Source organism: Dipodomys merriami, unplaced genomic scaffold (assembly GCF_024711535.1).
Source record: "Dipodomys merriami isolate MVZ:Mamm:240054 unplaced genomic scaffold, mDipMer1.0.p SCAF_56, whole genome shotgun sequence".
In the NCBI taxonomy this organism is placed as follows: Eukaryota; Metazoa; Chordata; class Mammalia; order Rodentia; family Heteromyidae; genus Dipodomys; species Dipodomys merriami.
Window position 1 is genome coordinate 6,662,722 of NW_027206135.1, and position 144,179 is coordinate 6,806,900.

A 144,179-nucleotide genomic window follows, 5' to 3' on the forward strand; every position below is an offset into this window, starting at 1 on the left:
GCTTGAACTCAGGCCTGGAAGTATTCCCTGTGCTTTTTTGCTCAAGGCTAGCATTCTATCTCTTTTTATTTTATTTTATTTATTTTTTTTGGTCAGTCGTGGGCCTTGAACTCTGGGCCTGGGTGCTGTCCCTCAGCTCTTCAGCTCAAGGAGAGTGCTCTACCACTTGAGCTACAGCGCCATTTCCGGTTTTCTGATGGTTTATTGGAGATAGGAGTCTCACGGTCTCTCCTGCCCGGGCTGGCTTTGAACCGCGATCTTCAGATCTCAGCCTCCTGAGTAGCTAGGATTACAGGCGTGAGCCACCAGCGCCCGGCTAGCATTCTATCTCTTAAGCCACAGCTCCATTTCTAGCTTTTTAGTGATTAATTGGAGAGAAGAGTCTCATATACTCTCATACTTTTCTCCCCAGACTGGCTTTGAACTGTGATCCTCAGATCTCAGCCTCTGAACAGGTAGGGTTATAGGTATGAGCCACCAGCACGTGGCACAGTAACAGAGTTTAAATGGGACAGTGTCACCATTACCACCACCACACCACACACCAGGTGATTACCCCTAGAAGAACCTGCCTAGTGGCTACATTGTTAGAAATTTCTTTAAATGGATGAAGCATCCACCCTTCTATTCTTCTCTCTACTCACCTCTTATATCAGTAAAAGACTCAGACTCAGTTTCTCCTATAAAATATACCCAACACAAATCACTTCTGTAAACTCTCAAGGTGTGAGGATCCTCCCCATTGAGAAGCAAATGAGCAGTACTACAGTGGACATCTAGTAGACGTCCTCTAACTAAATTCCAACACTATCTACCTAGAAATAGCACCAGAGATTGACGGTTTAGTCCCTAAGATTGTGCCCTCACACTCTAAATGTCAATCAAAAGCCCCAGGATATTTTACCTATGCTTCTGATGAACTGGTGATAAGCCAATCCCTTAACGTCTTCAAATAATTTACTTGAGCAGATTATGAAACTCAGAGAAATATACTCACCAGTTTATTGTAACAAATATTATAAAGGTTGTAGATGAAATGATAGAGGTATGAGGTAAAGCTGGAGAGCTTCCATATCCTGTGAGCACCACTGTCAATGCTTAACCCCTACATAAACCTCTCCAAACTATGCCTCTGGTGTTACTGTGGAGCTCTCAATGCTAGCAAGCTTGAAGCAGAGACAACTATGAAGACAGGTTACTGGACAAAATGTTTAGGATCTAGCACTAATAGACCAAGTGTGCAATCCTTCTTGGCTTTTCTGTGCAGCATTCCTTTCATGAAATGGTCTATGATCAGACAATGTAGATCAGAGAGTTTCTTTCTGGCTCCAAGGGAGGGAAAAATAAGAGTTTTAGTTCTAGAGGAAGAGAAATTCTAGTTACTGTGGTCTGACTTGGGTAGAATTTATTGAGCAGAGCTATGCTAGTAACACAGATTGACACATTTGTGTCTTACCACAATGTCAAAATGTATTGAGCGGGGCTGGGAAGGTAGCTCAGTGGTAGAGTGCTTGCCTTGCATGCATGAGGCCCTGGGTTCGATTCCTCAGCACCACATAAGCAAAAAAGAAAAAAGCCGGAAGTGGCGCTGTGGCTCAAGTGGTAGAGCGCTAGCCTTGAGCTGAAGAGCTGAGGGACAGTGCCCAGGCCCAGAGTTCAGGCCCCACGACCGGACCCAAAAAAAAAAAAAAAATGTATTGAGCAACTTTACCAAGTATTTGCAGTTTCACTTGGTAGTCATGATCCGAAGTCTCAAGTACTCTATTCAATTCCAGTCTTATTACTAATATCTATAACACTCAGATCACACATAACACTTTACAGAATGATATATATTATAGAAGGGCTGAGAAAGAATTAAGGCAACAGAATTTACAGACAGCAAAAGAAAGATACAAAGTCATTTAGGGGTTTGAACAAAGCAGATCTAGAGGGCTTTGAAGTAGGCAGCATTATGTTAGAAAACACGGTATTGAAAATGTGGTATATGGGGCTGAGAAGGTGGCTCAGTGGTAGAGCACTAGTATTGAGCTGAAGAGCTGAAGGACAGCGCCCAGGCCCAGAGTTCAGGCCCCACGACCGGACCCCCCCAAAAAGAAAAGAAAAGAAAAAGAAAATGTGGTATATATACGCAATGGAATTCTGGGCTTCCATCAGAAAGAATTACATTGCCCCATTGGTAAGGAAATGGAAATACTTAGAAAAAATTACATTAAGTGAAGTAAGCCAGATCCAAAGAAACATAGTCTGCATAGTTTCCCTCATTTGTAATAACTAGAATATGTTTATAAATCTACAAGTTAATTCAATGAATAGTAAAAGACAAATGATTATACTTGAACATGATTAATTAAACAGTACTTTAAGCATCACACAGTGAAACACAAAGGAGGATGTTCTTAGGAGAGGATCATAATGGCTCAAAAGCTATGTGCATATGACCATATGAAATGATGCTTATCACAATGAATGTTAAGAAACAGAAACAAGAGGTTTATCTAGTGTGCTGTTTACAATTTCCTTTTTATTTCTTTTTTTTCCCTTTGGTTATTTCCTGTTGTCACTGTTTTTTTATTTCTATACCCTTTGTCTTGTATATACATTTACTGATTTGAGGAAGGGAAGGGGAATCACAGAAATGGTAGGACAAAATGGTGAACCAATGCAACAGCGATACTCAATAGACACTACATTAGACTTTACAACTTGGGGGGGGGGATCAGAGAGTTGGGGAAGTGGGAGAAAATGAGAGAGGGGATAACATTGTTCAAAAAAAGAAATGTACTCATTACCTTACTTATGTAACTGTAATCCCTCTGTATATCACCTTTACAATAAAATTTAAATTTAAAAATGGTATTGAGCTGAATGAATGTAGGGAAAGAGTCTGAGTTTATAACCATGGTTATGATAGATATACTGGATGGCCCAGGACAAGAGAGAAAGCTGATTGTCTTACCTCTACTTTTTCAGGTGAATGGTTTGCACTATCCATTGGTCTTTCGTTTTCTATAAGCTCTCAGGCTTATAGAAGCCATATCTTTGATATGGTATGATAAAGCCATGTGCCTATGTACCCCTGATTTAATTCAGTAAGTTTATAGATGGTAATTTTATTAGCATGAATAAGTTATTTGTCAGCCTGCACATTACACTTATTCTGTATAGACAGTGGTTGTTCTTTTTTTATATAAGTTCTGTGTTGTCTGCATGTGGAGGTTATCTACTTGTCCAGACAAGATGCTAAGTCATTCTGCCTTAGCACTTGAACTGAAAATAGAATATTCCAAGGAACATTGCTGTTTTATAAAATAGAGTAACTCAGGGAAAGTCATAGCATGAAATCTGATCTTCTATACAACAGTAATTTAGGGAAGAAAGACCCTGCTCTCTACAGAGGAAAAAGTAGCAAGTAAAGGAAGAAAGACAAGAGAAGGTCACAGAGCTAGAAAGAACTTGCGTTCTGATTTCTGATTCTGAGAGCTAAAGCACTCCAAGATTATAGGAAATATCAAGTTGGAAACAATGGAAAAAATCACAATCTCTCACATGTACTAGTCTCATTCTTCTCTTTAAAGTTGAGTAAAATAAAATCTAATCTTTTTATCTTAAAACTCCTTGAACATTGGTTCCATAATTTCTACTCCTAACAATCTGTAATTATCTAATAAACAAAATTATCCTCTTGTTTTTACCACTTATTTTGCCAGACATTTGTATGTAAATTAGGATTGGGGGGTTCCCGCCACTGCTTAACAGAAAAGACAAGGAAAATCAGGTGAGGTTTTAAAGTAGTTTTTGTTGCTGTGCTCTTCCATCTTGGCATAGAATCTATTGAAGGCCTGTATATAGTAACAAGATTCTTTATGACATTCCCACATGCATACAGTATACTTGGACCACAATCACCCCTCCATTGCTCTTATCTACCTCTTCTTCCCCTCTTTTCCCTTTCCCTTCCACCTCCCCAGTAGTCTCCCATCCTTGCTCTGTCTTCAAGACCTTTTTTTTTTTTTTTTTTTTTTTTCAGTCATGGGGCTTCAACTTACAGTTTTCTAGTGGTTTATTGGAGAGAAGAGTCTCACTTGTAGCCGGGCGCTGGTGGCTCATGCCTGTAATCCTAGCTATTCAGGAGGCTGAGATCTGAGGATCGCGGTTCAAAGCCAGCCCAGGTAGGAAAGACCGTGAGACTCCTATCTCCAATAAACCACCAGAAAACCAGAAGTGGCGCTGTAGCTCAAGTGGTAGAGCGCCCGCCTTGAGCTGAAGAGCTGAGGGACAGCGCCCAGGCCCAGAGTTCAAGCCCCATGACCGACAAAAAAAAAAGAGTCTCACTTGTTAGGAAATGGGAAAGGCTTGGAAAAAATTATATTAAGTGAAGTAAGCCAGGCCCAAAGAAACATAGGTCCCATGGTTTCCCTTATTTGCAATATCTAGTATATGTCTGAGTCAAGCAGAAAAGGTCAGATAAGGTGATGTTAGGGAAATGAACCCTAAGATATGTATTCCAATTTTTTTTTCTTTCATGAGATTGTTTCTAACACATTTATAAGATTATTTCTTTGAAAAAAAAAGATTATTTCTTTGTTGCTTTGTATGTCCCTCCCCCACAGTATAACCCCTGCTTTCACTGGATTTCATGTCAGTATAATTTGTGGAGGGGAAGGGGAAAAACAAATTGCTTAAATAGGGATACAGGTGGACCCATTGCAACAATGAGATGTACAAGTCTTTATGTCCAAGACGAACTTTACAACTTTGGTGGGGGGGGGGGAAGAGGGGGTGGGGAGGATTGGGTTGGGGAGGGGAGGATGGGAAGGGATGGGAAGGGGAAACAAAGGAGGAGGCTACAATGCTTGATAAGAAATGTACTCATTATCTTGCCCATGTTATAAAAAAAAAAAAAAAAAAAAAAAGAGTCTCACAGACTTTCCTACCTGGGCTGGCTTTGAACTGTGATCTTCAGATCTCAGCCTCCTGAGTAGCTAGGATTACAGGTGTGAGCCACCGGCGGCGCCTGGCTTCAAGACCTTTTCTTTTCTCTTTTTCATTCTCTCTTTCTTTCTCAGCTTCCACAAATGAGAAAACATGCAATTCTTCCTTTTGTGGGACTGGCTTATTTCACTTAATATGATGCTCTCTCATTCCCTATTTTCCAGCAAACAGCATAATTTCATTCTTAATGACTAAGTAAAACTCTATTGTGTATATAGACTCTTAAAATCCATTTATCCACTGGTGGATACCCAGACCATCTCCACATATCTGATCAGCAGTGCCAGAATAAAATGAGTATTCAGCTATTACTACAGGGAGCTGACTTTGCTTCTTTGGGGTATGTACCCAGAAGTGGTATTACTATATCATATGAGAGTTCTATTTTCTTTTCTCTCTCTCTCTCTCTCTTTCTCTCTCTTTTATTGTGAAAATACTGTACAGAAGGGTTACAATTACATGGGCAAGATAATGAGTACATTTCTTATCAAGCATTGTAGCCTCCTCTTTTGTTTCCCCTTCCCATCCCTTCCCATCCTCCCCCCCACCCCCCACCCCCAGTTCTATTTTCTTAAAGGAACCTCCATACTAATTTCTGTAGTGGCTGCACTAGTTTATATTTCTAACAACTGTGTACCCTTTCCCTTCTCTTTTTGCAGGTATTCACTGTTGTTTGTTTTCTTGATAATAGCCATTCTGACTGGAGTTTGAATTTCAGAGTAGGAGTTTGAATTTCACATATACACAAGAACAGAAGTTTATATGCATACATACATATCCACATATTTCATTTGGGAACTTTAGATCTATTTTTTAATTACAAGTAGATACAAAGTGCCTAAGGGTATACAAAACAACACCAAATTTAAGCTTTTTTACACAAGTGAAAAGCCAGGGAAATAAAATGTATGACTGTATGTTTTTAAATATACATATTATTGTTGACTCTATCTGGTGTTGAAACTTAACAGTTTACCAAAAATTGTACCTGATCCAACTACATGTTAGGATTATGGTGGACAAAATTGATGGAATCCTAATCAACAACCTGTAACAAGAAAGTATTATAAAATTCCTATGATCTTCAACTAAGCACTCTTGCTATAACTTTTTTCATTAAAACTCTTAAGGAATAAAACAGACTTTACCACTATTTCAACAAAAAATTCATAAACATTTATAATTTAATCTTCAAGTTCAACAGTGGAAACTTAAAGCTCTAAGTATTTCTCCTGCTCTGAAACTATCTTTGGTGATGACTAACTTTTAAAACTTATTAAAGACAATCAATATAATTTAAGGTTGTTTTTGTCTTCAGAGCACTCGTGTTTTTCATCCTTGTTTCAAAGCAGTAAGTCAAGAGGAGTGGCGGAGGGGTGGAGCTTTTTGTTTTGTCTCCCATGCCATATCTACCCAGACCACTTTCAAAGGTTTTTATCTTGCCACTTTATCATTCTAGTCTCCAGCATTCTCTTGGTTCTTTTTTCTTCCTGATCACCACTGAAACACTAGTGTGTGCTTGGGGTGGCTTTGTTTTTTCCTTTCTCTCATCTCAATTCCCCAACCCTTTGCTGTTGAATGTGCTCCGTCAGGCTGAGCTCTCTGCCTGCCACTAGCTGTCCACCAGCGTTTCCTCTGTTAAGCTAACACCATCCTTTTTTAAATATGTTTCTAGCTATTTGCTACTGAAACTTAAGTACATCCCACTCTCACCCACTTTGAAAACTGGCTGTCCCTCACAATGTTCCTGGTCAATTCTCCAGACACACTAGGAATGGGTGAATGCTATCAATCTGCCTTCTCAATTAATTCCTTTCCCTTCTTTCATTAAATGCATGTGTATGTGTGTGAATGCATACAGGAGAACCTTACTGTTCTCCTTATAGCTTTCTCCAAGCAACTTGAGAAAATACAAGTCAGCTTCAGCTGCTGTTACATCTTTCTGATCAACCGGTAAAAACACAAACTTTTCTGTGTTCTCATAACCCCAAAATAGGTTACTACAGGTTGATATTTTTAATGCTTATTTTCTTCAGTTCCATTTGCATGCTGAGATCAAATTTTTTTGCAGAGTTTTTCCCTTCCCTCACTGATATTAATCTTTTTGGCTACCCCTCATGATGCTGCTGGTGGTATTTTAAAGCCACCATCTATTAGATAAGCAACATCTAAGCTTATAGCCCTGCAACTGGGTGTTTGCAAGATTTCATAAGAAGTAAACAGAATTAAAATTTTTATTTCAGAATATTCAAGGTTCAAGCACATAGTGAGAAATTCATATGGTAACACACATACCAGAGGTCCATGCAGTCTTGCTTAGACTCTCCTGTCTTTTGTAAATTGAATACAGTAAGAGGGAGAAATCATGCAGAACTAACGTCTGCTTCCTGGAATATCATTCCTTGTGACTTGTGGAGACCTTGACTAATAGCTGCTGCATTTCCAGTCACTAGCCCTAATTATTATATTGTTCCTTTGCTGCCTTTATCCCAGACCCTTTTCCAAGTTTTCTTTCCTAAACAATTTCTCATTCAGAAATGTTTAATATCATTCTGAAAATGAACATGTGCACTCAATCAATAATAGTCATGTGTCTCTTGTGTTCTGTGCCTGATCTTTTATCATCACTTACCACTTTTCCAGATCATCAGTGTTTAAATGTTACTTATTAGTAACAGTAAGGTTAAAAAACACTAGTATTAGTGAAAGCACTTCAAACATTTTTACTGAGTCTCCAAAACAAATGTAAGAAACTATTTGGATTATCTTTATTTTATAGATGAAGAAACAGACTTAGAGCACTTAAGAAATCTGAGCTTGGTAAGACAGCAGAGGGCAGGGTCAGAGCACTCCATAGCCCCTTCCACGCCTCCATCTACTTTCATCACACACAAGTATAAAACGCCTTTCCTTGTTGCCCTTGTAAAGTACGACTTCCTCATTTCACTCTCCTCTTGACAGTTTTATCATAAACTTCAATGAATAAGAAATGTACTCATTATCTTGTCCATGTAATTGTAACTCCTCTGTACAGTATTTTCACAATAAAAAAATAAATTAATTAAAAAAATAAACTTCGATGAAATGACCACATAGGTAAAATTTTAGAGTCTGTTTATGCTATTTTGTTTAGGGTTGATTACTTAACTCAAATTCTAATTTTTGCTTAACACTATAAAAACTGTAAAGACTCTCATTTCCCTTTTGGTTATTTGCAGAATTAAAAATGTCTCAATAGTCTTCTCTTACTTAAATGCTTCCTTGTTTGGATTTCATGATACTATCTCTTCTGCTTTAACAGTTCTTCCTTTGTTTGCTTTTCTTTCACTTAGTTACTGCCCACAGGGTTTTGTCCTTAGTTTTTAATTTTTTCATGTACACTTTCTTCAATGTAGAGAATTCTTCAATGTAGAATTGAAGGTGTTCACAAAACAAGACTCAAATGCAACTGAGAGAATGAAGAGAATATCTAAAAATGAAAACTTACTACCAAAATTTAAAATTAAATAGCTAAAAAAAAAAAAAAAGCATAATGGGCATACCTGAAAGACCATGTTAAGAAGTCAGCATAAGGAATTTCAATTCCATATGGAATTCCATTAAGAACTCTATCCAAATGCAAAGCAAAAATTTTAAAAATTAAAAAACCGAAGTTGGGAGGTGTTAATTCAGCAATGTGAAGCATTAGAAATTAAAATTAAAGAAATTACATTAAAACTTAGAATCTCCAGCTGAACACAAGTCAGCAAAGAAGCAAAAATCAAGGAACTAGAAGAAACTGTCCTGTGCCAAAGACACACTTAGACCATCAGACTGCAAATAAAGAAAATGCAGGAATATTTAAAGAAAGCACATCAGGATCCATCCTGGTAGAAAGAAAATAATAAATACTTCTTGACAGAAAGATTAAGAAACAATAAGAATCAAGTTGGTAAATCTTGTTTGTAAATCTAAATACTAAAAAAAATTACTATTTAAGAAAATATATTTTCATGAACTCAGATATATACCAGCCAGGTATACTTTTAAAATTTTATTTGAGGGGAACTTTTTCTCAAATGTTCTGAAATTTTATTAGTCTCTCAAGATGATCTCTCTCTTTCCTGGACATATATGGCAAAAAGATGTATAATCCCACTTGAATAGTTTGTTTCTTGTCATGCCAATGTGATTGTGTCCAAGTTCTTAACTGTCATAATGAATATGTGCAGTTATAAAAGAAGCCTAGTAAATGGACTCAACCCATATTTACTATTGGGAGACTGAGACCTGAGGATCCAGTTTCAAAACCAGTCCAGGCAGGCAGGAAGTTTGTGAAGCTCTTTATCTTTAATTAAACACAAAGGGTTTTCACTGGAGCATTTTTTCATGCTTCTCCATAATGTGGCAATGTCAGGTCCCTCAGTGCTGGATTACCTTTTGCAAACTGGCATCAGACTGCCATCCTCCTAATTTCCACCTCCTGAGAAGCCCTTGTCAGCAACCTTTCACTGAAATCCTCCCCTTTGGAAGAAAACCAGCTGCTCACCTTGAGCAGCTTCTGTGGGTTTCATATCCAGTGCCATTTGAGTTCTGAGCCTTAAGGTGTGATTCCCTCTGCTTTGTTTTCTGGCTCTGTCTCCTTCCTGCACAATTCAGGCTGAGGATGACCACAAGTCGGAGGTACACCTGCTCATCCCTCAAGCTGGTCTGGGAAGTGATACTCAAAAGACAAAGTGACTTGTTCTATCCTTGAATATACAATGTGCTGGGCTTCCTCCCCTCTCATTCTTCCCCTCCCCAGTTCCAGTGCCACTGTGGGCAGGAAGCATCCCCACATCCCCACCTCCAAGGTACCACTGCAGAAGATCCAGGAGAGCAAAGAGAATAGGTACTGTGCCACGGGGCATGAGGAGAGACTGCCTTCCGCTGAGCCTGAGCTCAGGGAATACAACACTGTGGCTAAGGATGGGAAGTTTTTCTGTGTCCTTATTTTTATTTTATTGTTATTGTAGAGTTGGTATACAGAGGAGTTACAATCTAGTGAATCAGGTAATGAGCACAATTCATTTTGAGCCATGTCTCCCCTTCCCTTTCTCTCTCCCAGTTTTTTCCATCCCATCCCCACAGTTCATTTTCCACATAGTGTCTAGTGAGTGCCACTGTTGTATTTGTTTCCCCTTTGTTCCACCTCTTCTGTGCCCTTCTTACCCTTCCAAATACAAACAGGACAAAAGGAAAAGAAACAAAAACAGCAACAACAGCAACTAAAACATATCTCATGATTCCTTTTCTTGGAGTTCATTTCACAAAATACTATTTTATATGGTCATATGCAAATAGCTATTGAGCCTTTGTCAATCATTCCTATGCATATCCTCTTTAGCTCCCAGTGTGTGAATGTCTAGAGTCCTATATAATTTATCATGTCCCAGTGTGTGTGTATATATATATATATATGATAGATGGGATTTTATCAAACTGAAGAACTTCTGCATGGCTAAGAACATAGCTAGCAAGTTAAATAGAAAGTCCACCGAATGGGAGAAGATCTCAACTAGTTATACATCAGACAAGGGCCCCATATCTACAATATACTCAGAGCTCAAAAAATTAAACCCCTCAAAAATAAACCCTCAAAAACTCAACAACCCAATCAATAAATTAGCTAAAGACTTAAAGAGAGACTTCTCAGAGGAAGAAGTAAAAATGGCCAATAGACACATGAAGAAATGTTCAGCACCTCTGGCCATAAAGAAACACAAATCAAAACAACATTGAGATTCCATTTCACCCCAGTTAGAATGGCCATTATCAAGAAAACTATAACAAATGCTGACGGGGATGCAGCAATAAGGGAACTCTATTACACTATTGGTGGGAATGTAAACTTGTTCAACTACTCTGCAAAGCAGGATGGGGGTTCTTCCAAAGACTAAACAGAGTTTCCCCAATCCCACTCCTTGGCATTTATCCCACAGAACACTAACAAAGCCACACTAAAGCAACCAGCTCAACTATGTTCATTGCCAAGATATGGAATCAATCCAGCTGCCCCTTAGTGGATGAATAAATCAAGAATGTGGTAGTATATATACACAATGGAATTCTACTCATCCATCAGAAAGAACAATATTGTACCATACATAAGGAAATAGAAAGACAGAAAAAATTATATTAAGTGAGGCAAGCCAGAGCCAGAGAAACATAGGTTGCATGGTTTCCTTCACTTGTGGTAACTAGAATGTACTTATAATTCTACAAGTACACACCCTGAACTCTTTTTTGCTCAAGGCTAGCACTGTACTGCTTAAGCCACAGTACCACTTCCAGCCTTTTCTGTGATTGATTGGAGATAAGAGTCTCATGGAATTTCTTGCCTAGGCTGGATTCCATCCATGACACTCAGATCTGTATCCTGAGTAGCTAGTATTACAGGCATGAGCTACCAGCACCCAGCAGGAATTTATTTATTTATTTATTTATTTATTTACAGTATTGGGGTTTGAAGTCAAGGCCTTGCACTTGGTAAGGAGACACTCCACCAACACCTTTTTGTGTTGGTTATTTTCAAGATAAATAAGGGCTTCCTTTAAGCCAATTCAGCCTAGACTATGATGCTCCTAATTGTGCTTTCCTTTGTCATTCGAATGACAGGCACACACCACATAGCCAGTCCTGTGCTTACTCCATAACTTGGGATGGCAGGCATTCACCATCCTGTCTAGCCATTAATTGAGAAGAAATTTTGCAAAGTTTAATGGCCTCAAACTCAATCCCACATCTCAACCTACCACATAGCTAGTAGTTACAGGCTTGGGCCACCATCAACGCCTCTAATTGAAGATTGTTAAAAACATAGCCAAAAATTTCACGGAAATAGAAGAAGGCACAAGCCAGCAGGGAAGGAAGAGAAAAGAAACTGGATACAAAATCAGGCTTTCGTTTCCTACACCTTCACGTTTTTCTCTTTTTCTTCTATATGCAACTAATACAAAATATATGCATGGTTTTGTACATATGGACACATATTTCAAGAAGATACATTTGCTAAGATATGAAAGTAATATGATTTATTCTTGTGAAACACAATATAACTAAATTGGGAAATGGCATTTTTATTTCCAGGCATTCTTTAGTCCCAAGCAGCTGCCCAATTCACTATATCTTCACAGAAGCAGCTGTTTAATATAAAGCAACCATATATTGGAAATGACCCTTCAAAGGCACACCCCCAGGGATCTGCTTTCTCCAATAGGCCCTACCTCCTAGTAATCCATTCAGACCGCAGCCCCTCAATAGTGCCACCTGCTACGGAACCTCTGAAAAGGTTGTATGTACGTATGTATGTGTGTATATATGTATGTGTGTATGCATGTATGTATTTACTTGCTTGCTTACTTACTTTTGGTAGTACTGGAGTTTGAACTCTGGGCCTGTGCTTGCTAGGTAATATTTTTCTACCACTTCAGTCGACCACTCCAGTCTAAGAAGATTTTGTATCTAGATCATAACATCAGTCTTTCTCAATACTATACAAATCTGTTGAGCCCAGCTTCAAATTGCTTGCTTTCTGGCCCCAATAGTTATTCTCACTCATTACTACTCCCTGACATACACCCTCTTCACAAGGCTACTTTTACTCTTCTGACAAGGATGGGGACCCTCTACTAAAGAACAGTAGTATGTTATATCTGGATCAGTCACAGTTAAGCTTACCTCTGTACGCTTACCATCTCTTATCTTCACAAGCTTCAGTCTACACCAGTGTTGACATCTGCCAGCTTTTACCCCAGAAGTCACTGTATAATCTTGGGAAAAATAACTTCTGCTTTGCTGAGCCTGATTCCTAGCTACAAAATAGATTAAGTAGTCTAAAAAGTCCCTGTTAACTTCAAATTTTATAAAATGCTTATTATGTCCCTAATTAAAGGTCTAATCATAATCATAATATTTAATTATAATAATATACATAAGCCGGGTGCTGGTGGCTCACACCTGTAATCCTAGCTACTCAAGAGGCTGAGATCTGAGGTTCAAACTCAGCCTGGCAGGAAAGTCCTTGAGACTCTTATCTCCAATAAACCACCAGAAAACCGGAAGTGGCGCTTTGGCTCAAGTGGTAGAGCTGAAGAGCTGAGAGACAACACCCAAGCCCAGAGTTCAAGCCCCATGACCAAACAAAACAAAACAAAAAGTAATAATATACATAAAATAAGTATATAGACCAGGCCCTGGTGCCTCATGCCTGCAATCCTAGCTACTCAGGAGGCTGAGATCTGAGATTGCAGTTGAAAGCCAGCCTAAGCAGGAAAGTCTGTGAGACTCTTATTTCCAAATAACCACTGGAAAACTGGAAATGGAGCTGAGCTCAGGGACAATGCTCAGGCTCTGAGTTCAAGTCCTGTGACTGACAAAAAATAAAAATAATTATTATTATTTTATAATGTCATTAGTTACTTATGGAATTACATATGTAGTAGTTATATGCAGAATTATATAACTCTTAGCGTATGTTTTCTAAGATGATATATATATGATATTATTACATCATATATTAATGTAATAATAATACAATTTAATTATATAATTGTATATTGTATCATAACCATGAAGGAATTTATAGGCTAATATAATTATTGATTAATGATCTGATAACTATTTTATATATGATTATAATTGCTACCACTTATTAAACTTGTATTATGTGTCAAGATAGTCTAAGTCTTTCCTGTACTCTATCATCTTTTGCCCAATAATGCTAATTCACTCTGCAGATCTGTCTCAGCTTGTTGTGAGTTCCTTTCAGGAAACCTTCTCCAACTCACCCTGGCCTGGGTTAGAGGCCACACTCTAAGGGCTCCCTATATTTCTTCCTGCTGCGACACATAGCTCTTTTGGAAATTCCTATGCAATTGTTGATCATTCTTAAGAGAATATTAACTCCACAAAAGGTATGAAATTACTTGTTGCTCTAGCTATTGCCAGCAGCACCAGGAATAGTGCTGGGCACATAGTAGACACTCAGTAAATATTCATTGAATAAATAATTAACTCATGCTGAGTACTTCATGCTATATAACTGGAAACTACTAGTAAATAATTCAAAAGCCAATGCTTCCTAAATCAGTTACCTCATACTTCCTTTCTTAAACGTGACTATAAAAAGAAGCAAGAAAGCTCAAGTGTAACAGACTGTATTAGGAGAGTGCTGTCCTACAGAAGATTAGACCTGGAAGAAGATGGCTTTGTTTTACCTGTGGATCTTGCTCCTTTGCCTGCAAACTTGTGAGTTCTGACTCTTGCTGAATTTCTACCCTTCTTTTACATAAAATTTAGGAATTGCTTTTTAGGAAGACATTGATGTGTCCCTTTGATCTGTTTTCAACAGAACACCCGGGGTCTTAGTATATGTTGTATTCAAAAGGGATCCAACTGGTAGGAGAGGGACTTAAGGTGTCACCTGTGTGTTTCTATGCTTTGGAGTTAATATTTCTAAATTCTATCTATCTCCAAAGGATCTGAACAAAAACCTCTCTTTCTCTCAAAAGTGTCAGCACTTGGTAGACTTACTCACACAGCCCAGCAAAAAAGTAAATTATCCAAAACCTTGGATGAATTAAAAGCAGTTTCCTTTGGGCATTAGAATGTATTATGCGGTTTTTAAGACATATATGACCTTCCTCATTATTTCATTGCTCTCTGAAGTTAGAATGATGCAGCAATCTTTGTTATCATGATAAAAATTTCCTCTCTGTAAGCTCTTTTTATTTTAAAAAATATGACTTTTTTCTCCCCAAAACTCTAAAATAAATATGGGAAAATTTTGATTATCCATTTTTAACAAATGTCAAAATAGAGGTGGAGAACTTGAATTAAAAACCCCTGTTTGCTGGGTGCCAGTGGCTTATACCTGTAACCCTAACTACTCATGAGGCTGAGCTCTGAGGATCATGGTTCAAAGCCAGCCTGGGCAGGAATGTCCATGAGACTCTTATCTTCAATTAACCACCAGAAAACAGGAAGTGGTTGCTGTGGCTCAAGTGGTAGAGTGCCAGCTTTGAGCTGAAGAGTTAGAAACAGTGCCCAGGCCCCGAGTTCAAGCTCCACAACTGACAAAAACAACAAAAAAAAAACCTGTTTATTTTTTACTATGGCTTGATAGAAAACTACAAAGGATGAATGAATATTTGTTGTTATTTATACCAAAAAACTGGGTATCTTGAGTGATTTGTCATTGAACATAGTTTTGCTTTAATTCCAAAGAACTGTTATCTCCTTATAGAAACTGTCTATGCTTGTAATTTCTAAGTCTATTTCTAGCATCCCTTACCAGCTTCAAAGATACATTGGTAAACTTTTGGCCTCAGTCAGAATCTAAGGAACATAGTGGATTATGAGTTTCTGGAAAGTCAACATCAGTGTCCTATGATCTCTCTGGTTCCCTTGAAATTTGAAAGCTGAGGATCTTTTAAGTTGAACTTCGTGGAGATTATAGCCACTAGGCCGGTCAATCTGTTGTAGTCTCTGCTGGTCATCCTAAAACAAAGACCCAAACTATAAATAGATGAGATTAGGGCTGTACTTAATCTCCCACATAAAATATTACTTAATTTTAAAAGTATTATACAATTTTTCTGCCTACTTTTTTTTGGTGTGTGTGTATGTATGCTAGTACTATGGCTTAAATTTAGGAGCTAGTCACTGTCCCTTAACTTTTTCACTCAAAGCCAGCACTCTACTACTTGAGTCACCACTCCACTTCCTTTGCCTACTTTTTATGTTGTTCATGCCTAAGCTGTTTAAATAGGTGAGGGTCATATTATTAATTCTATTCTGCAAAAAAAGGAGTAAATCAAGATTCAAAGGTGAAATAATTCATCCGAAGTTCCACTATCTGAAATGGATAGAACTGGAATTTCACATTAGTTCTTCTAATTCAAAGGTTACTTTTGCTCTCTCTGCCCTCCTACTTCATTAAGCTTGCAAAACTTTGATGGTCTTCAATGGACAAAACACTAGGATAGCAGCTCTAAGATACATTTCTCTCATCTATTCAAACTGAAATTTAAGGTGTCAAGTCATTAGTCACAGTGAACTGTTCTCCCAGTAGCTTTGTGATCCTAGGGCAGTTATTGAAGTTGACTCTGATGTTTTGGCTTCAAAATGAGGAAACTGTTAACACAATAGAACAATTTTTGAAAATTAAAAATTATCATTTACATACAACACTTGGCATAGTATCTGAATATAGTAAGTGCTTAACCAATGTTAGCTCATGATATTATAGATCTTTATACAAATTTTTCATGCTTTATTAGGAAGGGTCCTGCCTTCCTTCCTGGGAAGGGAAAGCAAGGTCTTCTCTGTTTGGGATGGTTCAAAGAAATATGAGCAGGCAAAAAGAGTATGAGCTTAGGTATGTACTGTCAGTGTTCTGGGAAAAGAAACCAGTATGAGATATTCATTTTGTAAGGAACCTCTCACAGAAGGTGGAAGCTGTTTTCATAGAAGTAAAACCAGAAGCACTTTCATGTATGTTTCTTTTTTCAGAATTATTCCACAAATATTACATTTATTTCTGATATAACTGATTCCTTTACTCAAGATTGGGCAAAGCAGTTATTACTGATGCATTTCCCAGAATTCAGAGTAACCAAAACATCTGAGAGGCTATGGTGAGATGAAGGTAGAAATTACCAATTTTACCCTGAAATCACTGACAGGAGGGAAGTTGGTGAACTCATAACTGCTTCATCTGGGAAAAGTTTACTCCAAGAATCAAGATTCACAGTCTTATGCTCCGATCTTGAGTTTCTCATCATGACTTTGGGAGCATGGTGACTGACTGTCCTTCCACACCTCACACTTTCCAATCATTCTCAGGGAGTAGGAAGCAGAAAAGTCCACCACTTTTCCTCTCTGCCGACCCCTTCAAATATTCTCTTCTACGACTTAAGGTCTTCTCCTTCCATCTACTTCTTCTGCCCCTCTCTTTGCTCTGTCTCCTGTCTCCCATCAATAATATAGATAAGTAAACATGTCTGACAATCACATGTGTGACATTACTAAGTTGTCAATCCTCACTTACAATTACAATACCCTATGAGATGGATACCATCAATATACTCATTTACAGTTAAAAATGTTGCTACACAGAAAGTCAAGATTCATCTAGTCAAAAAGTAGGGGAATTAAAACCCCCAGTGTCTTTAGACTTAACAACTGAATTATGTTACCTCCGCCTATCTTGATGTCAAAGGGGATCAAAATGCCATCCCCACTTTGAATGGTTATCAGATTTGGACTTCTGTCATTGATTCCTACTTATTGGATTATTTAGGTCTGTACCCATTCTGTAGAGAGGAGTGGTTAGGCCCTTGCCAATAACGGAAGGTTAGGCAGGTCAGCAAAGCCAAATGTTTGAGCCAACAGCCATTTGTCAGATATTGCTTAAAGACCATTCACTTCAATGTGATTTGAGTTAACTTGAATTAGATTCTTCAAAATTAACAGAAGTCCAGTGCTCACTTGGTCTTGATGCCCCCATTGAGTCTAAAGCACATCATGAATTATTCCAGCCAAAACTTGAAAGCCCAAGAAGTAAGCAGCCCACCTGCATATCTGCCCATGGTTCACTAGACTCCAACCATCATTTGGTATAGGAGAGTCAGAGGCAGGATGAAGGCCTGGGGAAAAGAACTGACAAGAACCAATCTGTCCTGGACTGAAGTCCTTGCAAAGTGGGACTTTCAAGACAAAGACAAGGCTTCAGTTCTAAGCAGAGATTTGAGCAGATATTCAGAAAGGGCTCAAAAGGAGAAGCTCAATTGTAGAAAAGGAAATATATATTATAGATGGGGCAAATTAAGTTTCAGACTTATGCTTAAAACCAGTTTCCAAAGTTGGCTAGAACAAGACTCCAGTGAGGGTAGAATAAAGGCTTACCTTGTACACCAGATCTTCTGTAGCTGCCCTGGCTATCAATATGGTAGACAGCAAGGTATTTGGGCACCCTCACAATAGGGGCCCCATGGTCAGTGCCAGGCCATTCAGTAGTTCTGAATCAAATCTTTCAGTCTTGGACCTTGAAGAAGAATGAATCTGAGAGTTTGGCACTAACTATACAAATTCATGTGGAACTAAAGGGTAAAAAAGAGATATGATAAATCCATTGGGAGGACTGAAATTGCAAGAGCTGTCCAGGCTTCCATATTTCCTTTGTTTCATTTAATGTGCATATTAGCAGAGGAAGCACTGAATAAACAATGGATGGAGATTTTTGAGATCTTTTATGGGTAGCCTGTGCTTGGATTTTTGTCTTTGCAGAAACTGATTCAAATTATCTGAAATCTTAAGGAGGATGATAAAAAGTACAAAAATATCCTGGTGGAAAAGTAGCATGCTTTTGTGTGGGGGACAGTAGGTTCCCTTTTTTTTTTAAGCTTGTGACCAAGAACTTCCCATCATTATAGAGAACGACACCATATTTCTGCTGCCCAACTTTTTGCTTCCTCTTTCCCTCTCTTGCTTTTTTTTTTTTTTTGCCAGTTTTAACTATTTTGGGGTCCCATGTGATCAAGCTGTCTCTTATCACCCTCTTTTGGCCTGCAATATACAGGGAGCATCTCCCCTTATTGTTGACTCTGGAGACAGAGAATGGAGAAGAAAAGAGGCAGTTGAGTTGCTGCCAAAAAGGAGAGTAAGAAATGCTTATCTAAAGGATACCAAAGAATCAAAGAGTCCGTTAAGCAACAATACAATCTTCACCAGTTCCTTTTTTTCACTAAAGACTTTGTCCAGTATCTCCCCAATACCCCAAACCTCTTTTTTCCTTCAAAGTTGGATATGATGTTAATTTAGTTTCTGCAACAAGACTTACTTGCTTTATATAATAAACACATACAATGGTCAGGCTATGCCATGTGCTGTTTAAAGAAGTTTACAAATGTAAATTTATTTAACCCTCATAACACTTCTGTGAGTCTAGTATCACCAAAGGAGGAAGCTGCAATGCTTGGTAAGAAAAGTACGCATTATCCTGCCCATGTAATTGTAACCCCTCTGTACAGTATGTTCACAAATAAAATTAAATTAAATTTTAAAAAATCTTGATTTTAAAGCTTAGGAAACTAACCTTCCTCAGGGCTGATGGCCAGGACCTAGACAAAACCAGGATTCCTGTGCCAATTCTTGAGTCCTTAATTACTAAACCATATTTCCTTACACAAGGGCAGGCAGAGGATCCTCAAAGCAAAGGCTCTAAGGGTATCTATACTTGTCACCTTTGCATACACATTTGAGAGAATTTTCATGCCATTGAATCTTCACAATGTTGCCAAGTGGCAGGAAAGCTTTGTTTAATTTCATTTACCAACTAGAATCCTGAGACTTAGTACGTAGGTGACATTCACAGACATTTAGCTAATTTTCAGTAGTCTTCAGACTAGAACATATTTCTGGATCTCTAGTTCAAGATATTTTCAGTGTTGTGGATCTCCAATCTATAGATCTATAGAAATTTTCTTTCTTTTTTTTTTGGTGGCAGGAGGTCCTGTCATGGGGCCTGAACTCTGGGCCTGGGCACTGTCCCTCAGCTCTTCAGCTCAAGGCTAGCGCTCTACCACTTGAGCCACAGCGCCACTTCCAGCTTTTTTTTTCTTTTTGCTTATATGGCACTGAGAATCAAACCCAGGGCCTCCTGCATGCAAGGCAAGCACTCTACCACTGAGCTACCTTCCCAGCCCTATAGAAATTTTCTTAACAGTGTAGAATATTAAAATAGAAACAAGTTCCAGGCCTGGCACTGGTGGATTCACACTTATGATCCTAGCTGCTCGGGAGGATAATGGTTTAAAGATAGCCCAGGCAGAAAAAAAGCCCATTAAACTCCATCTCTAACCAGCAAAAATCTGGGCAGGAGGTATGGTTCAGGTGGTAGAGCACCAGCAGGTTGAGCCAGCGCAAAGCCCTGAGTTCAAAACCCCATACCCAAAAGGTGAGGGTAAAAACAGCCAATTGTTTCTTATTAATCAGTTTAAACCCCTGAACTTTCATACCAAGACCTAGAACTACTAATGGAAAGTTTTCTCTGGCTCATACTCTTTGATTTACGCTAGATTTTTCTGCCTTCCTTTTCTTTTTGGACTTGGTTTGTTTTAATTGCTGGATAAAGGATAATTGAGTCTATATAATTTACCCTATTCATTGCTTATTCAATATTAATAAATAATAACCATTCACTAGTTGTTGGAGATACAGTAGTGACTGAAACAAAGACTACATTCTTGGTAATTAGAGAAGGGTTGAGTTGGGGGTGGGGGAAGGTGGGGAACACTAAATCAATATGCAGTAGTAGTTAGTACTGGTAACTGACATTTAAAAAGGGGAAATGGACCAAGGCAATGGAGAACGACAGTGGGGACCATGGTGTTAGCTTGGTGACCGGGAATGGTCTTTCTGATGGCATGACATTAAAGCATCCACCATAAAAACAAAGATGAGGGAGTGCTGCAAAGCATATGGAAAGAAAGGAGGGAAAGAGTAAGCACAAAGCTCTGAGGCAAAGGGCTGTAATGACATAGTACAGGCAAGGTAGGAGGCAAAGCAGAACGATCAGACCCAGCAGGACCCAGCAGAAGATGGTAAAATGTTTCAAAGAAGACTAAGGCAACCCTCCCCCGGCCCACCCCACTCCCCACACCAATTCCCAAGGGCACAGTGTCTTTGTTTTTAGTAGGCTCTAAGGAGACCTACAAGACTTTAAGACTAAATGTCTTTTCCATAGTCATCAACAATGATATTTCAAAATAATGGTGGGCTCCATCCAACACTAGTTTCTCTTTTTTCAGAGCAGATTTTCCTCTATCTACTTAAAAGCTAACAAGTTCTCTAAGCCAGATGGAGTGTATTATTCTCTTTTGGTTGTTCTTGTTTTTGTTTTTGTTTTTCTCCCACTATCTGTTTCTTGCCATTCTAATTTCCTTCTTCTAGACAGTGGTTTTGGCAGCTATTTAAGCAAGAGATGTGCATTTTGTAAGGTGCATTCACACTGATGGGATATATCTAGAACAGAAATTAACAACTAATATTTGGCAAGATGTACTGAGTTAGGAAGAACCCCCTGGGCTAAACAGGAGGGAAAGGCTACCTCCAATGAACAGCCTGCCCAGAGTTCTCTCTGTTCAAAAAGGTGTCATCTTGTCCTCTGGGTTCTTTGATCGCAGCAAACAGATGTTACCATCCATTATGGTTTAGGTATGAAGTGCCCCTCCAGAAGACTTAGGTGTTCAATGTGTGGTTGCTAGCTAAGGGACTTTTGGAAATATAAGAGCTCTAACCTCATTAATGGATCAATCCACTGGTGGATCCACAATCTGATAGCATTATTGGGAAGTGAGGGAAACTAGGAGATAGGACCTAGCTGGAGGAAGTAGGTCTCTGGCAGCAGGAGGGGTGAAGAACTATGCCTTAGACAGGTATACTTTGTCCCTGACCTCCTTTGCCATCTCTGATCCTTGGCCACCAGAAGGGGAGGAGCTTTGCTCTGCCTCATGCTCCCTGCCATGATGTTCTACCTTGCCTCAGGTCTATAGCAATGGAACCAACTGACCATGGACTGAAACCTCTGAAACCATGAACCAAAATACATCTTTAATCCCTTTAAGTTATCTCTATCAGTTATTTTGTCACAATAATGATGTCACCAACATATCATCCAAGCCTACGCCTGGTGTTTAGCCTATTCTTGTCTTTGCTTCTCCTCTAGGAGTATTGCCTTCCTCTCAGCCTTCCTGACTGTGGAGTAGCATGTAGAAATCAGGAAATCTCACTTTTAAGCAGAAGTTATAAACATGAATTTCCTCTCTAATTAACTGGACTCATAAGTTTACCTAGTAATCATTTAATCTCCCTCATCAATCTCTTGTTGACCTATAGGAACATTTCTCAGGGGTTTTTTTCGCATTCATCAAAATAATAATAGAACTACCCACTATATATGTGCCAGACATTGTGTGACAAGTTTTTTTGTGTGTGTGACAAGTTTTTTAACTTCAAAAATTATATAATAAATACTTTTTAGAGACAAAGAACTGAAAATTGGTGAGTTTCAATGATTTCTTCAAGATAATACAACTATGTTCATATATGCCAAATTCTAACATCCCAAAATACCCTTGTCCCTTCAGTTAGCCTTTCCCTTTTCTCCCTACTTCAGATGAAGGTGTGATCCTACTTGGATTGAAAATGTTCATTTCTGCTGCCTTTTTCCTTCTAACCTTTGTTACACAGCAAGCACTAGAAGCTTGATTATCTTGTACTGAGTTTATTACTAGAGATTGTTGTCAAGGTCCCCAGACATAGGGGATTCAGTGTCCAGAACACAAACTCATGAATCCACAAATGGCAAGCATTGTGAAGGGTACATCAAGCTCCCAAGAGCCTATGTGTAAGAGCATCTAACCTAGAGCAGGTCCATCCAAGAAATCTCACTCTGTTCACCTACACCAACCTCTTCTATTTAAAACCCAAATCAAATAAATTAGTTTCACTTGGCCTTTGAGCTACTGTTCTGTCTTTGTCTCCTCCCCTTCACTGCCAGGCTTCTTCTATTCTCTTACCACCTACCCTGTACTCAACTTCTGGTACTCTGGCCTTGAAATGAATTGTCATACCTGCTCTGTAGTCCAAATAGCCATCAGTAATCTCCTATGACACAAATACAGGAAACATTTTATGTTTGCATCCAACCTGAACATATCCAGTCGTTAGAAATCAGTGGCAGTCCCCTATCTTGAGACTCTTTTGGGTTCCTTGGTATTGTCTACCAGAAAGTGTGACTCTTGGCACTTGATCTATTGTTTTTTTTTTTTTAATCAATGTGAGGGCTGTTCACAAGGTTCAGTCTTGGACTTCAGTCTTATTCTTCCTGAAAAATCTCTCCTCTGTTTAAGTCATCCTTTGTCTGTGGATGATTCCTAAAGCATTTGAGTTTCAGTTTGACAATAAGTAATAAAGCCAAGGAGATGAGAATAGCTTAAGGAAGAAGGAAGATTATTTCTGGCTCATGTGTAAAGTCCAGAGTTGGCTGCTCCCAGTTGGTAGACTAGTTCACAAGGTCATCAAGAACCCAGACTTCCTCTGTTTGTCTGCTCCACCAACCTCAGTTCTTGATTTTCTCCTTTTGATCCCTACCATCTGCCTGGGATCCATCTGTCACAGCATTCCAGCCTAAAAGAAATAAGGGAGAAGCTGGGTGCCTATAATCCTAGCTACTCAGGCAGCTGAGATCTGAGGATCGTGGTTCAAAGCCAGCCTGGACAGGAAAGTCCATGAGACTCTTACCTTCAATTAACCACCAGAAAACCGGAAGTGGCACTGTGGCTCAAGTGGTAGAGCGCTATCCTTGAACTGAAGAACTCAGGCACAGTGCCCAGGCTCAGAGTTCAAGCCCCACTACCAAAAACAGATAAAAAAGAAATAAGGGGAAAATGAAGAAAGCAACTTCTCTTTAAGGAAGAAAGAATGAATGATAACTTTATGTAGTTATATGATCATGATTAGCTAGCAGAAAGCAGGGTAATGTAGTCTTTATTTTGGGTGGTAATCCCTAAAATGAAAGAGAGAACCAACACTGGGAAACAACAAGCAGACTCTCCTGTAGCTTTCCCCTGCTCCAGCAATACATGAAGTACATCCTCTCTCCTTAACATCTATTCCCAGCTGCTTGCTTGGATAGCCTACTGCCATCTCAAGTTCAATATTTCTAACACCAAGTTTGTCTTTCCCTTTGGCTCCATTCCACCATAAATGTTATCCATTTTTACTATTAGTTATTCCCTGACACAAAATAGAACATCAAGATATTTTGTTGGGAAAGCTAAACCAAACTAATAGAATTATTTCTTGCCTGCTTATTTTCCCTATCTTCAAACCCAGCCCTTCCTTTCTATCCCATTATCTCTGCCTGCTCTATGCCCAGATGGGCACAGTAGCCTTCTAACTTCACTCTCCAGCTCTTCTCTGTCCTCTTATTCTTCCTATACATCATCACTAGAGTATAATGATACTAAGACATTATTTTAATCTTGATCCTTAAAAACCTCCTCAGCACGGGGAGGGATAGTGGGAGAAATCCAAGGGAAGGGGTAACAATGTTCAACAAGAAATGTATTCATTACCTTGCTTCTGTAACTGTAACCCCTCTGTACATCACCTCTACCACAAAATAAAATTAAATAGTTTTTTTAAAATCTACTCAGTTTATGGGCTACACCTCAAATTTGAAGCTGTTACAAATCTAAATCTAGTGTTTCTGACTTTACCTTTCACTACTCTGTTTTGCAAATCTATACCCATCCAATTGGATACCAAAATTTCCATTCTAGCTTTCATTTAGAACCTGAGTACCCTTTTATCTAGTAAAAATCTATTTCAAGATTATTCTCAGATTCTATTCTTTCCAAGTTTTCTTTAACCACTACAACTCATATGATTTCTCACTTCTTTGAATTCTTACTGAACTGCTATCTATACTATTCTTTTTTACTTTATCAAAGTCATATGCACATGTAATACCTAACCAGGTTTTAAATTATCCCCAAAAGACATGACTAGTATAGTACAATTCATGATAAATCCTCAAGGAACTTGTGTGTGTGTGTGAGTGTGAGTGTACGTACATACACACATGCTGGGAATCTACTCCAGGGTCTTGTACATGGATAAGCATATGCTATACTACTGCATTTCACCCTCAGCCCCCTCTCAAGACACTTTATGCCACAGTTGTCTTTGAAGTTGGATTCTTCTAAGGTTTCTTCCAGTGAAATATAATTGTTGAGTCCCTTTAGCACACAGGAAAAATAAATATTGGAGTTGATTGATAATAGATACTTTTAAACCTGAAGTGTTTTAAGATCAGAACAAAGTCCACAAATATTACCTAAAGGCCAAGCATAGTGATTCATGCCTATAATCCCAGCAATTCAGGTGGAGGGGAAGATCAGAAAATCAGGAACTTGAGGACAGACTAGGCAAAAAGTTAGCAAGACTGCATCTCAACAAATAAACTAAGCAAGGTGGCATACACTTGTGATTCTCCTTCAAAGGAAGCCATAGCTAGGAAGACTGTGGTCTGATGAAGGCTGGCCCCTAACAAAACATGAGACTCAGTTGAAAAAGTAACTGGAGCAAAGAAGAGCCTGGGCGCATGACTCAAGTGTCAGAGTGCCTGCTGGACAATCACAATGCCCTAAGTTCAAAACCCAGTGTTTTATTGCAAACCACCACAACCAAATGCACCTGAAACCCGACTTGTTTGAATCAGCCCATTAAAAATGGCTTAAAAATGACTCTGATGTGGTCCTGGCATTACTGAAGCTACCACAGGCACAACCAATAGAAACTGTAAAGGACATTGTCAATTAATTATTAACTCCCAAATAACTGTGACTTTTATTTGATCATTAACAAAGCACTTCCACTCATATCACATCATTTGCTAGCCACTAAGTGTAGATTATAGTTATTAAAACCTCAGAAAGTTTTTATGGCTTTAGTGAGGTTGCTCAGTTTGTAAGCAGATGCCCAGGCACCCCTATCTTTCCAGTCCATGCTATGGTTTGCAGCTGCCTCACTCAGACAACAAGAGTTGGGAGAGTTTACAAGTGGCAGAATATCTCATGCAAACCTTTTGCCTTTTCTCAGCAAGCTTAGGCTTCTACTCAACAATACCAGCAATGCAAAAAGCCGCAGGACTTCCCCAGCTGTGCTTCCCATCACCCCCACTTCCTGTTTGCCCTCTGGTAGCACAGCATCACTAATGGGACATGAGATACTTTTAAAACCACCACATGCCGGCCACTTGTCCTTCACCATGACCTCACCCTAAGAAGCTCTCAGCCTTATCAAGCCAAGATGTGACAAGAGCATCTACCAGAATTACAAGTCTTATGCACTGTTTATCTTCTCATCTCTAACCCCATATCCAGACAGCAGAATGACTATTAGGCACTAGGGCCTAATGTCAGAAATACCTTAACAATTTCAGGACTCTGCAAAGCGTTAATGTGATCTGCTTTCTTCAAACAGTATGATGACTTTTGAGGTGGAATAGTAGCCATAGACCAAGTTCAGGTTCCTTCTGAGCTAAGGCTTTGTACAATTGCACAGCTCTGTGCAATTCACAACTGGGACATCAGGGATTCAAGTGCCCTCTGTCAAACCTCAGCAGTCCCAATAGAATGGATTATCTGGGGCAATTAATCTTTAAGGATTTTACAACATATGATTGCTACCACCAATGGCAGCACCTAGCCTAGTACTCTGTTTCCTCCAATTGCATTTTCCATTGTTGCTCAACAATTATATTGACACATTATTTTTTGTATACATATCTGTCTTGTTCCCTGAGCTGTAAGCTCCTTGGGGACTGAAATTATGTCATATGACACATCTGAAGTATACTTAGCATTTCATAAATGTTTATAGATAGGTGTTTCTACTTTCTCTAAATCCTTCCTTTCCCCCTTAGAGGTCTGTGACATCTTCTTCGCTTGTCTGCCTCTGGCATATTTCTTGAGGAAAAAAAAGCAGTTCTGGGTTTCTTGCAGGAGTTACTGAGCTGAAGCATAAGTGAAGGTAGGCATAGGAAGACAATAACATTAGGTTAAAAACAATCCCTTAATACGTTTTGGCACTTTAAGATGATGTGTATTCGCAGTGTTTTTCTTGCTCTCTGTATGCCAAGCCCTGGTGTAATCATCAGAGTCTGTAAGCACCTTCTTATGTAGAAAATGTATTCAGGCCTTCAGGACCTACATGCAGCCAGTAGTCCAGCAGAGTCCAGCAGCCTAAATGTTCAGATCTCTTTTCTCAAACTCTTCAACCACTTGGCAGTGGGATCTTGGCAAAGGAAACATGCTAGCTATTTTGTACCTCATAGTCTTCATCTCTCACATGCTTCTGGCTTTCAGAATCTGTACACCTCAATAATCATGCTTTAATGATATGTTTCCCTAGAAACTCATTGAGATATTCAGTTTTTGAATGAGAATCCTTTAGAAAAATTTCATTATCATAAAATACTAAATATACCGAGAAGAGAATGAAGAGAAAAAAAAATCCTCAAGAAACTGGATGAGCTGTGTCCTTGCAAGCTGCCCAGAGAGATGCAGAAAACAAGGAACTCTAAATGGTGGGACAGTCAGATGGTTACAGTTTGCTATTTATGTTCTCAGGGCCAGAAGCAGCTGGAAGAGACGCGGATGTGCTCATGGTGAATGGGATTCTTGAAGAATCAGTTACTTTCCCCTTAAATATCCAAGAATTGCAGCAATTGAGAAGCATTGTTTGGGCTTCTAAAACATCTGTTGCTTTCATAAAACCAGAAGACTCAGGAAAAGAACCTACGGTTACAGTGACCCACAAAAATTATTATAACCGAATAGAAGTCATAGCTCAGAACTATGACCTGGTTATTAATGATCTGAAGATGGAAGATGCAGGAGAGTACAAAGCAGACATAAGCACAAAGGAAGACACCACCACCCGGCTCTACCACCTGCAAGTATACCGTAAGGCGTGGGAGGAGAGAGGACTTGGTTCTTACCTTTGCTTTGAAGTTAATATCTAAAGAACCCCTGGGTTTCCTAAGCCTCTTTATACTTATAATTCTATAAATAAATCCATGCTTTAAAGATGTATGTAATTATAGTCATTAGCTTGTCAGATTTTAGCCATGCTATTTTCTATCAGCACTTTGTCCTCTGAACATTGTTTTATCTTTTCTTTCTTTTTGTGAAAATATCTTTAAGTATTGTACAAAGGAGTTTCAATTCAACATGTCAGTTTACAGAGCACAATGTCTCTTGATCAGTGTCACCCCTTTCTTCATTCTTCCTCGTCTGTCTCAGCCTCACCTATGCCCTTGTTTTTCTTTTTTAAAAATCATCAACCAGCATACTACTCAGGAACAATACAGAGAGACAGTAATCACAATGTAATTTTTTAAAGAATTTTCTATTTTGAAATAATGACAGATACATAGGAAGGTGCAAAGAAATGCACAGCGTGGCTCTGTGTGCGCTCTGTGCTACCTACCACCTTACATAACTGTAGCTCTGCATGCTGTCTCAAAAACAGGAAATAGACACTGACACAATTTCTACAATTTATTTAGAATTCGCCAGCTATGCCTGAACTCATTTCTGTGTGTAAGCATGCATGCAGTATTGTGGAATTTCATCACATGTGAACTCTACCACAATCAAGAAAACTATCACATCCCTAGATTCCCATATGTTATCTCTTCAAAGCTAAGTACTCCCTCACCCTGGCCAACCCTACAAGTTACTAATCTGTTCCTGTCTATAATTATATTACTTCATAAATGTCATGTCGATAGAATTATACCACATGTATATATCCTTTAAAGATTGGGATTTTTCACTTAGCATAATTTATTTGAGACTCATCCAAACTATAACATGTATCATTAGTTATATACTTTTAATTCTTGGATAATATTCCATGGTACAAATGTACTAGTTCATTTAACCATTCTTCTATTGAAAGACATTTCAGTTGTTTCTAGTTCATGTACAAGTTCCTGCTATAAGATACATTATCGTTTCTCTAAATGTCCCAAAGTGAAATCAGATGGCAAATCTATTTCTGGTTTGAAAAGAAACTGTCAGACTATTTTACATTTTACATTCCCACCAGGGATATATGAGTGAACAGTGTCTCTGTATCTTCACTGGTATTTGGTGAGGATTTCTTTTTTCTGTGCAAGGCAAAGTTTACTTCTGCAGAAGAATGCACCATCAGCCAAAAATCTGGCAAGCTAGAACATAGAGCAAGCAGGCTGCTCCTAATTTATCCCCAACACAGCAAGCCCTGCCTCTCTGCTTAAATTGGCCATGCTCAGGTTCACAATCTGCTCACAATTGGCTAGTTTGAAGAGGGTAATATATATTTACATAAAATGAGCATTAAAAGAGTGAGATAAGGCACACCAGTAGCTCCCAGCTATAATCCTAGCAACTCTGGAGGCTGAGATCTGAGGATCACGGTTCAAAGCCAGCCCAGGCAGGAAAGTCTGTGAGACTTATAAACTACTAGAAAATAAACTACTAGAAAACCTGAAGTGGTGCTGTGGCTCAAGCAGTAGAGCACTCTCCTTGACCTGAAGAGCACAGGGATAGCACCCAGGCCCATGACTGACAAAAAAAAAAAAAAAAAGATTGAGATAAGATTAATAGTACACAAGAAACCTCAAAACACACACATATCCTCTACTATTTTCTTGTAGAAATAGTGATTCGTCTTAGTTCCTCTTCAAAACCTTATATCAAAGGTACTTCTTTATCCCAAAGCATTTCCTCTTTTCCTTTCTTTACTGGCTGCTATTGTCTTAGCAAAATAATCAACAAATGCCAAGCCACCAGGCGAAAGCAAGAACTTTTAGGTGACCCATTTTCATAGAAAAGACAGCTTTTCTCACAAAAACTATGCTTTTCTTCAAACTCTTTTAACATTATTTGACTATCTCAGCCGGACTTAACACTTAGTATGAATGATAAGGAAGTTTGGATAGAGTGATCTCTATGGATCTATGAATTAGTATCTGTATGAATGAGTATCACAATACCTAATGGAAGCTATTGTCCCAATTGCAACAATGAGGGACATTAAAATTGAGGTCAACTCCCCTCCATCTTCTAGTGAGGGAGTCATTTACCAGTGAAGAGGGTTTTTGTGTGTGTCATTTTGGATGGTGAGTAGTGATATCTTATTTAATTTTAATGTCAGACTCTATAGTAACTAATACAAAGTTATTTTTATCCTGTCTGTTGGGTGGGGCAGGTGCTAAGCAGATGCTATACTAATTGAGTCATGCTTCCAGCTCTTGTTCTTTGTTTTTGATATAATTTATTTGGCTGTGAATTTTGACAAATTAACTTTAATGGTACCTGCATTTAACAACTATCTAGTTCTAAATTTCTACTAATTTAACACTTGGTTCTCACAAGCTGCTATGAGTCAACCAGCTCACCAGGACCTCCTGTGTTTTCCTCTCTTAGGTCGGCTTGGGAAACCAAAAATTACACAGAGTTTAATGACATCTATAAATAATACCTGTAACGTCACCCTGATATGCTCTGTAGAGAAAGGACAAAAGAATGTCACGTACAGTTGGAGTCCCCTGGGAGAAGAAGGCAATGTCCTTCAAGTCTTCCAGACTCCCGCAGACAAACAACAGACTTACACTTGTACAGCCTGGAACCCTGTCAGTAACAATTCTGACTCTATCTCCGGCCAGCAGCTCTGTGCAGGTGAGCAGCTTTTTCCATTTCTCCCCAGAAGTCTCAAAAACCACTTGAAAGAGCTTCAAAGCCTAAACGTTGGCCCTATCTCCAGCAGAGTATGTCTCCTTTTTTGGTGAACCTGGTCCTGGGGCATCTCCTCCCAGGAGGGCCACTGGGAAAGAGGTCAAAGCTTTCAAATCTCTCAGGGTGTTTTGAAGCAGCCTCTGCTTGACTTGCTGACTTAATCCTGACTTTTAATCTCAGAAAGTAGTTCCTTAGGAGCTTTGGCACTCAGGTTGGGGGTGGGGTGGTCCTGAATGTGGGCAAGCTTGGCCCACCTCCTGGGCCTGTTTCCTGAGAGTCAAGACTTATTGCATTTTCTGTTCCCAGACATCACCAGGGGTTTGCAAACTCGCCACAGTGGGTTGCTGAGTATGTTGGCCGTGTTAATTCTGGCTGTCTTCATTCTAAGTTCAGTGCTTCTGCTCCGTTGGTACAAGAGAAGGCAAGGTAGGATTTTCTCAGAAGATTAAATATGAAAATGAATTTTTTCTCCCAGGGTATAAAGCCATTTGTCTAAGGTAGAGTAGAAAGGCCTTTTGTTCAGCCTTTCTACAATCCCCAATACCTTACCAACTACCAGGATGACGGGCCTGAACATTGTATGATTTTACTCTGGTCTTCCAAATTTCTTCCTGGGGTCACTATTACCTTAAAAGTCCAAGTTTAGCACTGCCACTGACAAATTGTAATTAGTTACACTAGTGTGTTCAGGTCTCTAGTCCTCACTAAACCTGTGGAGTCTCCAGGATTGCTCCCAACTTCATTGTATTTTAACAATAACCTTTGGAGAGTCCTTGAGGGAGATGTACTGATAGGTCTGGTTGTCACTAGATTCCTGTGGTTCTATCGGGATCTTGCTGTAATCGTGTCCATCTCAATTCAGAAAGCCTAATCATCTGGGCATAGTGGAGAGTTCCTACAGACCCAGCTACTCAAGAGACTGAAGCAGGGGAATTATTTGATCCCAGGAGTCTGAAGCTAGCTTGATCCTGTAGTTTCAGACCTCATCAGGAAGGAAGGGCAGACAGAAGGAAAGAAAGAAGGGAGAGAGGAAGGGAAGAAAGGGAAGGAGGGAGGGAGGGAGAGAGAAGAGGGAGGGAAGAAACTTAATCTTAGATTCCTAAATCATCATTCTAGTGACCAATTCCTCTTTTCCCACCCATCACAACAAACATCATACAATTTCTGTGTCCTAACTCTTCTTTGTCTCTTCTTCCTCAGGTTCCCACTTGAAGGCCTTCACTAAGAGTTCTGGTATGGCAGCATGTTCCCTGAATAAACAACTGGGAGGGATGGGAGTTCTCAGCAGAGTGGTTCAGACTAAGTATGTGCTTCAGAGCACTTCACTGCAGGTGAAGTCTCACTTTGACCATTGATCAGCTGCCAGTTATTTTGTCACCATAAACTTTCGTCTTCTCAGTTGTACAATATCCATTATAATAGGGTTTACTGCACGTGCTTATTAAGTGGATTAAGTGGAATTGCACATATGGATACTTGGCCTGCTTCCTGGTACCTAGTGAGTACTCAGTAAATGTTAACTACTGTTTTTATATTTGACAGGCCTGAGCATGGTACCAAGGGACAGGGGTTTGTGGCATGCATCATAACTCAAGTGTCTTCACAAAGAAAATCATAGCCTCTCAGAACCCTGGGTGATTAAACTTCAAAATGTTAGAGGTCTGTGATACTGCTCAGATCAGACTCATTATTTGTGAATATATGTTGGTGCCCTGAAATACAAAGATCCAAAATTCTGACTCTTTACAACTTACCCTAAAAGGTTTTATGTTGTTATCAAAAAGAGAATGTTTGTGACACACCAGTAACATATGAACCAGAATAATGTCACAGCATATAATTAGAGAGAATCAGTCAAATTAAACAACTAAGACACTGCCATGAAAAGCAAACTAGTCATGTAAGGTCATCAATGCTAAGGGCAAAGGAAACTGAGGAAGAGCTTCCTTTGACTTCCCATAAGGAGACGGGGCCATCCTTTTTGTCCTAAGCTGACCTCTACAGTAGAAGAGCATTTCCCTCTGAGCCCTAGGTGAGACCAGAGCTAGATAACTCCCATCCATATGCAGTCTTTACGAAAGGAAAAGCCATCAGAGGATCCAAGTATCCATCTCAATAGGATGGGAGCCATTTAACTCTTGGAACTTTATTTCTTCATCACAAAAACAGAACACAAGACTCGATCATCTCTAAAAACACACCCAACTTTCACAGACTGTTTCTGTGTTTATTTGTGACAGAAGATACCTCAAATAAAACAATATATGCATACATCACAACTTCAGGGGACACCCAGCCAACAGAGGCCAGGATCTACGATGAAATCCCCCAGTTCAAGGTGAGCTGATATTACTCACAAATACCTCTACTGCCCCCCACCACCACCACCAGGAAAGGAGTCATGACCAAGCATTGCTTTTGCTTGCTATTGCCTAGAACACATTTATAGTCAAGAGTCTGGAGTGACCCACCAGGTAACACCAAGTCAGAGCAATGACAGCAGGAGTCTCTCTCCATGGGGACAAGAAGCTTGGCAACTGTCGCCCCATTGTAGCCTCTCATGGTTTGAGGCCACGAGCTTCTGCTTGGAGGCCTAGCTCTGGGTTAGATGTGAGTTGTGACTAAGAACCACCCCTCTGAGGAGATGAACAAGAAAGGAGCCACTCACATTAGATGAGCACTTGGAGCCACTTACATGGTTGGCTCTAAGGGCACAGAACCAACAGGCAGACTCTCTTGGACTATTGGTTAAGCAATGGCAGTGGCCTGTTTTCCTCAGACTCTGAATCCTTCTATCACAGACCTGCTTCTCCTCCTGCCTTTTACCTATCTGCTGGTCTCTCACCTTTACCTTTACACTGAAAGAGTGAGAGAGGAGACATATCTTCCTCGACTTCCTAGATCACTCTAGACTGTGGTTGGACTCATAGAGATGGGAGATCCATAAAGCCCACAGAAAGCAAAAGTCCTTAGGGAACAAGACTCAGTCTGAAGCAGGAAGACTCTTGGCCTCTGAGGTTTTTCTGCCCCAAAGCTCTGTCCAACTGCCACCCATTCCCTGTCACTCTTAATGTTGATTCCCTACAAAGTTGGATGGAAGCACAGCCGAGGCCCGGAGAAGAAGCCACACAGTAAATGTGGGACCAAGGAGGGCTAGAGGCAGAGGCAGAATTAGGAAGGGAAACTTCTAAAGTTTGACCTTTTCACTCTCACTAAGGGGAAGGTGGGTGTTTTCCAGATGCTGCCCACTAAGGAAGGGCCAGTGGACATGATTGACTCTACAGTGCAGTACTCCAAGAAGGTAAATCTCTGGGTTTTTGTCCTTGTTTTCCTATCTGGTGGACCCATCCATCAGCACAGGAAGGCCATTTATGACACAAAATGATTAGACCATATGAGACATTCATGGTGACTAGAGGCAGTTACTTATCTCTGGGTATAGGTCAAAGTGAAATTATTGAGGAACAGAGAAAAAAAACTAGAATTCAACTTGGAACAAAGAATACAGGCTGGATGTTGTCTCAAGCCTATAGTCATGACTGGTAGCAAATACCCCCACTCCTTCCTACCACTTGCTCTTTTTTGTTGTTGGTGGTCATGGGACTTGAACTTGGGACCTGGGCATTGTCCCTAAGCTTCTTTGCTCAAGACTAGCTCTCTACCACTTTGAGCCACAACACCACTTTCAGTTTTCTGGAGGTTAATTGGATATAAGAGTCTCATGGACTTTCTTGCTCATGCGGGCTTTGAACTACAATCCTCAAATCTCAGCCTCCTGAGTAGCTAGGATTACAGGTATAAGCCACCAGCACTCCTAGCTGCTTGCTCTGTTCTGAGCTAAGAAGTTTCCAGGGGTTCCAAAAGATTTCTGGAGCCCCAACTAAGCAAAGAACTCAGTAAAGAAAAAGATCTCTTGGGCTGAGAAGTTGGCTCAGTGATAGAGCTCTTGCCTTGCATGCATGAGGCCCTGGGTTCGATTCCTCAGCACCACATAAGCAAAAAGAAAAAAAGCCAGAAGTGGTGCTGTGGCTCAAGTGGTAGAGCGCTAGCCTTGAGCTGAAGAGCTGAGGGACAGCGCCCAGGCCCAGAGTTCAGGCCCCACAACCAGACCCCCACACACACACACACAAAAAAAAAAAAAGAAGAAGAAAAGAAAAAGCTCTCAAGCCTGGCCCCAGTGGTTCACACCTGTAATCCTAGCTACTCAGGAGGCTGAGATCTGAGGATCACAGTTCAAAGCCAGCCCAGGCATGAAAGTCCCTGAGACCCTTATCTCCAATAACCCACCAGAAAACCAGAAGTGGCGCTGTGGCTCAAGTGGTAGAGCGCTAGCCTTGAGCTGAAGAGCTGAGGGACAGCGCCCAGGCCCAGAGTTCAAGCACCACAACCAAGAAAGAAAGAGGAAAGAAAGAGAGAGAAAGAAAGAGAGAGAGAAAGAAAGAGAAAGAGAAAGAAAGAAAGAAAGAAGGAAGGAAGGAAAGAAAGAAAGAAAGAAAGAAAGAAAGAAAGAAAGAAAGAAAGAAAGAAAGAAAGAAAGAAAGAAAGAAAGAAAGAAAGAAAGAAAGAGATCCCATTACCCTATATTTCTCCAGCATGGCAGAACTCTAAGATATCTCCCTGGGTCATTTGCTTACCTCTCCTGAGTACCTCATGGGACTAGAGTTCCCAGCCAAACCTTTCCATTAATGTACTCTCACATTTTCCTTTCGTGCACAGGTTGGGGAGAGCAGCACACAGAAGAGCAAACCTCCCAGGACTTCAGGCTATGAAATTGTCGTCTAGGCTGGCAAGCAGCGCCCTCCCTGCAGAAAATTAGATACAACCATTGATAGTGGAAGATGGGCCTGGATATAGACCTTCCATGTCCAGCTCTTATGGGGAGATTGGGAATCACCACATTCTAACATGTAAGCAAAGTAGGCAGTTCTCTGCTGCTGGTCACAGCTTGTTCCCAGATAGACACATGGATATTCTAGACCTTTCTGCCTGGCTCCCTTCTGGATGAGTAACAAGTTAAGTTTCCCCAGTAGGGTGCTTCTCAGAACTCCCCCTCATAAAGCACCTGTAGAAAATAGTATTTTTTTAATTAATATACTTGGGCAAGCAAGGTTACCCTTCTTCTGGAGGGTGCACACAGACAAAGGACTCACATTTGGAGGTGATGATCCTCTGTCCAGCAGCTATGAGAAGAGAAGACCAATATTCTATACACCTTTACCATGCTATGAGCCATCAGCTAGGATGCTCTGCTGACATTCATCATACATAAGGAGTCCTGGTGCGTGGCCACTACCAGTTCCTACAGCACCTTGAGCTAATTAGGAAAAGGTACCCTGCCCTTGAGGTGGATACAGCCTCCTCCATGAATGAAAAGCTTGGTGAGAAGTGTGTCAGTCTTCCTTCATTCTTGTGATCGAGAACCTTTGTTCAGGACACCACTGTCTCCATTCACCCAAATGTAGAAGCTGTTGTTGCATGTGAGGCTGTGAGTTGTGGTGCTTAGCCATGCAGACACACTCTCTAACTGGATTTTTGTTTGTTTGATTGATTGATTGATTTTTGTCAGTCATGGGGCTTGAACTCAGAGCCTGGGTGCTGTCCTAGAGTTCTTTTGCTCAAAGCTAGTGCTCTACCACTTTGAGCCACAGCTCCACTTCCAATTTTCTGGTGGTTAATTGAAAATAAGAGTCTCACGGACTTTCTTGCTTAGGCTGCCTTTGAACTACAATCCTCAGATCTCAGCCTCCTGAGTAGCTATAATTACAGGCATGAGCCACCAGCACCAGGCTGTTTGCTCTTTTTATTTTTTACAAGGTCTTTCTGTAGGGACTAGCCTGCAGAGCACTTTTCTGTGGGCTCTACTGTAGAATCTGTTATAGGATTGTCTACTATAGAATTTTCTTTATGGTTAAGCTTTCCTTTGTGTCTCTCCAAGCAGACTCAGCAAAAAGAAGATACTTTGTTTAGTATTTCCACTCCCCAAAACTAACTGGTCAGCTTAATTTCTGACTGGGTGTAACACAGCCAGACAATAAAGGAACAGAGTCATTCACCAGGGGGAACTTCAGTCATGATAGTACATAGTGAAACTGAATCCATCCCAGTTCCTAAGGCTCAGCTCAGTTCAAGCCAAGGTTAAGTGCCCTCACCCCAGTACCCCCCACAAATTCACAGCCCACTTCCTACCTATGAGTTATTTCCAGCTGTTTGGCTGGAATCATGTGATTATTTGCAGAAAGACTGTCTTTCGTGCTAGCAAAGCTAACCAGCTAAATCCTCAATCCCCATGAAAATGTCCAGCTTGGTCAGCAGAAATGAGCTGTATTTTGGTAGAATGAAATTGTCAGTCTCAGTGCTCTGACCCATAGAGCCTTCCAGCACTACTACTTCTAGGTCCAAAATTAACTCCCATTGTTAGGGCTACTAGACCTCAAAGTATAAGGTGAGCATCATGTCTTGTCCTTGTTTAACCAAAGAGATAATTCCATTACTAAATCCTGGAGAGCAGCTGAGAGGAGGGGCATGAACTAAAGCACTCAGAAAAGACCCAGTGGAGAGGCCTTAGTGGGCCTCTAAGGACACAAGGGATTTGGATAGGGAAGAAATTTAGACAGGGGTCTCCAAATGAGGGAAACAGGAAAAATCAGCATCACATGGATAGAAAAAATCCATCACAAATAGCTCTATGAGTTGTATTCAGTGCACCTCCCTGAATCCACTGCACATATTCCTTATTCCTTGCCTACACATATCATTCTGTCCATGTCCACATCCTCAAATGCCCATCCCAAATGGCACCTCCTCTATGAAGCCTTCCCTGGTACCACTGCACTGTTTCTCCCCTCCCCTACTTAGCCATTCTAATACTATCACTCATTTCATTCTGATTTGCAGCATCAACAACTAATTATTCCCCTCACATTGCACACTACTTAAAGACAAGATCTGACTTTTATTTACTCCTTTATTTCCCCTTATAGATACTACCATCTGACATAGAATGCCTTTTATATGAACAATAAATCCCATTGAACAGCATTCAAAGTAATCAGCCAGCTGGAAGAGATGGTACATATTGGACATAGGCATAGGGAAACCAAATTATTCCTTGATGATAAGGATGCCAGCCATCAGATGCTGCCTGATGTGTCGGGCTCTATGTCAAAACATTTGGAGGGAAATGACTTTCAAAGTTAGAACAACACAGAGGTCAGCTGACATACTGAACTGAGCACAAGGAGGACATGAAGGAATAAAGAATGGAGAAATTTCAAAATGACACTAAACAAGCTCCTAATATAAAATTGCTCCTTACCCTGAGGAGTCCTTCCTGAATACCCTCTTCAGCCTGTCTGTTCCTCTCCCTGAAGTGCGCATTCAAATTCTTAGTGTCCCAGTACCTCAGTGTTATAAGGCAAAACTAAGGAGGAACCAAAGGCAAGAGTTTGGGGGCATTCCAGGAGATCAAACTTGCAATGGGGCCAGCGCACAGGAATTCTTAACATGTCCACTGATTGAAGACCATCCTGCTTTCATTCCTGTGGTTCTCCCAACTGGTAACAGAAGCTATTACCCTCTCTCTTCCTCCATCCCTCCCTCCCATGCCCTTTCTTCCTCCCTCCTTTCTCTTTTCCTCCCTCCCTCCCCTCTTGGGGCTCAAATCTCAAATTCTCTTTCTGTAAAACCAGCAAGGTCTTATTTTCTCCTTCACAACTTTCCCATGACCAATAGATATATAAAAGCAAAGCAATCTTTCAGTGGACCCAGATCCTGTATCAGACTGAGACCTCCATTTTGAGTTTTTGTTGTTGTTTTATTTTATATTTTTCTGTTTTGTTTTTCCAATGTGCATAGAAATTAAATTTGAGGGACAGCGCCCTCTCGTGGAAACACTGGACTTCACCAGACTCAGCTAAAGAAATGAGAGTTATTGCAACTTATGCTCCTCCAAAGAAGAAAAAAACTAATTTAAAGTGTTGCTTTAAAAATAAATCTACAGAATACTCAGTTCACAAGAAAAAAGCTTGACATAGGGCTGGGAAGGTGGCTTAGTGGTGGAGTGCTAGCCTAACATGCGTGAAGCCCTCAGTACCACATACACAGAAAAAGCCAGAAGTAGCACTGTGGCTCAAAGGGTAGAGTGCTAGCCTTAAGCAAAAGAAGATCAGGGACAGTTCTCAGGCCCTGAGTTCAAGCCCCAGACTGTCCCCCCAAAAAAGCTTGACATTTACAGGAAGAAGCCTAAATGGAATTGATTGTATAACAGAAAGCAGGTCTTAACTCCCACCTAAAGACAAGAAATGGCTGGGCTGTCTTTTAATTCCAGTCTATTACTTTTTTCCTATTTGATGTTCCTTTAATTTCCCTTGATTTGTATGATTTTCTCAAGAATAACTAGTGGCAGCCGGGCGCTGGTGGCTCACGCCTGTAATCCTAGCTACTCAGGAGGCTGAGATCTGAGGATCGCGGTTCAAAGCCAGCCCGGACAGGAAAGACCGTGAGACTCCTATCTCCAATAAACCACCAGAAAACCGGAAGTGGCGCTGTAGCTCAAGTGGTAGAGCGCCCGCCTTGAGCTGAAGAGCTGAGGGACAGCGCCCAGGCCTGGAGTTCAATACCCCACGACCGACAAAAAAAAAAAAAAAAAAAAAAGAATAACTAGTGGCAGTCTCTAAATGAAGCGATAGGAGGAAGTGCAATGAGTGGTCACAAACTTGGCGTCTGCCTGCCATGGTGGTGCACATCTGTAATCCCCACTACATAGGAAGCTAGGTAGAAGAACTCAAGCTGCAGGGCACCTCAGGCAATGTTTTAGAGAAACAGCTTATTCCCACAATGAAATGCAAACAGAAAGGCTAGAGGTGTGGCTTGCACAGCATGCACAAAGCCATAAATCCCCTGTACCACAACATGGGCTCTGTTATTAGAGTGCTGGGGTCTAAGACCTGGTTTCTTAGTGACATGACCCTTGGCATGTAACTTTAACCTCCTGCTCCTTGGGTTGCCTATCTGTAAGATCAGAATAGTTAGTAGCACTACACTGCAATGGTATAAGCATTAAATTAGATCTTACTAGGAAAATATGCCTAACCATGGTAAAGTCCTGGGTTCTTTTAGCGGCTGTTCTTTCAGGTTCTGAAAGCTCCATAGGACACTACTCCAAAGCTTCTGGAAGTAGAAAGGTAGCTAATATTATGCTGTGTTAGTGTTGTGTGGTAACGTTTTTATTCAGTCTTTATCATTCAGGTCCATGTTGTTATATCCACTGCCTTTTCCTTCAGTCATTTCTGCAACACTCTCTAATTACCTGTTACAATCCCTGCCTCTCTGAGGAGACTGAGAGGACAGGTACTCTATCTCAATAATAATGAAATGAAGTATGGCTCCTGAGGGCAGAATCCTGTAACTCATGGTTTCCTTTGTATACCAACTGCTACACATTACATCATCGTGCATTGTTGTTAGCATAACAGCCCTGAAAAGTAGGAATTACTTATTTTAGTTTGCAATGGATAAACACCTTAGCAAGTCAGGAACCTTGGAAGGCAGGATTTGAACATACGACTTCTTGTTCCTGTACTCTACCCTACTGCCTCCCTTCATCTGTTATGGATTGTCAGCATCTGAAACTTGGTCTCAGGTGTGCACACTGCACTTTTCTTGACACAAATTAGTGGATCACAGATGTCTGTCAAATAAATACCTGCACAGTCTAATATTTATTTCAAAGGTACTAAAAGCAGCTCAAAGTATTGGCATTCATATATTAATCCCATTGTGATCTGGATGTGATCAACTTTTCCATTGGAAATTTTCACTAAATTCAAGAAGCTTTGATGATGCTCTCTATAAACATCCAGCTAAATAAGAAACCCAGACCATTTCCATTTCTGGTGAGTTGCTACAGAAGAATAGTATAAATTCCTGATACTAATATCATTAAAATAATAGGGATAGAAAACAAAAGGATTATACAGCACTATTTAGTGGTTACTAAAATAGTGGGCAAAAAATAAAATAGTGAATAACTTGACACATTTCTATTTTTTTATTATAAATACAGTTACATGAGCAAGGTAATGAGTACATTTACTGTCGAGCATTGTTACCCCCTCCTTTGTTTTTCCCCTACCATCCCTTCCGTCTCACCTCCACAACTACACTCCCCCCACCCCCACCCTCCACCCTGCCTAAATTGTAAAGTTCAATTTTCAACATAGTGTCTGGTACATCTCATTGTTACAATGGGTTAACCTGTATCCCTATTTAAGCATTTTGTTTTTTTTTTCCCTTCCCTTCCCCAAATTAGAGAAGTGTATATACAAGATTCAGGGTACCGACATCAAATAACAGTGAAAACAGGGGTTATACCGTGGGGGAGGAACATACAAAGAAACAAAAAATCACATGGTACATTATAAATGGCATTAGAAAAAACAGCAAGAAAAAAAACACTTGTGTCCCTATCTTGGGGTTCATTTCACTTAACATTATCTTATCTGGTCATATGCACATAGCTTTTGACCTTTTCTGCTTGTCTTAGACATATACTAGTTATTGCAAATAAGGGAAACCATAGACCTATGTTTTTTGGACCTGGCTTACTTCACTTAATATAATTTTTTCCAAGTCTTTACATTTCCTAACAAATGAGGTGATGTCATTCTTTCTGATGGAGGCATAGAATTCATATATATATGAAAATGTGGTATATATATTTTTTTCTTGATCCATTCATCTATTGAGGGGTATCTGGGTTGGTCTATATCTTAGCTATAGTAAATAATGCTACAATAAACATAGTTGTGCTGCTAGCTTTAGTATGGCTTTGTTTGTCATCATTTGGGTAAATGCCCAAAAGTGGGATTGCTGGGTCATAGGGGAGCTCTATGTGGAGTCTTTTGAGGAATCTCTATACTGCTTTTCACAGCGGTTGAACAAGTTTACACTCCCACCAACAATGCAGTAGGATTCCCTTCTATCCACATTCCCTCCAGCATCTGTTGTAGTTCTTGATTATAGCCATTCTAACTGGGGAGAGGTGGAATCTCACTGTTGTTTTGATTTGCATTTGTTTTATGGCTAGATAGATTGAGCATTTCTTCATATGTCTGTTGGCCATTCTTATTTCCTCTCCAGAGAAGTTTCTCTGTAAGTCTTTAGCACACTTATTTATTGGCCAGTTGTTTCTTTGAGGATTTGTTGTTGAGGGATTTAATTTTTTTGAGTTCCAAGTATAGTTTAAATATGAGACCCTTGTCTGTTATATGGCTAGTGAAGATCTTCTACCCATCCGTGGGCTTTTTATTGATCTTGCTAGCTATGTCCTTTGCCATGCAGAAGCTCTGCAACTTCATGCAATCCCATTTGTCCAACCTTTCTTTGATTTGTTGTGTTTCTGAGTCTCTATTAAGAAAATTTCAACCTGTGCCAAGGAGACCCAGGGTTTCTCCTATTCCTTCCTGTAATGTTTGTTTTTTTTGTTTTTTGGTTGGTTGTGGGGCCTGAACTCTGGGCCTGGGCACTGTCTCTCAGCTCTTCAGCTCAAAGTGAGCGCTCTACCACTTCAGCCACAACTGCTCTTCCAAATTTTTCTGCTTAAGTGTGCTGAGGAATCGAACCCAGGACCTCATGCATGCAAAGGCAAGCACTCTACCACTGAGGCTGCTTTTACTCCAAGGTATCTGATCCATTTGGAGTTGATTCTGGTGCAGGGTGATATATACGGATCTAGCTTTAGTTTTCTACAGGTGATTAACCAATTTTGCCAGCACCATTTATTGAAGAGGCTGTGTTTCTTCTATTCTATAAGCTCTGAGGGTTGTGCTTCAAAGTTAGTCAATCTGGGCAGCAAAGTCTGTGAGACTCTCATCTCCAATGAATCACAAAAAAAGCTGAAAGTAGCACTGTGGCTCTATTAACAGAGTGCTGGCTATAGGTCTGTGGGTTTATTTCTGGGTTTTCGATTCTATTCCATTGGTCCTCTGGTCTGTTCTTGTGCCAATACCAAGCTGTTTTGATCACTATGGCTTTGTAGTAGTTTGAAATATGGTATTGTTTAATGAACCTTAGATCTTCAAAAAAGTATGTTGATTTATTAATAATAACATGAGTATGTTAAATAATAAATAAATAACAAATCTGTTTCAGACATCAGATCTCATGCTTGTAACAGGATATTTGGGGGAGGGGGATTTGTTCTGTAGTAATGGGATAGATATTACTAGAGTTTTAACTGAGGGCTTTGTACCGTAGGATAAAAAGCCAAAGACACATTTTTAAATGATCATTATCATAGTTACCTGGTGAAATGGAACCTGTCATACCATTTCTTTAGCACTTGTAAAGGTTTATAGGCAATATTTTGTTTATAGCAGTTTACAAATGTATGAAGTAAAAGTTGATATACAGAAGATAAAATCTGTTACAGGCTTGGGGTGTGGCTCAAGTGGTAGAGAATCTGCTTAGTCAGTACAAAGCCTTGAGTTCAAACTCTAGTACTGAGAATGGGGCAAAAGATGTCTGAAATGAGACCTCTAGGTGGAGAGGGGACAGCTTCAAGTGGGGAAGACTAATACTACAAAGACGTTGGAGTGCAGCAGAAGTGTATGGGTAGATGAAAAGAGTTCTGCCCTGACTAGCCTGCCAGCGAGGAAATCTTGCACTTCAGTCTTGTGTTTTTGGAGCCTTACTCTGCTTTCACTCACAGTGCTGCATGGCACAAGTCTATGCTTCGTACAGCTTAATAAATAATTGTGGGGCTGAATTTGGATTGAGAAAGTCAGACCTTAGGAAAATGTTTTTAGAATCTGAGACTAGAGGAATAATGATAATCATACTACCACCTGGAAGAGACAAAAAGGACTAGGTTAGTCAGATGCTGGTGGCTCATGCCTGTAATCCTAGCTACTCAGAGGCTAAGTTCTGAGGGTTGTGCTTCAAAGTCAGTCAGTCTGTGCACAAAGTCTGTGGGATTCTCATCTCCAATGAATCACCAAAAAGCTGAAAGTAGGAGGAGGCTGCAATGCTTGGTAAGAAATGTATGCATTATTCTGCCCATGTAATTGTAGCCCCTCTGTACAATATGTTCTCAAATAAAATAAAATACAATTTAAAAAAAAAAAAAAAAAAAAAAAAAAGCTGAAAGTAGCTCTATTAACAGAGTGCTAGCCTTGAGCAAAAAAGTTAAAGGACAGCAACCCAGTCCCTAGGTTCAGGCACCAGTACCAGCACACATGCACGTGCGTGCACACGCGCACACGCGCACACACACACACACACACACACACACACACACACACACACACACACACACACACACACACACACACACACACACACACACACACACACACACCACAGACTAGGCTTTCAAATGAGGAATCTGTAACTTGAAGTATGATGCTTACAAAAGCAGAGGTTCAAGGCCTCAGGATGTTTTCTAACATTCAAACAGGAAGTCACTTATGGAAAGTGATGTGTGCAACAACAAATGCAATGTGTTTGAGAAAAACAACACTTCCTCCCACTGTCTGCTTCTGAGCACTGAGCTCCTCTTTGCAGATGCACTTGCTTTCTCAGTATCCCCAATTATATTTCCATACTCTTTTTTGTAGAGCTGAAATAGATGACTACTTTCCCGAATTTCAGAGCTCTTGTATAGAAATCAACCACCTCAAAAGGGGTACAAATTTTCTTGTTATTTCTCCAGCTCCTTCTAAGGTTTGGTTCATTTCATTTCCTTTAGCCCTAAGATGATTGTCACTGTCTCTCTGTCTCTGTCTCTGTCTCTCCTCTCTGACTCTCTCTGTCTCTCTCTGTCTCCCCCTGTCTCTCTGTCTCTGTCTCTGTCTCTCCTCTCTGTGTCTGTGTCTGTCTGTCTTTCTCTCTCTCTCTCTCTCTCTCTCTCTCTCTCTCTCTCTCTCTCTCTCTCTCTCTCTCTCTCTCTCTCTCTCTCTCTCTCTCTCTCTCTCTCTCTCTCTCTCTCTCTCTCCCTCCTGGAAATACCTTAACTGCCACTCCTTACCTCATCACCTCTAATATATAATTCACCCCATTAATGTGTACATTCATTTATTCCTCCGAGCTCAACTCAAATGTCCCTTCTCTCTTTCTCCATACCATATCTAATGTCCAAATTTCTCTTTTTTTCATAGCAGCCCCAATTTTTGTTTTTCAATATTTCCTTTTATTTCATTAATGTCTCCTTCTCCCCTGGACTGTGAGTTCAATCAGGCTATAAACCATGTCTGGTTATCTCACTACTTCTCACTACTTCACTACTTCTAACATGCCTTCAGATTAAGCACCTGTATGTAAGAATTGGTTTATCAATCCTTAGTCTCAATGACAAAGATAGATACCACCCTATTTATGCCTAAAATACTTCCTTAATAGAGTCTACCAAACCGTTGGTTGGAAATGCAGTGAAAACATATCAATGTTATCTCCTGTGCAGAAACATAGTTGTGTCAGAAAACAGAGTTAGTATAACAGGTTTAAGAGTATTATCCTTTGAGTATGAGACTGACACTGCCCACCACACCAAGCGAGTCATCAAGTATTATGCTTTGAAACATGTTCATAAGGCTGATTCTTGGTTAACATCTGAGAACTTGAACTTGGAAAGTTCCCTGCCATTCATTCCCTGAGAATAGCTCACACTGCATAAACTCTAACTGCTTGGCTTGAATTCTGCTTCCTTCTTGAATTCTGGAATTTGGGTATATGCCGTGCAGATACCTACTCACATGACTAGATAAATCCCGGGACCCCAAGGCTAAAGCAAGCTTGCCTGGCAGGTGGCATTTCAAATATGCTGTGGAAGGAATTTAGCACATTCTGAATGACTGCACTTAAGGAGGACTGTTGGAAACTTGTACCTAATTTTCTCTTTCCCCTTTGCTGAGTTTGCTTGTATCCACTCACTGTAATAAATCATAGCCACATACATGTTTGTATGCTGAGCCATGTGTCTCTTGACTGAAGGTGGCTCTGAAAACACCTAGCCCCTTTCCAAAATGTTTCTACAACCTACCTACTTCTCTTCTTCATGACCACTCATAGTACTGTAAGTCATCATCACCTCCTACTCAGAAAATAGCACTTGGCCACCTGCGGTTACATGTGTGTGGTCCCACCCAGTCTCTACCACAGAACCAGAGGAACTTCTCCAAAATACAAATGTGGTCAGAGCATCTGGTGGTGGAATCAATGGCCTACTAAGGTGTAGGACTTTATCTCTGTGCTAATTCATAAACTCAAATGTCATAACTGGTAGAACTTCTTGAATTGGAGTATACAATGGAAAAAGTATTAAGTAACCTAATTCCCCAAAAGTCCACCAAATCTACATGGTCTTGAGCAACACCCTGTAATTATTCCCATATAATTTGAATTATCCTGAAGCATGGAAAACAGTGAAAAGCTTCCAAATTAATCCAATGCTGAACCCAAAGCCAGATGAAAATGACACCCCCACACACACAAAGTGATATATAATCAATACATTTATACATATACATATATAATACACATACACATACAACCTACTATCTAATCTGGGCTTCTACCTAGTTTTATATGATCCAAGAGTGAAGAATAGTTTTAAAAAATTTAATGACTGGAAAAATGCAAAAGAAAAATAGTATTTTGTGATGTGTAAAAATTAAATAAAATTCAATTGCTGTGTCCATAAATAAGGTTTTCTTAGGATATAGTCAACACTCATTTGTGTAAGTGCTGATTAGGTGTTCATACAGGCTACAACTGCAGAGCTGAGGAGTAGCAAAGTAGATAGAGTCTATAAAATCTAGAATATTCATTGCCTAAACCTTCACAGCAAAAAAGTTTGCCACATCCTAATACAGACAAATCTCATTTATAAATGTTAGCAAATTTAATTTACATTTTAGCAAACTGGATCAAATGATGAATTAAAAGAAAAAATGTAGGATTTATCCTTAGGATGCAAGGAAGAGTTCTGTGAGAATCTTCTACTGTTACTTGCTACTTAAACAGCTCAAAGGAGAACCAAAAATATAAGCATCCTAACAGATTCCACAAGATAAATTGGTAAATGTCACAACTCATTATTGATTTAAGAAAATTAATTTCTTAATAAACTATAAACAAGGTGTTTCAATCAATGTCCAGTCAGGAAAAAAAACTGGTGGTAAATATTGCAAATTCAGCAAACTGACTATAGGAAATTGATTATGAAATGGATAGAAGAGTTTGAGGGGAAAGGAAAACAGCCAAGTTTATCAAGCAATAAATAATTCCAGGAAGCTAACTGGGTGCTGGTGGCTCACCCCTATAATCCTAGCTATTCAGGGAGCTGCTCTAAGGATCTTGGGTTGAAGCCAGCTCAAGCAGACAAATCCATGAGACTCTTGACTCCAATTAACCAGAAAAAAAGTCAAAAGTGGGGCTGTGGCTGTAGGAGTAGAGTACCAGCCTTGAGTGTAAAAACTAAGGAACAGGAAGTGGCACTGTGGCTCAAGTGGTAGAGCGCTGGCCTTGAGCTGAAAAGCACAGGGACGCCCAAGTCCAGAGTTCAAGCCCCACGACCGACAAAAAAAAAAAAAAACAACAACAACTAAGGAACAGTACCCATCATCTCAGTTCAAGCCCCAGTACTGGTGGGGCATGCAAGCACACACATGTGCATACACATACACACACACTCAATAAATAAACAAATAAATAAATATAGAAAGCTGCTAATACTTCCATGAAATTTTTGCCTTTTGAACTAGGACTGCCACTAGCTCTTAAAAGCCCATACTCTCATCAAAACTACAAGCTACTAGCCGGTGGCTCACAACTGTAATCCTAGCTACTCAAGAGGCTGAGATCTGAGGATCACAGGTCAAAGCCAGCCTGGGCAGGAAAGTCCATGAGACTCTTATCTCCAATAAACCACCAGAAAACCAAAGTGGCACAATGGCTCAAGTGGTAGAGCGCTAGCCTTGAGCTGAAGAGCTGAGGGACAGCACGAAGGCCCAGAGTTCAAGCCCATGACAAAAAAAAAAATCCTACAAGCTACTATACTGCAGCTGCTAATATCAAAGCCAGAGCCCAAACCCCCAAGAAAGAAAAAAGAAAAAAAGCTTGAGCCATCCTGTGAGACTTCTGAAATGTTTACTTGAACAGCATTGCTAACCTGGGAACCTTGGAGCTATGCTGGTTTTCTGCTCCTATTGCCACTACTAGAGACATCACCAGCAACTGAAACCTGGGGATACACACACACATATATCTATATATGTATGTATATCTTCCCTCTTCCCTGCTTTTGCCAGGACCTCTGTTGATAAAATATAATTGAAAACCATCTTACAAAGAGAAAGAGAAATGTAATTTTCAGGCTTCCAACCCTCTGAAAAATGAAGACAGCCACAAAAAGTGGGAATAGACCTGACAGCAAACAGACAAATGCCTGGTTTTGGTTAAACGTTTACAATTTTACATTATAGATAGATGATAGATAGATAGATAGATAGATAGATAGATAGATAGATAGATAGATAGATAGATAGATAGATAGATAGATAGATAGATATAAGCATTTGATAGAAACATTAGAAATACTCAGAAAACTGCATGTATGTAGTCATTGTTACTCTTTGACATTGTCCTGGAAATTCTTTTGAGCAAAATGAGTCAAGAAAAACATGTAAGAGATTGTCCCAGATCAGTCATTTCTGCGATGAGCATAAATGTATATTAATGGGGAAATCCATCAAGATCTGGGGTAATACTATTTTTTTTCTTTTTTGGGGGGGGTCTGGTCGTGGGGCCTGAACTCTGGGCCTGGGCACTGTCCCTCAGTTCTTCAGCTCAAGGCTAGCGCTCTACCACTTGAGCCACAGCACCACTTCTGGCTTTTTTCTTTTTGCTTATGTGGTGCTGAGGAATCGAACCCAGGGCCTCATGCATGCAAGGCACGCGCTCTACCACTGAGCCACCTTCCCAGCCCCTGGGGTAATACTATTAATTCATAATTATTTAAGTAATATTTAAATGCATTTGTTTTTGCTTTGGGGGATTTTTCGGTGGCAATCCTGGGGCTTGAACTCAGATTCTGGGCACTGGCCGTGTGCTTTTCAAGACTAGCATCTACCACTTTGAGACACAGTTCCACTTCTGTCTCTTTTTTTTTTTTTTTTGGTGGTTAATTGGAGATAAGAGTTTCACCGACTTTCCTGCCCCAGCTGGCTGGCTTTGAACCATGACCCTCAGATCTCAGCCTCCTGAGTGTCTAGGATTACAGGCATGCACTACTGATGCCATGCTAGTAAGCATTTTTTAAAAAGGCAATGTGCAAATACAGAAAGAAAGAGAGAGAGCTGTCAGCAAAATTGTAGACAACAAAATTCCAAATTCTCATTCACCCCCAGAGCACTAAACAAGGCACACACACACACACACACACATACACACACACACACACACACACACACAGAGGCTGACTAAATATGTAGGCTCTTTAAAATAATAAGAGGTTTATAACAACTAATCAAATGTCCAATCAAGGAAAAACCACCTTCAAAACTATACAAAAAATATTGTGGCGTTTTTAGTCACCCCTGTCACATATTCTTTCCAGTGCTCAGTGAACTTGGCTTAGAGAAGAGAGGGCTCAGTTTCCAGTTCCCCCTCTCTTGAACCAGAAGAAATAAAAAAGACTTCATTTGTGTTAAGTTAACTTAAATTGGCCTAAGGCTGTCTCCATAACTATGTAAGGAACTGCAGTATAACAGTATATACACAAACTGATAGCTTAATCTAGAAGTATATTTTTGTAACAAATACCTGAGTCACAGCCAGAAAACAGAGCTTCAGCCAATCACAGGCTGCTAGTTGATGTTCAGAGAAGTCAAATGACAAGCTGTGGTTAATCTAGCTGTCTCTGCACATTATTTCTTCTGCCTACATTGAAACCCTGCCTACAGCGACATTGTGACCCCTAGCTTATTGAACTTTTGTTTGGAGGGGGAGGTAGCGGGGCTTGAACTCAGGGCCTACCTGCTGTCCCTGAGAACTTTTGCTCAAAGCTAACACTTTACCACTTTGAGCCACAGCTCCACTTCTTGTTTTTGCAACATTAATTGGAGATAGTCGCACGGGGACATTTCTGCCTGGGCTGGCTTTGAGCCACGATCCTCAGATCTCAGCCTCCTGAATAGCTAGGAACCACCAGTGCCCAGCTTCACTGAAACTTTGCTGGTTCTTGACATTGCTTAATTTATGAATCATTCTCTTCTGAGCTAAGTTCTATATGACGCAGTTTCTCAACCGGGTGCTGGTGGCTCACGCCTGTAACCTTAGCTACTTAGGAGGCTAAGATCTAAGGATCACAGTCTGAAGCCATCTGCAGTGATAAAGTCCATGAGACTCTTACACCAATTGATCACCAAAGAAGCCAGAAGTAGAGATGTGGAGCAAGTGGTAGAGCACTAGCTTTGAGCCAAAGAAGCTCAAGGACAGTGCCCAGGCCCTGCCCCAGAACTGGCAACCCCTCCCCCGCAAAAAAAAAAAAAAAAAGATTAATTTTTTTAAGGTTTTCCTTTAGGCATTTGCAGTTTTAATCTGCCACAGAGCTGCATGAAGAGCTGACCTCCATTTGGCCCAATATATATCTAAGGTGGGAAACGGGCACACATTGCTGTGAGTGCTACAGAAAGACTATGGAGCCATAAAGGTCTGCACAAGGGGTTATGAGTAGCAACGTACCACAGACCATCTATTCCCTTAAGAGAAATGTGTTTAAATTTAGACATTTAAAAATAGCTTGTCTGTATGGGGGAACTTAAAAAGCTACACATGAGCCCACACAAGGGGCACACTCAGAAAAGAGATGAGAAGACCTCAAGTTTCACTTCAGGCTGTGCATTCATCCATTTTCTGATGCTATAACAATATACTTGGATACTTTAATAAGTTTTTATTTGTTTGCTCGCTTGCTCACTTGGTTGCTTGTTTGCTTTTCAATGTTGGAGATCAGATACAGGGCTTCACACATGCGAGGCAAGTGTTCTGTTACTAAGCTACATCCCCATTTCAAAAAAGTTTTATTGATCTCTCAGCACTGAAGGCTAAAAACCCAAGACTGGACAGTCTCGTCTTGGTCTTAGATGAGGGCCTTATTAATGATGGTGTCACAGTGTGGAAATGGTGAGTAGAAGGTAATTTCGTGGTGAAACAGGGAACTAGGGGGATTCAGGAGGAGCCAACATACTTTTGTGGGAATGAACTGGAGTTCTTCGGGATACAGTTATCCCATCCAATGGCCTCATTACCTTTGACTAGGCTTCATGACCTCCAGGTTCCACATCCTCTCCACATCACCACACTGAAGACAAGGCTTTCAACATATAAACCTCTGAGGGACACATCCAAGCTACATCCAAACTCTAGCAGTGTGACACAAATAACCAGAGAAAGACCAGATAATAGGCAAGGGACAGCCCCATCACAGAACTAGTTTATTAACCCTGGAAATGATAGCTATTTTTTAAAATTGTAGCTCTTCCAATCTACAGATTTAAAAATTACAGAGTATACAAAATTTGAAAAATATAGCATATTCAAAGGAACAAAGTAAATGAACAAAAGTTGTCCCCCCAAAAGCCCAGACATCTAACTCATCGGACAAAGGCTTAAATATGCTGAAAGGAAGACAAAGAATTAAAGAAACTCAAGAAATAGAGGAATTGAACAACACTACAAACAAATAATCAGACCTAACAGACATGTGCAAATACTCCACCCAACAACACAGAGCATTGTTAAGCTTAATAAATTTTTTAAGTTAAAATTATTTTCATGAACAATTTAGTAATGAAATTCAAAATTGGTAGCAGAAGGAGTTTTAGTGTGAGGGAGGAGGAAGTCTCAGTAAGAACCACTTACAAGTTATGACAGAATAGCAGGAAGTTTTGATTGCCTCAAGATCACCAGTACCTGTCTCTACTTCTCAGAAGATGTTCTGGCTGCTTCCATCTCTCCCATTTGTCTTCTGCCTTGGTTCAGGTAAATGCCTATCCAAACCCACATAGCTGCTGCGGGACTCCTGCTTTGGTGCAGCCAGCTCAGTCTAAATACCTGTTACAGCTGACTGGCTGGCTCTCTGCTCAGGGATCTAGTAGGGGTGGCAATGGTTCCTGATAAACTGCCACCTTTCTTCTTCCACTTTGAATGCTACAGACTGAGGTGGTTTGGGGATGGCTACTTTAACTGGATTCACCTGTGAAGTACATGTTTTCTGGGACCTAAGAAATGAGATTCTGTAAGCCATGATGGTTTGGGGTTTATAACCAGCAGGTTGTTGTGTAAAGAGAACTCAGGTTAAGTAAAATGGTATACAATTTAGCTATTGTACTACTATGTGACTTCTTCAATAGGTTGCTTTCTGGACTTCCCGATGATAATCTAAATAAATAGGTCTCATGGTTTCCCTTATCTGCAATAACTAGTATATGTCTAGGACAAGCAGGAGAGGTCAAAAGCTATGTACCTATGACCATTTAAACTGATGCTAAGCGAAATGAACCCCAAGATAGGGACACAAGTGGTTTTGTCTTTGTTGCTGTTCTTTTTAATGTACTTACAATGTACTATGTGATTTTTTTGTTGTTGTTTCTTTGTTTCTCCCCCACGGTATAACCCCTGATCAGTCACTGTATTTGATTCTTTCTGGTGCCCTGCGTCTTTTTTTTTTGGGGGGGGGGGTCGGTCAGAGGGCCTGAACTCTGGGCCTGGGCGCTGTCCCTCAGCTCTTCAGCTCAAGGCTAGCGCTCTACCACTTGAGCCACAGCGCCACTTCAGGTTTTCTGAGTGTTTATTGGAGATAAGAGTTTCACGGACTTTCCTGCTCGGGCTGACTTTGAACCTCGATCCTCAGATCTCAGCCTCCTGAGTGGCAAGGATTACAGGTGTGAGCCACCGGCGCCCGGTGTGCCCTGCATCTTGGATACATTTTTCTAATTTGGGGAGGGGAAGGGAAATAAAAAAATGCTGAAATAAGGATACAGGATGACCCATTGTAACAATGAGACTTCCAACACACTATGTTGAAAACTACAATTTTGCGGGGGAGGGGGGGTGGGGGAGTGGTAAGAGGGAGTTGGGAGAGGGGAGAGAGGAGTTGGGGAGGTAGGGAGGAAAGGGATGGTGGGGGAAAAATAAAGAAGAGTGTAACAATGCTCAATAAGAAATGGACTCATTACCTTGCTCATGTAACTGTTACTCCTCTGTACACTATCTCTACAATAAAAAAAATGTGTATTTAAAAAAAGAAAGTCTATGGGGGAAAAAAAGAAAGCCTTTGGTTCAGTTTAGCCCAACTTTTTGGGGCCAAACCAAAGCACCAGAAATAAATAGTTTTGTTGTCTTTTGCCATGTGTAAAAAAGAAAAAGAAGTCTCCAGCTCCAACTGGATTTGATATAAACCAAATGCTTAGTCCAGCTATGCTTTATACAGCAATCAAAAAGGAACTGACTGATGTAGCTTGTTTCTTATTCCTGACTGCTTGCTACATAGAGAAAAATGAAGGTTTATGTCTTTTGGGAACCCAAAACTTGTCCATTTGGGCTGAAGTATAGTCTTAGGGAGAGTAGTCCTGAACAACAGAAGTAGCTCAGAGCTAGCATAGAGAAAGTTAATTTTTTAATGGCATTTATTGAATGTTTATCTATTTCAGATTCTGAGCCCAGTGCTAAGCATACATTATGTTTAGAAGTCTCGACAATTTTTTGAATTTAAACTATTAATATGCCCACTTTAACAGGAAAAACTGAGGCTAAGATTATTTAAGTAACTTGCCCAAATTACACTAGCCAGCATGTGACAAACTCTTGAAGAGTCTGAGAAATAAGGCCAGTTGAACAAACCTGTCAGCTGCACAAGAGAAAACAGAGATAGTCATAGCTGTTGAATTAACTAGCTGGTTAATTTAGAGGAGTTTGAGGAAAGGAGGATTTCATTAAGTTACTCCATAAACAATCATCTAATGCCTACAGAAAGTGTGGCTGGCATTGTAATATTTTGAGGCACATATTGTAAGCAATACTAACCCAGGTTATGTTCTTGGGAAGTTAAGATTTTAGCAGGAATCATATCTATAAGCAAGTAAAATTGTACATTAGGTAGTGACAGAAAATAAGACGAATGTAATCAGGGAAAATGAATATGAAATGTAGGGAGGAGGGCAATCACATCTCAGAGAAGGCAGTCAAGGTGGCAATGTTGTAGAGGAGCAGATATGGGAGGAAAACAGGTTCGATTTAGGACCTGTTAGTTTTAAGATATCAGGCTGACATTCACAAGGAGGTTTCTTTCTTTTTTTTTAAGCAGACAGTTTATTTGAAAGCAAAACAAGAGTATAAAATCTCCATAGAGCAGGATCCCAGAGCTGGGAGTCTTATGGATTCCTCTTGGAGGATGGTTATTATGGTATGGAGGCTCCTCTAGTACCTCACAAGATGTCCTGAAAGCAGGGCTAAGGAGACTTGAGAGTCATTGGCATAGAGACAATCAATGAAGCTAAGGAGGAAATAGCATGAGGACAGAATCTCAGGGAATATGGTATAAATAAAATGCAAAAAGAGAAGGGAATTCTTCCATTCATTCCAGAGCCATTTCAAAACTTGCCTGAAATGGGTGGCTTGAGTTTTTAACCTCCTTGTAAAGCAAAACCTCCTCTACAATTATTCTGAATGTCTTCGTGTTGAAATTTCTCTCTTTCTCCCCATTGCTGTGGGATTTTTCTTAATATTCTATAGAATATGCACTGTTCCAGTCCCAACTTCACAAATGATAGGTTTGGTAAGGAATAGACTTTCTGGAAAAGCAAGATCTCTGAGATTTAAGGGATTAAACAAAAGAGGAGTCAGATTAGGCAGGAGGAATTGTACATGTAAAGGTCCAGAAGAGTTTGGAGAGACTGAAGACAGGAAAGATCACAGTGGCAAGAGTGTGGGACAAATTAAATTTTTCTCTGGAAGAAGCTTGAAGGGAAATTAGTCATTTCATGTTCTCAAATAGGAAATGTAGCTAAAAGACAAATACAAACTATGCTGCGAAATAATCTCACTTCCTTTAGCTCAAGCCTTGGCAAAATGAACAGAACAAAGCCAAGTTTGGTAGCACAATCCGGTAGCCCCAGGATGTGGAAGGCAGAAGCATGAGAATCTCTACGTTGAGGCTATTGAGCTATAGAGTGGGATCCTGTCTCAAAAAAAAAAAAGTTTTGTGCCTGTCCTGGTGCTTGCACTTAGGCCTGGGTGATGTTCCTGAGCATCTTTTGCTCAAGGCTAGTTCTACCACTTGAGCCACAGTGCCACTTCCAGCTTTTTCTGAATCATTTATTGGAGATAAGAGCCTCAGCCGGGACTTTTCTGTCCCCATTCAAAAAAAAAACTTTTTAATTAAAAAATTTAAGAAAGAGAATTCAAATCCTAACACAAATGGAGGGGAGAAACTAATAGGACCAAACAGTTGTTAGAAACAAAATCAACCATCTTGATGTCCTGGAGAAAATGAATCTCATCTCTGTATCCATTTTGTTCTTTGTAGATGGGAACTTGTCAGATTTTAATGAGTATATAACTGAATTGATAATTTTACTAGAATGTTGATTCTAGGTTGAGGGTTAACATGGACCACTCTGAGTAGCAAGGTTCTAAATTCTAGTCATATGGAGATTGGGTGGTAGGGAAAAATTAAAAACTATTTCTATCTTTCAAGAAGTATATATGGGTGTTCTGAGATTCAGGTGAGAATACTGGTTAGAAAGGTAAAGTGGTCTAGTTCTGAGATTTTATTTTATTTTTATTTTTTACTTCCTTATTTTTGTGGTGCTATAGACCAAGTATGTACTTTCCCGCTGAGCTGTATCTTCAGCCCCGTTCTGAGATCCGGAGTTAAAAGTGTACAAGCCTCTGCAGCTAAATGATTAGAAACTGATAGCCTCCCACCCCTGAGCAGTGAAGTCTACTTTGTACCAACCATTCACACCTTCAGATGGTTATTTTTGCTCATTACAAGAAGAGAGCCATTTTATGTATGAATATACCTATGTCTTTCCACCTCTCAGAATCTGTGGTCCATCTCCACTGTGCTCTTGCTAGCCTTCTCTTTCAGTTTTTGTTCCTCATTCCAGATCAGTTGTATCTCTATTCACACTATTATTAAAGTGAAATTCCAATGAGACAAAATACTTTTTAAAGTGTACAGTCCCATGACATTTTACACACTTATAATATTGTATAAGCACCTTATGCCTAATCACCTCCCATTTCTCCCTCTCCTCTCCCCAGCTCCTAGCAAACACCAATTTGCATTCCATCTCCATGGAGTTGCCTATTCCAAGTATTTCATATAAATGAAATCATACAATATATGATCTTTTGTGTCTGGCCTAACAAAATGTTAAGGCTTCGCTGATGAGATTGTGATCCAATGTCCTCTGGTGTTTAAAAAAATAGTTTTTATTTTGATCAAGTAGAACATATTTGTTCTTATGTTTGTGCTTGTGGTATCACATCTAAGAATTTATTGTCAAGTAGAAGAGCATGTGTATTTTCCCCTATGTTTGCCTCTAAGAGTTTTATGGTTTTCTCTCTTACGTTTAGTTGACTAATGCAGTTTGAGTTAATTTTTGTATATGGTAAAAGGTAAGGATCCAACTTCATTCCTTCACACATGGATATATAATTGTCCAGCATCATTTACTGAAGAGAAAATTTTTTCTTTATTGAATGGTATTGGCATTCTTATTTCTGGACTTTCAATTCAATTCCATATAAATGCATAAATGTCTACTCTATGTCAATAGGACCTTTTGAATTTAAGGATTGACTCTTTTTTCTTTTTTCCAAACTGCCCCCTCCACCAATATAAGCAGAAACAAGCTCATCCTTACAAAGCAAATAGGAGCTTGTCACATAGAAAAGGTAAGGAAGAGCATTTTAGGTAGAGGGAGCCATAGTTAAAGCAGTAAAGAATGAGGACATTCTTGAAAGGTTACTACTAATAATAAAGTAATGGAAATTTCCTACCTATTATTCAGAATTCTCTTGTAACGTTATCTCTTTTTTTTTGGGGGGGGGTGCAGTTGTGGGGCCTGAACTCTGGGCCTGGGCGCTGTCCCTCAGCTCTTCAGCTCAAGGCTAGCACTCTACCACTTGAGCCACAGCGCCACTTCTGGCTTTTTTCTTTTTGCTTATGTGGTGTTAAGGAATCAAACCCAGGGAGGGCCTCAGGCATGCAAGACACATGCTCTACCACTGAGCCACCTTCCCAGCCCCTAACGTTATCTCTTGTGAAGTACTTCCTGACCGCACCCAACTGTCCCTGTCTAACATTCTCCCTATATATTTTCCCACAGAGCACAATACTTCCATCATATCAATATTTAGTGTACTAGAAATTGTGTTACATTATAGCAATACAGAAAAATAGGCATAATGCCTACTCTCAAGTTTAGAAAAAGGAAGGAAGTAATCTATAACAAAGAGAAAAAAAGTGTCCAGCACTGATGGTGCAGTAGTCGTACAAGGACAGTGCAGTAGTAATATAAGGACAATACAGAGACAAGCCCCTCTCCTAGATAAGTGGCTAACCCATCACACCATAATAACTAGTCATTTATTTGTCAAGTTCCTCTACCAGGTGGCAAACCCAGAGAATCATGGGATTATAAATAGTAATATCTTAATTTTGTCTGATGCCCGGTATCCAGTCCAAGAACTGATACTTAAAGATAACCAAAAAATATAGTCTGAATGCCATGGTTTCTAATTTTTTGTTCATTGATCAACATGGAATTGGACAAATAATAAAATAAATGACTTATTAAGTAAACTAACAAATCAGGAGTGTTATTACATAATGATAATCCCAGCCCTTGAGAAGTGAAGATAGGATCATGAGTTTGAGGCCGACCTAGGGCTACATAGTAAATCCAAGCCACTAGGCTATATAGCAAGACCCTATCTGAAAACAAAACAAACTACAAATAACCCTAATAATTGCAATTTTATCAAAGCAAGAGAAATAAGAAAAGTGCTAAGCAAGAGAGGATCTGTATCTGGCAAATCCTTGAACCACTGTGTAAGAAGAATTGAAAAAGAACCAAGAAAACAAAGTTATAAAATTACAAAGTATGTCAGATGATGAGCAGTACTGAAAAAAATAAGTCCAAAGGCAGCTGAATATACAGGGCTGGGTGCAGGTTGGTAGACAAAAGAGTGAAAAAGTCTTCTTCTACTAGAAATGTATTATTTACTTTTTTTCTGTTGCTCTTGAGGCATATGGACCAACTACTCAATTTAGCCATGAATGCTAGACATTTTGTTGGAGATGGAGCCATTGGGTATGTGGTTGTCCATTGCAACGCTTCTAATGATTTCTCTCTTCATCACATCTTCTAGGTTTGTTTCAGAGAGCTTTGACAAACTGACAGAGTTCAGGGAAATGGTGAAAGAACTGGGGCTAGAGTGATTATCAGGGGCAGTTTTACAACCTTTTCCTTCTGTGTTTCCAGGAAATGCAGTGTCGCAAAGCAATTCGACCTCTCTGGTGGTAAATGGGATTCTAGGGGGGTCAGTAATCCTCCCCGTGAAGCTTCCTACAGAAGTGGATGTGTCGATCATCACCTGGCATTACAATGGAACAGCTATTGTCACCATAGATCTAAAACGTGAGGTTAAAATGGTGCTAAATCCAAGGTGGGGAGAGCGGCTAAACTTCACCCAGATGTATTCCTTGAATCTCAGCAACCTGATGATGGCAGACACAGGACATTACAGCATCCAGTTCACCACGAAAACGACCACTATAGTGCCTTCTGGTTATACTTTGAGGATTTTCAGTGAGTCTAAATGTGAGATTTAATTATGTAGGGGCAAAAATCAAATTGCATATTTTAAACATATATGATTATAAGTGTGTACTGGCATCTAGTATAATGTGGATGGCATTAAGAGTCACCATGAGGTTCCACAGTAAAACAACTCAATGACATGACACCGTCAAATGGTGGCAGAGTTGAGAATAGAACCTGTCTTGTGGTTCTCTACCAAGAATCCAGTATATCACCTCAATAGAATCAGAATCCTGAATCACTCTACCTCACCCAGTAAAATAGTCCCTTGCAACCAGCAATCTAATAGAATTAATGGAAGTGGAATATTAATGACACTGTTAACATGTGTATCACGTGTCTATCATATAATCCTCACAAGGCTCCATGAGATAGATATAATCTTATGTCTAGACCCAGCCTCGTCACAGTCACAAATGTCAAGTGATTGTCCTTCCCAAATAATTTATGTACAGTTGGGGCTGGGAAGGTGGCTCATGGTAGAGCGCTTGCCTTGCATGCCAGAGGCCCTGGGTTCGATTCCTCAGCACCACATAAGCAAAAAGAAAAAAGCTGAAAGTGGCGCTGTGGCTCAAGTGGTAGAGCTCTAGCCTTGAGCTGAAGAGCTGAAGGACAGAGCCCAGGGCAGCAGATTCATTTCCTGAGGCTGTCAAAACAAAACAAAATGCCACAGCTCATGGCCTAAACAACAGAAAAGTATTCTTACAAAGCCCTGGAGACTGGAAGTCCAAAATCAAGGTATATACAGGGCTATGTTATTTTGGGAGGCCCCGGAAGACCATCTATTCTTGTTTCTTCTAGCTTCCTTCTGGGAGGCCCTAGAAAGACCAGCTTATCTTTAGCTCTCCCAGCTTCTGCTTGTTATCAGCATTCCTTAGTGTTCCTTGACTTGAGGCTGTATCGTTCCAATTTCTTCCTCTGTGATCACAATTCTTCTCCTCTTTTCTATGCTTTCTCCTCTCTTTTCTCTTATAAGGACATTACTCATTAAATTTAGGGCCCACACAGATAATCCAAGATGCCCTCCTCATGTAATTTAATTTCATTTGCAAAGACCATTCATCTAGAAGGTATTGTTGACAGATTCTTAGAAGTAGGACACTGTTGTTTCTTTGGGAGATCATTATTCAAACCACTACCAGCAGGATCACCCTGTCTGATCAGTGATCATCAAGACAATGCTAGACCCATGGGAAGAAGGGAGACATAGACAGTGGAAAGCCTGAGAACAGATGCCATACCAGGCTCTATCACATTGCTGAGACAATATTTTTCAGACACTATTGGAAAAAACAAACAAACGGCTTCAAGAACAACAATGTTCCTAGAGCTCAATGCCAATTCATGCTCAGGAATTTTGGAGTATTTTTTATTAAAAGGTAAACACACAAAGAAATAATGTATAACATCTACCAACTGTTTCATAGCACTGCAAAGAAATTTCAAAGGATAGATGTGATTTGTTTCAAACATTAGCCAATTATTCTCTATGTGCCAAGATACAGATGGAGAAAGTGTGATCTTATAAACAAATTATCAATTAATTAAGAACAATTGACTAGATTACAGTGTTAAGGAAAACATTTGAAGAATTTGAAGATATTAAAATTATGTTTACTTGTTGCATAGACAATATTTGTTGGCCAAGGTGCTCTTCTAGAATATGTCATGGAGCTGGCATTCTGGTTGGAGAGTAGAAGCAGGTAATAATACACATTGTTTATAAACAAATAATATGGTGTCTAAGGGAGCTAGAATGTTAATAACAACACTATAGTGAATAACAGGAGTACCATGGAGCAGAGAGCAGGGATCATTTTTTTCTAGCAATGCTGAGAATGGAATCTAGAACCTTGGTTAAAAAGTAATAAAATAAGCTGGGTGCTGGTGACTCAAGCCTGTAATCCTAGCTAGTCAGGAAACTGAGATCTGAGGATCATGGTTTGAAGCCAGCCTGGGCAAAAAAAGTCCTTGAAACTCTTATCTCCAATTTAAAAAAAAAAAAAAAAAAAAGCCAGAAGTGGTGCTGTGGCTCAAGTGGTAGAGTGCTAGCCTTGAAAACAAAGAGGCTCAGGGACAGTTCCCAGGCCCTTACTTCAAACCCTGGGATTGGCAAAAAAAAAAAAAAAAAGTAATAAAATATATTTGTCAGGTTAGATATGGACACAGGATGAGATGTGACATTCATGGCAAATAATTGCCAGCCCTGTGCATCCTCATAATTACTTGAAAAGTAGGTATTGTTGCCTGATTTTTCCAGATGACAAAAGTTATTAATAATTAATATGATGTATCTATGGTTATATAGTCAATAAATGATAAAGCCATGATCCTACCCCACTTTTTCCTGATTCCAAAGCAAGTACTCCTCCTATACACAAAGTTCAATTCTAAGATCATATATATACATATATAATCTTCACAACTCCTATTCAGCTAATGAAAATTGTTCAGCTTCTTCTAATCTTCTAATCCATTCTTTGTTGAATCCTCTTTTCTTCAAGACTGCAGCCAAGAGCAGGTCAGGAGATTTTTCTTGACTTTCTGTCTTTCTAGTCCTTGATCTCAGAAATTTCTGCATCTCATACCCCCTCAAATGACTGAACATATTGCATTCTGTGCTCTCTGGAATGCCTGCTTACTCTTGCCTCAGGATCCTGAATTTAGTCTCCAAATTGTTTACAAAAGGTATAATCCAAGGCCTAGAAGCAGCACAAGTGATTACCTGGAGCCAGGTCATATGAACAGCCCCAAATTACACAGCTAGTTGATGGCAACCTTAGTCTCCTTTCCCATTCTTCTTATTGGTTATTTGGTCTTATATTGATGTCTCTTTCATTTGATCATCCTAGACCTTGCTATTATCAATTAGGTAATCCCAACAGAATCTTTTACAGAGTAAACAGACTATAGCACACATCAGAGATGGGATTTAAAAAAAAAAAAAAAGAAAGGTAAAGATTCTTTCACAGGGAACTGAGTCGAGCAATTTGTCCTTAACCTAGGTCTTTTCTCTGTCCATAGGACAATTGAGAAACTTAAAAGTTATCAACCATGTTCAACTGTCTGAGAATGAGACCTGTGATATCCACCTGATCTGTGCTGTGGAAAATGCAGACGATACATCCTCATTCTGGTGGCAGGACTCAAGAAACATCTGCCTCAATGGAACAAACTTTACTACCTCCTGGGACCCCAAGAATTCCAGTGGACAGAACTATACCTGCATAGCTAAGAATCCAGTCACCAAATTATCTCTATCTGTCTCTGCCCAGAGTCTCTGCGAAGGTAACAGTGTACCCTGGGTCACTCTGAGAGCCTTGAGCAGCTGCAGCATGTAGCATATCCTCATACACTGCATGATCTCCAAGATAGTAGCAGTGGGAAGCAGCCAACCAGCAGCTGGAAGGGGACATGCCTCTCACCCATGCCCCTTTCTATCTCTTCCCCAAGCACTCCTCTGAGAGCAAAGGTCTCAGGTAGACAGGATTGCTTTCTCCCCCATCTCCACCAGGCCCTCTGTCACATGGACTCCCATTCCCCAGAAGGCCTGCCAGAGTTCCAGAGCTCTAATATAGATGAATACACCCAGCCCCTGCAGAGAGCCTAGAAGAGACCCCATAGAGGCACTGACACCAACACTCTGGGCCCCACTAAATGTGTCTCAAGACACACTTGAGTGTTTTTTTTTCTTTTTCCAGGTGTCTTAACTAAGGAAAATCTATACCAAGGAGGTACATGGATTATAACTACGTTTGTTGTCGCCGTACTTATAATCAGCCTTGTGTGCATACTTGTTTGGAGGAAAAGAAGAGGCAGGTTTTCTTCTGAATTTTCTCTCCAAGGGTGCAGGTATTTAGAGTCTGCAGTCTCTCATTGCCAAGGATCTCTTGTGAAGGACAGTTGAATGGGGTGGGGTGGGGGATGCAAACCCTTGCTCAGCTAGCCCACTGGCATGACTATACACCTGCTAATATCCTGAAGGAGGTGTCCTAGTGGGAAAAGCAAGACTCAGCCTCAGAGTCCATCTGCCCACTTGCTCTATCTTTTGGACACATCTACTGACTCCTATTGAAAGAAGGGTAAGAAGGCTTTTCTCACTGCTGTCACTAGTTTCAATTTCCAGTTATTTTTTTTTTCAGATTCCTTTCATGTTTCTTCTGAGCAACCTCAGCATCCTGGTAAGCATCAGACTGTTAACTGCCAATCATAAAGTAGACAGGAAGCAATGCATGAAGAGGTCTAGTCAAGGGGCTGAATAATAAAAGAGGAAGAAATCAGGACATCACTGTTTAGACAGATCTTATAGTATAAGGAGAGATAACTAGACATGAGACACCCCCAGCGTCCCTCACAAGCAAGTGAGGAATTTCATGGTTTCCTAGAGCAAGATTAGGGTCACTACCAGGGTCACCAGAATAAAAAAGTGCCAGTGAAATTATTTGTGGCCTATCCATTGTCACAAAAAAAAAAATGCAACTCAAAGACAGCTTGAGCCTCAAAAGAGTAAAACCAGACTGCCTATGATTCTGTCATTTCTGTTCAGCCAGGGCATGGGTAGTATACAGAAAGAGTTGAAAAAGAAAATATGATTTAGGGATGGAAATGCAGACTCTGGAGTGGGGTTGGCTTTGAATCTCATCCCATGAGTGAGAGATAGGAGACACATTGTTGCAGAGAGAATACCAGGTCTGAGTCAGAAGATCCACATTTGAGTTCCTATTTCATCCATCAGTACCTATGTGACTTTACACAAGTCAGTTGGCAGTTCTTCATCTCTACAATGATCAAATCCAAGTACAAAGCCTCAGAGGGCCGCATTTCCAGTTCTTCCCTGGGCAGTGTCACTGAATCTTGCACGTATCTGAGGGAGACACTGAAGCACAAGGGCACAAGATCACCTCTCACCCAAGAGATGAGATCAGATGAGAACCATATGACTGAAAAGGTTCTGCTTCAACCCAGAAATCCAAAGACTGTCAAAAATGAATGAACACTAAAGGCAAGGCCTAGAACAACTAATTTGGGGAAAACAGAAAATGTTCTGGAAAAAGCTAGGCCCTGGGGACAACAGCCAAGTCCTTGTACCACTAATGTTGACCTTTTTTGTGTTAACAGTACAGTCCTTGCAAAACTCAGCAAACACCTTAGTTTCTCCAGGAAGTACTGTGTATGCACAGATCACTCATCCAAGACAGGTGAGTCCATTCAGCCTGGTATTCCATCATTGTGGCTGTTTGTTGTTGTTGTTGTTATTGTCGTTCTTTAACAATGACTATCTACAAACTATCACCACAATTATCTGACTGATCCAAATGGTATTCACCCCTGAGGGGAGAAGATAGCAACAGGGACAGCAAAGTTATATGCAAAACCATTCCGGAGTCTGCCAGTCTTTCCCCTAAAAGAATGTTTATTCCTACCTTGTTTTCCAGTGGTTTCTAACGGCTTGATGCATTAGTACATCTTTTTTATTTGGTGTGGTTACAAGCTCTCTGAAGTACAAATTAGATCTTCCTCTTATAGCCTGGAGAATTAGGTGAATACTTGCTGAGCCTGTGCTGGTGGCTAATAACTATAATCCTAGCTACTCAAGAGGCTGAGATCTTAGGGTCACAGTTTGAAGTCAGCCTAGGAAGGAAAATCCCTGAAACTCTTGCCTTTGGTTAACCAGTAAAAGGCCAGAAGTGGAGTGTGATTCAAGTAGTAGAGTACCAGCCTTGAGCACAAAAGCTAAGGGTCAGTGCCCAGGCTCAGGAGTTCAGGCCCCACACCATACCAACACAATATATACATACACACACACATACACACATACATATATTCATACACACATATATACATACATACATACATACAAACAAGGAGATCAGGGTTGCACTAAGCTAGGGTTTCCAAAGCAAACTACTGCAAGCTTCTCACCCTGGATGTAGTAGGCACATTAGGGGAGTTAAAAAATGATCCCTAAGGCTGGGAAGGTGGCTCAGTGGTAGAGTACTTGCCTATCATGCATGAGGCCCTGGGTTCCATTCCTCAGCACCACATAAGCAGAAAAATAAAGCCAGAATTGTCCTCGTGGCTCAAGTGGTAGAGCACTCGCCTTGAGCTGAAGAGCTGATGAAGGACAGTGCCCAGACCCAGAGTTCAGACCCCATAACTGACAAAAAAAAAAAAAAAAGAAAGAAAGAAAGAAAGAAAAGAAATGATCCCTAAAGAGAGGAGGGGCAAGAATTTGCAACTCCTCCATAGTAAGAGATTTTAATTATATGGGCAGCCCTCATTCTTCCTCTCCCCTTTAGCAACATAATAGATGGCTGTAGCCAAGCATCAAAAATTTCCGTCACTCTTCTGTCCCCACCACACACAAAGCACCTGCAGCGGCATGTTTCTAAATAATACTATACATCTTGAAAGTCCAGTCTTGTGCCCTTGAAAAATAGGCAAAATAAAACTTGGCATTCTGAAGTTGGTGAAAACAATGGCCAGATAGAAGTCTTGGATTTCCTAAGCAAATCTCAGGTATTTGTGAAGTCAGATCCTTGAAGAGAGGGGACAAGAAAGGCTACTTGTACTTGCCCTATTTGCCTTTCCTAATTCCTATTGAAGGCAAGCTGAAAACAGTCTCCATCAAACCAGAAACACTAATCTCCAGTTAACTTGTTAGCTGCTTCTTGCCAGGGGCCGAGGTGGGGGGACCGGAATAAGTTCTCTGCAGAGGTCTTGATAATTGTCTAAATACTCCCAAATGTCAGAAATTGTGAAGAAATCTACAAGACACATACATGGGGCTGTTACTACTACAGCATATATTCCAGGCAAAGCCATTCTTAAGATCAAGGTGTTCCTGGTCTGCTAGTGCCTAATATTTTAGGAGACCACAACAACATGGTGCCCAGGTCTTTAGAAAGACAGGGATAAATAGAGCAAGCAAAACATGCAGCTATAGTCATTGCTAACAAAAAAAATTCAGACAAAAGAAATAATGTAATAATCATTGGGTATATAGTTTCACACAGCCTTGCTGGGGTACTGCTATTTTGTTTGAGACCTAAGATCTACCCCTAAAACCTCACAGGTCTGAGCTGTTGGTGCTTGGTCTTCTACTCCTCTTTATTTTGACAGTACTGGGACTTGAACTCATGGCCTGGATGCAATCTTGAGCTTTTCTGCTCAAGGCTAGTACTCTATCACTTTGAGCCACAGCTCCACTTCTAGCCTTTTGGTGGTTAATTGGAGATAAGCGTCTCATGGACTTTCCTGCCAAGGCTGGCTTTGAATTGTGATTCTCAGATCTCAGCCTCCTGAGTAGCTAGAATTATAGGTGTGAGCCACTGGCGCCCAGTTTAAGGCCTCATTTTTGCTAGACAGGCTGCAATTTAAGTCATACCCCAGTCCTTTGCTAGTCCTCTTGCTAAACATTTCTTGGTTTTGTCATACTGCCTTTCCCAAGAATGGAAAATGCATGGATCTCTTTGTCTCTTTGTGATCCAAAAAAATATGTTTCTTTTTACAGGAAATGGAAATCCCAACACTAAAGAAAAATGATGATTCATTAACAATTTACTCCATCATTAATCATTCCAGGGAGGTAAAGTCATGATCAATCCCTATTTTTCATATTCTTATCCTTCTCCTCAGTCCTCTGATTTTCACAATAAAATAAATGTAAAAGGGCGATTTTACAGATGCCCAAATACCCACTGGCTGTCAAAATCCTCAGGACATCACCAAAATGAAGTTATTTTGTGTTTAGGGTCAATACACATAACTGAGTTTTCAACAATCTTGGGTTGTTTTGTTTTTGTTCACTTAATCCTGCTTCATGCCATCAGTATCCCTACTATCTAACTGTCAGGGCTGTCTTGCCTGGTCTAGTCTGGCAGGCTGCTGTTCTGATGTCTATTAACCTATATCATTTTCCTCTTTTTTCCTGTAGAGAAAGCCCTTTTCTCCCAGGGCAACTGGCCTTAATGACATCAAGTAAGTTGCTGAAAGACCTCAGCATATTTCAGGAATGACCCATCTCCTGATCCTAAAAAGGAAAGCTTGGTTTTTGGTTTTCTTCCTGGCAACAGAATCTGAATACCTAGGATTCTTGCTTCCCAGTCCTTCAGACTTGATCCTGCTTACCTAAGTCATACACCTAAGAAGTGACAACATCTCCAGCCTATAATCCAAATAATGCTTTTCAATCCAGTCCAGGCAAAACCTATTTCCATTAACACTCCTGCCTACTGACTTTCTCTATGAAGCTAAACAAGCAGAGTTATAGTTGACAGGTTATAAATTCAGCAGGTGATCACGTCTCTCCTTTCAGAAAGCAACAGGATCTGACTATTAGAAATAGAATATAGTATTTTGGCTAGGTGTGCAGCACCTGGAGTTGGATGGCATGGCATGCATATCCTGAAACATACCTCCTACAATGTGTTTCCTAATCTCTTGGAACATTAGTCTTAAAAACTGAAGGCTGGGAAGGTGGCTCAGTGGTAGAGTGCTTGCCTTGCATGCATAAGGCCCTGGGTTCGATTCCTCAGCACCGCATAAGCAGAAAAAGCCAGAAGTGATGCTGTGGCTCAAGTGGTAGAGCGCTAGCCTTGAGCTGAAGAGCTGAGGGACAGTGCCCAGGCCCAGAGTTTAGGCCCCATGACCGACAACGACAACAAAAACAAAAACAAAAAACTTGAAGAAACAAAAAGGGTGGCAATACATCAATTCTACTGCTCAAACCAGGAATCGAAGTCATCCCTGACTACAGCTTTCAATCACCAAATGCTTTGAAATCTACTTCCAAATTTATCTTGAATCCATTCACTTTTCTCCAGTGACCAACCTATAATCAACTTTCACCACTTCTACCTGGAATACTCAATAGCCTCTGAACAACTCTCCTGACTTTGCTCTTGTAGCTTCCTATCCATTCTCTACAAGAAAGCTAGCATACATAAATCAAATCCTTCCCTTGCCTGTTTACAACCACACAGGCTTCCCATTGCACTTGGAAAGAAATCCCGTCTCCATGATCCTGGGTGGTCTGGCTTAGACTTAAGTAGCATAACTCTTCTCCTGGTCCCTCTATTTACCCTTCCTGACCATTCAGCTTCACTGACAGAGGAAGAGGTCCTCTCTGTTATTTACAACTCTTTTATCGGTCATGGGGCTTGAACTCATTATTTACATCTTTTTCAAGGTCCTTCCTCTGTCTGCTGGGTTCTTCCTATACTTTAGGTCTCACTTTAAGAATTTCCCAGAAGTACATTGCCTTTTATTGTTACACCTTCCATGTTTATCATTCATCCTCTGTATTTATTTTTATTTGTTTAGGTATATTTCTCCCATCCAGAGGTGAGGATTTTTTCTTCTGCCAGAGGCCATTTGGATATTTATAAAATCTTATATGCCCTTAGGCATATGAGAAGCATACTTGTCTGTCCCACCATGTATCAAGTGATTTTGAGGGCCTTACACAACACACTGGCCAAATATTCCTCACCCCTGGATGATTATATTGTAAGAAGTAGAGATAATAACTATTTTGACAGAAACCCTAACATCTATATTGTTTTTAAGTGACTATCCAATGTGGTTGTATGAGAATTAAATAAGACAATTCAATGGGCCCACTAACTATATACTGCCTGTGTATTCAAACAAACTTGGGCTGAAAATATTTGGGGGTAAAAATATCATTACTAACCATGTGTACTTTTTTCTTGTCATTATTCTCTAAATAATATAATAAGGAAATTGTTTATACTGTATTGAGTTGTGAATAATATAGATATTATTTACAGTAGACAAAACGATATGCTCAAGTTATACACAACTACTACATCATCATAAAGAACTGGTGTGAAAGGTTGGGGGGTATCTTAGAATCAATCTCCGAGGGATTCCAAGGGCTGACTGAATACTTGCAGCCTTTATCATAGCACCTGGATATCACTGATGTCACTCTTCAATTGTCAATGCTGTTATTTATGTTATTATTAAATTTCATTCCCCAGAACTCACAGAATCTCATAAACTTTTGGCATAATGAGAAAAGTTACTGTTTGCCCTGCTTCTACGTCACTTCTTGTCTTGGCTCCATTTTTTAATTCCTTCTTTTGCTGGGAAGTATTTTCCAGCTTGTTCAGTGGGTCTGTAGAGTTTTTGCTTGTTTCAAGTACTGGAGATTGAACTCCAGAATGTAAGCTTGCTCTTTAATAATCTCATAGTAGCAGGAATTAATTCCCATCAGATTTGTCTTGATTGGCTACCCTAGGAAAGTAATGAAAAGGAAAAACAAATCCTCCCTACTTTTAAGTAGTCCTCAATCATAAGTGATCACAAACTCTGCTTGTGTGTGTGTGTGTGTGTGTGTGTGTGTGTGTGTGTGTGTGTGTGTCCCTGCACACGCTATCCTGGAGCTTGAACTCAGGACCTGTCCACTGTCCCTGACCTGTTTTTTGCTCAAGACTAGCATTCCACCACTTGAGCCACAGTTCCATTTTTGGCGCTTTTTTTTTGGTGTTTTATTAGAAATAAAATAGTCTCAAACTTTCCTGTCTAGGCTGGCTTCAAACTGTGATCCTCAAATCTCAGCCTCCTGAGTAGCTAGGAATATAGGTGACTCCCAGCCAGACAGCCTATAAGCCACAGAACCATGGAGCATACCACAGTCCCATTCTAATGCTCTTTGGCCCTTCGTGCCATTCATTGATACTTTCACTACCCCAGGAAGAATTCCAGATTTTTACATGCTTTCATGTTCTTATCCATACCAGCCTATTACCTATGTAGTGGTTCTTAGCTCTTTGGCTGTTCATTAGAGTCATCTGTGAAGCATTTGAAACTGCAGTGACAGAGTCCATCCATCCTCTAGAGAGATGGATTTAATGGGTCTAGGCGGGGCTGGGAAGGTGGCTCAGTGGTAGAGCGCTTGCCTTGCATGCCTGAGGCCCTGGGTTCAATTCCTCAGCACCACATAAGAAAAAAGAAAAAAGCCGGAAGTGGCACTGTGGCTCAAGTGGTAGAGCGCTAGCCTTAAGCTGAAGAGCTGAGGGACAGCGCCCAGGCCCAGAGTTCAGGCCCCACGACTGGACAAAAAAATAAATAAATAAATAAATAAATAAATAATAGGTCTAGGCTGGGAGTCAGATAATAGTATTATCCAAGCCCCTGAGTGATTCAAGTATATGTGATAGGAAAAACATGCTATTTACTTTTTTATTTTCCAGTTTTTTGAGATAGGGTATCACTATGTAGTCTAAGCTGGCCACAAAGTCCAAATCCTATTGTCTCAGTCTCCTGGGTGCTGAGATTACAGGCCTGCGCCACCATGCACAGATAGAAGCATTCCTATTTATATTCAGGTTATATAAGGATGGGTTTTAAATGGAAATTAATTTTCTCAGTGAGGTTCTGTGTTTGCCCTCGGGTGCTTTAAAACTGATGGCATCCTTGTGGATCTGAGAAACTAAACTAGGGTTGAAATATCTCCCAGCATCCCCAGTCACAGTAGAAGGCATTGCCCATCTGTCTTCTTTCCTCAGAGCCAGCAAACAAGGAACCAGGAGAAAACTATCCAAGCTCAATGAATGCCAAGGAAAGCAGGGCAGGGATAGCAGGAAGGAAATGTTGCGGGAATGGGGAGGGGTGGCAAGTAATGCATGGAGAAATGCTGGTAGTGTGGCTCAGTGGCAGATCATTTATGCAAAGCCCTGGCTCAGTCACCAGATCTGCAAAAGAAATGAAGCAGTTATTTCCCTTTATACTTCATTAAGTCACAAAGTGATAGCTGGAGACCAGAGTCCTAGTTATAGATGTTTTGTCTCCCACATCTACTTTTTTATTACCAACCTGAAAAACATGGAAATCAGTTCCTGATTTCCTACTTCTCTTTAGCACACTGGAACCATATTCCTGCAGGAAAACAGCTGAGCAATATGTGTTCTAAGTTCTATTCTATTCCATTTCATCCTTAACCTGCTCTGCCTTTGCCACTCGTGGTATCTGCCTGATCCCTAAAAAATATATTTAAGTTTTATAAGCCATGAATCTTTACCTTATCCTATATTGGTCAAAGCAGCACACAGCTAGTTCCAAAGAAACAGTATCTGGTCTCCCCTTATTTATTCCCCCATCCCACTGCCAAACACACATCTAGAGTCTTTGTGGCTTTCAGACACTGGCCTGAAGTTCCTAGTGATGAATCAGTCTCCTCTGGGGTCCAGAGTAGTTGATAATGAAGAAGACAACCATGGCTAGATTTTTAATTCAAATTATCTAGATGCTAAGCAGAGAGAAGTCCCTGCTCCTGGGACACTGGACAAATGTTTCACTCTGGATTTCAAGGTGAGGAGAAGAATGGACTGGGAAGTTGACTTCAACAATGGAAAGGGAACAAGCTGGCCCCCTGACTTTGCTCTTCCTAGCAGTTAGCTGATGATGCTCCCTGAGGAATGAAGGAAGGAGAGAGAGGTCATCTCTGATCTTTAGCTACTGCTTCTCTGAAATAAATGGCTTTCCCTGCCTCATACCTAGCCTCCCCATTCCGCTGAGGCTGCATTGGAGGCTCGCCATTTATTCTACATGTCCATGTCTTTCCTCCGCAATCTGTGCGTCTGGAATATTTGACATTGCAGAGCTCTCCCCACTCTTGAAGAATCTCTCCCTTCAGCTCCCATTAAATCACAATAACCTAGTTTTCTCCAACTCCTCCTTACCTCTCCCTAGCTTGGTTTCTTTGATGATTCTTGTCCCATAAATAGATTTGTAGTCCTAGATTCTGTTAACTAGACATCTCCTGGGTGCTCCATAGTTATTCAAAATTCTGCTTTTCTCCCATCCTATGTTTATTTCCATACATTAAATATGACTGAGACTTTATGAAATGATGGAAGAAGAAGCTCCATCTCAAAATCCCACTTAGGATTTGATAACAATCTAATGAAAATTGCAACAATGGCCTTTTGAGGGCAGAGATTTTCAAGGGAGGAAGGATTCAAGAAAGAGCCTGAACTGGACACCAGTAGCTCACATCTGTTATCCTAGCTACTCAAAAGACTGAGGGTTCTGGTTCAAAGCCAGCCTGAGCAGGAAAGTCTGTGAGACCCTTATCTCCAATTAACCACTAAAAATCTGAAAGCAGGGCTGGGAAGGTGGCTCAGTGGTAGAGTGCTTGCCTTGCATGCATGAGGCCCTGGGTTTGATTCTTCAGTACCACATAAGCAGGGGAAAAAAAAAAAGCCAGAATTGGCGCTGTGGCTCAAGCAGTAAAGTGCTAGCCTTGAGCTGAAGAGCTGAGGGACAGCGCCCAGGCCCAGAGTTCAGGCCCCATGACCAAACCCCTCCCCCCGAAAAAAATAAAATAAAATATAAAGCTGGAAGCAGAGTTGCTGCTCTAGTGACAGCCTTGAGTGAATAAATTAAAGAATATCACCCAGGTCCTGAGTTCAAGTCCCAGTACCTGCACAAAAAAATTGAATCAAAAAGGAGGCTACTTACCTGTGAGGCTTGATAGGAACAGTCAATACTATCATTTTATTATAATTACTAAAGCATTCTAAGGGAATGTAATAATTAGCTTTACTCTGACTTTTCCATATGTTAATATAGCATGCTTTGATAATGTCCTCCTCCCTATTACTTTATCTCATTGTCTCCTCTCTCTTACCTCCCCCTGGCTCCTTACCCTTCCAACATAGTCTTTCTATTACTTTCAGGAATATTATCATCTTATATTCAGAAAATAAAAAGTCTTTATTAAACAACTTAATCCTCTAATTGGCTGCATTTAGTAAAAGTTGTTAGTCATTTATTGACTTAGTAAACAAGCATTTAACTGTCATGGTATGCCCAGGTACTAAACTAAGTAAGCAGACCGTCTGACCTTGAACAAGGCGGATGAGGCCTCATTCCTCAGGGATCATGAGAATAACAGGCAATTACCAATAAGTAGTAGCTCTAAGCAGGTAAACACAAATAAAAGTATTATTATACCCATGGTAAAAGCTATTAAGGCGGGTTTCAGAGAGAGTGACCATGAATTGTCCTATGACTAATTCATTCTACCTCAGAGTCTTTAAGCTGGTTTCTCCCTATTTGTGGCAGTTCTCATGGGTAGCTTCTATTATTCCTCCATATTTATACTCAAAATCTCATTATAAGCCAGGCATGATGGTTCATGCATGTAATTCCATTACAGAAAGCAGGATGAGGGAGATGAAGCAGGAGACAGAGTTAAGGCCAGTCTGAGCTACATAGCAAGACTGTCTCAAAAAAGAAAAAGAAAAAGAATCAGGGGCTATGGATGTGGCCCAGGGGTACAATGCTTATCTAACATGTACATTGTTCCAGTGTTCACCCCAGCATCTCATCCTCTCCAAGATGTCTCTGCGTTGTCCAAAAAGAAATGTACTCCTTATCTGATCTCTGTAACTGTAACCTCTCTGTATATCACCTATATAAGAATAATTTTTAAAGAGAACTATCTCTTCTATCTCTGCCTAAAATTCCTCCCCATCTTCTACCTCTTCATGCTGTCCTGTTGCCCTCGCTTTCCTCACAGCACTGATCATTTTTAGAAAATACGTTATTATTTATTTCTACATAGGAATCTTGCCTGGATTCCTCCATTAGACTCCTTTTTTTTGGGGGGGGGGGGAATCCGATCATGGGGCCTGAACTCTGGGCCTGGGCACTGTCCCTCAGCTCTTCAGCTCAAGGCTAGCGCTCTACCACTTGAGCCACAGTGCCACTTTTGGCTTTTTTCATTTTGCTTATGTGGTGCTGAGGAATCGAACCCAGGGCCTCAGGCATGCAAGGCAAGCTCTCTACCACTGAGCCATCTTCCCAGCCCCCTCCATTAGACTCTTAAGTTGCATGAAAGCCTGAATGTTGTCAGTGGTCTTCATTACTGTCTTCATGAAACTCAGAATAATGTCTGTTATGCATACTTTAATAAAGGGAAATTAGAAGATAACAGAGAGAAGTCTACTGTGATAGAGTAATCAGAGAAAGCTTCCCTGAGGGAGTGACTTTGTTTCTCTGTGTGTGTGTACATGTGTGTGTGCGTGTGTGCACATGTGCACGTGGGTGTGGTGTGTGGGTGTGGGTACACGCGCACCCACCCCCCCACACACACACACACGCATGCATGTGTTGGTCCTAGGGCTTGAACTGGGCTTTGTCCTGACCATCTTTTTGCTCAAGGCTAGCTCTCTACCACTTGAGCCACAACTCCACTTTCAGCTTTTTGGTAGTTTTAGTGGAGATATGAGTCTCACAGACTTTCCTAATTGGGTTGGCTTCCAGCCACAATCCTCAGATCTCAGCAACCTGAGTAGCTAGGATTACAGGTGTGAGCCATTAGTATCTGGCTTTTTAGTCTGTTGTAGATACATAAAAATAAAGTGCTTCTCAATCTAGAGCATGTCCTTTTAGGGAACCATGTAAAGGAAGCTCAGGTTAGTGTGCCAATATCATATCTAACATCGATCTCATCTTCCTTCTTTGTGCTTTCCTGTGGTGCAGAAATTAATAATGAATAAACTAAATTTCCTAGATTTACATGAAGCTAGAGAAATTAATGCCCCTCTTGAGTTTAAATGTCTGTGTGCAGATGTAGGCTGGAAGAAGGAAGCTAACTGTAGGTAGTAAGTGGTGACATTTTGGAAATAGAATTTGTATTTCAGAAATAGCACACAAAGGAATTGAGTGGAGTGCATGTAGGAGATGAGGAAGAGGGACTGACTATGATAAGTCAAATGTGTCTTAGTGGTTAGCCGAAGTTTAAAAATGAAGAGAAGGAAGTTTGGAAAAGGAGATAATTAATTCAGACTCCAATTAATGTAAGCCCCACACTGGGAAGTTAGAAATCAGAAATAGGGACTAGAACAAAGGAGCCCAGTGAGGCTGAGATCATACCTACACAGGAGACTGAGAGCAGGAGCCTGAGGATGGTGGTTCAAGGCCAGCCCAGGCAGAAAAGTCCGTGAGACTCTAATCTAATTACACACACACACACTCACACATACCAGAAGTAGAGTTGTGGCTCAAGTGGTAGAGAATTAGCCTTGAGCAAAAGCAGCTGATGGACAGTGCCCAGGCCCTGAGTTCAAGCCCTAAGACCCAAACAAAACAAAAGCAAAAAGATCCTAAGACTTTAATTTAATCATTCTCCTCTTAACGTCTCTGTCTTAATTTCCTACTAATTTTTCTCCAAATTCTTTCAGCTCCAGCCTCAACTGGCTTCTTTGCCCTTTTTTCAATATGCTCAACACACTCCTACTCAGGACCTTTACACTTGCTATTTTCATTCCTGAAATTTTATTCTTCCAGAGATTCATAGAATCCTTCAGAGCTATCTGTCTCAGATCTGAACAAAAAAAGATGGTTGTAAACTAGAGAACCATTTGGAACCATTTTCATCAATCAAGCCATGGTATTGTTGAGATTTTGCAAGGGGTGTTTGTTCAGTGAAGAAAAGATCATCACATTCAGAGTACTAGGTAACAGCACTAGGGTCAGAAATCCAACAGGAAGAGAAAAGAGGCGAACTGGTAGCAAGTAAGAAGAACCAGAAAAAAAAAATCTTCATGTCACAAAATTCAAGGAATAGGAGAGTTCCAAGAAAAAGGAAATGTACAAGTAAATTCTTCCCAATACTAATGTGATATATGAGCTTAGTAAAGAAAAATTCCATTGGCAGGGTGTGACTGAGTCTGGAAATTGATGGCTTCAAAAATGAAAAGAAATGGAAGTAGAGATTGGAACTGGAGATTGTTTTTGAGGTTTTTCCTCTGCTTATTTCAGCAGAGAAAGAAAACAAACAAATATTATATATATATATGTATGTATGTATATGTATACATGTTAGCAAGGGAATGAATGCAGACCCATGATAAGGAAGGTTCTAATTCTTTGACAATTTGACAATTTCATTTGTTTTTTCTTTTTTATGGTTAAAGTTTGAATGTATTTACACACTAAAAGGTAGAGGGTGGAGAAATGAAAAAGTTAGGAGAGGATAGGGATAAATTGCAAAAAGAATTCAATAAGTGCCCAAGACATACTTACAAAGTGCCTACTACCCAAAAGCTAAGCAATGGGCGCGTAATGAATGGAATAAACATAAATGAAGCTTTTGGCTTTAACAGATGTAGGTTAAAACAAAGTAAAGGGGGAAGGATGGAAAATTGAGAAACTTTATATATGATGGCATCAATTTTCTCAGCAAAGCAAAGGAATACAGAAGCAGGCTTAAGGAAGATAGTACGGGTTATTCAAGATTCACAATAACGATTAAAAGGAATAGAAGAGGAAACTAACAAAAAAAACTAAGAAGTTCTGAGTGTCCAAAGCCAGACCAACAGGGATTCTCACAGAAGAAAAAACAAACGTGAAAGTTGAGTTCCCATTAAAAATTCAAAACGTAGAAGGAAATAAGTTTTTAATCTAAAAGCGTATAAACTGGGAAGGTGGAAGCTAGGACGAGGCGAGTGAAGACCGTCCTGCGTGCGAGCGTCGGCGAGCCGCGGGCGCCCCCTGGCGGCAAGCGGTGGGTGGCCACGGGGCCGCATGAGTGGGTGAAACAGGGGGACACGGAGCTGGCGCAGACACAGTGAGAGAAGGGGCCGGCCAGCAGCGGGCCGAGTGCGCATCAACAACCTCATGGAACTGTTTGGCCAACACCTGTCACCACTGGCCACGGTGTTCACTGGTAATCAATGGGGAGGATGAGCCAGGAGGATCATGAGTTCGAGGCCAACCCGAGCTGCATCTTTATGCCTTCTGAAGATCTGGCCATTTTTGTTTTTCTTGTCTTTTCCTTGACCATCAACCTAAAATCAAGCCCGCCAATACACAACAGGCTCCTTCCTGTGCCAGGTCCCACATCCTCCTTGTTTTGCTCGGAGGACCTGACCCGGCAGCCAGCCCTCACCCTGATCCTTGGCTGGTACTGTCCTTCGCTGGCACTTAGGCCCTGTCCAAACAGCGTTTCATTTCCAGCTTCAAGGGTGAGGATCCCACCTGCTGACCATCTCCTTCATATCCTTCAGGCACCACCATGAAGGCTCTTACAAAAAAAGAAATCTCCATCCTAAACATTCTTGTTTGTTGTTGTTGTTTTCAATTTTAGGAAAGCCGTTCACTAGTGAATGCAATTCTGCATGTACCAAATAAAAATGTGACCATTTGCAGTGTCAAAATAATAATAATAATAATAATAAACCTCTTAGTCAAAGGATAGCTCTCTTTCCAGAACAGGATCTGGGACCTAGACCTGAAATATGGAGGAGCTTTACCAAGGGAAAGAACCTTCTCTCTACTTTTCAGATCAATTTTACCAACATCTCTGAAAGGTGCAACTGCTGTCATGGTTTTCTAAATAATCTATTGACAATTTTTCATTCCTCCATTGTTTAGTTTTCTTATTCAACACAACATTGAGTATTAAGATGGCTCATGAGAAGCCAGAGTGAAAGAAGGAGGGAGGAAAGGGAAGAAGACTGACTGGAAAAAGTGAGTCTCCACAGAAGAGATTTAGGAGGGTTTGCCATTGTCTGTTGTTGAGGGAAAACTCCAAAAAGCAAAGCTAATGGAACACTCTTCTCTGTAAGGAGGCCAGTAAAAGTGAAGGAAGCACCCCCTTCCATGGTTTGTTAGTCATTTCTGTTTTTTTCCTCTAGTTGGTTCTTGGTTGTTCCACAGTAATTACTGAGTCAGATTTCACCCTCACCTCTCCTCTGAAAAGGTTGTGATCACAGCTCAAACACTGGGGGACTTCACTGAAGGCTCTAAAGCCTTTGATGTTGAAAGCTGTGAAGAACCAGAGATGACTTCTAAATTTACAATCTTTCCAGTCAGCCTGTCTGATTAAACGTGTACATAAAAACTCTAAACCTAGTTCTGTGCTCTCTCTCTCTCTCTCTCTCTCTCTCTCTCTCTCTCTCTCTCTCTCTCTCTCTCTCTCTCTCTCTCTCTCTCTCTCTCTCTCTCTCTCTCTCTTCTCTCTTTTTTGTCAGTCATGGGATTTGAACTCTGGGCCTGGGTGCTGTCCCTCAACTCTTCAGCTCAAGGCTAGCACTTTACCACTTGAGCTACAGTGCCACTTCCAGTTTTCTGATGGTTTATTGGAGATAAGAGTTTCATGGACTTTTCTGCCTGGGCTAGCTTTGAACCGCAATCCTCAGATCTCAGCCTCCTAAGTAGCTAGAATTACAGGCATGAGCCACAAGTACCCAGCTCATATTTTCTTTTGAGTATTACTTTCAAGACATTAAAGACACCTGGACTGGGAGTACTATCACAAAGAAAGGAAGTAAAGCTTTGAAAGTAAGTTTTGAAACTCATAACTGAACTTCAGGCATGAGAAACACAGATAAGAAAAAGAAGCAAACAGTTCTCTTGAGAGGGGAATCACTAAAGTGTTAACTTCTTAGCCTAATCTACTTTTGTCCAAATAATATCAGAATACCTGTCTCTGGGATTGATATTAGCTAGCCTTCATGTGGCTACTTTCTTCTGCTGGATTTAAGTAGCAGGAGAGAAAATGGACTTAGTCCTTGGATGTTCCTGAGAGGAAATGCTGACTCCCTGCACTGGCTTTCCAAATTTACATGAGTGGTTTGGCCTCCCCCAGCAGTCCCCCCTGAGACAGTACATAGATCCATGACCAGAACCATTAATGGCCTTCCTGATTAGCCAGTAACTCCCCTATACCAGTTGTTGGATTTTTTAATCAACACAATAAATGGTATGTAAATGACTCATCACAGAAATGGAACAATAAGTCTTATTGACAATCGTTTGAGATGGGAGATAGAGAGGTGGAGGGAGAGTTTTGTAGGGGTGAATCTGACCAAGGTACATTGTATGCATATATGGACATGTCAAAATGAAACCCCCTTGTACATCAAATTGATGTTACTATAGAATTGGGGGTGGGCAAGGGAGAATCCACCACAGAACCTGCCAACATGTAGTGTGGGTGTTCAGTCAATTTTAGTTGTACTAATTTTATTCCTACTTGTCCACCCCCAGACCTCATCATCAGTGTAGATCTGTTGGGAAACAGTTTTTAATAAGGTATTATTCTTATGTTCCACAGCTTACATAAAGGAAAACGTAACACAGAGGTGAATGGACTACAAACACAATACTGAGTCAGAGGCTCCAGCACTTGGACAAGATTCCACATGCCAACTCAGAGCATAACCTCAAAAGGCTCCAGGCCTCCTTGATAATCAATGCATAGCTTTAAAATGAAAAAGTTTTTGTGGAGGGGAAGGGCAAAAACAAACCGTTTAAATAAGGATACAGGTGGACCCACTGCAACAATGAGATGTACAAGTCGTTATGTTGAAAAACAAACTTTACAACTTTGGCGTGGGGGGGGGGGGAAGGAGAAACAAAAGAAGAGGTAACAATGCTTGATAAGAAATGTACTCATTACCTTGTCCATGTAATTGTAACCCCTCTGTACAGTATTTTCACAATAATAGATAGATAGATAGTCGAAAACGAACTTTACAACTTTGGTGCGGGGGTGGGGGGGAAAGGATTGCGGGGGCGGGGGGAAGGAGGCTGGGAAGGGATGTGAAGGGTAAACAAAGGAGGAGGCTGCAATGCTTGATAAGAAATGTACTCATTATCTTGCCCATGTAATTGTAACCCCTCTGTACAGTATGCTCACAAAAAATAAAAATAAAAAAAGATAGATAAATAGATAGATAGATAGATAGATAGATAGATAGATAGATAGATAGATAGAAAGAAAGAAAGAAAGAAAAAACTTAGACTTGGAAACCAGGAAGATCTGGGCCTTGGTTTTGGCCTTTTGACCCGCTGTCTCTGTTTCCCTATGTATAAAATGGAGCCAAGATACACAAATGATTAAGCTTACACAAATGATTAAGCTTGTCTGCTCATTTAACCCATCCAGGGATATATATAAAGGGCACAACCAAGCCGGGCGCTGGTGGCTCACGCCTGTAATCCTAGCTACTCAGGAGGCTGAGATCTGAGGATCGCGGTTCAAAGCGGTTCAAAGCCAGCCCAGGCAGGAGAGACCGTGAGACTCCTATCTCCAATAAACCACCAGAAAACCGGAAGTGGCGCTGTAGCTCAAGTGGTAGAGCGCTCGCCTTGAGCTGAAGAGCTGAGGGACAGCGCCCAGGCCCAGAGTTCAAGCCCCACGACCGACAAAAAATAAAATAAAATAAAGGGTGCAACCAAAAGCTGGTGCTATGACTGTTAGCACATCACTATATCAGGAGACACAGTTGAAAATTGGGGAGAGAAGGGATCACTTTGGAAAGCGCTGGAATACTATGTTCTATTCTTCTCTCCCCCTGGGCAAAGTCTCCTTCAGCATCTCCTTAAACAGATTTCCAAGGGACAATGGAAGATAAGTCCTCCAGAGTTTAAGGTGTACAAGAGAGGCTATGGACATACATATCTGAGGCCACAGAGTAGGGAAAGAAAGAACTACCATAAGAACTAGGATAAGCATGCAGGAATGTTTCTCAATTTTAGACAAAGCTTTCCAACATGAAGCTGGCCTGAAGCCAGTTTGAAATCTCACCACTCCATAGAAGTCCCCATGACTAACCATGGAAAGTTCAGTTCAGAGAATTGAAGTTCAAACCAGCCAGTCAGTAAGATGAGAGACATCACCCACATCACAGGAACTGCAATTACAAGTTCCCAGGAGAGGAATCTTTGAAGAATATAAAATATATCCCATGGGAGAAAGAGCCTACAATTGTACATCTATTCCATTCTGGGTCATAGTAGTACATAAAATGAGTTCCAACTCATTATAGCTGCCTAAATTCAGGAAGACCCAATAAATTAGATCTGGTCGGTCTGTCCAGATCTAAAAAAAAAAGTAATGGTGAAGGGAAATTATTAAAGGAATTTAATCAATATATTGGGAAGATGAGAGAAATGAGACATTGCAGCCTGTACCTGTGGGAGCTGATTTGAGCATTAGGTTTGAATAGAGGAGGAACTGGGCAGAAAGGAAGAGGTATGCATAACTAAGCAATCTTGGTCAAATTGTGGTCTGGTGGGTCATAATCTCAGTTCTGACTGTGTGAGATGGCTCTGGAAAAACATCATCACTGTCGCTGCTTGGCAGTTCCCAGCATGGGATCATTGCTCACACTTGTGTAGGGAAGTCTATCATTGGGTGATAAAGTACCTGCCAGGTTCCACTTTCCTTGGGATCCAAGGTGACTACAATTTAAAGCAATGACTACAGACTTTCATGTGCTTTTCCAGATGTTGCAAAAGCTGGCAGTAACTAACTTAAATACTTTTAACCTAGTGCCTTTGGTCTTGAAGTGATCATAAGTTAGTTACATCTAAGGCTAACCAACCTTATAGTATCCTTTGTTTGTTTGTTTGTTTGTTTTGGTCATGGGGCTTGTCCTGGGCACTGTCCCTGAGCTCTTTTGCTCGAGGCTAGCACTTTGAGCCACAGCTCCACTTTTGGTTTTCTGGTGGTTAGAAATAAGAGTCTCATGGACTTTCCTGCCCAGGCTGGCTTTGAACCTCAATTCTCATATCTCAGCCTCTTGAATAGCTAGGATTATAGGTATGAGCCACCAGTGCTCAGATTGTACCCATTTTTAGAGAGACACTTCTTAAGTGAATAAGATGTCTAAATACAGAGGCTGAGCAGGAATCTGACCCGAAGAAAAAGAGGTAAATATAAAGTAAAAGCAGAAATACCAATCTTTTTTGGGGGGGGCAGAGGGGTTCGGTTGTGGGGCCTGAACTCTGGGCCTGGGCACTGTCCCTCAGCTCTTCAGCTCAAGGCTAGCACTCTACCACTTGGGCCACAGTGCCACTTCTGGCTTTTTTCTTTTTGCTTATGTGGTGCTGAGGAATCGAACCCAGGGCTTCACGCATGCAAAGCAAGTGCTCTACCACTGAGCCACCTTCCCAGCCCCAGAAACTTTCTCACAAGAAGAAATAGAGCACTCTAGATAAACAGGCCATGCTATTTTATCTTTTTGAGTTGAAGACAAGGCCTTACTTCTCAAGAGAAGTGGGAAGGTAAGAGGGAGTCTTTACTTGACCTTTTTCGTGTGTGTGTGTGTGTGTGTGTGTGTGTGTGTGTGTGTGTGTGTGTGTGTGTGTGTGTGTGTGTGTGTGTGTTGGTTGTTGGTTGTGGGGCTTGAACTCTAGGCCTGGGCACTGTCCCTCAGCAATTCAGCTCAAGGCTAGTGTCTAAGTATATTTTCTTAAAAAACAGTTCCATTGCAGGCACCAGTGGTTCATGCCTATAATCCTAGCTACTCAGGAGGCTGAGACTCATATAAGGATGAATTGTAGTTTTTAAAGCCAGTCCAGTCAGGAAAGTCTATGAAATTCATCTCCAATTAAGCACCAAAAAAAAATTTTTATGCTGGAAGTAGAGCTATATCTCAAGTGGTAGTAGAGTGCTAGTCATGAGCAAAAACACGCAAATGATACTTAAGCCATGAGTTCAAGACCCAAGACCAACACAAAAATAAAGCTCAGAAAGTCTTGAGCTTTTTTTTTTCCTTCCTACTAAAGAAAGACCTCAATTTTGGCATTTTCTCACAAACAAGATTTTGGATAATTATCCAGTTAAATATTTCTATTTTCTCATCTATAAAATTACATTTTAGCACTAAAAGATTTATGTAGATTTGCTAGTCTGTTCCCTTTAATGAGCAGGGAGAAATTAAGTGGCTTGTTTGGCACTAAGAAAGTTAGTAATGTGACAACTAAAACACTCAAGCTTTTATGGCAAGACTATTGCTATAATATAGGTTAGTTTAGACATGAAAACTCAGTTTAAATAGGACCTCTGAGCTTTGGTCTGTCAATGAGAAAATGATGGAAAACAGATCACCATTTCTGAAATACTTTTAAATTTGGAACTTCACTGAAATGAAATCAATACCAACTGGAAATAAAAACTACAAATAAACCGATGATGATGATGATGATGATGATGATGATGATGATGATGATGATGATGATGATAATTGTGTTTAGTTAGATCCTCCAAGAAGCAAATGTCAAAAACACATTAGGAGACAAGCCTATGAAAGAAAAGAAGGCATTGGAAATGGCAGGAGACTCTTTTGATTATGATCTACATCTGATTCGAAAAAGAAAGATAGGAAAGGACAAAGGATTGGGTAAGTAGAAACTCAGACTGCTGTGCCAGTCTCAGCCAGGCCGATGGGAAGGATTTAAGCCAAATTCACACACCAAAGGAGTCTGCATCTTACAGGAAAAGGCCTGCATTAATATTCTTACCACATCCAATCACTGGCTAGGAAAGCCTATTAAAAATAAGGCTTCAGTGCAAATACAATAGCAGGCTTAAAGAACAGCAGTGGAGTCATCAATCAATTTGGCTTCCTGAAACAAAAGGTTTGGGTGGTGTTTGTTTATGCTACCTCAATAGAAAGATTTTTCAAAGCTTTTTAAAGCAGAACTTGCACTTGGTTCTTTTGTATAGGGTCTATCTCTCCTTTTGTTCACATGGAAAGAAATGGAAGATACAGGTAGCTGGGGAGGGTGATCAAATGAAAGTTGTGGTGGTGAAAAATAGTTTCCAAATTGATGATTCACTGGCCAGGTTTCACAGGAACTGAAGTGATCAGTGAACTTGATGACATTCTATACAAACCATCTAAATTATAAATAAAGGGGGGAAAAAGCACAGTGCCTAAGGGAAGTGTGATATGCTATAAATGTAATCTGCAACACAAACAAGAATGAACAGAAAAGTACATAAAGGAATAATGGCCAAAAATATCCCAAATTTAATAAAACTTTAACACAGATATCTAACATGTTCAACTAACCCCATATAAGACAAACATAATGAAGACTACACCCAAGTTGCAAAATAAAAAAAAAGTGATTTTAAAAAAATTCTTAAAAGCTGCCAGTGGAAAAAGAAATATTACATATAGAAGAAAAATTAAAAATCATTCTAGAATTCTAGTAATATAAAATTGCAAACGAGAAGATAATATCTTTAAAGCATTGGGGGGGGGGGGGGACAGGAAATAGAGCTCTATCTGGAATTCTCTCCAGGGAAAATGTCTTTCAGAAAAAAAGACAAAAACAGATTTTCTTTCAGAAAAATGAAAAGAATAAAAGAATTCATGACCAGAAGACCCACTCTATTTAGAATGTTAAAAGACGTTCTTAAAGCTGAAAGCAAAAGACTCTGAATATAAATTCAGGTATATACAAACAAATTAAGATTTTTGCCTCTAATTTGCCTCCAGCAAATCTTAAATACAAACTTCAAAACACCAAAGCAGTTTTAAAAAATACTGGCCTAGACAAAATTTAAAATTATGAAAGAAATACAAATAACTCAATAACTTACAATTCACAAGAGTTGACATCTGATAAAACATTGTCAGATAGGAGGATCATGAGTTCTAAATCAGCCTGGGCTACTTAGAACAAAAAGCACACATAAAAAAGAGTCACGAAAATATGAGTGCAAAAGCTGGCACCAGTGGCTCACATCTGTAATCCTAGCTACTCAGGAGGTTGCGATCTGAGGATTATAGTTCAAAGCCAGCCTGGGCAGGAAAGTCCCTGAGAGTTTTATCTCTAATAAACCATGAGAAAACCAGAAGTGGTACTGTAGCTCAAGTGGTAGAACACTTGCCTTGAGCTGAAGAGCTCAGGGAGAGTGCCCAGACCCAGAGTTCAAGCTCCATGACCAAAAACAAAACAAAACAAAAAAAAGAATACAAAGTAAGTCAGTAGGAATAAAATTAGATTACAAAATTAGTACAAAAGGACATTAAAACTATATTGCAACAAGTATACAGAGTTCAGGCCCACGACCGGACCCAAAAAAACAAAAAAAAAGACAATAAATAGCTACTATTGCAAGTCCTCTATATATGCTAGAAAGTAGAAGAAAATGATCATATTAAGGAAAGAAATGGAAAATACAAAACAGGCCTAAGGTGTACTTCTAGAGAAAAAATAAATACAGTGTCACACATGAAAAATTGAGAGCTGGGCTGGGAAGGTGGCTCAGTGGTAGAGCGCTTGCCTTGCATGCATGAGGCCCTGGGTTTGATTCCTCAGCACCACATAAACAGAAAAATCTGGAAGTGGTACTGTGGCTCAAGTGGTAGAGCGCTAGCCTTGAGTTGAAGAGCTGAGGGACAGTGCACAGACCCAGAGTTCAGGCCCCATGACTGACAAAAAACAAAAACAAAAAAATTAGGAGCTAATTTGTCATTGTGTAAGAAAAGATTAGTGACCTGGATGGAGGCCTGGCTCAAGTGCAGAGCATTTTCCTAGCAAGCCCTAAAGGTCTTTAGTTCAAATCACAGAATGTTTAAATTTTTTTTTTTACTTAAACAGAAAAGACTAGTGACCTTTAACTTGAAGACCTAGTGACAGAAGCTATACAAAACGTAACAGAGAAAAGACAAAATAACCAAGCAGCATTGACCTGTGTTGAGACTACAAATGGATCAATATACATACAGAAGGGAGAAGGGTAAAATATTAAAATAATGACCAGATGCTAATAGTTCACAGCTGCTATCTTAGCTACTTAGGAGGCTAAAATCTATATGATTGAAGTTCAAAGCCAGCTCCAGCAGAAAAGTCTGTGAGACTCTGTCTCCAAATAGTCAGCAAAAAGCCGGAGGCCCAGCTTAAGTGGTATAACACCAGCTAAGCAAGCAAGTCAAGAAAGTGTAAGGCCCTGAGTTCAAACTCTGATATCACCAATAATAATAATAATAATAATAATAATAATTGTTATTATTATTTAAATACTTGCCAAAATTGCTTTTTTTTTTTTTGTCAGTCATGGGGCTTGAACTCTGGGGCTGGGCACTGTCCCTCAGCTCTTCAGCTCAAGGCGAGCACTCTACCACTTGAGCCACAGCGCCACTTCCGTTTTTTTGGTGGTTTATTGGAGATAGGAGTCTCACGGTCTTTCCTGCCCAGGCTGGCTTTGAACTGCGATCCTCAGATCTCAGCCCACTGAGTAGCTAGGATTACAAGCGTGAGCCACCAGTGCCCGGCCTGGCCAAAATTTCTATAAACACACAGACCCAGAACACTTAGTAAGGCTCAACTACAAAAAACTTAAGAATTGATGATACCAAGATCCATCATAATCAAATTGCTTAAAACTGATGCTAAAAAAAGAAAAATATTAAACCAGAGGAAAAGAAAAAAAAAAAGCACCATAGGTACAGAAAAATAAAGATTGACAACAGACTTATCAGTGGAAATAACACAAACCAAAAGAGTATGGAACATCTGTCAACATAGAGTTAAAATAAAGAATATGCATGGGCTGGGAATGTGGCTTAGTGGTAGAGTGCTTACTTATCATGCATGAAGCCCTGGGTTTGATTCCTCAGTACCACATAAACAGAAAAAGCCAGAAATGACACTGTGGCTCAAGTGGTAGAGTGCTATCTTTGAGCAAGAGAAGCTCAGGGACAGTGTCCAGGCCCTGCATTCAAGCCCCAGGACTGGCAAAAAAAAAAAAAAAAAAAAGAATTTGCATACATACAAAAACTAAAAGAATTTATCCTTAGTATATCAATACTACAGGAAATGTTAGAAGAAGTCTTTCAGCAAGAATGAAAATAATAATAGATTATTCCTTCGAGGAGGTAGCATAAATATTCACGTCCTTTTTCTTATCCCTCTACTAAACTACTTCAGGTGGAGACTGTAGGGAATGCAAAATGATGCTTCAGAATCACCTCAAATGATACCTAAGGGTCTTTCTAGTTGTTACCTTTTTTAAAAGACTTGATTCTGGAAGATGCTATATTTCTCTTGGGTACTTTGCCTTAACCAGAATGAATACCCACCAAATAATAGTAATGAATTTATGGTTTTAATACGCAAAGAATTGGGAATAATAACTCAATAACTCCAAAATCACTCTTTTCCATGTCCTAGTGAGATAAACCAAATACTCTTTGAATCATTAGCAACCAGGGATGTGGCAGACAAAACACAAAAAGAATTCAGAGTCAAATAATAAGAGTCATGACACAAGACAAGTGCCAGTGGTTCACGCCTGTAATCCTAGCTACTCAGGAGGCTGAGATCTAAGCATCACAGTTTGAAGCCAGCCCAGGCAGGAAAGGCCATAAGACTTATCTCCAATTAACTACCAGAAAACTGAAAGTGGCATTGTGGCTCAAAGTGGTAGAGCACTAGCCTTGAGTGTAAAAGCCCAGGGACAGCACCCAGACCCTGAGTTCAAGCCCCATGACTGACCAAAAAAAAATCATGGCATATAGCATTAAAAAACATACTGAGGCTGCCTCTTGGGAAATGGAGTGTTGCAATAGCTTGATAACCAGTTATGCAAATTTGAGATTCACTTTTCTCTTCTGAATCTGTTTTTTCATATTTCAGTTGAGATGTGGGCTAAATGACTCTGAAAGCCTGTGAGCCTGAGTGTGATTGAAATTAGACTGATCCTGAGTATGACAGCTTCCCCCTTCTCCAGTTAACTAAGTGCCAGCAGGGAAATCCCCACAACCCACAAATAGCCATTGTTTTTATAATTCAAAAATTAAAATTGCTATGTTGAATTTGACAAATCTTCTTAAAATGTATCAAAAAGGCAAATGTATCAAAAAGGCAAAAATATAGGGACAAAGTGTCATCAAGGTTTGAGGACTGGGAAAATGGTTGAGTGCAAACTGGTGCTAATTTTGAGATAGAGAATTGCTATATAGCCCAAACTGGCCTGGAAATAGAAATCCTCCTACTTCAGCCTTCTAAATGCTAGGATTACAGGTTTATGCCATTATACCCATTCCACAAAGAAACTTTTTAGTCTGAGGAAATTTTCTATACTTAATTGTATACATTTGTTGTATACATTTGCGAATTCATAGAACTATGTACCATAAAGCATGAATATTAAAATTAAATCGATTAAATAACTATTTTTAAATTAAACAGTTTTAAAAGAATAGGGCAGCAGCTTCAGAGGCAATTCATATCCATTTGTTAAAGTGTTCAGTCTTTCAATATGTTCTAGATCATTTTCTATGAATTATACTTATCTCTTACTTAGCTATCTAGTATGTTAAAAGAATCTCAGGTCAGGCACCAGTGGCTCAGGCCTATAATCCTAGATACTCAGGAGGCTGAGATCTGAGGATTACTGTTCAAAGCCAGCCCAGACAGGAAAGTCCATGAGACTCTTATCTCCAATAAACCATTCAGAAAACCAGAAGTGGCACTGTAGCTCAAGTGGTAGAATGCTAACCTTGAGCTGAAGAGCTGAGGGATAGTGCCCAGGCCCAGAGTTCAAGCCCCACAACAGACTAAATAAATAAATAAATAAATTGTTAAAACCAGTTATGGGCTTAAGAAATATTATAAAAACTAGATCTATTAAGATAAAATGTACATATTATAAAATTCATCCATTTTAAGTAAAAGTTCAATGATACTTAGTAAATTTACAGAATTGTATAACTACCACCATGGCCCTAATTTTTTTAATCATTTTATTACTCTACAAGATTCCCTCATCAGGCTGGGAAGGTGGCTTGCCTTGCATGCTTAAGGCCCTGGGTTCGATTCCTTAGCACCACATAAGCAGGGAAAAAAAAAGCCAGAAGTGGCGCTGTGGCTCAAGTGGTAGAGTGCTAGCCTTGAGCTGAGAGCTGAGGGACAGCGCCCAGGCCCAGAGTTCAGGCCCCACGACCCTCATGCCCATTTCCAATGATGACCAATTTGCTAACACAGTATCAGAAAGTCTTTCAGGACAGTCTAATAAAAATGCCACTCAAGTTGCCGGGCGCTGGTGGCTCACGCCTGTAATCCTAGCTACTCAGGAGGCTGAGATCTGAGGATCGCGGTTCAAAGCCAGCCCGGGCAGGAAAGACCGTGAGACTCCTATCTCCAATAAACCACCAGAAAACCGGAAGTGGCGCTGTAGCTCAAGTGGTAGAGCGCTAGCCTTGAGCTGAAGAGCTGAGGGACAGCGCCCAGGCCCAGAGTTCAAGTCCCACGACCGACCAAAAAAAAAAAAAAAAAAAAAAAAAAAAAAAAAAAAAAAATGCCACTCAATAACCAGATACTTCTACATCACAAATGGGTACTTACCCACCCTAGCTTCACAACATTAGGAAACACTTATTGGACAGCTCATTCTATTCTTGCCAAGAGTATTTATTACACAGTTATTCCTCATTTTGATAAGCATTAAAGCTTGACATGGGCCACCCCCTTCCATGTGCCCTAAATGTCAGTTCAATAACTTCAAAAGGTCCCAATGCTAGTATTCCTTTTCTTTTTTTCAGGTTGTATTGAGGATTGAACTCAGGGTCGCCTTGCTAGCAAGCAGTCTACCATTTTACTCATACCTCCAGTCCACTTGCTTTTTGTTTTTCAGATAAAATCTCAAATTTTTGCCCAAGCCAACTTCAGAACACAATCCTACTATTTCCACTTTCTAAATAGATAGGCCCACAAGGCATGTACCATCACACCTAGCTTGCTTTTGAGAAAAGATCTTGCTGTTTTTTACCTTGGTTGATCTCAAACCACAGTCCTCCTCTCTGTGCCTTCTGAGTAGCTGGGACTATAAGTATACATCAGCATATCTGACCTCAGTATTCTGGTTTTTTTTTTCCTTAAAAGCTACATTTTTTTAAATTTCACTGACAATATTTTATTGGCCTTTGGATAGAAATGGGGATTTGTCAGGTAGGATGATCCCATCATATTTCTTCTGGAACCAGCACATGGCCTCCTCTTTGCTGATTCTGTGTTTATCTTGCACTTCTTGTCTACAATGCTGAATCCTGGCCTACTCAGCACCACATAGAAGTCCAGCCCATAGATACCAATGCTTGGGTCATATCTGATGCACAGATCGATGTGTTCCTGGATCCCAAAATCTGAGAAGTTGTTTTTTCTTAATTCCTATTCCTGTACCTTCACACCTTTCTCCAGGATTTCTTCTGCCTTAGCCCTACAGACCATGCAGTGGACAGCAATCTTTTCATTGCTCCTGATGCCAAAGGATCTGACAGTGTATCTAATTTTGGAAAGCACTGGGGTCTTCCCTGTGAGCTGCTCCACCACCTTAGCTGCCCGGGTCAGTCTGTCTCCACTTTCCCCAACACAGATGTTGAGGCAAAGCTTGTGGTTTCAAAGCTCCCACATGGGGTTCTTTTTTACCATGATCCTGTGCCATGATAGATACAGAAAAAGAGCTAAAAGCTAAATTTTGTATAAGTTGTTAACCTATAAAAGATGATTTTGTATAGCAAACTTTTCACACATATTCTCAAATATCTGATGAAATATGAGATGCATGTATATACCCAGGAAACCTCCATCAGAATCAAGATATTGAATTTGAACATACCTCTGTGGACTTTTTTTTTCTCCCCATCCTGGGGCTTGAACTCCAGGCCTGGGCCCTGTCCCTGAGTACAGCGCCACTTCCAGCCTTTTTGGGTTTTTTTGGCGTTTTTTTGGGTCCGGTCATGGGGCCTGAACTCTGGGCCTAGGCACTATCCCTCAGCTCTTCAGCTCAAGGCTAGCACTTTACCACTTGAGCCACAGCACCACTTCTGGCTTTTTTCTTTTTGTTTATGTGGTGCTAAGGAATCGAACCCAGGGCCTCAGGCATGCAAGGCAAGCACTCTACTACTGAGCCACCTTTCCAGCCCTTCCAGCCTTTTTGTATAGCTAATTGGAGATAAGAGTCTCACAGAGCTTCCTGCCCAGGCTGGCTTCAAACCATAATCCTCAGATCTCAGCCCCCTGAGAAGCTAGGATTACAGATGTTAGTTACCGGCACCCTGCTTCTATGGACCTTTTTTTTTCTATCCCTTTTTAAATAAATTGTGCTTCATACTAGGTTTCATATATGTATACAATGTACTTAGATAATATTTGCCTCCTACTACCCTCTCCTGTCCCTCATATCATCTGCAGAATGGATAGAACTGGAGATAATCATATTAAACAAAGTAAGCCAGACTTAGGTAAGTAATACTACGTGTTTTCTATCTTATACAGAATCTAGGTCAAAAAAAAAAAGGTATGAACATAAAGGAAAACTACTGAGGGCACAACCAACAGGATGTGGGTGGGGGGAGGTAGATAAGAAGAGGGGAGATAATTCAACCAAAGAATACTGCATATACATGTAAATAAAAAAAGCATGAAAAGGACATTATGAAACCCATTTGTAAGAAAGTTTTTAAAAAGCAGGGAAGGCTATGGGAGGGGGAAAGTTTAAAGTTGTTCAAACTATTTCTGTATAGAACGTTAGAAAATACAGAGGAAGTAGAAGTTGTCTACTATGGAAACAGGATGGACTGTAACAACAATCCCCACCCCACCCCTAACCGCCCCATGCTACTACCATTAACAAGCAGCTCCAAAGGCTGAGAAGTATCTAAATTGAGGATAACAGAAAGCTTTAAACCCCAGCTGAAGCCAGGCTCCAGTGGCTCACTTTTGTAGTCCTAGCTACTCAGGAGGCTGAAATCTGAGGGTCGCAGTTCAAAGCCAGCCCAGGCAGGAAAGTCTGTGAGACTCTAATCTCTAACTAACCATCAGAAAATGGGAAGTGGTGCTATGGCTCAAGTGGTAGAGCACTAGCCTTGAGCTGAAGAGCTGAGGGACTTCACCCAGGCCCAGAGTTCAAGCCCCATGACCAACAAAAAAGAAAAAAAAATCAGCTGATTTTCTGTTCAGTCTCAACAAGCTTAGTTTAAAAACTAAAAGGCCATGCATGTGGAAAGAAGGCAAGTTATATAAAAATGTAAACATAGCATTTCAGGTGAGACTCTCAAGTGTCTTATGGCTGGCTGGTACTGCTAGCTGGATTAAAGGCCTTCCCAAACTTCAAAGCAGAGATGAATCCTTCCTGAAAATTCACCCTCAGATATTTGTTTCTAATCTCTGACCACTGTTTTGTGGGCTAAACCCTTTCTTGGCAAGAGATGGGAGGAGAGATCAGAAGAAAGGGGAGAGGAGGGTGGGGAAGAAAACAGGACTAGAAGAGGAGATAGGAAGTGGGGAGAAGGGAGGAGGTGGGGGAGGGGAAGAGGGAAGGAAAAGGTAGAGGGGAGGGGAAGGAGAAAGGAAGGGAAAAGAAGAAGAAAGCAGAGCAGTTCCCAGCTTACTTCTGAGAACTGGTAAGTAAAGATGGAATGAGACACTAAAGTATCATGCAATATAAACTGCTCATCATCACTAGATGTTGTTTGAACCCTCAAGAATAAAATGGAATGTGCCTGGCAACAATCCACTGTAAAACAGAAGTGGAGGGTACAAATCTGGGTCTGAACAGGTCCAGCATACACAAGAATTCCTCCAACTATGACCTCACAGGGAGTCCCCTATGAACCACTATAGAAGAAAACACATGAGCCTGGCTCTGCATATCCCAGAGCCCTAAATGAGACTGTCTCAAAAGAATTAAAAAATCATCCCCAAAAGATACTTCTAGTTTCATTTTTCCCCTATATTCATAGCAATCAATGAAAATATATACACTGAGGCATCTCATTTTGGTACATTCCAACATAGCAGAATACCTAAATTTCTTTTGTTCTAATTGGTCCTATTGGCAAGCAAATTCTGGCCAAAGGCAATCTATTACAGTAATCTTCTGTTTTACTGAGTCCTTTGTGATAATGTTTGACCAGTTTGAGTGTAGTTTGAATCACCGAAACCTCTTCTTGGATCAGTTAAGAGGTCCACTGAACAGCCCTTTCCAAAACACCACACATGAGGTCATCAGACAAGGTATCATTTGAGAGGCTTATAAAAATCACAATTTAATACAAATGTGCAACTCTTTAACATGAGCATTAGTGACCTTATTAAGCTATTTGTTATATCATGAAGTTTAGATTGCATAACAATTTTGATCCCTTACATCAAGTATCTTAAGGGGTAAGGCATATTTGGGCCCGATAAATTTTGAATGTATACAAAGCTTCTTTTAGGGCATGCTACTCAGAGCCTGGTGTGCAGGACAGTAGCAGCAAAAGCAGCGCACGATGTCATAGGCTGAACTGTGTTCTCCCCAAATGCCTATGTTCAAGCCCAACCTAATTTAGTTACCTGAGAGGTAATCACAGGCTCCATTATGGGAGTGGGGCCTCATGATATTAATTTCCTTGTAAGAAGAAATATCAAAGCTTCTCTCTCCTCACCTGCCACCAGTAATTAGTGAGGACGCAGCAAGAAGGTAGCCATCACTGTCCCAGAAGACAGTCTTCCTGAGATGTCAACCATGCTGTCACCCTTATCATGGATTTGTTTTTTTGTCCCCAGAACTGTGAGAAATTTGTTGTTTAGGTCACCCAACATTTGTTCTGGTAGCTCAAACTAAGATATCCAACACTTACTGGAGGTGAAGAAGTTCAAGTTGTTGAATCAGAATCTACATTTTTAGAAAATCCTGAAGTGATATGCATATTTGCCATAGTTATGGCTCAAGACACTGTTTTAGGAGACAGACATGCTTCAAACTGACATCAACCTGAACATTTCAATCCCAGAAAGCAAATTCCCTAAGTGTCCAATTCTTTACTATGCTCCAAACTCAAAGTACTGGCTTTCATACCAGTGCGATGTCCAGGGTTAGCTTTGTCTGCTTTCTTGTTCAACTGGAGTCATTTTCTGTCAGAGGTACTATGCTGGGTAGAAGTAAACTAGCCTAAAACAAACAAACCTTCAACAGGTATCCTTCATCAAAGTAAAACATATCTCAGTCTACCCCACCCTAAAATCACAGAACTAAAATCAGAGAACTAATATTAACCAGAATGTAAAAGGAGCAAAAGCCACCACTAAGTTAAACCACGTGTTTCCTGACATACTTCAATCTGCTCATGCAAATGTTCAGCTCTTGTGGTATTGGACCACTAGACCCTCCTTTTCCTCTTCAGTTATTTTTGTCAGATTTTCAGCCTCCACAGCAACAGTTTGAGGAATCCAGGGGAAATAGAATACATCTCTCCCTCTCACTGTCCCTTCTCCTCTCTCCCCTCTCCTGGAATCACAAGTACTAGCATTCTTATTACTAGATTTTATGTCTAGACCTCTTTCCTTTCTTCCTTCTCCCTCTCCTTCCTGGAATCAGAAGTACAATATCTACTAGCATTTTTATTACTAAATCTATCTCTAGACTTGAGTATTGTTGTCCTTGGTATTTTGTTTGGTTTTTAAATAGACTTTACTTTTTAAAAAGAGTTATAGGTTCACAGGCAAATTGAGTGTAATGCACAGAGATTTTTTCTATACCTCCAGCCCCCTCACATACCCTTCCAAATAAAAAGTAGAACTTTCTCCAACCATTCTACTCTTACATATGGCATTTATTATTATGAACAACTAGGATGTCTTTGTCCTACCCTTTGTAATAAGAGAAATGCCCCCCATTTTGGCTTGAAGAAAATTGGGAAGCTGGATAGGGGTGATATTCTCTAAGATCTTTCTACTATGGGGGCAGGATAGTCTTTTTCTGTCTCTACAGCATCTTTCACCACTTGTGCACAAATGCTGCAGTGTTTTTCCAAGGGTTAGCTTTACCCACTCCACCCCTCCTAGCCATTGGAAAGCATTTTCATCACTTGCTTAAACTAACAAAATGCAATTGAATTCAGTTGTATAGGAACCATTAAATTGACTCCTCAAAAACTATATATAACATAAATCACTAAGGATTGAGTCTAAGATCTTTATGTCAATTCACCCAGCTCCTGAGTCCCCTTGTCCTCCTGCAGTTGCATTCAAAGTCAAAGCCTGGATAACCATGTATTAAAGGGAACAAGGAAGTCTCAAAATGATCCTGGTAATCCACTAAGCCAAGTCTCTGTTTCAGTGATATGTGAAATACTTCAATGGAAAATGTACCTTTTCAGCTAAAAGCACAAATACCCAGTTACACTGCAAATAGTTGGTCACTTTTATTTTCATGTAATCCCCACCTTCACCCCCCCCCCAAAAAAAAAACATGGTCCCATTGACCATATTGAGAACTGGCTTTAAGTCTATTTGCTCCTGGGACCAGGCTCAGGTGAAAGAGATCCATGATGTTATATACAGACACCACACCTCAAAGGTCCACAAGGACTATCTCAGTGATGGCAGGGCCATATGCAGTATCCTTATCAGATAACATTTAGAACCAGCCTGAGCACAGCATTGGCACTAAACTAAGAATTACTATACCCAAAATCACTTGTATGTATGTGGTACTGGGGCTTAAACTCAAGGCCTAAATACTGTCCCTTAGCTTTTTCCACTCAAGGCTGGTGCTCTAACCCTTGGGCCACAGCTCCACTTCTAGCTTTGCTTTTTGGTGGTTAATCTCAGGACAGGGTTGGGGATTTAACTCGGCGGAAGAGTGCCTGATAAGTGCAAGGCCCTGGGTACAGTACTAAGCTCTAGGGAAAAAAAGAGTCTCAGGAGTGTCCTCCCTGGGCCGGCTTCAAACTGTAATCCTCAAATTTCTGTCTCTGAGTCACTAGGATTACAGGCATGAAATACACAGACACACAGACACAGCCCAAAGTCACTTATTATATAATGCAAGAATAATTTCAAGGGCATGCCATGGTAGAAATTTGATCAACAGTAAGCCAAAAGTTGACTCTGAAATGAACTGAAAACACCAAATGAAACTATGAGCATAGACACACAGTTCCAAGGGAAGTATTTTTGGTTATTTTCACATGAGAAAGACGAGTATATACAAAAGGAGAAAGGTATATGATTCTGTCTTTATGTCCCTATTGTATTGTTAGCTCAATCCATTATGCATCCAAACATTTCTTTATTGAACACCAACTCCACATGAGGAACTGGTATACATCCAGGAATACATAGAAGAACCTAATCTCAGAAATTGTGTTACCAGCCTCTTGAGACTCAAACCCCTCCCCACCCAACCTTGGGATCACCCAGAGCTTATCCCCACAATGCTGGTAAACAAATACTGTGCAGCTAAGTTGACTGATCCTCCTGCCTCTGCCTTCCAATTGCTAGAATAATAATGTAAACCACCATACTTGGCAGAGGTCCCTGATCTCTTGATAGTAATTTTAGTGCTATCTTAAACAGAACAATGACAACTGAACAAGGTCTATACCTTCAGAAATAAGAGATAAACTGGGCACACAGTGGGTACTTGTAGTTCAAAGCACTCTCAGGGGGCTGAGGCAGGAGGATCACTGGAACCCAGGAGCTGGAGGGTAGTCTGAGCAACAAAGCTAGACTCCTATAAAAATAAGAGATGCATGTTGGAGGTTTTTACACATGAAATACAAGGAGCTATCACTACTGACTACAGCGACCAACAAACTTCCCTGAAAATCCTATGGTGTCTTCTACTTTTTGGAAACTCCATTCCTACCCCTCGTCCAGAGACAAGGAACACACAAGCTTGTTCTGGAGGACATACCTAAAAGTAATCTCTTTCTTCCTTATCCTGCCAACCAGCCCAGGGAGTCGATGAAGCACCAGTCTTTCTCTTTGGAGGAATCAAGGCTGAGAACAAGCACCCTTTTCCCTTGCCATACACCACAGCCCCATGCCTGGGAAGCAATGGCAAGTTCACACCGCCCTCTACTGTCCACTTATTCCCTAACAAAGAACAGAATCTACTCTGAAAAAAAGAAAACCAACAGCATGCCCCCACAAAAGTCAAATGTCTTTATTTTATATATATAAAAAAAAAAATTTGTACAGTTTTAGTTCCTATGTTTAAGAAAAAATCCTTAAAATTGCCATAATGTTTAATCCACTGCAAACTGTAAAAACAAGCTTTTTATATATTAAAAAAAATTTACATTTTACAATTTTCTACATGCATGCACAAGGTCTCAGCTCTGTAAACCCCACCCCCCAAAAAAGTGAAAAGAAAAAAAAGAAAGAAAAACACCTAGATCCAACAGTGGAAAAAAAAATCTACATTTACAATCTCACTCGGAGGGGACTAAAAAAAGCCCCTTTCCTTTTACACACAAAACAAATCACAAGGATCACACACCAGGACTGAATCCATCAGCAGATACTGCCCTGCAGGGAGAGCAGAGGAAAGAGAAAATAGACTGCCACAAAGGGGCAAGTGAGCTCATCTGCATAAATCCTGTGTTTCAGTTGAGAAGTTTCCAGGAATTCTGATGTCTCATTGCTGGTGTTGGATCAGGGTTTGTGGTAGGAATGCTGAGGTGGGCTGGGAAGTGGGAAATGAAGCACTGAAATGGAGTGGAAGAGGAAGGAAAATGAGACTAGAGGGACATAAATAAGAATACACAGAGGTCACAAACACTAAGAGAAAGGGATTGGCATGGACAGTGATAGAATGGCGAGGTAGGTGAAGAACTGAGGCACCGTGTCCTGGTATGGAAGGAAGTGGGGCAAGCGCTCCAAGGAAATGAAAGGAAAGGCTGAGTAGATGTGCTAGGAATGAGCTAGGATACTATGTAGTCATAGTAACAAGAGCACTAGAGATGCTCAACAAAGCATCCTGTGGTGGTGGTGAAGGAGACAGGGCGAGTAGGTACTCACATCCCCAAAGCAGAAAGAATAAGAAAATCAAGCAAGTGGTGGGACAAACTGAGTGGGGAAACTGCTCAGAGGGACTGAGTCAGCTGCCCACCAGAGAACAGTTCACAGCATGGAGACAACTTCCCTTACTGGAGAAGCAAAAGGACACACACACAGCCATACACTAGACGTTTTCTTTAAAAAAAAATAATAATAATTGTAATCAAAGGAGACAAAGATACCACAGTTCTGACACAAAGGACCAAAATGCTATCATTCTTAGTCACAGCCCTTAGTGCTTAGACAAGAAAGTTGAGGCAGGGGAGGGGAATTATTTTTGCTTTAGGAAAAAGGAATGAAAAACTCACAGTGATTAAAAACATTGCAGGTTCTTAAAATAAACACTCCTCAGACCCTAAGCTAGGGTAGCAAGTAAGATTCCAAATACTTTTTCTGCCCACCCCAACCCATACCTCAAACCACACCATATCCCACTCCTGCCCACAAAAGGCAATGGCCCCAATCACCATCCAGGCCCTGTTTTCCAGGATAGTGAGGTATTTATGTGACCCAAAAGGAATTCCTCTGAAAGCTGATTTTTGAAGAAGAGAGACCTTCCATGACCTCCATGAGAGGATAGATCTCACATAGGCCTAAGTAGGAACCCATATCCCAGCCCTAGACAAATCTTGAGGCCCTAAGTCAGCTTCTTCTTGTGAGAACAAGGTAGGCACTGGCAGATGTGCCCCTCCGTTGGTGGTGGGTAGAGAGGATTTTTTGGAAAGAATAGTAAAAGAACCTAATCACTAGGCTCCTTCAACCCCCAGAGCTATCACTTCAGAGAAGTCTCTCCACTGAGATTGTAACAGGCATCTTATCTCAGGGTGTGCTTTGTAGCACAAGGGATGGACTATATTGCAGGGAAAAGAAAGACACAGACAGGGGCATTAGGAGTTATCGAAAGGAGTGGCCCAGGGCATCCCAGCCATGGAGTGGTCCTACACATGGATCCTGGCAGGATGTATATGGGTGTTTCCTACTTCTACTCTCTGTGGCAAAAATGACATAATTCAAAGGGGACTGATTTAAAGGCTCACATTTACTCTGAAAATATTTATTATAAGACCATTGAATTTTGCTCAAAAATGAGATTGAAACTCTGGAGCATTCAGATTTGGTGCAAAGGCTATCGAAGCTAAAACAGAGTAAGGAGCTAAATACCCACAAAAGGCAGAAATTCTGGTCCCTCATCCCAGTAGAGCCCAGAAAACCAGGCAGGGAGAGAAGAAGAGGGGACCCTAGAAGGCCAAGGTAAAGAGACCCCTGAGGCAAAGAACTGGATTTAAGGCAGGGGATGAGGAGGAGCTGTTGACCCCTCCCCCACAGAGATGAGGCAACAGGTCTCCAGAGCTGGAGGTCAGCAGGACTGGACTAACTAGTGCAGGAAAGGAAACGTCTAAGACTACAGGGCTAGTCGGAGTCTGCACACAACCAGGTCTATACAGGAGTCTATATGCCATCTGTCACTGGCAAGGGTGGGAATGAAGGTCAGGGCAGATTCAAACTGCAGGGGTCAGTGACTAGAGTATCTCAGACCTCAGGGATCTATCCTGCCCCTCCACACAGGAGCTATTCAGGAAAGACATACCACAGCCCTGGTAAAGTGGTCAGAGGGTTTCCACCTCAGTTTGCCTATGATCACAGGGGACCATACAAACCAGAATGGTAGATGAGGCAGGTGGATATTTCCACATTAAGTTCAGGATCTTTCTTTGCTCTAATATGTGGGGATGAGGAAAGGGGTTTCTAACAGCTGGAGGCAAATAGCACTGCAGGGGAATTCCTAACTCTGGAGTGATGAGCAGGGTGAGAGGGTGGGCAGCGCAGCAGCTGCTGGCCTAGAGGAGTTTGGCACTTTGGCTCTCTAGAGTCAGATCTGAGCCCCCATCTCCACCCCCCACCCCCAAAGAAACCCTGGCAGGGACCACTGGAGAGAATTTTTACAAGGACTTGGATGTGTGAATAGGGCCTCAAGACAGGAAGGTACAATCAGGAAGGTCCTATGCCCTTTCAGAAGGGACTGCCATCTGAGGAAAGTCTGGGGAAAAGAGAGGCACAGATATTACAGGGTCTGGAGTGATAAAAAGTGGGGGGCAGAATGGCCCCTCCAGAATGAACCAGCAAAACGGCCTCTCCAGGTTCACATGGAGTAAAATAAGGAAGATGGGAAGGTGAAGGGTAAGTTAATTCAAGTAAAAAAAAGAAAAAGAAAAAAAGCAAGAGGAGGAAGAAGGGAGGCAGGAATGTGGCTGGGCCTGAGAACTAAGCCCCTCCCACCCCTCAGGAGCCCCCAGAGTCTCCCACTCTTCTGCTGTTGCACAATCACACTGAGGTCTCTGACTGCAGCCTCATGACAAATTTGTGCGACTTGGGATCCACAAATTCCTCGGAGAGTTTGAAGAATGGCACCTTCTTAGTGCTGACCACCAGGCTGAAGTCTTGGCGTTTTAAGAGGAAAACGATGCCATCTTTAAGCCCATTGGTCACTGGCTCCTCGCTCACCAATGTCCACTGTTTGGCAAGCCAGCGTTCTTTGTGGTACTGGATGGTGGGTCCAGCTGCCAGGTACCGCTCCAGGAAGGCCTGAGGGGAGGAAAAGGTACTGCTTAGGAGTCTCTAGCATCCACCCACTATCCTTCAACTCTGTGATGAAGGTCTAAAACTTCCAAAGACAACCAACCTATCTCCAGTCTCACTATATACCTATGAACTGGTACATGAGTTCACCAGTTTCTAACCCTTGCTACACAGATGAGGATAATGGCACCACAGAAGTGATGTGGAACTCTTTTCACTTAGGATTGGAACTCAGCTCCCCTGACCCCCATCCTCTACTCTTCTGCTTATACCAGACTATGACTTGGGAAAAATTTTCCTCATTCTTCCTTTCTGCCTTCCTACCCATATGGCTTGTATGACTGGGGCCTTGCAGATCTGCACTAGGAGAGAAATGGGGGATGGAGAAGCAAATTAACGTGCAGCATCTCTAGTCACCTGTTCACCAAGGATGGCTCAGGGAAAGCCATTCTGGAAAGCAGGCTGAGGAGTGAGCAGGCAATGGCTAAACATAAGCCCAACCAAAGACCATCTGGTGAATGTAAAGAGGCCAAGGAGTTAAAAATGGCACCTTAGATATGGAAATTCCAGCATCCTTATGAAGATGAGTAACAGGTCTCAGTCATCCTTCAGATAATTCAGGGCTCTCCTGTGTCTCATCTCTAACTTCACTTCATGCAAACAGGGTGTTGATGGAATTGGGATAAGGAAAGAGATTACAAGAAAGAGGCAGAAATGAAAGAAAGAGAGGGACAGAGAGTGAGGAAGATATCAGAGAACAAGGGAAAGTGAAGGTAGAAGGAACCAGAAGCTGGGGCAAGAAAAAAGGTGCTGGGAGCTTGGAGCCTACCTTGGGCGTCATGTCGTGTGTAATGCAGAATTCCAGGTGCTGCAGGATGCTCTCCATGGTGTGGTAAGGCTGCTGCTTGGTGGTCCGAAGGTATTTCTGCATGGCACGGGCCATGGATGCAAAGATGGCCTGGGCTGCCTCTCGGGGATCCATCACTTCCCTGGGGTTCTTCTGCTCCTCCTCTTGCAGCCGCTTAATGTGAGTGAAGGCCTCTTCCACTGCCACCACGAGCCTGGGGGATAGAAGGAGTCTGGACCAGAGACCAACGTCTCACCTTGAACTCTCCATCCACTCTGACTGCTGCAGCCCAAGCAGCAAAAAGAGCAAGAGACTTGAAAATTAAAACATTAACAACACAATTTCTCCATCAAAAATGGGGGAAATCTGGGCACTGGGCACTGGTGGCTCACACCTGTAATCCTTGACACTCAAGAGGCTACAATTTGAGGATCATGTTTCAAAGAAAGTCCAGGAAGGAAAAGCCTGAGACTTTTTTTTTTTTTTTTTTTGGCCATCCCTGGGGCTTGAACTCAGGGCCTGGGCACTGTCCCTGAGCTTCTTTTGCTCAAGGGTAGCACTCCACCATTTGAGCCACAGCACCACTTCTGGCTTTTTCTGTTTATGTGGTACTGAGGAATCAAACCTCAGGCTTCATTCATGCAAGGCAAGCACTTTTTTCTTTCTTTCTTTCTTTCTTTTTTTTTTTTTTTTTTTGCCAGTCCTGGAGCTTGATCTCAGGCCCTGGGCACTGTCCCTGAGCCTCTCTGTGCTCAAGGCTAACACTCTACCACTTGAGCCACAGCACTACTTCCAGCCTTTTCTGCTTATGTGGTACTGAGGAGTAGAACCCAGTGTCACGTATGCTAGGAACACACTCTACCACTAAGCCACATACCCAGCCTAAGGCAAGCACTCTTAACCAACAGAAAACTGGGAGTGGAGTTGCGGCTCAAAGTGGCAGAGCATTAGCCTTGAGGGGGAAAAAAAAAAAAAAAGAGCACAGAGACAGTGCCCAAGCCTTGAGTTCAAACCCTACAACTGACAAAAAAGCGGGGGTGGGGGAGGGGTGGGAGGGGGAAATAGAAGGTGACTATAATTCCAATACTGGGTAGGGTCTTAGAGGTTCTATGAAGTAATGAGCAGTGGTAGGATGAACAAAGTGTGATGTGCAGACAGCATAATGTTAGGGGAGAAGAAATAAAAGAACTAATTCACACTAAAAACATAGACCACACAATCCAACTCTATAAATATGTGCAATACATAGAGATATTAAGAAAATCAAGTACTATAGCAGGTGAGGTACTATAGCAGGGACTATGGCAGAGGGTAAGAAATCTATGACAACAAAGGTGAGTAATGTAATGTAATTCTCCAGACTGGAAATCCAAAAACAAAGCAAAGGCCACCTGGCCTAAGAGCCTGAGGTGACAGGAGACCTGCAGCCTAGTATCCAGAAATCCTAAAACCTAGGACCTGCTTCAGTGAGCTTAGAGCATGTGGCTCAGAGTTAAGTATGTTTGAACTGTGTACATCAACAAATTCTGTTTGTTCTCATTTTTCTTAAGTTTCTTAACCAAGTTCTTTGTGAAAAGATCTTTTTGTCTCAGGTGAGCTAAAGGAAAAAGGTTTCCGCTAGTTATAAACAAATTAATAGGGGTAAGAAAGAGCCGCCCACACCACTTGTCAAGAATGGCAGTGATTTAAAGGGCAGATGCCCAAAGAGTAAGAGCCATCACTGATTTCCTTGCAACCAGGGCAATTTCTGAGACAACTAATGAAATGAGCCACAGTCTCTCTGGAAACTGTCTGTGGAGTGACAATGATAAGGAAGTAATTCTTTTCCTGGAAGAACAGTCTAGGCTCTAGTAAGAGTTGTCTTGATTCCAGTATGAAAGTTGCAGGTAGATGGCCCAACAAGCCTGAACCTGACTCATGGAACGGGGAGATAATAAATGTGTGTTGGTTTACAGCTGCTGAGTCTATGGTAATCCGTCATAGCAGAACTGAGAAATGAACATGCATCCCGTATCATCCGTGCTTATCTATTTCTAGCAGTCACAGGAGTCTTTTGAGCTTCCTCTCCCTAGTTCATTCCACAGACATCCCATCCCACCCCACGCCCACGCCTCCACTCCCTCAGGGACTCACCTGGCCCTCCGCTTGCGCACCCTGCGTTCATGCTCTGCCTCTTCATAGTAGTACTCATTGTGACTGTTGTCTCGTCTCCGGGCTGCAGCCGCAATCACAGCCCGAGACTGGCCAGTGGAGTTATTGGTGCTGTTTTCTGCACAGGAGCAGGACAGAGGGGATGGTCACATCAGAGAGTGGCCTCTCTTTCTTCTCCAGTAGCTCTGGAGACAGAACCTGACCTGTCCAGAGGTAGCTATTCCCACCACCCAGCAGTACCTCCCAATCCCAGTCCTCCTGGCCACCAGTGGGAGAGGCCACAGGAAAGCAACCAGGAGTTGAAAGGGCAGGAGTCCTGCACATATTCCCCCTGAATTCAGGAGGTTCTGCAGCTCACAGAGCCAAAAGGCAGAGACCAGGGGTGATAAGACACAGAGGAGCCAGATCCAGGGACACACCATAGCAAAAAGGGACAGTAGTAAGATCAGCAGCTAAGACCAGCCACCTGAAGTCAAAGGAAATGACAGAACAGAGGGGCTGGGACATAGGCTGGAAAAAAGGAAAAAGCAAGGGGAAAAGGGTGAGAGCCAAAGAGAAAATAGCTTGGAGTCCTGCATGGGAAGAGGCCAGGAGGGGCGGAGGAGCAGGGCCGCTCACCCTCTCCGAGAGAATACACCTTGAAGCCAGACACTTTCTTGGCCAGGACGGACTTGGGCAGGTTGAGGAGGGCAGGGTTGTAGACAGGGAAGTCATGGTAATACTTCTCCAGGATCCATACTGCCACGCGCTGGATGCTGTGGGGGAAGACGGTAGGAGGGGGAGGGAGAAGGGACAGACAAGGGGTGCATCGGAGGGACACATCAGGGCAGGTTGGCAGGGCTGGAGAGGACACATGATGGGACAAGCTGCTTCCAGGAAGCCTGGCTCAAGCCTGAGGTCTACTTACCAGGCTCCCAACCTTTTCCAGGGCTGGACCTGCTAGTCTTTTCCTATCCTACAGAAGCCCAAGGGGGAAAGGATATTGGACCTGAGTCCCAGCTAAGGATCCCCCTCACCCTCTACTAGCATTGTTTCAAGTCTTGACAAGACCCAAGAGGAACCATTTTATGCTCAGAACAAAGACTGGGCAGAGCATAAGGCAACCAGCTCAAAAGTATATTAAGAGCTGACTTATCCTCAGTTCTTCCTCTGAGGGTCCCTCCTCTCGCCAGCTCATGGACACTCAATCTATTCACACAAGAAGCTGTTGTCTCCAAGAAAAAGCTAGAAAAGACCAGGTTCAAGCTCCCAACTTTCTCCTTTTGCTCATTCTCCTCTAAGATTCCCAGTATCTAATTGTATGTTCACTCCCAACTCAAGTCCCATTAGGATCCTACCCATGACCTTCTTATTAAGTGGCAAACATGGTTGAAAACCTACTATGTGCAAAGTACTCAGCCACCCAGCCCTGCCAGCCCATCACACCGTACCCACAAACCCCTTTCCTGCCCCAGGCACCCATACCTGAGATGGCCAACATTGTAGAAGCGGCTGGCACCGTCAGTAGAGCGCACGACCTTGAGCGTGAACTGGGGCTGGAGCTGGCGCAGCTCTAGCAGGACCACGGCCAGGTAATGCACAAAGAGCAGCGCATCTACCAGCGACACAGCAAACTGCACCACGCCCTGGTAACTGCGTTCTCGGGCATCCAAGATGCGAACACCATAGAAGAGCCAGTAGGAGACAACCAGCAGGAAGACGAGCACCATGAGCAGGGCACGTAGCACAAATACACGTGGCAGTGAGGCCTTGGGCCGGCGGAAGAACAGAGCCCAGCTGCCCAGCAGCAGGATAAGCAGCTTGAAGGCCACAGAGATGAAGAGGCCCTCGCAGGCTGTCCCGCATGGCTCCAGCTCCTCCCGCCACAGTAGTGGAGGCAGCAGCAGAAAAGCCAGTGGTGTGAGGAAAGAGAGCAAGGCCAGAGTGGCCCCTGCTGCCACACCCAGGTGACGAGAGCAGTCCAAAGGGACACTGTCTTCCATGTCCTTGGCGATGCGTGTGAGGTCATCGTGGGAGATGCTGTGCTCAGAGGTGCCCGTGACTACTGTTGTTGTTTCCCCCCAGTTGTCATCCTACAGGAAGGAAGGGACCACAAGGTGATGGAGAGTATGAGAACAGGAAAAGGGAAGAGGAAGGGAGAGAAGACAGAACACGAGGGAAAGGAGAAGGCAGAAAGAAGTAGCAACAAATATGCAATTCTCTATTTATTGAGCTATGCTCTGTGCCCAAGTCCGGCCTCTGCATACATGGACATCTGAGACAGAAGCCCTTAGGGAGCTGTACAAGAATCACAAACATAAAGACCACACAAGTAGCAATGACCCTTGGAAAAGAGGGCACAGGACAAATGTCAAGGGAGTTGCTCCTTTAGTGACAGAGATCTAAGGGCAGACTCACCAGACAAAACATGCAGGCTTCCAGGGAATCATGGGACCTGAGCTGACCCCTGGCAGCAAGTTGGACTGAATTAATGGTTTTCAGCCCCACCTGCACACATTCATATCACCCAGGGAGCTTGGAAAGGATGCCAATTATGCAGTATAAATTTTTTTTTAAAAGCTCTCCAGATGATTCTAATATTCACCCAAGATTGAGACTCTCAGAATTAAATTATTTTAAAGGGCTGAAGGGCTGGCTATTCAAATGTACCCTCCCATCATCTGGGAGCTTGTTAGAAATGCAGGCCCACTCCATATTTATTAAATCCAAATCTGCATTTCAATCAGATCTCCATGAATTACTCAAACACTGATATTCTAGCTGGGCAAGCACTGACATTCTAGGTGGGCACTGGTGGCTCACACCTGCAATCCTAGCTACTCAGGAGGCTGAGATCTGAGGATCGTGGTTCAAAGCCAGCCCAGTCAAGAAAGTCCATGAGACTTTTATCTCCGGTTAATCGCCAGAAAACTGGAAGTAGAGCTGTGACGCAATGTGGTTGAGTGCTACCCTTGTGCAGAAAAACTCAAGGACAGCACCCAACCCGAGTTCAAAAAAAAAAAAAATAGCATAACAAAACATTGACATTCTAAAAACACTAACCTAACAGCACTCCAGATGAAGTCAAAGGGGGAGAACACAGCACAGAGCTTCATGAACTGGGGTACAAGTGCAAAAGCTGGATACTGGGAGGTCAGGACAGTGAAGCCAAAAGCAGCAAGGTAGGGCTTATGCAGGCCAGGACTCAAAGTCAGGCTAAGCAGTAAGTACCTATCTTTCAGGCTGCCATTCCCTTGGAGAGCTATTGCAGGTTTCAGATGCAGGGTGACCTCACAAAATAGGACATCAGGGAAAATGGTGTGGGGAGGGGGGGATAAATAAGTAGGGCAGGCATGAGGAACAGTGGAGACTTGAGATCATGTGTTTACCTGTGAAGTGAGCCCTACTGGGCAATCTGAGTTCCCACAGCACATAGGGTCTGGGAGCAAGAGGGTGGAACCCAAGGTTCCCATGTACTCTTAGAGTGTGGTCTGCTCAAATTGTTTCTCTGCCATGGCTGAAGGCCATCCCACAGAGAAGACCTTCAGTGTCCACAACCTTCACTGCTGGGAAAGCCAGGACATATGGAATTGTCCTGATATCAAGAGGATTCTGTCTACAAGACTGAGACACTGGGGCTGGGAAGGTGCTCAGTGGTAGAGTGCTTGCCTTGCATACATGAGGCCCTGGGTTTGATTCCACCCCACCACATAAGCAGAAAAAGCTGGAACTGGCGCTGTGGCTCAAGTGGTAGAGTGCTAGCCTTGAGCTGAAGAGCTGAGAGACAACATCCAGGCCCAGACTTCAGGCCCCACGACCAACAAAAAAAAAAAAAAAAAATGAGACACTGGAGGTAGGAAATGTAAGAGATTGCCTGGCAGGACCAGTGATTCAGGAGCCTGAAGAATCTCTTCTCCCAAAGATGGGAGAAGAAAGTGGTTGTGCTGGCCACTTTTGGATCAAGGAACTGGATCTCCTCCTATAATCCCAACTCTCTCATAGAGAGAGACATATTGCCAACTCTCTCAAGGGTCATTGGCTTAGGAATCCCTCCCAATAACAGGTGAGCTCATGATATCTTAGGTCAGGCAGTTCAAGAACCCAGGAGGCACAGGTTAAAGTACCTGCCTTGTCAGTTCAAGGACATGAGTTACAACTATCCTCCACCCCTCCCCCTTCCAAAAAAAGTTAGCCAAGTACCAATGGCACACACCTGTAATCCTAGCCACTCAGGAGGCTGAGATCTAGAGGATTGAAGTTCAAAGCCAGCCTGAGCAGAAAGTCCTTGGACACCATGTCCAAAATAACCAGCAAAAAACAGGGCTGACAAACTATACAACTTGTGGATGGAGATGAGAGGGAAAAACTGGGTGAGAGTAAGGAAAGGGGTAACATTATCCAAAAAGTCATCTGACTTATGTAACTGTAGCCTCTCTGAACAACTTTATAATTTTTTTTTTGGTCATGGAACTCTGGGCCTGGGCCTGTCCCTCAGTTCTTCAGCTCAAGGCTAGTGCTCTACCACTTGAGCCACAGCACCATTTCTGGTTTTCTGGTGGTTAATTGGAGATAAGAGTCTCATGGACTTTTCCTGCCCGGGCTGGCTTGGAACCACGATCCTCAGATCTCAGCCTCCTAAGCAGCCAGGATTACAGGAATGAGCCTCTGGCACCCAGCAAAAAAACATTTTTAATAGAGCTGAAGAAATGACTCAAGGGATACAGAATGCCAGCCAAGCAAGCAAACCAAGCAAGTATAAGGCTCTGAGTTCAAACCCTAGTACTGCAGAAACAAATAAATAAGAACCCAGGAAGGCCAGGTGGTTCACACTTGTAATCCTATCTACTCAGGAACCTGAGATCTGAAAATTGCTGTTTGAAGCCAGCCTGGTCAAATAAATCCATGAGATGCTTATCTCCAATTAACCACCAAAAAGCCGGAAATGGAGCTGTAGTTCAAGTGCTATAGCTCTAGCCTCAAGCAAAAAAGCTAAGGGACAGTGCCTGGGTCCCAAGTTCAAGTCCTAGGACCTGCAAAATAAATAAATAAATAAATAAAAAGAACTCAGAAGGCCAGGTCCCTCGGAGAAGGTCCTAGGGAAGGAGAGAATATCTCCCTCAGGCTACTGATCTACTCCCATGACCAGGAATTCCCAATATCAATGTACATGGATTTTCATTTTGGAAGGAAAAAAAAGAATGGCCTATGTTGAAAATGAACTATACAATTTGTGGAGAAGGAAAGGCTGGAAGAGAGAGAAAGAGAAGGAATGATATTGTCCAAAATGAAACTACTCATTACCATCACCTTTATAATAACAATTTTTTTAAAAAAAGGAATAAAGAACTAAGAATCTCCTCTCCAGAAAAAGGAGAAGGGAACCAATGTCATCTCAAATCCTGTCCCTGCAGTATTCTGGGAATATGTTCTGTCCACCATCCTTCCTACCAGGAGAGTGCAATCGGCCAAAGATCATGATTGAAAACAACCTTCTCTCCCTGTCCTAGGGAACTCTCTCCTCAATCTCTCCATCAGCTTAACCTTACTTCTGTCTACTTGTTCCAGCTACTCTTCCCACATCAACTTTCCTTAGGCCCCAAATGATGTTATTCCACAGGTGAGCAGCAGAGGACACCCAAGTGCACACACCTGAAGGCTTAAGGAAAACTCAGTCACCCAGATGCCCCAGGACCCATACACCACCCCACTATACTCCTACTCCAGACTCTCAACCAGCCTAACTGGCTGGCATCAGCTTCAGAGGAGCCCAGGGCAATTCTCATTACACAGTCCAACCACCCTGCCTCTCAAGATAAGGAAGAAGCTGCTGGCCCCAGAAGGTCTCCACTGAAATTCCCTGAATTCCACTGCAAACAAGGTCCTAACCTGGGTGACTAAATCAACATAAGCATAACAAGATACCTCCTGCCCAAGGAGAGCTTCCCCCCAACACTCTGAAAATGCCTAGTGTAGACCCATCATCTCCCTGATGCTTACTCGCTCATCTCCCCGAGTAGACTCGTTGTCCAGCAGGGGCTCTCCTGGAGCCTGGATTGTCACTGACTTGTCCCCACGGCTCCCATCTCGACTCTTAGAGCGATGTCTGTCCCGGCGGTCCCTGCAGCAAGAATTGAGAGGAACAAGCACAGAATGTCAAGAAGAAGGTCAGGTTCTTTTCAACATCATCCTACCCCACCATCTCAACCTGTACCCACCTCTCAAATTGGCCTCAACACCCCCCACACACACCCCCATCACCTGGGTCACGCCCACCTGTGCTTGCGGGAGCTGCGGGAATGGCCCGACTTGTAGGAATAGCCCGAGTACTGAGACTCGGTGTCCATGGCGTCTGAACGCCTTGCCTTGTAGCGCTCCAGGGCCGCAGGCTGGGGCCTCTTGGGGGGCCCCACAGCCACCTCCTTCAACACCGGCTTCTTCAGGCCAAGAGGCACCTTTAGGAAGTCAACTGTCACCTTGAGGGACTCTATTTTGCTGGACGGGTAGGCTTATCTCAGAGAAAATCAAGCGACGATCCTGAGGAGAGGAAGCAGCTGGTCAGGGGGGCTTAAGCTCCCTGTGGGTAAGGATAGAGAGGAAGCCCATTCCAAATGACAGCCCAAGGAAGTTCAAGTGAGTCTACCTACTGTCTGCAAATACTACTGCTCAGGTCCCTGCTCTGTCCAATGCCCTGCCTGCTAGGAACCTTCTTACCTGCAATGTACCCAGGGCTCAAGAATTGGGGGAAAATCAGCAAAACAGAAAGACTGCTCAGAATGACCCGTCCTGGACCCCCCACACACACCTCCACCATTCTCCCCCACCCCCCCACCCCGCCAAAAAAAGCCCACAAAAAACAGAGGTTCAGAGACAAGCTTGCCCCACCCCCATAAGCACGTGCATGTATGCTAGGGGATAGGAGGTTAGGAAGGGAATACTGATAGTACAGTAAGGTAGGCGTAAAAGACAAGTAAAAACAATTTTCAAAAGGCCCAAAATCCTAGAATAACAAAGACGTGAGTCTATCTGGCTACTTCATCTACACTCACCTTCTAACTCTACAGGAGAGGATGATTCCTCCTCCTCTCCCCAAGGCCCACTCATCATCCTTCAACACCCAGCCTCACCTGTTCCCAGAAGCCCCAACTACTCTAGCACTCAATGTTACCTTCCTCTCTGACCCCAACTCTACGAATAGTCATGGCCAGGCACTGGGCACTCACTTCCAACCTCATTCAAAACTATGACGAGTCGATGCATCAAGCCTTTATAAGGCTCCTTCTTCTATGAACCCCACAGTTTGCTAGGCCCGGTCCACAATGGATAAGCAGATAAATGTAAACAACCATGTCAGTGTGATGGCAGGAAAAGAACAGGAAACTGAGACAATTATGCAGAGCTACTTTAAACTGAACACTCTGGAAAATCTGAGAAAATGACAACTGAGAGGAGACCTAAGAAAGGAAAGAAAATCCCTGAACAGTAGAACCACAGAAATGCCACAGAAAGATAGTAGAGCCAGAAATGAGGAGGTAGAAGCAGAAGTTTTTAAGAGACTAGAAGGAATAGGTTGGAACCACATCAAAAGTGGTACAGGTACGATGTCTAAGCCACATGGAGGAGTTAACTTCCCAGTAGGATAGGTTCTCAGCAGAGGAGAGGAAGGAGATCAACAACCAGGGGTCAAGTGAAGAACTCAGGTTGTATTCTAAGACAATGGGAAGCCTACTTTACCTATGTCGGTATGGACTGGAAAGAGATACAAGTAAAAACAGAGATAAGTAAGGACATACCATGGAAGTGAAAACTTGGCTAGGGGTAAAGGCACAGAAAAAGTGAGAGATGATCATGTTGGAGATACTATGTTAGCAATAGAATCAACAGGACCTGAACAAGGTTGTCTAAGGGGGAGAGAGGTAGCCAGAAAGATTGCCTGGCCAGTTGGGCAATGGTGTGTGCCTGTTATCCCAGTGTCAGGAGGCAGATTGGAAAGATAAAGATTTGACATTAGCCTAGGCAAAAATTAGCAGACCCAATCTCAACAAGTAAGCTAGGTGTGAAGGCCAAGGTAGGAGAATCATGGTCTGAGGCTAGATATAGGCCAAAAATTAAAGACTTTTCTGAAAATTAACTTAAAAACACAAAAGGGGAGCATAGCTCAAATAGTAGAATGCCTGCCTCCCTCCCTCCTACCCCTCTCACTTGTCTGCACGCTCTCGTGCGCGTGCACACACACACAAACACACACACAAGGCAATAAGGGCCAGGGGCATGGCTCAAGCAATGGAATGCTTGCCTAGCAAAGTAGAAGGTCTTGAGTTCAAACTCAAGTAGTTCTCCTCCCCGCCCCCACCTCCAACAAAAAAAAGAATCCTTGAGCAAAGAAGATGGTTGAGTTCTAAGTAAGTTTGGGAAGAATGAGCAAGAGTCAGGCAGAGAATAATGAGTTCTGTTTCCCACATACAAAACTTATGGCTGTTAAGGCAGTAGGTAGCTGGGCATCCAAGGACTCAGGAGAGCCTGAGCTGGGAGTGTGGACAATGTGTAGGAGCATGGAAATAAACAGCGTGACCTTAGGAAAGAAATACATAAGCAAATACACATGTGTCCAGAGGAAAAGGAGCAAGTAAAGAGATTAATTTGAGACCAGAGGAACAAGAGGCCAGAACAGTCAAGAAGGGTTCTGACAGAGAAGAAACAAAATCAAATGCACTGACAGGTTACGTGAAGGGCTAATGGACCAGCTTTGTATAGCTACCTTTTCTTCTACAACTCTAAATCATCAGCAATCTGAGAATAAATGGTATGAGTGGAACATATTTGCAACTGATACCCCTTAGTAAATGAATATACCTATCTGACTGTCATGGAAACTGTGACTGCAAGGGAGATAAAAGCCATGGGAAATCCATTCACTTCTCTTCCTAACAGTCATCCAGAGGCAATCCATGCACGGGCCAGTATGTCTGTCAATATTCTGATTTCAAATCAAGTGTATGATAGACATACTTAGGGAAAGACAGACCTCAACCCCACTCTAAAATGCTCTAAAGCCCATGGCCACAAACAGGGTCCATGTTCACCCTGCTAATCCCCCTTCCTCCCTCATATATTTTAATCTTCTTCCTCGCCCTTCTCTGCTGAGAACCCATCGTACTGGTTTACTCCTCCATGTGGCGTAGACATCACACCTGTACCAATTTTGATATGGTTCCAACCTATTCCTTCTAGTCTCTTTTTAAAAACTTTAACTTTGCCAGGAAGCTCAAAACCAACAAGCCTATTGGGGGGGGGGGCGAATAGAGGGGCAAAGGAATGTCATGGCTTAGGAACCATATACAAATTCTAGTATCCTCCCTCTATCTCCTTGCCCTTGCCCTGAATATCCACATCTACCAATGCCAACAACAAAAAGAGCTGAGATTAGCACTCAAAGATCTAGGTTCAAGGGCTGAGAAGGTGGCTCAGTGGTAGAGTACTTGCTTTGCAGGAATGAGTCCCTAGGTTCGATTCCTCAGCACCACATAAGCGGAAAAAAGCCAAAGTGGCGCTGTGGCTCAAGTGGTAGAATGCTAGCCTTGAGCTAAAGAGCTAAGGGACAGCGCCCAGAGTTCAGGCCCATGACAAAAAAAAAAAAAAAAGATCTAGGTTCAAAACCTAACTCTTCCATTGACTAGCTGTGTGACCACAGCAAGTTTCTCAGCTTCTCTGTGCTGGTAACCTGGTAGAGTCCTCAGTAAAACTGAGATGATAATGAATGCTACCTCCTTTAGAAGGTTGCTAAAGATCATGGGAATGAAAGAAGTGTTTTCATATACTGCATAGCTAGTAATCAGTTAAGCAATTAAATAAGCTCTAGCTCCTGGATCGCTCATATCCCAATCCCCTGACACTTCTTCTGAAACTGGGGAATGAGATGGTATAAATAAATCTGGCTGTTAGTATCACTAAATAAAGAAGTAACACATGCACACATCCTAACCAGAATTACCACTTCAAACACACTCAGAGGTAGGCTGAAGCCACTTGGTTTTCCCTACAGAGAAATTTCAAGCCAGACAGAGTGCCAGTCCCCTCCCAATTCTTTGTTCTAAACTGCTCACCCTAGAACTCTCTACTTTCCTCCCCAGCTACTTATTAAAGACCCAACACAAACCCTGCATTGCTAGCCAGGGTGCCCTAAATACACAAACACATATTCTCCCTCTTTACCTACCCAACACATAAGCCACAAATGAACCCAACTGCTGTGCCTAGGAGTACCCCAGGGAACAAATCTTAGCATGGAGAGGCTGGAAGAAGGGATGCGGGATAAGCAAAGAGGGGCAGAAGCTCCCCTTACTTAATCAGTCTCAGGAATCAGTTTGGAGGGTCTGCGGGGGTAGGCAGAGTTCCCAGGGAAGAGAGTGGGGGAGGGGATAACTGGATGAGATCAACAAGTGGAAATGTCAGAAGGATGACGAGACCAGAGAGAAGTCCGGACTTGGCACAGGGCAGGGAGTTGTGCTGAGCTAGGGGGAGGGGGTGTGCCAAAGGGTAGGAGGCTGTAAAAAGGGAGTAAGGTCCCATTGCTTTTCACCTCACCCCTGGTCCCCCAAGACATAAACGCTCAGTCCTCCTGCTTCAAATCCAACCATGGATTATGTGGGGTTAAAAGGAGGCCAGAGAGGAGAAAGGGAGGGAAGAGAGAGCCCAGCACAAAAAGGAGACCCTTCTCCCCTCCAAAGGCCTTTCAGAAATAAAATTAATGGAATGTGTCTCAGTATCATCCCAAGGGGACTGTGGGGGGAGGGCTAGGGGGAATGTGGGGGCTTTTGTCCTGGCTGCCCAGTTTCTCCCACATTGATCACCGTGGCAACCAAACCCCCCTGTTGCCTAGGTGATGGCAGCCAGGTCCTGGAACCCATACCCAGCATCCAAAGCAAGGGAGGTTATGGAGGTGGGGGGATAGAGGCAGAGCAGGAAAGAATGGGGTTTCTCCTCCAGCAGCCCCAGCTTTTGTCTGAGCTATGGATCAGGTTTCTTCAGGAAACAATTGAAGGCCTCTGGAAAAAATACACTCAAACCCTGGCAAGAGGCAGAGGGAGCAAAGCCCTGGGGTATGTGTGCAAGTTGGGAGAGGAGGGACAAGAGAGGTGGCCAAAATATAGGCCAGGATGGACTGACCCTTCCCCATTCTCCTCACAGGAGCAGCTTAAGCAGCAAGGCCCTGAACACAGACATGGATACTCCATGCATGTCGTGTCTTGATCATGGATGACAAGGTGCAGGAAGGAGGCTGTGGTCACCTCCTTTCACCACTGCCGTAGCCTTGACCCATGCCAGGCAGCCTAGTCCCTGCCACTTCAAGCCTGGGCTGGGGAAATGAGATAGAGGATGATGAGGATGGGGCCAAGAGAAATTACTGTTACAGCCAGGGTGACTCAGCCAGAGAACAAAAGGCAAACAAGAGACAGAGCACAAAAATACACCTTAAAAAAGCACTGATTGTTCCTCACATGGATAGAGGACAGGGCAGGAAGTACCAGGCCTAGTGACTCCTAGGTTTGATTTTGGAAGGAAGAGATGGAAAAGAGGACAAGAAGCTAAAAGCTCTCCTCTGACAGGTCCTTGTTCTCTCCCCAGTGAGGGACGAAGGAAGGCTGGCCCCCTCTGCACATGGGTACGGGCACACTTACCTTCTGAAATGGACCCCTGGCCCATCATGGACCTCTAATTCCTACACAACAGTCTGGCTCAGGCATATGCCCTGCACCCTTTCTGCACTATAGCCCATGAAGTAGGGTACACATGTGGCACTCTACCCTATGGCTCCTAATCTTCACTTCACAGCCCAAGGCTCAAGGATATCAATGTAAGTTTTGCTCAAAGTGCTGGGTCCCCAGCTTTGAGGGAAGATGTGAGGCAAGAAGCAAGCCAGATGTCCAACCTCCCAGCCAGGTATCCAAAGATCTAGACATCTGCCCACAGACAAAGCACCACAAAGTCAGGAGAACAACTAGCATGAGGCCCAGCTGAGATTCCCGGACTCCCTGGTACCACTTCAGGGCCCTGGCTTGGTTTCTATTCTTTGTCACACTACTCTCTGAGCTTCACAGATGTGCCCCATCCTGGCAGCCCTGGCAGACAATGGAGGGAGGAAATTCGAGGTTCTTGGTTTGGGGGGCATGCAGACACCTAACATGGCTTCCAGAGAAGAGAAGGTGCTGAAACAACTTCTCACCTGCTTCTTAGTAGGTTCCAGCACGAAGATGAAAGATGTCTTAGAGATAAACTTTATAGTTTTTTTTTTTTTTTTTTAAGAAAAGAAGTCAGGTCCAGAGAAAGAAAGTAGCCAGTCCCTCAGTAGCCTATTTGGACCTCCTGTTGTTAGAAAAATCTTACTAACAATGGCTTTAAGGCAGGTTCTTCTTGGTATGGGACCAGGGTTCTGTGTAAGTCTCCCTTGGACTCTGGATCTTGAGGAGAAGATCTGCAGACTGTAGCTCTATGCCCTCATCTCACCAGTAACAAAGGGTCAGAGACTAGACAGGTATAAGCCAAGGCAGGTAAGATCAAAGTGCCCCTTCCCCAGAAAGGGAAGCTTCTACACTTAGCCAGCCCCCTTTCATGACTAAGAATCCATCCAGCCTTGGGCATAGACAAGCCACCCATCCTATGAGGCCCATGATGGGGTTTTTCCTACCACAAAAATAACTAAGGTACAGCACAGGCAACAGGCAACTAAGTCCCATACCACAAATGGGATCAAGAAGTTATCCTACTCTTAAAAGACCCCAGTAGCCCTGGGTGACAGTGCTGCTGAGGAGGCCAGAGAGAACAGTTTGATCTTAGTGGGATGAGTGGGAAAGGGCAGGCCCAGGGAGCACAGGAGCACAGGAGCTGGCACCAGGTGCCCCACCCCCGCACTGGTAACCAGGCACTCTCCCAGGACAGCCCAGACATGAGCTCACCATCCTCACAGCCCCAGGGTGGGGGCAGGATCCTTTCCTCACTGGGCAGAATAGAAGGGGAGAGGCCATGTCAGGTCCACCCAGGCATCTCTGCACTCAGAGCAACTCACCATCCAATCAGTGTACAGGAGCTTGCAGGGGAGGGGTCCAAGGACTGGCTCCTGCCAGAATACCTGAGCTTGATGCTACCTGGACGGGAGCAAGAAAGCTATAGCTTTTCTACATCTACTTTCTGACTTTCCCTTAGTCTAAGGCAAGGAAGGAAAGTGAGTACCCACTCTAAATCTACAGACATCCTGAAATACCAACACACATCCACATCTACCTACACTTACATTCCCCCTCTGAAACCTGGAATGGCTCCTGCATGCCCCACCCAGCTCCACCCACCCTGGCTAGGCAGGTTCTGTAGCGACCTGCTCTGCTTTCTCTGGCACCCCTACCCCCATCCAAGCTCTCAGAAATTCCCTGCCCCCAACCTAGCACATGCACACACACAAATACATGCACAGTTCATAGCATCGCATTTCCCCAGTCTCCCCCAGACTCATTTAGTCAGACTTGGAGCCCAGGAGGAGCTGTGAGTAATCCCTTTGGCATCTGTCCCAGGAGGGGCCAGAGAAGAGACAGGACACAACACTGAGATTACCTGATTAACTGAGAAGGTAATCAGGGCTTCTAGATGTCTGGATGTTCTATTTAATTTTCACCTGGGGGAGGCCCCATAATCCCCACCTACAGGGCTTTAAGCTGCTCCCTCTCTTGACTGAAGCAAAGGACTGGCCCTTCCCTGTCCAAGAGGTGAGCTGCAGAAGCAGCAAGAAGGAAGACAGAAGGAAGGTCGACAATGGGAAGTGGGTGAACAGTGCTGATCCACAGGACATCCTCCTGTACAAGCCAAGCAAAAGCCTCCCATCCTCATTACCTGCTGTCCTATGTAGGCCCTAAAAGTCCCTGACCCCAAAAGACCTCAAAACCAGCTCACTGGGCCCTGCCTCAAGGCACAGAAGGTGGAAAGCAGCTATTTAGGAAGAGGAAATTGGCCAATCTTAGGCTGGCTGTGGATGGGGAGAGTGAGGCGTGGGGAAAGACTGTGGGGGAGGAACAACATATGGGGCACTGTCAGGACTGCCTGGAGACGCAGTAGAGTGAGCCTCGGGTATGGGACACTGTGATGGGGATAGGCAGGTTGTAAGGATGGCAGACCTGAGTTTCCCCATAAAATCTTCTCCCACCTCAGCCCAGGCCTCCAATCAGCCACTTTTATCGAAGAAACAGAGTTAGCCGAAGAGCCCAAGTAGCTACCAGCCTCTAATCTCTTGAAAATCAACCCAACCCCATCCCACCAAAGTTTTCACTCTTTTTGAGCATTTTCAGTGCCACCCCCATCTCTTATATCTGTCACTTCCATTCCTAGAGTAAAGCAGGTGACAAAATAATATGTTTCTGCTCACACTCAGTTGTTTTTTAAGTTACTGCATCACACCTCAAACTTAGCACCTGTTCACACCTCCCTCCTATCCCCTTACCCTAAAAAAGTCACTCTCGTTTCTAGCCAGGCTGGGGAAGTCAGGTACTGGTGAGAGCAGAGTCTCAAGGATACTGTTAGGGTGATGCAAGAAAAACATACAGTGAACGAGGGCCAGGCCCCTAGGATCATGAGACTCCATAGTTACTCTCTTCCCATGACTCTTACCCCAAACAGTGGCCCAGCAGGAGAAAGGGACAAGCCCCAGAAAAGACTTTTGCCCAAGGACTGGACAAGTACTCTTCCTGGAATAGATGGGACCTCCTCCATGGGAACCCCCCAATCTTACTCCCACAGTCAGGGGTAGGCTTCTCTATTTCCCTAGCTATTTGGATTCATGTCCACTATTTAGAGGACAGGGAATTATTCATGCCCAAGATTAAAGACAACTACTTAGGATGGGGGAGTAGAAAGGTGCATGCAAGCCTATAATCCCAGTATTCATAGGCTGAGGTAGGAGGATCATGAGTTTCAGGCAAGCCTGGGCTATATAGTAAGATCGTGCCTCAAAAACAAAACTAAAAAGACAAAGAAAATCCAGGCATTAATGACTCCTAATCTATAATCCTAGCTACTCAGGAGGTTAAAATCTGGAAGACTGAGGTTTGAAGCTACCTAGGGCAGCAAAGTCCTCAAGATTCCATCTCCAAAATAACCAACAAAAAGCTAGGCTGGAGGGTCTGGGAAGGTAGCTCAGTGGTAGAGCACTTGCCTCGCATGCATGAGGCCCTGGGTTCAATTCCTCAGCACCACATAAGCAAAAGGAAAAAAGCCGCAAGTGGCGCTTGAGCTGAAGAGCTGAGGGACAGTGCCCAGGCCCAGAGTTCGGGCACCATGACCAGACCCCCCCCCAAAAAAAGCTAGGCTGGAGGCATAGCTCAAGTGGTATCGTGCAGGTATAGCAAGCTGGAGCCATGGGTTCAAACCTGGTACTGACAAGAAAAAAGGCAATAATGAGCAATAGATGTAATTGAAATGAAAATTGGGAAAGGTAAGCCAGGTACCATTGGCTTATACCTTAATCCTAGCTACTCTGGAAGCTGAAAGCTGAAGGTCAAGGTTCAAAGTCAGCCCAAGGCAGTAAAGTCCTTGAGATTCTGACCTTCAGTTAACTACAAAACAACAACAACAACAATAAAACAATAACAACAACTAGAAATAGCTATGCTCAAGTGGTCAAGTGTACACACACACACACACACACACACACACACACACACACACACACACACACACACACACACACACACACAGAATAAGTCAAATGCCAGGTACTAGTGGCTCACACCTAATCCTTGCTACTCAGGAGGCTGAGATCTGAGGATTGCGATCCAAAGCCAGTCCAGGCAGGAAAATCTGAAAGACTCTTATATTCAATAAAACACCAGAAAAGTGGAAGTGGAGCTGCAGCTCAAAGTGATAGAGTGCTAGCCATGAGCAAAAAGAGCTCAAGGAAGCACCCAGGTCCCAAGTTCAAGCCCTACAACTGACTAAAAAATGGGGGGAAAAAAACAGGAAAAGGTGAAGACTTTGAAGTCAAATAAACCTGACACAGCCTTTTAATGAGCTATGTTATATTTGATGAGTTGCTTACCTTCTCTAAACCTTAGTTTTCCTATCTGCTAAAAGGGAATTATTTTCAAATATCAGAGAGCCCATATGCTCAGTAAATATGAAGTTCCCATCTCTTTCTCCTTTAGGGGTAGCATCCCTTTCACTTCTCATTCCCACCACTTCACTGTGAGAAGATCTCACCCAGAATAAGATGGAATCACCTTTGGGTGAAGAGTTGGCTCCTCCCTAGCTTGGACTCCATCCAGGTACTGAGGGAACAGCCAAAACCCCTCCTCCCACACTGCTTCTTTCCTCAGGGGTTCCTGGATCCCCCAGCCTATCTCCTCTTCTCCCGCCCCCTCATAGTGAGACTAGGCCTCGAGTCCAATCACCTCCTACTCTCTACTAGGCTCTCAGCCCAGCTGTGTGTGGAGTGAGTGGCAAGCCCCAAGCTTCCACCCCATCCCAACCCCTAGCTTCTTCCCAATCTCCCCTCTCGCTTCCCCACCCTGATTACTAGGATAGCCTCTAAGCTGATGATTCTAAGCCTGCTCCTCCCAACCCCATTCCCAGCTGTCTTGACTGTAATTACCAACTTTGCCAGGGGCATCAGACAAGCACCACAACACCTCATTTCCACAGGGCCCCATCAGAGGGGCCTTGGCCTCCTACTCTGTACCAGGCAAAGTGGAGGAAGCCAATGCAAAGACTCTCCTAAACTCAGGTAACAGAGGGCTGCCCAAGGGAGAACACCAAGAAGATAGGGAAGAGAAGGGGATAGATAACACGTGAACAGGATTTACCCCCAGGCCTTTCCTTCTCCTGGTGCCATAAATCTCATCAGGCACAGGATTACCCACCTGTAAAGGGTAAGAGGAAAAATTTTCTGGTCAATTCACGGGGCAAAGAAGTTAATGGCAAGGAAAGCAGGAAGGTGAGTACACACTGGGATGAGGATCACACAGGATAGAGCAAGCACACAGTTGGGAGCTGCAGGAAAGATAAGAGAAAATTATAAAGAAAAAAGAAAAGATCTTGAGAAGCAGTAATAATATCCTAGACTCTCTTCTCCCCCATACCTCCACCTCTATCAACCCCATAGGACAAGGAAGGAAAGGGATCATTAACTTTGTCTTATAGACAGGGAAATTGAGGCCAAAGCCCAACTTTAAGATCCAACCTTACCAAACACTAGGCTCCAGCCTTCTCCTTTATACTCACCCTCTACCAGCAGGGCCCCTTCTCAGTTCCCTCCTTGCCTTTCTAATTGTCCTTTAAAATCAGCTATGCTACATCCATACAAGGGAATATTACTCAGCCATAAAAAGGAATGGGGTACTGAATCTTGCTAAAACCCGGATGAAAATTGAAAGCATTATGCTAAGTGAGAAAGTCTGGCACAAAAGGTCACACATTATGATTCCATTGATATGAAATAACCACTTCTGGTTATTTCATACTCCATACAAACAGTTACAGACTGGTGTTTGCCAGGGATTGAGCAGGGGAAATTGGAAATAAAAGTTCAGTAAGTCCAAAATTCTTTGGGGCCTGGTAAAAATGATTTTGAGCTAGACAGAGATAGTTGTACAACATTGTGCATGAACTCTATGCCACTGAATTATTCACTTTACAATGGTTAATCTCAGGTTGTGTAAATTTCACCTCAATTTTTAAAACTCCAGCTACATCTCTAGGAACCTTCCCTGACACACACACATCCCCCCAGGGCCAAGCATGCTTCCTCTATGTTCCAGTGGTGCCCAGTACGCACTTCCATACACCATTCACTAGTTTACAGGAAATTAACATGCTAAGGCATATCTCTCCTCTGAAAGCCTATCTTATTCGTCCCTCCATCCCCTGTGCTTCCCACAGCACCTGGCAGATAGTAAGCAATGCCTAGCATGGTCTGCCAGAAAAGAGCAACACTGAAGACTTGCTCTGCTGCCCCACTGCTCAGAGGTCTCCCCCTATCGTAGCCATCAATTCGAATCTCAGCTAACCTGTGCTGAGCACTGAGCAATGAGCACTGAGCAATGTGCTATCTCCAGATTATTTCATTTGAGCCTCATAAATCTAAGTTTACTATTAACTGCATTTAACAAGTAGATTTCAAAAAGTTATCTATTCTGTCTGAGGTCATAGAATTAGAAAGAAGCAGAGTCAGAATAAACTGAAAGGAGGGAAGGAGGAGTCCTATGGGGAGACCTAGGATTTCTGGTGGATGGGCTCCATCTAGGCTAAACCACCTCAGAGGTTGAGGAAACTTGCCTGAAGATTCACTGCTATTAAGCCCTAATTCTAACCATCTCTGTCTGACTTTTCCCTTTGCCTCACAGGGTGAAGAGCTGTGGAGGGAAGGACAAGCAAAGAAGACAGCAGTCCCTAAAAGTCAGAAGGGATGAGATCTCTTCCCACAGGTGAGCAGATAAAAAGATGCAGAAGAATTTGATGAAGCAGAGGAAGATATGCCTCAGAAGTCTGCCCTGGAAGAATTAGAGGAAATAGAAGGCAAGAGCAAGACAATGGGGAAGGAGGGCCAATGTGACCACTGGTTCCCAATCTGGAAGTACTTTTTTAAATGACACTTCCTATTGTCTGACCACAATTCCTCCTCTGTGGAATGCCCCACCAGTACAATATATCATGCATACAACGAGTATATACATGGGAAACAGGGTACATCATCTTAGACACAGTGCCTTGCTAGCCCTGAGGAGTCTTAACATCAGATAAGTGTCCAGCTTGGGAGAATCATGCATTAAAAAAAAAAAAAAACCCTGACCTTTTCTTATTCTACTCCCATCCCTAGTCCTAACATTCTGAACCAGCCCCAACCACTCTTATTCTCAGGACTCAAGAAGGGTCGAGACCCCTGAGGGCTAACAAGAGAACATTCCTATTGCCCATTTGAGACTAACATTCCAATTCCAATTGCCCAGAGACCCTAATGTGCAACTGCAGTCTCCACTATTAAAACCGGGTGTCTCCACCTCACCTCTGATAGAAAGAGGAAAATGACTGAGAGCATGCAGCTAGCTGGGAAACAAACCTTGTGTTCTAAAGGAAAAGGCTAGCTCCTTCTTCTCCAAAAAGAATGCACAAGAGAAAGGAGAAAGGAAGTAGATGCTGTGGAGGAGAGTCATGTACTTTATGGTGATAAATACAGACCCCATTTCTCACACACAGACGCCAGTCCTCTGGTCAGCTCAGCCCTGGCCTCATATCCAATTCCAGCCCAACAGTGCATCTCACCAGGGAAAATGGAAAATATGTGTTAAAGCACACAGATACACTGCACAAACTCCCAAATAAACACATCCATGTCACTTCTCAACCCTACTGTTGTTTACTGGGTCTTATCCTTCCAGATGTGCTTCTTCCTCTTGCCCCCAATCTACATCAAAATCCAGACTTACGAACCTTAGGACTCTATAGGGAAGGCTGAATTGAGGGGCTTTGAAGTAGCAACCACCACCATGGTTTTCCAAGAGATCTGTGTGTGTGTGTGGCCTGAGGGGTGGGAAGCCTAGCAAGCTGCTCCTCCTGCACTAGATCTCCCAGCCTCTGACATGGGGGACAGTTACTCTTATTTGTCTCTCTGATTCCTTCAATCCCCACCCTCCCTACCTCCCCATTTTCTTTTCCCCACAACACATACCTTCCTCTAGAAAAAGCTTATCTCCCCAAACAGGCATCTCCTAGGACAGCCCATTCCCTTCCACCTGTAATTCTCAGATACTCAAGACACTATCCTTGAACGCAGGCAGGGCCCATCCAAGAAGGCTCAGAATCCGCAGACAGCCTTCCCTGTGGGCTTTCTGCCAGGAAATTCTGTCTGCAAAGACAAGAAGTACCCCCCACACACACTCAGATATACACACCCCAGCTAAGGCAGACACACGCACAAACATTGACACTCATCAATACGTGAACAGATTCACTCACACTCCTCTCCACTGTGTGTGTGCATGTGCACACACATGCACGCGCACACACACATTTACACATCTAACCATGCATACCCCATTTTGTTGTTATAAAACCACCTTTCTTAATACCTATCCACCTTCTTCCTATAAACCCCGTCTTCCAACACACACACACAAAACCTCCTGAAAAAAAAATACATATATATACATTTATATGTCCAACACACAGCAAATGCGTGGTCAGCCTGCTCCCTGGCCAAACACACTCAAGCACAGAAAAAAAAAAAAAAAAACCCTACATATTCAAACCCAGGGCCCACCTGCAGGAACACTCACCACGTCAAAGCGTGCATACACACACACACCCTTACACACACACAAAGAATCATGCACACTGATCCTCCAGCGACCCTTTAAAACTCACTAACGCAGAGCCCAAGTCCCTCGGTGGGAGTAAATGGGAGCGGAGAGAGATGTAAGCGCCGGTCGGTCCCCTGGACCCCCATACACAGTGCCGGGGTCTCCCGCCGCCAGCCCCGACCTCAGACTGCACACTCTCACTCTCACTCACACTCACACACTCACACACACACACAACCTCTCCTATCCGCGGCCGGCTCTCAAGACTCCACTGCACACCCTTACTGCATACCTGCCCGGCCCTCCCCACACTCCTGCGGTGTGCAAGCACCCTTATACACCTGGATTCCAGTACCTCCAGACTCGATCCTTCCACCGCCGCCGCCCGCGCCTCCAGCGCACGCTCCCAGTCCCCGGCTTCAACCGGCTCTCCAGGGATCATTAAGGCCCCCCGCTCGGGCCCCGGGCCCCGGGCCCAGGAAAGTCCCCGGCTCTCCAGGCCTGGGCTCCGCCCCTTCCCCACGCACCCCTTTCCCTCCCTGAAGTTGGGGGTACTCCGCTGTGCGGTGGGAGAGCAGGCCGGAAAGGGGTGGTCTCGAGCCCCCTCCCCCCAGGAGGCTCCCCGCTGGTTCCAGGGCCGGGCACCCCTGGCCCCTCGCATGACTGCCTTCCTTTCCTGCTGCCCTTTTCCTTTCTTCCTTCTTCCTTTTTTCTCTTCTCTCTCTTTTTTTTAACTAACTTTCCCCGCGCCCCCGCGGCCCAGCACTCACCCGCCGCTGCGAACTGCCGGGTGGGCTCGGCGGCGGGCGCGCAGCTCGGCCCGGCCCGGCGCCTTTGTATCCGCAGCGCTCCGGGGTCGCTCCGAACTCCGCGCTCCGGGACGGGCGGCGCGGGCGCTGGGGGGTGTCGAGGGGGGCTCCCGAGTCCGCTCACCCCTCGCTCGGTCCCACGCCGCTGGCCTCTTCCCCCTCGAGGCCCCAGGGGCAGGGGGCCGGGGGACACTGGAGGACGCTCAGGCTCCCATGGCGGGACCAAAGATCAAGGAATCAAGGATGAGGAGTCAGATCGCGAGCCGGCGGCCGAGGCAGGGGGGAGGGGGAGGGGAGGGGGAGGGGACGGGGGCGGGCGCGGGGGCGGGGGAATCGCGCGCTCCCGGGGCCGCCTCCCGGCTGTTCCGTGCAGCCGCCGCCCCTCCCGCCGCCGCGTCCATTGTCTGCGGCCGGGCTCTTCCTGGAGTCGCCTCTCCCCCAGCCCCTGCGCCTTGGGATGCCCGGGTGGACCTCCCTGATCCTGGGAACCGGTACCGTTCTGCGACCCTGGCCCCCCGCACGGTGGGCAGGGGGCTGCCTCGATTATTGGCCTTGGCCCAGCCTGCAGCCCCTCCTGGAGTGTCTTCACGGACGCCCCTGTGGAGGACGTTGCTCCCAGACCACGCAGGCTGGCCTTAGGCTCTTCTTCAGGGCCGCAGAGCCAGCTATGCGAAATCCAGTGGAATCTGAGACGTGGGAAGATTGACGTTTCCCCCCCTAGAGCTGAGAGAAGGGTCATCCCTGATTTTAATTAGTGGCAAGAGGCAAGCCCCTCTTCCCGTGAATGCAGGGATTTCCCTGACGCCGCCACCACCGCCCCCCTCCCCCTCTTCCAAAAATAATTTAATTACTCGATGCTCTCGCGGCGGCCCAGTCAGACGGGACGCTCCCTCATTAACACTTTTTTCCTCCCCTCTGGTTTGAGTGTCTGGATTAATTACAAAGGGAACCCTGCCCAGGGCTGGGGGAGGGGACAGCAGAGGGGGGACGACCACCGGGGAGTTAGGATGGCAGAGGAGAGGGGAGCCTTCTCTCCAAGAGCAAAAATGCATTGTTGGGAGGTGGGGAGGCTAACCCCAAGCACGCAGGGCTCCCCTCCCCAGGAGTTCCAGATAGTTGAGGATAGGACGCAGGAATGGTAAATTATCACCAAATATCCAACATTTAGGGCATCTCTGCCTCGGAACACTCTAAGAAACTAGTTGCTGGTAATAAATGGTCAGGAACCCACCGAGGATGATTCCACCATAAAAATCAGGCTGTGGGAAGTCCATGTTCCCCTTGGAGTGAGTGAAAGGAGAAGTATTATTATATCACAACTAGTATTATTTGCTGTGTAACCTGCCACTTACCTGGAATAGTATTACTTCAAAAGCATCCTCACACACCTCTTCTAAGCAGAGCAAGGCCCTCTCAACACCCTAACCTCCTCCAGCTTCCAAATTCTGATCCCTATCCTCCCAACCCTATAATTAAGAAATGAAAGTGGGCTCCTATGGCACACACCTGTAATACTAGCTACTCAGGAGGCTGAGATCTGAGGATCAAGGTTCGAAGGCAGCCTGGGCAGGAAAATCTATGAGACTCTTACCTCTAATTAATCACAGAAAAAAAAAATTGGGAAGTGGCACTGTGGCTCAAATGGTAGAGTGGGAGCTTTGAGCCAAAAAGCAGCTCAAAGACAGTGCCTAGGCCCAGAGTTTGAGCCCCAGGATGGGGGGGGGGAGAGAGAGAGAGAGAGAGAGAGAGAGAGAGAGAGAGAGAGAGAGAGAGAGAGAGAGAGAGAGAGGAAGAAAAGAAAAAGAAAGGAAGAAAGAAAGAAAAAAAGAAAAAAAAGAAGGAAGGAAGGAAAGAGGGAAGGACGGACGGATCCAGGGAAGAAATCAATCTTCCAGTCTCTGTTCCTTGATTGTTGGAGATTTTTACTCCTCCTTGATCATATTTTTTCTCCTAAGTTTCAATCTTGCCCTTTTTGGTTGTGTATTCTAACCTATCTCAAAATGAAGACAGAGCCGTCTTTGTCTACATTATGATTGTTCAAATATGGAAAAATCTTAAATACTTCCTTTCTCCTCCTCATCTCCTCTTCCCATATTACATGTCAGTGAATGACTTAGCACCAAGACTGCATGCAATGTGCTATCATCATTTCAGTTACCCCAGTTCATGCATGCAGAGCAGGCCTTCATTCACCTGTGTCTTTTGTGAGCCAAGCACTGGACTGCATTGAGAGTTCTGACAGTGACCACAACTGGGAATATGAAGAACAAGTGGCAAGAGAGCTGGAGAAAGGTTAAGGGGACATGGCTATACCCAGCCCTGGCCAGAGCATACCTCGAGTGTTGGGCAGCAAGCATGTAATTTGACGCAGTGTTGGGGCTGCCATGGCACCACCTGATTGTGGTACATCTAGTGTAAATTATGTTCACATGCTGCTTGCTTGTTTCACAAACCTTAGAAGAATCCAAATAATAGAAAAAGAATTTCCAACATCAGAATTACAGATAATTCTGTAGACTAAAGCTTGAAGCCTAAGTCTAGATGTTCACAAATAAGGCTTTCAGATTAAAAGAGATCAGGCAGCTGGGCACTAATGGCTAATGTCCGTAATCCTAGCTATACTGAGGAGGCTGAGTTCTGAGGATTATGGTTATAAATCAACCTGAGCTGGAAAATCAGTCAGACTCTTATCTCCAATAAACTACCAAAAAAGCCAGAAGTGGAGCTTTGGCTCAAGTGGTAGAATGTAGAAGCTCAGGGAGTTCAAGCCCCAGGATCTGGAGAGGAGGGGAAGGGGGAGAGAAAGACAGAGAGAAAGAGAGAGATATCAGACTGGAAAAAGCTCCATCTCTTCTTTGAGGATGAAATTTGGGCTTTCAGTTATATCTCTACAATAAACAGACTGGGTAAGACAGAAAATGCCTAGCATTAAACCTAATTGTTTCATTATCCTATCCAGCAGTTCTCAGAACTACCGCTTACCCTCACCCTTCAGATGGATTTCACACCTTTTCAGTTCATAGAGTGAGGAAAAAAGAGACCCAAAGAGAAGGCCTGTGTGTCTGTCCTAGGGTCCAAAGATCCTAGCCTAATCTTTAGAAGGGAGGATAGCACTGAGATAGATGACACCCAAACAAGACTTTCCAGTGAGGGCCAACCAATAGTGACAGAGGCAGACCAGGAACCTGAAAAGACGATGGGAAGGGAACAGATTGAACTTAGAATATACAGCCCCTAGATTTGAAGATATATGGAAGTTTCCTAATTTTTTTCAAGTACCAGTTCCATTCACATTAAAGGAAATAGTCAGGTTTTAGAAGGAACCCTCTTCTCATACCCATAATGTCCCAGTCAATTCTCAATCAAACTTTTCTTCCTTCCTTCTGGGAGGCTAGTTCTTTCAAGAGTCTAATTTAGGGCTGGGAAGGTGGCTCAGTGGTAGAGCGCTTGCCTTGCATGCTCGAGGCCCTGGGTTCGATCCCTCAGCACCACATAAGCAAAAAGAAAAAAGCCGGAAGTGGCGCTGTGGCTCAAGTGGTAGAGCGCTAGCCTTGAGCTGAAGAGCTGAGGGACAGCGCCCAGGCCCAGAGTTCAGGCCCCACTACCGGACCCAAAAAAAAAAAAAGAGTCTAATTTAGTGAAGGAGGCCAAAAACCAAGGCCCTCCATTAATGCTTCTTCAGCTCCTCACCAGCATGATCCTACAGCAGAGATAGGCAGGCAAAGAAGTGGTCTCTCATAACCCTTGAAAGGTTAGTTTCCTAGGAAAGATCCAAAGATCTCAAGAAGTGGCATTGGACCTTCCCCAAGAGAAGATTCAGGCTACAGAAAGAGGAATGTCTGCTTCTTGTGAACAAAGCTGCCCCTGGAGATCAGACTTCACAAAGATCGGTGCTCTTCTGCTCTGGTGAAAAGTAGGGCATTTTTTTTAAACCTTGCTCTAAGAAAGGAGACTCCTTAGTGCACCTGCTTAAACACAGAAGCTTCACAAAGTGTTTCAATGTGAGTGACTAGCAATTTCAGCCACCTGCCAGGTATGAGTGACCACTGTAATATACCCATAAGTCAAGCAAGCCCCAGTTACCAACTTCTTGCAGCCCTGCTGATGAATGCAGGGACAGTTCCATCCCCCTAGGTGCCCACTTTCCTAGAAGGGCCATTCTCGGTGCTTCAAAAAGTGTTTTCAGGCCAGGCACTGGTGGCTCATGCCTGTAATCCTAGCTACTCAGGAGACTGAGATCTGAGGATCATGGTTCAAAACCAGCCCAGGCAGGAAAGTCCATGAGACTTATCTCCAATTAACCACCAGAAAACTGGAACTCATGCTGTGGCTCAAGTAGTAGAGGGCTCGCCTTGAGCTAAAGAGCTCAGGGACAGTGCCTAGGCCCAGAGTTCAAGCCTCACAACTGATAAATAAATAAATAAATAGTTTCCAGATCCAGTCTATGTTGTGCAGTCACTGGGTTTCTTTCTCTTTTTTCTTTCTTAGTTGGTGAAAATGGAAGAAATATAGCAAACAAATGGGGTGGGGGAAATGAACTGGATAACAACCTACAAAATGCTTGATTGTTACAGAAGATATTGTTGTTTTTTAAGAAGAAGGGCTGAGCTTCATTTCTGTATAAAGTGAAGATCATTGAGTTTGTATTAGTTCCCTTCTCTTCTAAGTTCTTTTCTTTCTCCATTCCTTACTATCCCAAACCTCTGACACTCTCTATTCATACAAACATTATAAAGTGTGACATTTCTTAAATTCATTCTCAGTATCACCAATCTGAAAAGTTACCTATAAATTAAACCAGTGATACTCAACCTTTTAATCACTTGTAAAGCTTTGAAAACAAACCCTTGTCCAGGACCATCCCAGACTAATTATAACAAAAACTTCCAAGGTGTGACTCAACTATTTACATATCTTTAACAAATCTCCTTAGTGATTCTAAAGCAAGAATTAAACTTTCTAATTTCCTCTCCTTTCTGAAAACATGGCTACCCTACCTCCCTTCTGAGACTACACTCTATGAGTGTGCATTAGGGCCTACTCTTTCCTACTTCCATGCATTATCCTCATTTTTCTCCTATAACTAATTTTCATTCATTCTTGTTTAGAAGACATAACAAATTCAAGAAGTTTCCTCCACTCAATAGCATCCTCTTTCCTTCCCTTTTCATCCCACCTTGAAGGAGTAGATCGCTCTCTGTCATTCTTCCTTCGGTCTCAACTACACAGTTCCCTGAAATTCAATCATCCTTTCAATGACTTTCCTCTTCCTGAATTCAAATACTGATATCTCCCAGAATTCAGCCCTGGGCTCCTTCACTTCTCTAGTTGCATGCTTTACTCATTGACACTTCTAATTCTCACTTGCTATTTCTAACTTCCTACCAGACATTTTAACTTGACTACTCCTTGGATACATTGAATAGAGTAGGTTCAAAGGGACACATGATCTCCCTCCCACACACACTCCAATTCCCTTGGCATAGTCAGGCCTTTATCACTTTCAAATTTGTCTTACTCTCTTCTAACCCACCCTTCCCTCTGTTGCTAATATGATTTTTCTGAAAGAGAAATCAACCTGTCATGTTTTGACCTACAAGAATCTAGCAGCCGACTGTCTATAAGATAGAGATGAAGGGTCTGGGAAGGTGGCTCAGTGGTAGAGCGCTTGCCTTGCATGCCTGAGGCACTGGGTTCAATTCCTCAGCACCATATAAGCAAAAAGAAAAAAGCCAGAAGTGGCGCTGTGGCTCAAGTGGTAGAGCGCTAGCCTTGAGCTGAAAAGCTGAGGGACAGCGCCTAGGCCCAGAGTTCAGGCCCCACAACTGGACCCCCCTCCCCCAAAAAAAAAGAGTCGAAGCTTCTTGTAGCTGTGTGGAAGAATCTTCAGAATCTGACTCCCTCTCTCTTTCCAGTCTTACCTTCTGCTACTGTAAGTTCAAAGCCCTAACACTCAACACATACATTTAAACTATACTCATTTGCCCATTGTTGTACCAATATTTTGCTCGGTAATGTCTCCAGCTTTACCCAGGGTTTCCTTTCTTCCTTTCCTCCTGGAAACTTCTGTTCATCTTTCAAAACCCAGCTGTTGCCTCTCTTCATCTCTGCAACTCCTCCCCAATTTTCCCAAAGATAGACAGTGCCTCACGCAGAGTCTCCTTCAAATTCTACATGCCTCTGTCTGACAATGAATGGCAATTTTGTATTTACATATATGTCTGCCAGATAGTAGGTAAACTTCTAAAGTAGAAGCTGCAGCATCTTATTTAACTTTCTGTTAAAAAAGAAAAGCTCAGTGAATGTCACATAAGAGTAAATATTTATCAAGTAAAATCGAACACAGGAGAAGAGACTGAGAAGAGATGAACTGTGGAATGAATCTGCTCGTAAATAATAAGTACTAACATTTGGAGTGTGTAAGAAATGTTTCTCTGTCTTACAGGTGCAGAGCTGCTAATTCATTGTCCCAGATCATGCAGCTAATAAGCTTCAGCCCTGGAACTAGACTGTAGGCCTCCTGGCTTCTTGTCTAGTAGTCTACCAATCATGTCACACATTAAATGAGCACTAATTGTTTCATCAGAAATAAACATACATGACAATGGATCTTAAAGTTTTGTGGACTTTTACTCCCTTAAACTTGGATGAAAGTCCATACTTTCCCCTAGAAGTATGTGTGTGCATATGTGTGTGCGTGTACATGTGTGTGTGGTACATAACACAAATTTCACAACATTCCTAGAGGTAAAGAAAGCCAGTTGCTGTGTGAAGCATAACTAGAGTAGAAAAGACCCTACAAATGCAGAGAGCAATAAGAAGGTTAAAATAGAAGATCAAGAGAGGGGCAAGTAGGTGTTGGCTTAAGACTATCCTGGTCAAGTATCAGTGGTGTCTCATACTTATAATCCTAGCTACTCAGGAGGCTAAAATCTAAAGATTGAGGTTCAAAGCCAGCCTGGGAGACAAATCCAAGAAAATCTTTTTTGTACCTGTTGCTTTTGCTCACTGGATAGCATTCTACCAACTGAACCATGCCTCTAACCTCAAAGGCTCACACTTACAATCCTAGATATTCAGGAGGCTGAGATCTGAGTATCATGGTTCAAAGCCAACCCAGCCAGGAAAGTCTGTGAAACTCCTATCTCCAATTAACCACTAGACAACTGGAAGTGTCTCTGTAGCTCAAAGTGGTAGAGAGCTAGCCTTGAGCAAAAGAGCTCAGGGACAACACCCAGGCCCTGAGTTCAAGCCCCATGCTCACCAACAACCAGTTAGCCTTGAGCAAAAGAGCTCAGGGACAATACCCAGGGCCTGCGTTCAAGCCCCATGATCACCAACAACAAAAAAGCCAGAAGTGGGGTGTATGGCTCAAGTGGTAGAGCATCAGCCTTGAGAAAAAAAAATTGCTAAGCCCTAAGTTCAATTCCTAGTACTAGCACACAGACACAAAGACTATGGAGATAGTTGGGAATACAAAGAAAGTCTTAATTTAAAAGGTGATCTGTAGGTTGGATGGACAGGGTCAAGGAACAAGGAGACATTTATGATGACTCAGAAGCTTCTAGTATAGATAATAAAGAAGATGATGATGATGCACATTGAACTGAGGGCTACTAAGGGAACATATAATGTGCCTGGTTTGACAGGAAGTTAGCAATAATATAAGTGGATTCCACATTTTCTCTTCCTCAGATCCACTGGAAAATTTATTATTCCTTGAACTAAACACAGGCTTTCCTGATTCATCCACTTTGTTCATGCCCTACTCTAATTAACAAGCAAAATGTCATGCTGGAGATGTGGCTCAAGTTGTAGAGTGCCAGCTGTTAGCAAGGAAGCAAAGCAAGAGCCACAGGGCCTTCAGTTCAAGCCCTGGTATCAGGATAAAATAAAAGTAAAGATGGGAAAACATGTCTGTAATCCAAGCACTTAGGAAGCTAAAGAGAGAGAGACAGACAGAGACAGAGACAGAGAGACAGAGACAGAGAGACAGAGAGACAGACAGAGAGACAGAGAGACAGAGTGTGAGAGAGAAAGAGCATGAGAGAGAGAGAGAGAGAGAGAGAGAGAGAGAGAGAGAGAGAAAGAGAGAGAGAGAGAGAGAGAGAGGGAGGGAGGGAGGGAGAGAGAGGAGAGAGAATATCTCGCCAGGTGCTGGTGGTTCACCTGTAATCCTCACTACTCAGGAGGCTGAGATCTCAGGACTGTAATTCAAAGCCAGCTGGAGCAGGAAAGTACATGAGACTCATCTCCAGTTAACCATCAGAAAGGCAGAAATGAAGCTGTGGCTCACCGTGGTAAAGTACTAGCCTTGAGCAAAAATGTTCAGGGACAGCACCTAGGCCCTAAATTCAAGATCCATGACTGACAAAAAAAAAAAAAGGAAAATCTTGAGTTCAAGAGTTCAAGTTCATGGGACTGGGAAGGTAGCTCAGTGGTAGAGCGCTTGCCTTGCATGCATGAGGCCCTGGGTTCGATTCCTCAGCACCACATAAGCAAAAAAAAAAAAAAAAAAAAAAAAGCCGGAAGTGGCACTGTAGCTCAAGTGGTAGAGCGCTAGACTTGAGCTGAAGAGCTGAGGGACAGCGCCCAGGCCCAGAGTTCAGGCCTCACAACTGCCACCCCCGCCCCCCAAAAAAAGAGTTTAAGTCCAGTCAAGCTACATAGAAAGATGTGGTCTCAAAAAAAAAAAAAAACTGAAAAAGAAAAAAAAGGTAAATAAAAAGGAGGAAGAAAGGAGAGAAAGGAAGGAAGAGAAAAAAGGAAGGAAAGGAGTAAAATTGACTATGGTAATCCTAAAGAAGTAGGCTTCATGGCAAAGAATATTACCAAAGGTAAAAAGAGTCATTTCAAATGGGCTGGGAAGGTGGCTCAGTGGTAGAGCGCTTGCCTTGCATGCTTGAGGCCCTGGGTTCGATTCCTCAGTACCACATAAGCAAAAAAGAAAAAAGCCGAAAGTGGCTCTGTGACTCAAGTGGTAGAGCGCTAGCCTTGAGCTGAAGAGCTGAGGGACAGCGCCCAGGCCCAGAGTTCAGGCTCCACGACTGGACCCAAAAAAAAACAAAACACACAAAAAAGAGTCATTTTGGGGCTGGGAAGGTGGCTCAGTGGTAGAGCGCTTGCCTTGCATGCATGAGGCCCTGGGTTCGATTCCTCAGCACCACATAAGCAGAAAAAAAAAGCCGGAAGTGGCATTGTGGCTCAAGTGGTAGAGCGCTAGCCTTGAGCTGAAGAGCTGAGAGTCAGCACCCAGGCCCAGAATTCAGGCCCACAACCGGACCCAAAAAAATAAATTAAAAATAAAAAAAGTTTTTAAAAAGTCATTTCAAAATCCAGCGCCAGTGGCTCATACCTGTAATCCTAACTACTGCAGATTGTAGTTCAAAGCCTGCTGAGGCAGAAAACTCTGTAAGATTTTTGTTTGTTTGTTTGTTTTTCTTTTTTGGTACTGGGGATCGAACCCAGGACGTTGCACTTGATAGGCAAGTGATTTGCCACTGAGCTACATCCCAGCCCTGTAAGATTTTTATCTCCAATAAACCACTCAGAAAACTGGAAGTGGTGCTGTGGCTCAAGTGGTAGAGCGCTAGCCTTGAGCTGAAGAGCTGAGGGACAGTGCCCAGGCCCAGAGTTCAAGCCCCATGACCAACAACAACAACAACAAAAAAGAGTTAACTCATTAAGAAAACACAAATATGGGGCTGGGAAGGTGGCTCAGTGGTAAAGCGCTTGCCTTGCATGCTTGAGTCCCTGGTTTCGATTCCTCAGCACCCATAAGCAAAAAAAAAAAAAAAAAGCCAGAAGTGGCGCTGTGGCTCAAGTGGTAGAGTGCTAGCCTTGAGCTGAAGAGCTGAGGGGCAGCGCCCAGGCCCAGAGTTCAGGCCCAGGACCGGACCAAAAAAAAAAAAAAAACACACACATAACCTAATAACAAAGACCCAATATTTGAAACAAATTGACAGCTCCTCAATTATAATACTGCCCAAAATTTTCAATATTCATGCCTTACTAGTAGAATAAATAGAAAATCAGTAGAGATATAAAAGGACTTAAAACCAACATAACCAACTGACATGATTTAATTGACTATGGACCATTTCACCCAACAGTGGAAAAATACACATGATTTTCATTTGCAGATGAACATTTGCCCAGATGAGTAATATCTTTATCAAGATTGAGAAATTTGAAAAGAATCAGATCATATAAAATATAATTTCTGAATCCCAGCACTGAGGAAGCTGAGGCTGGAAGATCACAAATTTGAGGCCAACCTGAGCTACACGATATGAGACTCTGTGTCAAAAAAAAAGGCTCCAACCATAATGTTGTTATGTTATATATCAATAATAAAAAGATATGAGAGCCAAATTTGGTAGCATATATTTTATAATCCCAACTACTTGATAGAGAAAACCACAGTTTAAGGCCAGCCTAGGCTAAAAGTTATTTACATCAACATCTCAACAAACAAGCTAGGTACAATGGTATGTGCCTATCATCCCAGTTATGCCTGACTATACCTTGGCACAAGTAGGAGAATTACAGTCTTAGGCCAGCCCTGGGCCAGAACATAAGACCCTATCCAATAAACAGTTAAAGCAAAATGGGTTAGACATGTGACCCAAGTGGTATAGCACCTGTTAAGCCCTGAATTGAAAAAGAAACCAAAGAGAATTTTAATATTTTGAACACAGCATAGTAAAATCAATAGAACATAGCAAAAGCAATACTTAGATGAAGAAGTGGAATAAGCAAGGGAAAATGGAAATAATAAGGATCAGAGGATAAATCAGTTAAATAGAAGACAGAAAAACAACAGTGACAACTCAATGAAACCAAGTTTGTTCTAGGAAAAAAATAAGGTAGCTAGATCTACCTAGATTAATCAGAAAAAAGATACAGATGACCAGTATCAGAAATGAAGAGATGACATCCCTTAGAGTTTAGAGATAGTAAATGAATAATAGTATTATCAACAGTTGTATCCAATAAATTTGACAACTTTGGTGAATATACAGATCTATTGAAAGTAATAAATTCACAAACTCATTCATGTAGAAATAGTATAATTTAATTTCCCTATAGCTATTAAAGGAATTTAATTACAGGGTTTTTTTTGGGGGGGGGGAACTTCCCACAAAGAAACTGCCAAGTCAGCATGGCTTTACTGGCATGTTTAAGGAATAAACACTATTGTGTTTAAGGAATAATGCCAATTCTACAAACTCACCTGGAAAATTGATGTAGAAGGAACACTTCGCAACTCATTTTATGAAGCCAGATCAACATAGAACACCCAGTATGTCTCTATATGCTTGCTGTATAAGTGTCCAAGGACTACCATAACAAAATATGCACTGGGAGGGCAAAGATCCCATTTCCAGATAAGGTCTAATTCACAAGTATCAGGGGCAGGAACTTCAGCATATCTCTTAAGAGGATACAGTAACACTAGCAATGAGCACTCAAAAAATAATTAGCTGAAATGCAGTGATGTATGCCTGTAGGTCCCAGTTACTTGAGAGGCTGAGGTGGGAGATCACTGGGAATTTAAGACCAGTCTGATCAACATAATAAGAAAAGGGCAGGGAGCTGGTGAATGTAGCCAGCAGTAGAGCATATGACACCTTGGGTTAGATCCCAGCACCATAAAGAAAATACTGGGCTGGGAATGTGGCTTAGTGGTAGAGTGCTTACCTAGCATGCATGAAGCCCTGGGTTTGATTCCTAAGTACCACATAAACAGAAAAAGCCAGAAGTGACGCTGTGGCTCAAGTGGTAGAGTGCTAGCCTTGAGCAAAAGAAGCTCAGGGACTGAGTTCAAGCCCCAGGACAGGCAAAAAGAAAAAGAAAGAAAGAAAAAAAGAAAGTACTGTTTATATTATTTTTCAAATGTTTAAGGGTAACCTCTTACTAAAGACATGCAAGTCCTATACAATCAAAAACTACAAAATACTGCTCAGAGAAATCAAATAATTCCTAAGTAAATGGAATAGTTCTTGAATTGAAAAGCTCAATGCTGAGAATTTTCTCAAAGTTCTCCTGTACATACAATAAATGTAATCCAAACAAAATAATAGCGATCTTTTTTGGTGGAAATTGATAATCAGCTTCTAAACATCAGGCAGATATATGGACCTAGAGCAATTGAAGTACCAGAAATATAAGGATAGAAATAGAAGGATACAGACCAGTTAACAGGGATTACCTTGTGGGAGGGATGTGTGATTGGTTTGTAGGAGGTCATCCATTTGCTTTTAACTCTACATACTTGAGTACTATTGAACTTGTTAAAATGGGTATATATGACCTTGGTAATCTTAAAAAAAAGACTCTTCTAAAAATAAGTGATGCTTGGCTTCTAGTGAAACAGAAAGATAAAACACAACTCTGGAGGACATAGTCTATGAGAACTCTGACTGAAATATCAAGAGGATTGGTAGAGAGGAACAAATTCATATTCTCAAGGTGAATGGTAATAGGCATACTGGAACAGCTAAGCAATTTGAAACAGGGAATAATAAATGCATTAATTATCCTAATAGAGCCAGCATTTATTAAGTTTTGTTATTTACTAGCATTGGTCTAGCAGAGGTGGGGAACCATTTTTTCACCAAGGGCCATCTGAATAGTTACAACATCATTGGTGAACATACATAATTATCAATTCAGGCAGATGGCCATAGACAACCAAAGAGAAGAATATGAGAAGCATATTGTCTGTCCTGTCATATATCCATGATTTTGTGAGCCTTATATGGCCTGCAGGTCAGCTGTTTCCCACCCCTGAAAGGCTTCACATGTTATCTCTTTGAAGAAATAGAAGCTCAGCGATATTAGGTAACTCACTCTAGATCACCCTGAAACCCAAACCCAGCACCAGTGGCTCACACTTGTAATCCTAGCTATTCAAGAGGCTGAGATGTGAAGATCAAGGTTCAAAACCAGCTTGGGCAGGAAAGTCCATGAGACTCCTATCTCCAGTTAACTACCAAAAGCCAGAAGTAGAACTGTGGTTCAAGTAGTAGAGTGCCAATCTTGAGTGAAAAAGCTAAAAGACAGGCCCCATGTTCAACCCTAGTACTGGATTTTAAAAAAGAAAAATAGGATGAAACAAGACAGATCACCCTGCAACCCATATGATTTCAGGAGTGGGGGTTGGGGAGGGAAGATGGTCAGGGGGCATAGACCAAGCATGGCGCTGTAGGAGGCACACACCATATCGAGGAAGTTTTCTGGAGGTGAGAACTTCTGGATGGTCTGGAAGAATGAGTTGGAAGTAAACTACAGAACATCAGAGCTTGCAGGTGACATACAAGTGGAGAAACCATGTGAGCCAAGACACGGAAGTAAGAAACAAAAGTGCTCCGGAGAACTGCTAGAGCATGAAGTAGTTAGGATTGAATGGCCAATGAGGCTGTACTGGCAGAATGAAGGGACTTCCATGCCATGTTGAAGAATGTAGGTTTTATTCTAAAATAGCGAGGAAACATAAAAAGGACTTAAGTACTGAAGTATCCAGCCTGGATTTGCACTTGGGTAAGTCTGATGCCAACCTGGAGGATGGACTTAGGAAGAAGGAGCCACAAGCCAGTGAGACCAGCAGGGCGCCTGTAAGAGTCCAGGGGAAGGAAAACAGAAATGTAATCATAAAAATACAGTTCAGGTCACATTTAGATGGCAAAGCAAATAGCCTATGGTGATGTACTAGAGGCCGAGGAGTAGAGGGAAGGAGTGATACCCAGGCTGGAGAGAGGTCCAGATCATTAGCTACAAATCCAGGGAGCCTATATCTTTATGGACAGCTCCACAGGAAGACTAGCAGGCAGCTCTTGCTCAACTTGTCCTCATGATGTCCCCACTATTGCCACCATCCCCACCACAATTCCCCATAGTTTCTCATCTTCTGTGCTCTGTTTCATTGTTGTTACTATTGTTGTGCTGGTACTGGAGCTTGAACTTAGGGTGCTGTCTTTGAGCCTCTTCGTGCTCAAGGTTAGTACTCTGTCACTTGAGCCACAGTCACTTTCAGCTTGTTCTGAGTAGTTTACGGGAGGTAGGAGTCTCATGGACTTTTCTGCCCAAGCTGGCTTCAAACTGTGATCCTCAGATCTCAGCTTTCTGAAGAGCTAGGATTGTAGGCGTGAGTCACCAGTGCCCAGCTTGTCTCTTAGATTTTCAATTAAGGCTGTGGCTCTACTATTTGAGCAACAGCTCCACTTTGGCTTTTTGCTTGTTAATTGGAGTACAAATCTCAAGGGCTTTCGTGCCCAGGATGGCTTTGAACCATGATCCTCAGATCTCAGCCTCCTGAATTGCTAAGCCACCAGAGCCTAGTTTGTATCTGTTTTGGAAAGCATCATCACTCTTTATCCATGTTCCTCCATGAGAAATATGGGAGCTCCCTCCACCTTATACATTTATTGTTGGTTGTGGGGCTTGAATTCTTGGCCTGGGCACGGTCCCTAAGCTCTTTAGCTCAAGGCAAAGTGCTCTACCACTTGAGCCACAATGCCACTTCCACTATGCCCTGTTATATTTACCATTTGAATAGATTTCTAACACTGGTTCCCTTTTCCCCATTCCTACTGCCAATATCTGAACACAGACATAATGGAACCAACCTCACTAGAACTGCTTCTGGATCAGATCTCACCTCTCCTATCTATCAGCCCTTATGACACCTGCTTACCCTTCCAGAATGTTCTCCATTTCTCTCCTGTTCCAACTGCCCATGGTATCACTGTCACAGCAATACCAAATGCTGCTCACCAAACCTTCCTAGGGCTCTACACCTCTACCTCTACCAAGCATTCATGGATTATTTTTGGCAGTGCTTAGTTTTGAACTCAGGGCCTCATAGTGCCTCAGCTTGCTTGCTAAGCTGGTGGCTCTACCATTTGAACCATGCTTCCAGCCCTAACTGTAAACATCCATGTGGTTGATGGAGATGGAAGGCACAGGTAACACCTAGAGGGAAGGAAGGGGCTTCTTGGGGAGAATAAATTAAATAGCACCATACTCTCACACCCTACCTGACAGCAGTCATACAGATTCCAAACTAAGGCACACACACAGACACACACAGACACACACACACACACACACACACAGACACACACACAGACACACACACAGAGACACACACACAGACACACACACACAGACACACACACACACACAGACACACACACAGACATACAGACACACACACAGACACACAGACACACACACACACACACACACACACACACACCCCAAGCACAGAAATGCAGGCATGTACAAAACCACCACAGAATCAGGAAGCATTTCTAGACATATGAAATAGGCACAGATTAGGGGGGAAAGATCTGAAAATTTTAGACTATTAACATTTTGTAAATAGCACACTTTTGATTTCTACCATTTATCTTCAGTCAGCAATCAACACTCTTTAACCTTCTAGAAACCTCCTCTAAGAACAGAATTCTGGGTTGAAAGTTGCCCCTACAATCTCCTTTACCCTTTGTCCCTAGTCTAGTAGCTTCTTCTCTTTCCAGGTGTGTGTGTGTGTGTGTGTGTGTGTGTGTGTGTGTGTGTGTGTGTGTGTGTGTGTGTGTGTGTGTGTGTGTGTGTGTGTGTGTGTGTGTGTGTGTGTGTGTGTGTGTGTGTGTGTGTGTGTGTGTGTTGGTTGTGTTTTTTTGGTTGGTTGGGTTTTTAGCAGTTCTAGCTAGGGAAAAGGGAGACTGAAAACATCTCTGCTAGTGGCCAGCAGGGGGCAGTGGTCAATAACCAATAATCATGAATTACAAAATTTTACTCAAGGGGAGAAATAGAGAAGGAAATCATAGAAACGTCCTTAAACCAGCACATTTCTCTTCAGACTCCTGTTTTTCCCCCAGCTATAATTTCTCTATTCTCATTTCAGTTAATTTCTCTGTCATAGTTTATCTAGTCCCAACTTTCCAAAGGAGACTAGACTGAGGAGTCTTCGTTTGATGACCTCACAGCTTCTTATTCCCTTCTGCACTATCCTGGTTTCCAGGATGATCAGGGCTCCTGCTTTTCACTTGGACTTGTGATCCAGGCTCAGAACCCACATGGGTGCTTCATTCCAGGACCACTATTCTGAAAGCACAGCTGGTAGAAGGGAGGTTCAATGTCCAGCCCTTTCATTTCTGTGGTCTGGTACCTTGTACAGTAAACAAACAGTACAACAGTACAGGTTGACCTGCTCCTTACTACCATGCAGTATCATTTGATGAGCAATTATATTGTTGAAAATTGAAAAGCTTCATGACAAATTTATTTCATCCTCATTGCACCCTGACAGGTCTTATCATCTTTCCATTTTACAGATGGGGAAGTTGACACCCAAAGAGAGCATGCCTTTTGCTCATTGTGGCACAAAGAGTAAAGAATATGAAGCCAGGCACTGGTGTCTCACATCAGTAATCCTAGCTACTCAGGAGGCTGAGATCTGGAGGATCATGATTCCAGGGCAGCTCAGGCAGAAAAGTTCATAGACTCCATCTCCAAAATAATTAACAAAAAGCAGGACTGGAGACATGGCTCAAGTGATGGAATGGCAGCGTAGGAAGAAGGAAGCCCTTCGTTCGAACTCCAGTACTGTAACAGAAGAAGAAGAAGAAAAGACACAGATCCGTTGGCTGCCAGATACAGGCTTTCTCTCCCGCTCATAAAATGCCTGCTGCTGCTGCTACTCCTGGTCACCCATCCCTCTCAGCTTTACAATCTTACAGAATGCAGCTCTACTCACCTAATTGGACTCAAGCACACAGGAAAAGACACAGAAAAAAGTGAGCATATTTTTTAAAAAGTGGCATGGAGTGAGGGTCCTTCTAAGTAAAGGAAGAAGAGAAAAGTGAAGAAGGCAGGCGCTACGCTGGAGGATGGAGAAAGCAGGGAGGTGGGCAAACTGAGAAGAATGCACCCCATACACAGTGCCCAGACTGGAAAGGGGTACAGACAGGGTCTCCATTGTGTGGGCACAAAGAGGCCATATGCCTAGCAGCCCATGAAAACGTGTGTGTGTGTGTGTGTGTGTGTGTGTGTGTGTGTGTGTGTGTGTGTGCGCGCGCGCGTGCACGCGCAGAAGGGTGTGGCTTGAAGACACCCTCTCACTCGAACCCTGGGACCTTGCCTTCTGCTCTATTGCTGGGCTGACATGATGAGCAGAGGTAGCATTTCTGACAGGCAGGACTGGAAGGTCAGGGGCCTGTGATAACTAGGGTAAAAGAGCACCCGACTGCTGGAAGGCCATGGCAGAGAATGGGATACTTGGGAAGGAAGGGTGAAGTACCAGAATGACATTCACCTGTTCACAGAGGCCCTGACCCTTACTCCATTAGCCCTGGACCTGGTTTTGGAGCCCTGTGAAATGAAACCCTCTGAATCATTTTCCTGCACACTCTTCCTGTCATGTGTTCACCCACTGCTCCCACACTCCTGGCTGCCATCTCCCTGACCACCTCTCTCCCAGTGTCCCTGTTTTCTTCCTTCTCTCGTCCCCCTCGCCCTCCATTCTTCACCTCCTTTCCTTTCCTGCCGAGCAGAGAGGAGACTGGTAGGCAGCCGAGGCCAATTGATTATCTGAAGAAATTCAGAACTAGCAGGAGGAACAGCTGCAGCTGCCGGCTCTCTCCACCCCCAGGCCCTGAGGGACTCCTAAGGGGAGGGGCCCATAACCCCTCTGCTGTCCAGCAAGGAGGGAGGAGGGCTCAGAGCCCAGTGACTGCTGGGCAGGGGGAGGCAGAAGAGAGGAGAACTTGGGTTCTAATTCCAATCTGTCATCACTGGTGAGACACATCACCTTTATGGACAGGTATATACCTGCCTCTAAAACAAAGGCATTGGATTCAGTTATTTCTACCAATTGTCCATCACCGTCCTCAGATTGATTCTCCTTGATCTCAGGTCAACCCTGCCTCTCTCCAGGCTTTGGGCAGAGCACATTTAATGAAATTCATATGGAGAAAGAAAGATCTCAAATATTTCCCTTCATGGAAGTCCTCCAGCAAATCTAACTCAAACCCCTCTTGCTACTGATGGCATTCTTGCTCATCAAAAATGAAAAACTGAGGCTAGAAGAGTAGCTCAGCCTTTTCCTTACAGTTTTTGCCTTGAAGCCTCTCACATGACCTTAGGTTTGGAAAACATCTCCCAGTGTACCTCGCCAGTGTTCCACCACCACATCTCTGCCTATGCTTGAAGTCTATCTCCTCTAGAGAGATTCCTCTTCCTTGAGGTAGATCTGTCTGTTGCTGGACAGCTCCAAGTGTACCCAAGTTTTTCTTAAATTTAAAATGTACTTTCTGGGGCTGGGAAGGTGGCTCAGTGGTAGAGCACTTGCCTTGCATGCCTGAGGCCCTGGGTTCGATTCCTCAGCACCACATAAGCAAAAAGAAAAAAGCCGGAAGTGGCGCTGTGGCTCAAGTGGTAGAGCGCTAGCCTTGAGCTAAAGAGCTGAGGGACAGTGCTCAGGCCCAGAGTTCAGGCCCCACAACCGGACCAAAAAAAATAAATAAATAAACAAAATAAAATGTACTTTCTATGACCTCTACTCTCTGGCCCTGATCCTGCCTCCTGGAGCTACACAGACTGTCTGTTTTCACTTCTTCATTCAGTATTTGGAAGTGGCTATTATGACCCCCAAATCTACCAGCAAGACCATGTTTCACCACATTTTTCAACTCCTCACTCTATAAAGTGTTCTCTAGGCCTTTTGACATCTTGAATACACAAGTCTAAATCTCCTCTACTTTATCAATGTTTCTGTTCAAATATGGGATCTAAAAGATCCACTTGTCAAATTTGGGTCGCTTCAGGAAAGCAGAGGAGCGTTGGCAGTATGGGGGAAACAAAGAACCTGAGCCTTGAGTCTTAGCAGTAATTACCTGTGTGGCCTTGAATACAACCCTTCCCCCACATTGGGTTTAGTTTAGTTTCCTCATTTATTTGATGAAGAAAAAAATGGTTTCGGGGCTAGGAAGGTGGCTCAGTGGTAGAGCACTTGCCTTGCATGCATGAGGCCCTGGGTTCGATTCCTCAGCACCACATAAGCAAAAAGAAAAAAAGCCGGAAGTGACGCTGTGGCTCAAGTGGTGGAGCATGAGCCTCGAGCTGAAGAGCTGAGGGACAGTGCCCAGGGCCCAGGCCCCACAACCAGACCAAAACAAAAAAAGGTTTCTAGGTCCCTTCCAGGAGCCTTTTTATGTCTGCTCACCACCACTGTTTCTTTCTCTCTTCTTTCTTTTTTTTTTTTTTTTTTTGTCTGTCAAGGGGCTTGCACTTGCAGCCTGGATACTGTCCCTGAGCTCTTTTGCTCAAGTCTAGAGCTGTGCCACTTTGACCCATAACACCACTTTTGGTTTTCTGGTGGGTAATTGGAGATAATAGTCTCACAGACTTCTTTCCCAGGCTGGCTTTGAACCGTGGTACTCAGATCTCAGCCTCCTGAGTAGCTAGGATTACAGGCATGAACTACCAGTGCCCAGCCCTCCTCCTCCTTCTCCTTTTCTTTTTCCTTTTGTTCCTCCTTCTTCTCTTCTGTTTGTTTTGAGACAAGATCTTCATGTAGCCCAGGATGGCCTGGAAGTCACAATCCTCCTGGTCTCTGCTTGCCTGACACTATTTTGTGGGGGGTTTTCTTCCTTCCCTCCATTCCTCTCCCAGTTCCAGGCCCTCCATCATGTCCTCCCTGGTATCTTAAGGCTGGAACATAAAATAGACCAAGAACTGAAACTTTAAGGAATTCTGATTTATCCTAGAGACAGTAAAGACAAAGGCAATATCTTCATTTTGTGTTATGGCTTTTCAGCTATATGGACCATAGACATGTGTTTAACTTGAGTTCTTCTGGACACTCAGCTCCTTAGGCACACAGGAAGGAAGAACTGAATCAGTGAATCAGAAAGTATCACTTGGTATGTGCCAAGATGGAAGTGTATGGAACTTTGGGCGAGGAGATTTGGAAACTGTGTTCTACTTTCTCCTGATGTCCTTGCTCTGTGGCTTCTTCTCAGTCTCCATTTATCCTCTATGCTGAGCCCTTCACCCTCTAGAAGAGGCTGCAAAGCACGAGGGCTCTCAATAACCACCACACAACCACCTATCACAACCCTACTACCCATGCAACCCAATCAAATGAGTCACAGCCATACCTGGTGCTAGAACGAGGTCACTTTAATTTTGTTGTATATAATTAGAACTGCAACAGGAAGGAATCACACACAGGTCACAGGACACAGGACAGACCCTGGAGCCTGCTCTTAGGGGTATTAGGAAGAAACAAGGGTCCTGGGGAGGGCCAAAGAGAGATGACAGGTGGGTAAGATTGGGGTAGGATTTCCAGGGGGTATGGTGAGGGAGGACATCCAGAAGCTCAGCAGCTTGGGAAGGGACACTATCCCAGAGGAAAGAGATTCAGAACAGATGGATCTGAGGAAGAAATGCCAGTGTCAGGAGCTAAGAGGATCCCACACACACCTGGGGCTGGAGAATGAGCAAAAAAAAAAAAAAAGAATAGCAAGGGAGGAAGCAAGACCCAGCTAGAGCTTCTAGCAGCCCCTTTCATTCTACCCCCCAAAGTGCACAACTCG

General features: G+C 42.5%; 3 protein-coding genes and 1 pseudogene across 11 annotated transcripts; 2 read left to right on the forward strand and 2 right to left on the reverse strand.

The window, feature by feature from the left end:
• Window positions 1–14,092: 14,092 nt before the first annotated feature.
• Cd84 (CD84 molecule) lies at window positions 14,093–43,494 on the forward strand. Of its 4 annotated transcripts, XR_011367571.1 has the most exons (9): window positions 14,138–14,262; window positions 27,216–27,551; window positions 30,063–30,314; window positions 30,678–30,797; window positions 31,572–31,604; window positions 32,612–32,709; window positions 33,610–33,672; window positions 35,088–35,278; window positions 38,226–43,494. XR_011367571.1 is itself a non-coding variant. In XM_070000269.1 (8 exons), the coding sequence occupies exons 1-8, from the start codon at window positions 14,217–14,219 to the stop codon at window positions 35,151–35,153; spliced, it is 1,011 nt and encodes a 336-aa protein (XP_069856370.1). In that variant the 5' UTR covers window positions 14,135–14,216; the 3' UTR covers window positions 35,154–43,494. The 4 variants fall into 4 exon arrangements, 3 of the variants coding, with proteins under 3 accessions (XP_069856371.1, XP_069856370.1, XP_069856368.1); XM_070000269.1 differs by having other exon boundaries at window positions 14,135–14,262; window positions 32,615–32,709; window positions 35,088–43,494; XM_070000267.1 differs by having other exon boundaries at window positions 35,088–43,494.
• A 7,800-nt stretch (window positions 43,495–51,294) lies between these two features.
• Window positions 51,295–78,787, forward strand: Slamf6 (SLAM family member 6). Of its 6 annotated transcripts, none has more exons than XM_070000273.1 (9): window positions 51,295–51,410; window positions 57,926–58,252; window positions 61,289–61,552; window positions 61,966–61,998; window positions 62,407–62,445; window positions 63,383–63,462; window positions 65,778–65,852; window positions 66,201–66,244; window positions 78,363–78,787. In XM_070000273.1, the coding sequence occupies exons 1-9, from the start codon at window positions 51,362–51,364 to the stop codon at window positions 78,415–78,417; spliced, it is 966 nt and encodes a 321-aa protein (XP_069856374.1). In that variant the 5' UTR covers window positions 51,295–51,361; the 3' UTR covers window positions 78,418–78,787. The 6 variants fall into 6 exon arrangements, with proteins under 6 accessions (XP_069856374.1, XP_069856377.1, XP_069856372.1 ...); XM_070000271.1 differs by having other exon boundaries at window positions 51,296–51,410; window positions 61,966–62,079; window positions 78,363–78,785; XM_070000275.1 differs by having other exon boundaries at window positions 51,297–51,410; window positions 57,926–58,081; window positions 61,966–62,079; window positions 78,363–78,785.
• Window positions 78,788–88,967: 10,180 nt separating this feature from the next.
• On the reverse strand, window positions 88,968–89,495 carry LOC138812068 (large ribosomal subunit protein uL5-like; annotated as a pseudogene).
• Window positions 89,496–95,965: 6,470 nt separating this feature from the next.
• Vangl2 (VANGL planar cell polarity protein 2) lies at window positions 95,966–123,785 on the reverse strand. The gene is made up of 8 exons (XM_070000277.1): window positions 123,535–123,785; window positions 108,711–108,971; window positions 108,435–108,555; window positions 103,923–104,530; window positions 103,077–103,213; window positions 102,441–102,576; window positions 100,290–100,521; window positions 95,966–99,466 (listed from the first exon to the last, which is right to left on the reverse strand). Exons 2-8 carry the CDS (start codon window positions 108,779–108,781, stop codon window positions 99,206–99,208), a joined length of 1,566 nt encoding a protein of 521 aa, XP_069856378.1. The 5' UTR covers window positions 108,782–108,971; window positions 123,535–123,785; the 3' UTR covers window positions 95,966–99,205.
• Between the last annotated feature and the right edge of the window lie 20,394 nt (window positions 123,786–144,179).

Bases quoted from the DNA above. Each gene is read 5' to 3' on its own strand.
- Vangl2 (XM_070000277.1), bottom strand. From the start codon at position 108,781: ATGGACACCGAGTCTCAGTACTCGGGCTATTCCTACAAGTCGGGCCAT. The intron at 103,214-103,922 runs GTATGGGTGCCT...CTTCCCCCACAG, and splicing joins TACAATGTTGGCCATCTCAG to CATCCAGCGCGTGGCAGTAT. The intron at 100,522-102,440 runs GTGAGTCCCTGA...TCTATCCCCCAG, and splicing joins GTGCGCAAGCGGAGGGCCAG to GCTCGTGGTGGCAGTGGAAG.
- Slamf6 (XM_070000271.1), top strand. From the start codon at position 51,362: ATGTTCTGGCTGCTTCCATCTCTCCCATTTGTCTTCTGCCTTGGTTCA. The intron at 51,411-57,925 runs GTAAATGCCTAT...CTGTGTTTCCAG, and splicing joins TGTCTTCTGCCTTGGTTCAG to GAAATGCAGTGTCGCAAAGC. The intron at 66,245-78,362 runs GTAAGTTGCTGA...TATGTTCCACAG, and splicing joins ACTGGCCTTAATGACATCAA to CTTACATAAAGGAAAACGTA.
- Cd84 (XM_070000267.1), top strand. From the start codon at position 14,217: ATGGCTTTGTTTTACCTGTGGATCTTGCTCCTTTGCCTGCAAACTT. The intron at 30,315-30,677 runs GTGAGCAGCTTT...TTCTGTTCCCAG, and splicing joins CGGCCAGCAGCTCTGTGCAG to ACATCACCAGGGGTTTGCAA. The intron at 31,605-32,611 runs GTATGGCAGCAT...TATTTGTGACAG, and splicing joins GGCCTTCACTAAGAGTTCTG to AAGATACCTCAAATAAAACA.